We start from the raw sequence: 109,716 nt of genomic DNA, 5'->3' as shown, positions 1-109,716 counted from the left end.
AGTATTCATATGACACTAGTGTGTGTGAACAACTCGGAGCTGACTAACTAGGTCATCAGTTTAAGGAGCTCTCGTTTATTATACCTTAGAAGACTCGCTTTACAAAATTCAATTAATATTTATCGTGTAGGTAGGTATATGTATAGAACTTGGACATTTTTTTAACAAATATTTGATAGCAGTGAACAATAACAACTTCTCAAAGTTATAAGAACCAGTTAGACATTATTTTATTTAGTATTAGATGCAGGATTATTACATTATTTTATAATGTAACAACTGAAAAATACATTGAATGTTGTAAAGCTTAGTCAATATTTTATTTAAAGTTTATTTTTATACTTGATTATATTTAAAATACTTTTTACAGCATGCGATACTAATGACTTTATCAGTGTTGTTTAGTTCGAGGAAGCATCATGTAATGTAAGGTGAAATGTGGCTTCAAGCAGTATTTTAAAGATGTGTTCTACCTTATTATTTGTCTGTAGCGCTCACTCTTTTTCTTAATAAATCTTTAATGCGTTTAACGCGAGAAATAAGAAAGAAGACATCTTTCGAACAAAGAAAACGGTTATAAACACATAGTTAAGCGTTGCGTTAGGTGATGAACAAATTCCACAAGTGGCACTTCTTTCCCCTGTAGAAAATACTATTGATCATTACTTGGTTTCGGATGTTCGTTGTTTATTTCATCCTATCATCTAATATTCCATATATTAGATGTAAATAGTTGTTTACGTTCAATATTTGGTACATTAGATGAATAATATTAATGGATAGAATTAGGAAATTATATAACAGCACGATATAGGTATCTGTGCATTCACCGTGTAGCGCTCGATGACGCGGTTGAATTCTTTTTATATTTTCAATATACTTACTAAGTTTTTGCATTCGTAACAACACGTAAGTTGCGACTTAAACGAATATTATAAACAATTTAAATTTTTGACGGTTGTTCCGAATGCAAACTACAAAAGCATGTGAGCATGAGAAGCGGCCGGGATTAGGTGGCGGGGTATGAGAGTGTAAGGGTATGAGAGCGTGAGAGTGTGAGGGTGTGAGAGCGAAAGAGGCGGAGGGTGGTCGGGGCGGAGTGTCTGTAGACCATTAAAACATTTAATGCATAAATTGCATTGAAGATTGCAGTGAACCAACATAAGTAAATTGAATCCATCAATAGTAGATTAATTAATAGATCTACAGTGTTTTAGTACAACATGTTGCAACAATAAAAGACAAAAGCATGAGTAAGCATGCTCACGCATGAGAAGCGAGCAGGAATGAGGAAGGCGGTGTGTGATGGCGTGAGGGCGTGAGAGTATGAGGACGTGAGAGGCGGAGGGTGTTCGGGGCGGAGTGTGTGTAGACTCACGTGCGGCGGCCGGTCAGTGCGCGGCGGCGAGCACAAGCGAGAGCGCGAGCACGGCCGGCGCGGCCGCGCGGCCCGGCGCCGCCCCGCCTGCGCACACCGCCGCGTCAGCACCGGCCCGGCCGCACCGCGGCACGCACTTTCCGATTCTAACTCTCCGTGGCTGACCGATTGCCATCCACGATGCGCGACTCGTTTATGCATTCGTTTAAATCGTTCCAACAATTTGCGAGTGTTAAATAAGTAACAGTTCATCGAAATTTGGAAAGTTAATTGCTTTGTAAGAATTTAATCAGAAAGTGCTTTAAGTGAAATGAGCAGCCGCGATTCCCCGGGCCCCATAGTGCGATGACTCAATGCAAGCTTCGTCCAATGGCATCAAACCGTTAATTGATATTTTAAAAACTACTAAAAATATTTTTATCTGTACAACTGTAGCGAAGGCTTTAGATTTATGTGAACATTGTAATTGAACTCTTCTGAGTCATCACAGTATTGCAGAAAGACCAAGAGTAAAGGAACAGATATACGATTCGAGTGGAATTCGTGGATGTAAAAATGATTTCGTGTGAAAAGTTGAAAACATTTATATATTAGTAGTTGTAGTTATTTAAATTATTTTAGACAGGATGAAGTACGTAAATAAAAAGATCAGTAATCTTGCAACATAGTCAATATATTCTGCTAATTCACCAACAATAATTAATATGTTTCTCGTTTAAAACTTTATCTATACTATCATCCTAAGGTTACACACAGTACTATCCTTTGAGACAAAGATTGCATTGAACCATCAATAGTAAATTGAAAAGTTAAATATAGTGAACATAACATTATTCATTTTATAGAGATTAATTAGTTAATAGATCTACAGTGTTTTAATACAATATTTTACAACAATAGAAGACAAAAGCAGGAGTAAGCAGCAGCAAATGTGTATGACAAGCATCCTGAGCAACTGAGTACAATGTTATAATATACAAAGCCATAAATGAGCGGTAATTTGGAAGAAATGCTTGAATGTACTGCTTACTCCGTGTAAATATTCAACAAGCTACATTATTTTAATTAGAATTTATAGACATATTTATTTCCCTATAATGCGACAAAATGCAATAGTGTAAATACAATATTAGGTGGAAATGCAGAGTGCGGTGCCAATTTTATATAATACAGTGTCTTCGGTACCAATTTGGACAACCATTAAATACGAACTCTACTTAGAGACAAGAAAACCTTTAACAAATACAAATACTTCAATCGAATAGTCGCTTGAAATACAACACCTAGGAAAAAACATCAATACAACATATTTAGATATGTAGATTAAGTTACTGACGTTAGAGATTACACAGATAATATAATGATCAAGATAGACAACTTTAGTGTCGTTCAATTCTAAACTCTTAATTTAAGATTAAGCCTGTAGAATAAACCATTATATAATTATGAAGATCGATATGACATTTTTACATACTGTTCAGTTTAAAGTAAATGGTAAAATGTTATGCGATAATCCTCAAAAGTTTGAAAAATGTCATAACGACACGAGTGTGAAAATGTGGGGATTTAGATGAATTTAGTGGCGCAAATGTCGAATTCGATGAGACGTGTCATTAAAAACTATCAGTTGAATGTTATTATCGTGAATTTATAGGCATAACTACTAAACACTGAAATAGATAGTTTGCTTTAAATCCACTTGTAGTAGAATAGTAGGATGCTTTCTTTTTTCCATCGGTAAGTTTCAAAACATTTTCTGTTAATATTTTTACGTAGTCCAAAACCAACCACAAAACAAAGTATTTGTTAATACGCAACAATATTATCATAAAACAGTGCTACTCTTGTTAGTTTGTTACCACTTTCCTTTAGTCAGCTTGTCTACCATCATCATCAAAACATTTAAAAACTGACACGTCCCAAAAAACCGCTAAATCGGTTATAAATTAGGTGAGGGGGAGATGTAACGTGCGATTTGCGTACTAACAGTGGGGCGGTCGGCTGGGCGGCATGAGCGCGCAGTGCTGCAGGCCCGAGCAGGCGGCGGCGGGCGGCAGGCAGGCGCCCGCGCACTCGGCCGGCTCCACCCCCGCGCCCCCCGCACCCCCCGCACCCCCCGCACCACCCGCACACTCCCCGTTCTCGGCCACCGTCACCTCCGTCCACACCGCGCGCCACCCGGCCGCGCCCACCGCTTTATCCGCTATTATAAATCTTGAAACAAACATCCAGAGCTCGATCTCTTTCTCTTAACACTGCTACTCGATTTGAAATATGCATATTCTAAACCATTAAACGACCGGTTCAGGAACACCTGTGATTTAAAGTCGGATAACGCTCCACGTAATTAGGAGTGATAATTTGCTAAACTCATAAACGACACGTGCGATCCCGCGGTCAAAAACACGTGTGATTTATCGCCGGAAAGCGCTTGCCCGCAATCGTGAGTGATTATTTGCATTTATTCTTTGCTTTCGCTTGCGATTGCTTTTTATTGCATCGTGTTATGTTTATTGCACATTTAAGATTTCAAAATTACCAACAAATCTGTAATTAGATCCTTGCTCTATAGTCAGCCGCTATTTTCAAGTGATACTTATTTACTACAAAAACGTGCAAAAACATGCACTACGTACGCGCGGAATGACGCGCTCTTTTCTCGTTCTATTTGTCTATCTTACATGCACACTCTTTCCCACGTCATATCCGATTCGCGCGTGAAAAAGCGTCCATGTAAAGAGAAAGTAAATAATAACATTTCTAATTGCTGCCACCCAACTTTCCATACTTTTAACTTTGATAATAAAATTAGTGAACCCAATGCTTGTGTTGCGTTCTCCTGACGACGTGATGTTCGTGATACTACTCTGACAACGTGATACAAGAATATAGGTAAGTACTGAGTTCTATCAACTAGATGATCAGATTGTTTGCTGTTCCAGGTATATAAAAATATTGTAAATTTAAAAGTTTATTAATGAAGTGTTAATTACTCACGACAGCCTTATTGAGTTAGAAGAGGAGAGGTACTGCCAGCGGTCGGACGGCGCCTTCTCCCCGCAGAGCTCCAGCGGTGGACCCGGGCTCTCGTACCACAGCCGAAGCACCGCCGCTGGACATCCACGCTCTGAACAAACATTAAATCAACATATTATTAATTAATTAGAACTTTGAAGTAATTACTTAGCTGTATGATCTTACATAGCATAGGTAGGTCACATAACTGGAATAAATGTCTAAAATTTATGGATAGTCTTTCAAATTAGAGTTATTAGAAAGAGATTATTAGAGTTTTTATAATTAATTAATTTATAAAATATCTTTACTAACTTTGACTTGACCCAAAAAAGAATTGATTGATTTATTTTTTCATCTGAACTACATTAACAACCAGTAACGTAAGAGATATTCAGGCGATACGAGATACAAATAGTTTAGTACATACACAGAATAGTACAAAAGCAACACGTTCCACTCCAGCAACGTATGGTACCACGGGCGTCACATGACTATGTAGTGATACCTGATAAGCAGTAATCATCGCCTATTTACAGCAATATGTGCTGTTCACAGCTTATCAGGTCAATCGTAAGCTTCTTTGCCATTGCAATATTAAAATAACTACCCTAGAGGCTTCTGTGACTTGAGGAGCTTGGCTGGCTACTTTAGTAGTCTTGGCTGTACACGCAGAACTGTCCAGTTGAGAAGTTAAATGCGGAGCATAGAGTTCAAAATACATTATAACATAAAAAATTAGTTACCCGTGAGATGTCCCTCGACGGCGAAATGTTCAAAATTGAGCAACAATCGCTTGCCGGGTCGCGCGGTCACGAACCAGTTACAGACTCGAGAGGCCGCGCCGCGCGACGGCTGCTCGTACGGCAGCGGGAACCGCGGCGACGTCACCACGCCCCACTCCGCGCCAGACATGTTGCCGCCGCAGTCGCCGAATATAGACTTCGCCGGCTGTTGACCACCACACAACAATTAATGTTACGTTTAATCAGCCCGCGACTCAGAAACAGGTCGATGTGACTAATTTCTATAATGGTAAAGATAGTTGTATTATAGGCCTAGTGAACATCAGCTGCGGTTCCGGGGGTGGGTTGAAAACCACGACCCAGGAAAACCTGGTCTATATTATGCCGGTCTATATTTATAAAAAAAAATATAAATATAGACCATTTTAGAAGTTTTCTCCGAGAGGAAATTATTGACGAAATTAGGCCCTGAATCGGGGACCATATAAGAGTAATTACTGGCCGTAGCCCGAACAGACCAGACCCCACAACAGAAGTCACTCAATACTGAAAATTGTTAATTAATGCCGTCATTGCGGCACTAAAGTAATAAATTATATTAAGATAAGGCCGGGCGTGGCGGGCCCCACCGGCGGCCCAGCGCAATATAACAGTAAACAGCGGCCCAACCTCGAACACGTATCGGGCCTTGAAGCCGGAGGCGACGGCGTCGGCGTCGGTGTGGAGCGCGAGCAGCAGGCCGCCGGCGCCGCGCGGGGACTGCAGCGGGCCGGGCGTGGCGGGCCCGCACCACCGACCCAGCGCCACGCGCGAGCCCTCGCGTCCGCGCCACCACGCCTCCACCCAGTCCTCGCTGCACGTCGCGCCCCTGCACGCCGACACAATATACACACATATAAATTGATTATTTTAAACGATTTTTTAAAATTCATATGTGTACTAATATTACGAAGGGATGTCTGTCTGTTTTTTATATTTTCACGACTAAACGGCCGGGCCGTTATTATAATCGTTAACAGATTGTTTTGCGACAAAATATACACTATGTCCTTCCTCGTTAGAAAATATTCATTTTCGTCATATCAATTTTCATTAAGATCCGTTTAGCCGTTGAGTCTGAAGAAGTGATGCACAGACAACTGCATGGATTTATACTATCTCATTTTCTCTAAACACCAAACAGAGTCTGTACAAAGTCGTCAGAGTGGATGCTCGTGTCTGTTTTACCCATTTCAGTCACTACAGAGCATATGGTTTAGTTGAAGGGTGACATGACGAAATGTCAGGATACGGAGATTTAATACCTCAGTAATCCGCAATGGGAACCCTTGAAGGTACCACGGACGTCATATGATGTCGTGATGTTCGATGTACTATTCATTTATATCGCCACCTATGCCATTTACTATCAATATTGTTTGTTATTGCAATTTTATTGAAAAAAGTTTGGTTATTTACAAATATTTATTACATACAGTTATTTAATATTTTATTTGTAAATGATTGTAAATAAATTTATGAAACTGTGTATTTATGTGTGGGAATCGCCTACAAAACTAAACCACAAATCTAGCATTTTTAAAATAATATTATTTCAACTATGTCCGAGCATTTTATAAACTAGTATGTTTTTGTCTCTTAGACGCCAAGGGAAATTTTGATAAGTATGCATTTTCTTTTGGTTTAACAAATTCCTAAATGGCACTTTTCGAGTCAAAACTATATTATTATAGAAAATCGAAACACTCCTACTTTATGTAGATGATATAATCATCGGTACTTACCCGTAAAGGCCAGCGGTGGCGTTCCACGAATCAGCTCTGACTTTAAAATGGTCGAACACCACAGTGACCTGTTCGTTGGGGGTGGCGTCTAGTGTGTACGTGCAGTTAGTACGCGAGGGGTAGTTGGAGGGGTACCGTGGGGAGTTAAACTCTCCCCGTTTCTTTGCCTCTGAGCGGTAAGTGAACGCGCATTCCCCGCCCGGCGCTGCAGTACCCGGCACGCGATATTCTATACACAGAGAAAAAAAACCTTATAATAATAATAATAACGCTGGATAATGAACACAGCACCATCTAGTCCCACGGTAAGCAGAGCTTGTATTATGGGTACTAGACAACTAATATAAACACTATTTTTTTTTTAAATACAAACATAATATTCAAAGAAAACACCCAGACCCGTACAAACAAACATAATCATGAACACAAATATTTGCACTGTGCGAGGAATCCAACCCGCGACCATCGGAAGTAAGGCGATGTGCTAAACCACTAGACCACAGAGATTGTCAAATAAATAATAAATGGAACTGATCACTAATACTTACTATGGAATATATTAAAATCTAACTTATCTTTTAAAAATCTTCTACAGTTACATTAGAAAGTCCTTTGTTGGCCGCCAAATTACTCAATTTGATATTTTTACATATTGTTCGGCAATTACGTTTACATGTACTTTCAAGTATGCTTATGAGAAATAGTTCACTATTATCGTTATTTACTATAAGTATGCATTTATTTATGTTTACGTGGTATAAAGTCGCCGCCACTATCTGTACGCTTAGATGATGATGAATGATTTAAAAGCAAAGTTTATATGTAAATATATGCTATATTGAAAAGATGAGAAATTTTAAGTTTTGTAATGCACCCGTACAATGTTTTGGCCCTGAGTCGTTCTATATCGCAAGGTAAGACTTCATAAACACATTTTCTATATTAAATAGCTAAAAGTATTCGGAAGACAGATGATTCTAGTGAATACGGGTTACTTACCAGTCTCAAATGTATATTTAGCCTTAAATCCCCTTCCCTGTAGCTCTCCAGAGCTGAACACCATCACAAGTCGAGGCCCGTCCGACACCAACGGCGGGGGAAATGGTGGCGGGCCGTTGGATCCCTCCCCACACAACTCTGCATCGTGTTTGTCATAAGAATCTGTCGCTTCTTGCCCGCGAAGGTATACCTTGAGATAACCATCTGGGCAAGTTCTGAAAAGATAATTGTTGAGTTGTTTATCTAAATAGATAGATTATTTGAACTCTTAGCACACATTAAAATAAAGATAAAACAAAAGATATCACAAAGCAGTAAACAGTTACATAACCATTAAGGCTATTATCGCCAAGTTAAGAAAATCTCTAATACTTTGGAAAATTTACAATAACTAATAGGCAAAATAAATTATCAGATATCAAATTCTAAACTGTTTAAAATAATTCATATGACATAATTGAGTTTTTGGCAATTTAGAAAGAAATAGGAAAGTAGAAGAGTAAAGTGGCGGACAAAAAGAAGGAAAGCTGACCCCACCACTATGTGGGATATATTGCTTGGAAGAGAGAGACAGAGGAAAGAAATAAGAAAGCAATTCTAGGCTTAGACTTCATGAATAATGAATTTACTTCATGAATTTCCTGGAAAGTTGAACCGATTAAGATGATACAGCTGTGTGATATATATACTTTGTCAGATCGTTTCTTTCCAGCAGCATTGTGTAAATAGATGGAAAGGACCTCTCCTTTCAGTCTATTTGCTTCTTGCATCCTTTAATATAGTAAACGAATATGGTAACATAAATTAGGTTTCAAAAGCTGGTAATTGGAAGACTAATCATACCAATACTCACTCCGGTTTCTCTTTTAATCCTCTGGGAATAGAAAAGTTCTGGAACTCTAATCGTACCCTTTCTAAATTTTGTGAATCTTGCATACCATATATAAAATATCTGAAAAAAAAAATTGGTATTAACAACTTAACCGCCTCGGCTGAATGTTACTTGAACATTGATTTTTATTGCTAGTGAAATGTATAAGGAGGTGAAATTGCTTGTGTCGGCAATTGGGTAGTACACAGTAAGCAGGCATGTGCCTATAATGTACAAATTGATACAATTTAAATTTCTGAGTTTAAATCAAATCAAATCAAAATCATGTAGGACATTTTAGCTGTCTATGAACGTAAAATTTTTGGTTTAATTTTTTTCCCTACTATCTGGTAATGAAAAACAAGGCATAATATGCTATACGCTTACCTACAAACAACTTTTTGTATATACGGGAATGGATAATTTGGATGGTACACGAATCCTGTAGACTCCTTTTTACTAAGAATCTTCTGGTCGCACTCTGAGCCCCTAATGTGCTCGGCATCGTGTTTACTTATAAAATCTGAAAGAACAAAACATTAAATTTAGATTAATGGAATAAAGAGTACCTACCCACTGAACAAGAGCATTGAAATTAATTTCCATCGAGCTACATTGAAACAACTAGCATTTTTATCTATATATACATATATATAAACGAATTATTATATTGGAATTTAATTATACTGAAAGTTTTGCAACTAATACCGATTTTCACGGTTCGCTATTCTGTCACGTGGTTGCTAACATTGACAAAGCTGTTAAAAATAAAATATAAAATGAGCAATTGCTAAAAGAAACAGAAGTTATATAATTAAGCCTCAGTTGCCTTATAGGATAAACAAATAGTAGGACTCTTACCGGATAAATAAACATGTAAAGTCTGACAACTCTTGCTTCATATTCTTTCTGTACTGTAGTTTACTTTATTTAATCTAATCTACTGATGTTACACAACCCATTCTTTCACGCGCGATTTAGCGCAGGACAGCCAGCTCGCGCAATCGTGAAAGATTTAACTATTTTTTTACTCATTCTTTCGCGCGTGTGTCTCTGTTTGTTATTTTATTGTTCACGAATTTTATTTTCCAGAGACATTTTAAATATTTATGTATAAATCATTACATAGTATAAAGCAAAGTCGCTGTCGCTGTCAGTCCGTCCCTATATACATAGGGACGGACATAGCTTAAATCTTTAAAACTACGCAACGAATTTGAAGCGGTTTATCTTTTAATAGATAGAGTGATTCAAGAAGAAGGTTTATGTATATAATACATGTACATCCGTGCGAAGACAGGACGAGTAGCTACTCGTAGTTATCAATAAATCTATAATTATGATTTTACACTATTTTCGTTCTATTTGTATACATTAACATTCACATTCTTTCCTGAGTGACAGCGTGTTCGCGCGTGAAAGAGCGTACATGTAAAGGCAGCTAATATGGAGACATCTTAAATTGCAAATAGAACTCACCTAACTTAACAAAACTTTCAGAAAATTCGAAGATTGCTTTAAACCCCCTGTTCTGTGTGCTGGCGGAGCGCGGCAGCGTGAAGAATGTCACCAGCAGCCGCTCGTCGCTGGAGTACAGCACCAGGTTGCGTTGCTGGCCGCAGTAGGTGCCGATCACAGCTGAGGAATTGTCGGGCCCGTCGTACACGCGCACCCAGTCGAACGGGCAACTGCAATCCAGGTAAAATTTATTTATATATCTCCAATGCACAAAATATTAAGGGAAAATTACATATAGCGGACTAACGTAACTAAAATTTTCTACCACAGGTTGTGCAGCGAAAAATTGTAGGCGGTGCAAATATAATCAATAAGAAAAACAATGTCATAAAAAGTATATACCTACTGAAAGTAAGTACATGAAAACACATGCATATACATACAAAAATACATATATAATATATATCAAGCTATAATATATATAAAGCTATAAATAAATATGAATAAATGTAGTTTAAACGAGGAAGATTTTATATGACCTCGGTGGTCCAGCGGTTTAACATACCACTTTACATATGATGGTCCGCAGTCATCGAAAGTAAGAGCTAGCACGGTACAAATATTTGTATTCATGAATATGATTGATTGATTTTATATGTATGTTATGCTGTGATTAGTTTACGACTAGATGGCGCTGTATGGTGTATTATACAAAGTCGTCTGCACGTGTTTCTCTGTCCCGCATTTTTCCATCGCCGTCCAGAAAAGTACGTTGTAAGCTGTGTTTTGGTGGAAGGATAAAGATATGAAGTTACGAGAAGGAAGGAAGGCAAGAGGGTTAGGGACACGGATCCTTAATAACAACATGTTAAAAAAACTATGTACTCACTGAGGGCCGCCGAAAAAAAGATCGAAGTCGCGAAACTCGAGCCGTATGCGTTGTCCCGGCTGCCCGCTGAACATGTAGTTGCAGGTGATGTCCTTCGGGTATATCCCGGGGTAAGTCGGCGACAGTAGCAGCCCTGTTCTGCGCTTGTTGGCCTCTATCACGAACGAGCACATCGTATTCGGCACCGGGGTCCCCACTTCGAAGTCCGCTGAGAATTTTACAATTTTTTTTATGCAATAATAATAAAAATGCGTTCTGCACTTTTTTTAACACCGGTAGTGTTAATTATGAATAATATTTTGGCATGCAGAAGTGATTTAAATATATAAATATTAGCTGACCAGTTGTTTTGCCATATAAATTATTTCTACTACACTCTTACATTCTTGGGGCTTAAAAATAACTGCCGATATATTCTCAAACCTACTAAATGTACACTAAAAACTTGATAAAAATCAGTCAAGCCGACCTCATGCTTTTCTCATCATTTCATTTCATTTCCTCCGCTGGTGCCCGCCAGCTATATTGTTAGCGCAGGCGGGCGCACTTGCCCTTATCATCCATTAAGAAAAATATTTACACTGTTATAGCACTATAGGTATCTATAGCATAGTAAGCTACCAATTTAAATATAATGCGAAATATAATAAATACGCTAAAAATGTTTAAAAATTTATAAATCATTTATTATATTTGAATATAGAGTTGTTAGTAAAAGAACAGAGCATTTTTATGGCGATTTTTTCTAAATTTAATGGAGCAGAATTTACCGAACAAAACATCCGGCGTAGGTATTTTTTTTTATGAAAACGGCCGTATTTGCACTCGGGCGGATTTAATGTTTATAAAATGTTAATCTCCAAAGAATCTCTTTGGAAAAGTAAGGTGCAAAAGAACAAAGCATATTTGTTCGGGAAAAATTGCCTTTATATAGTGCCCCTTTAATAAATATACAGAGCTGATAAAACTGAAAAAAAAATTGGCATGCTCTCTTGTTCAATCTGGTGGAATATACGAGGGTAGGTGAACGTTTAAAATATTTAAGTACTATCTACAAGATTCCTTCGGTGAGTAATCTTCGTTCTACATGAGAATAATAAATTATGTACAAAGACAGTGATGTAAGTTTGATGTCTCGTAAAATTCGACTATCGATTCTAACCACTCTGCTGTATCTACTTCTTGAATTAGCGAATATTGAATAGTAAAGTGTGTTTGCGGTCGCAAATAGCCAAATAATACATTTAAAAATATTTTTTTTTAATTCAAGTTTGGAACGTCACGCATCGAACATTAATATTGTTTTATTTTACTTTTTATAATTTTTTTCACTTCATAGCGAACATTGTCACTATTAAATTCAACGTACAATAAATTCTAACAAGTTTTTATTTTATTGTTATAACAAATGTAGCAGCTGGAGCAATATTCATCCAGCGAACAAAGTAAGAAATATTTACTTTTAATTTTTTATTTACTAAAGAAGAATTTTTGAATTAGGAACCGAAAATTTCATTTATATTGTCATATCAAAGAATCAACTATTTTATTGCTACAGCATAGGAGGCAAAGTGCTTGTGGCTCACCTGATGGTAAGTGATTACTACCCACGAGCATCCGTACCCGATATCTCTCTGTATCATTCATATAAATGCGGTCGTTGCTTTAATTAAAAAATAATCCATCTCTGTTTTATCTGCGGTTGTCACATTTCAATTTACTGTTTTATAATTATTAAAACGAGTTTAATTGTTCACAATTACCCATAGGTAGGTTCGCCTAATTAGTCTATATGCAAAGTTACAAAATACGTTTAAAATTAATGTCTAAAATATAACCGTAAACTTTTAATTAAGTGAATTTCCTATGATTAAACTGGTCTCTGTCTTTGGTGGCTACAACAATAATAATAACAGTATCTCAGGACAATTCACACAGCGTCAGTCCCTAGGTAAGCAGGCCCCGATAATTTTGTGGTACAGCACACCGCTTTACATCTAATAGTAACGGGTACGATTCCTTGCTTTGTTGAGTTAGTGAAGAGTGTTGACGGTGTATATTCATCTCCCCTTTCAACCCCTAATAAATAAAGGGTTGTACCCTTTATTCGCATTAAAAAGTAGACTCATAATATCAAGAAAGTAAGGATTACTCAAACTTACTGGCGTTGATGAACTCGTAGCTGCCCGTGAAGAATTATGGTGGTGTGTATTCATCTCCCTTTTCAACCCCTTACAACCCTTTTTCACATTAAAAAGTAGCCTTATAATATTAATAAGGAAGTTAGGATTACTCCAACTTACTGGCGTTGATGAACTCGTAGCTGCCCGTGAAGAGTTATGGCGGTGTGTATTCATCTCCCTTTTCAACCCCTTACAACCCTTTTTCACATTAAAAAGTAGCCTTATAATATTAATAAGGAAGTTAGGATTACTCCAACTTACTGGCGTTGATGAACTCGTAGCTGCCCGTGAAGAGTGTTGGCGGTGTGTACATTTTGTCGGTGTAGAAGGAGAGAGCGACGGCCCGATGTAATGACACCCGCCGCCTCGGTGGTATGGGCCCGCAGTACCGGCCCCCGAACGCCGAGTTGACCAGCTCCACCGTCTCCAGGGACGCCATCTCCGAATATATGTCCATGTACTCGTGCATACATCTACAATGCCATAATCTTAAATGTTTTATCTGAAAATCAGTAGTTTGTAGCTACAAGTATAATATTTAATAACTTGAACTCATATTCCTGAATGGTTTAAACTCTGATGGATCTGATTACGACGGCCTGAGCCGGGGTTTGAAGCCCTAGAGGTGCCCTTAGACTAAAGTCGTATCCGTCAGGTGGGAGCTGGTCTTCAGCGCTCCAAAAGTACGCGGGTTTGGAGTGCCATCTGCAGTCGTCCCCTATCTTCCGGTAAAGCTTTAAGGCCAGCTGTAGCCAACAGCATTAGAGTAGACCGCAAAAAAAAATTGGTAAAGAATTCTTTTATCAATGGAATGTAACATATATGAGTATAAATGTATAAATTTTATATAGATATTTATATATTATTATTTATATTTTAGTATACGCATGTGCAAATAAATATTATATAAATAAATATTCTGCAAATAAATTATATGATTTGTTTCTATAATTTCTCTTTCTAACCTGACATTACAAACAGCTTACAAAGTAAGCTGTTAGGCAGCTGAAATAAGTGCCTCTGAGGTACCTACGCAGACTTTTTAGTCTACCTCTACTAAGTACCGTCATCTTATTTGGTATTGAATTTGCATTTAAAAAAATATGCTAAATAAATCAACGAGGATTGTGAAATTGGAATATAAATTTATATAAACGATGCTTAATTCCTAGAATGTTCTTCAATGGAATGTTGTTGTGTATATTTATTAGGGACGGATCGTACGCTCAAGTTAAGATTCAGTACAAACTGCTCCACCGGGCTCTACCGTAAATCACTGGATTACGTCGCACTTTGCAAATTTTGTAAGTAGATTCTTAACCTACTGTATATATAACTTCTCTATATCATTTTCATTTAATGTTAGACATAGATACCTACCTATATAATATACATTGTAAATAAAGTGGCTTAAAAAAAAGTAATTCAATTGAGTTTCTTGCCAGTTCTTCTCAAATCTATATAAATATATACTGAACTGGACGGTAAGGAAAAAAATATAATATAAAAAAATTGGCTTCTATAAGCGGCTAAAATGTCCTACAAGAATATATATTCATGTAGGATATTTTATTTTCATGAGATAGTAAAGATGTGTTTAGTAATACATACTCTACATAATAGTACATTCATGTTATACCAAAATCCAAGATTACCTGATAAAGTTTGACCTAATTCTTACGTCAATACAAAGCACAAATAAATCTCAGAAAAGAAAACATGTTTGCGTCGCATAATTTACAGGCGAGTGGAAAGGGATAAAAGGGATGGCAGATATACTCACGCTGGAAGCTCCCCCACTGCGGCCCCACTGGAAAAAAAAACAACTATGAAAATATGTCTCATAATCGATGAATAGAATGTTGGTAAAAATGCTATCACTCATTTACGTAGTGCAATATTATACCCTAAATTTATGTAATTAAATATTAAATTACTATAGCAAGTAATATTTACAATGGGTTATATTACTAACTTAGATAGAATGAAAATATGATGTAATCAGGATGAGATAAAGTTCCATTGCTAGGAATATACTTTATTAATTGGGCTTTTACATGGTTCCCCTTGTCCAAATTGCAGTTTAATCTTAGTGAATTCGCCTTGAAGAGCTGGCTTAAAACTAAACTGATAATTTAACTTAAAATTAACGTTAACTGATTGAAAACAGATAGTGCTTCTTTTTTAATTGGCAAATCTATTTTATTTTCTAACTTATAAACACTTACTCTAAGGTTGAATTTGTCTAAAACGTCAACTTAAAGAAGTGGGCTTGAATGGAACAGAAATAAAGGAAAGAAAAAATTTCCAAATTAGATTCTACCTAGTGCTTCTTTTTTAAATGGCAAATCTATTTTATTTTCTTACTTATAAACACATACTTACTGTATTTTGACAGGTTGAATTTGCCTAAAACGTCAACCTTAAAGAAATGAATGGGACAGAAATAAAGGCACGTAAGTAGGACAAGAAAGAAAATATTTACGGTTACTCTATAAATATTGTAACTAGGGTACTATCAATATAGATATCAATATTTTCATAGTTGACATATGGAATAAGTGGTTTTGCTTACTGGTAAAGAAGACCATGAATGAATAATATTATGGGCTTTGCAGATAACAAAAATAGAATATATACTGAAATCTGTTTGTGGCATTGTTTATTTTATTACCTTTATTCATATAATGTTAGTAAGATATTTAGAATAATGATAATTATATTTTAGGCCAGCGATTCCCAAAGTGGTCTATATCGACCCTCAGGGATCTATGGCAAACTGCAAGGGGTCTATGCCAGCAGTCATCTTGTTGTTTTTACTTTATGTTTTTATTTTGATTGTACTCTAATCTTATACTTATACGGATACTTACTTAGGGACACGTCAGAGCTTGGTTGTTGAAAACGGGCATGACTGTTTTAATGTTGGCAAGCCTGACACCGAAGCTAATATATTCATGATACGCCATAGATTTGTCTATTTATCTATATATAGTGTATATAGTATCGTATATCTAAGTAGATGTACGAAGTTATAGACCAAATTGAACTATTGTTCAAGAATTTAACGTATTTTGTATTTCTTAAGATAGTGTTTTAAACTTGGTAATAGTTATTTAAAGATGATATAAGTGTTTCAAAATTGCCAAGTCTGACACGGAAGCCTAATATGTAAAAATACATCGCCAACATGACGAAATGGTTGACACTTACTCTGGTGGTTTTCCTCGTAGTTCGAAGGTGCGGAACTGGACTAGAACGCGCTGCCCCGGCGCCGCTAGGAACGTGTAGAGGCACTGCCGGCTGTGGTTGCCGGGGTTCACCAGCTCCGGGGCGTGGAAGGTGCCGTTGGTGGTCCCTCCGCGACTCACGAACGTGCGGTCGCACTCTGCATACAACATTCAATTCTTTATTCAAATACACTTAAATTTAATAGCTTTTGAATAGTCGTATATGACCTTTCGCACTCTGCACGTAACATTATTCAATTCTTTATTCAAATAAAATTAAATTTAATCACTTTTGAATAATCGTATAGGTAGCCTAGGTGGTCTAACAATTTAGCATACTGTCTTACTTTCTTTGGTCTGTATAATTTGTATTCATGAATATGTTTGTTTGTATGGGGCGTTTTCTATGTAGGTATTTATAAAAAAAGGAAATATTTTTATCGGTTATCTATTACCCATAGCTTTGGACTAGTGTCTACCATAGAGTTTGACTTTGGATAACAACAGAGTTGTCCTTAATAGATTAGAAAAAGTAGTATATACCTAATGATGTTTCCATCGCTAAGCAGCTTACTTTGCAAATATCCTTTTCAAAAAATAATTTATGACAGTGGATAAGACAATGTCCGAGATATAAGAAAAGTATATTATTGTTACAATTTTATTAATACTATTTTAAGTTACAAATTATTATTAAAATTAATAGTAAATAATAAAATTAATATAATATAACAAAAGATTTCATTCCAAGGAAGTTAAGTGCTGCTTACACTTGGTTGTTAAGCTTTTTTTAGGTTGAATTGTCATTATAAAAATGAAACCATAATTTTTTTAGCCCTGTATAAGAAACGAAGTATGTTTAGGTCAAGAGACTGTTTTCTAGCTCAAAACTCTTGAGAAATGCTGAACCTCCTTAGATGCTATCATGCAAACAATAATGACCTTTTCTTTTGGGCCAACACGTCTTTTTATTATTCGACGTAGAATTATTGAACAGTATATTTCTTAACAAAAAAGAAATATTACAAAAGGAAATCTACAGATCAAATCTATTTTTACTGTTTTGACAAAGTGTTTAAGTGTTAAGTAGAAACCGTCGTTTATACGAGTAGGTATACACGAAATGCCAACGTATCAGACAGACAGTATCGTAGGATGACGTGATATTGCTATTCCTAAGGATTATTCTAATGCGTTGCTATTGCGGAGTACTAGGAAGCGTATGTTCCCACACGCTTCCACAACTGAGTAGGGCGAGATAGGTCGCCCTAACAATGAGATGGGGCCTGCCCTATACCAGTTGCAGGGCGGGCCAACACCGCCGGAATCACGGTAGAATGCGGTAGTTTTTTAGTGAATAAGAATCCCACACACTCTTCATCCCTCTGGAGGTGAGACGGTGTTTTGAAGATTTTCCACACGATAAAGAAATGTTACTATACATTTTGCCTCCGTATACTCTAATTTCTCTGACATTAAAACCGAAATACAACTTACAAAGCAAGTTACTTGCCCTCAAAAATAAGTGGTCAACAGAGGTCCACAACATCGACACTATCTAAAATAATTGTAAAGTTCGTGTTACTATTGTTTTAACAATTGTATTATTATTTTACAATTTTAATGAGAGCTACAATAAAAAAATGTCACTGTTCAAAATTGCTTATATTAAGTTTATTTGAATAAAGATTTCTATTCATTTTTCATACTGTTATTCGTAGATTACGGATATTTCTTCAGAATACGTGACGTCAGAAATATGTGTTTGTAATAACGTATATGGAATTTATTAGAGCGGTAACATTACACAGCTGATAGTGTCGCATCCATCAGTGGAACTAATCAATCACAGCCGCCGAGATCGGGTTGGGGAATATAATAAGTATAATCTATTATTTTACTAGCCCGCGAGCCAACATCAATGAGAGCAATTTTGTACAACGCCAGTTTTTGTACTAAACAGTAGAAGATCTGTTTTAATAAATTTCATTAACATGAATTGAAATGAACTTTAAAGTTTTATTGCATAGGGTCTATTTGTAGCACAAATATATTTTAATAGTTTGTGACATTCCTGTTGCTCAATCCACCCTCGAAACCGCAGCTGATTTTCACTTGCTTCATAATACAACTATCTTGACCGTTTTAGAAGGCGAGAGGAAATCATTGACGAATTTAGGTTCAGGCTCGCAAACTATACCTTCTGTTATCAACAAAAGTTATAGAAAGTAGAAACGTGTCTTGTGTGTATGTAAAGCAATATTTTTGCCAATTGTGGACAGGTTAAGATATTTAGTTTTAATGGAAAATATTGGTCGTATTTGATTTACTGATTTTACTGACGTTTTCATTTAGACTTTGTAAAAAATCGTCTCCGTGGGTATTTGAGTATCATCGTCTATTTCATACGCCAAGTCGAGTCTTTAAAACTATAAATAACACTCCGCTCAACATGGGACTTGATGTCTAAACAACATACCGGCAACAAACCTAGTTTTAAATGACATTATGTAAATTAGGCGAAAATATTTAGGACAAAAATCATGTAAGTGAGTAAGTGTGATGCAGACGAGGTTCCGCGGGTCAGCTAGTGAGTGAATAAAACAAAGTAAATACTCGTATAAAGTATTAAAAGAAACGTAAGTATTTATACATTGTATCGAGGTATATTTATAGCTGTATGAACCGAGTAGATATATCATTTAGAGTGAGGCATTTTGTTTGAGAGCGCATCGTTGTAAGCCGTCGGACGCACGCCGAGTTGCGACTCGGGGACCATTCATAAACCCTCAAATCTCTCCTTTGTTTTGTGGTTTAATTTCGCTGAAAAATTGAGATAAAACCCTACTGCCTACTAACGAGAACCTGTTTATGTGTACTTATGTCTTTTTTTCGTAAAACAATATATATTGTTAAAATAGAACAACAATAACTTTATGACAAAATATATATAGAACATATATTGCTGTAAGATATTTATCCACATATATATGTATATATGACACTATATATTATACTAGCGAGCATAGCTGCATAAAGCAAGTACTGTAGAATAATATCCTACCTATCTAAATATTCCTAATTTATCCCAATTATTTGTATTAATTTGATTAAAACTCTTAAAACTAAAATACTGAGACTAAATTATTTTTTAACGATTCCTTTACTTATTTCTATGCAATACGTACACCCTTATGTTCTATACTGAAATGCACCGAGCGTCTTACAAAGAACTTCTTTACAAGTCTTCAGACATTAGAAAATTCAAAGCAATGGAATATTCACGCTCGGATGGGCTGTTAGAAGCATACACGTTACTTCCTTAGTACATTTCGCAGAAAATAAATAGTAGAAATATTTTAAAGTTATATACTTAATATAACACCACTTTACAGATCCAATTTCATATCTGAGTCTTTTACTATCTAAGTTTCATAATAAATTTTCTGTTACCAAGTATCTTTTATGGGAATGGGTATAAAAAATTACAATAAGATACCAAAGGATATACTAAAATTACTTTATATAAATTTAAAACATCTGTTAAATCATATTTACTGAGCAAAGCCTATTACTCACTAACTTATTACTACTTAAATAACGAAGGTGCATGGCAATAGTTGTTCGTGCACGGGATTTTCATTTAATATTAGACATCGACACCTATATAAGTAGACAATATAAACAAACTGGTTTTAAAAACTGAAATTTACGTTTCAGTCTTGCCAGTTCTTCTAATTTGAATCGTCTTTTATTTATTGTTGAAGTCTGTGGTTAAATTAAAAACAGATTAGTGTTGTTTGTCTTTAATATTATTTGTATAACTATAGTCCTACTACTAGTGTCAAACATAACCATAATAAATTCACTAATTACAATATATTTAAATAAATTAAATTGATTATGGTCGAATTTCGAAGCAAAGCCTCTCTCCTCGAACCAAAAACTCACTAAACGATTACTTGAATAATGAGCGTGCATGGCAATAGTTGTTCATGCACGGAATTTTCATTTAATGTTATACATAGACACCTATATAAATATCATTGTAAATAAACTGGCTTTAAAAAAAAATAATTAAATTGAGTTTCTTGCCAGTGCTTCTCAAGTGGATCTATATACGGAAGTGGACGGCAGGGAAAAAATTATAAGATAAAAAAATTTACGTTTATAAGCGGCTAAAATTATTTTTCAATTTGACCATTGGATAACCACTAGTACGCTTTAATGTACATACTTGTAATGTATTAAATTAAGTACATGAGAACATTCCCCGCGTTTATTACAAAACTTTCGTACGGAGCAAGTTACAATAACCAGAATGTACCCAGATAATGTGATTGTCCATTATTTTTTCTTTCTTAATTAGGGTCCGTCACTTCCTGTTACTGAACTCATTAAACTTTCTACTTTAGAACAATGGCCAGTTTGTGTCAGTGGTCGGTAATGTATAAGTCCGCCTTGTTAGTTGACCAGAGTGAAAACTTCTTTGCGAGTTTTTGGTCCGTTGTACTTCTTAATTTGCAATGGAAGATTGCTATTGCAAACCATAAAGTAAACTAAAATTCATAATTTAAAACTCTAACCTATCTGTAAAAATAAAGTAAATAATAATTATAACCCTGGACAATTCAAAGAGTGTTCATCTAATCCCAAACTAAGCTGTGTTATGGGTATTAGACAACTGATAGATAGATTTTAGATTTTATTTTGTAAATACATGTACAATAATAGTAGTGTCTTAGGATGATTCACGTAGCGCCATTTAGTCCCAACCTAAGCAAACCTTGTGTTATGGGTACTAGAGAACGGATATAAATACATAGATATTTTTTTTTGTAAATATGTACATTATATATGTATTTATTGTACATAATAAACACTCAAACTCATGAATACAAATGTTCGTTGTATTAGTCGTACCTTGGATTGAATCGAATCCGCAACCATCAGAAGTAAGCCGCTGTGACTATTATCGAATATTACACTATTTATAATAATATTAATGTAATTAAGTATTATAGGTAATATTAATACAATACAAGAATTAGATAACACAATTACAATAAAATATATTTTTTTTTCAAATCTTCATTCAATATTAATCATGAATATCCAAGAAGAGTATAAAATATTTCTTACTAACTCCTGGTTAACACATATAGTTGATACCCTCCCTTACTAAGACGGTAAGACCGTCTTAGTAAGGGAGTGGTTACGCCGAGCAATAATAGAGTACTTCGACAGTCTTCAGTTCTCTCCAGTTACAATGTAGAGATGTTTTCTTTGGAGGTTCATTCGACCTTGTTAGTAGTCCCATTAAAACTTTCCGAGTCACGGCAAGGCTTTGCCGGTGTTAGACACTCGATTATGAACCTCATTACTATGGATTTATACAAAATACATTTTTGTATAAAGGACGGTCTCGTGTCTTGAGGATATCGTTATTTAAAAACGAAGTGATTACTTGCTCAGTGTTGTTATCCTTAAACATATATATAATATCCATGGTAGAAATAACACAGACTGGGGCTATTGACATGCTATGGATTATCACTACCAAAAAAAATAAATCATATTTAATTTTAGAACACCAGTTGGGAGTTCGGACGTTGTTATGAAATATAGGGTTGACGGGGTTGACAAACTCGTACTACGTGCCTCAGTGGGGGTTTTTTCATCAAAAATGGAATGACAGTGATAGGAATCTATATTGTGCCAGGGTTCTGGGAATTTGCACATTTGGAAAAATCGCCAATTTTAATGTTTCCCATTTTCCGATCGCTGCGCTAACTTTATCGGAATCACATTATTTTTTATTGTAAACACTCAGCAGTACTTCTGTGACCAGACGTGGCTTTGTTTTTTTTTTAATTTTATTGCAAGCCACACTACAGTAAAATTTTCGGGTTTTGGTATTTATTTACTTACTGGGATTGTGCTAGAGAATATAATTTGTGCACTAAAAGTACAAACGAATAAGTACGTAAATATAAAATGCAGTTCGACCAGAATAAGATCTCGTTAATTCTACATTATTGTTTTTATAATATAATATTAACGCAATAAAACTGTGGTCAAGGAATAATTATGAAATACTTAGGCACAACAATCAGACTAACTAAATCGTTCGTAGCACAAGTCATTAAAAGCTGTCTTAAGTTTGTGTCTGTCGTTCAATTTCGATATCTAAAACTTTGTCTGTCCGCTGTCGAAATGGTAGCAAACTTCGATTAATCTACCATCCCGTGCGTGTTTAAGGAAACTTTGTAGACATCTAAAATTGAACCGGCTGCATCGGCGTGGGTTGGGAGTCCTGTCGAATGACAATTACTTACATGAAAATCATTTGCGACCATAGAGTTTCGCGCGCTTTTTTTGGCGTTTACTTTTTCTTTTTAGTAGATAGTGAGATCTTATTATGGCGATTGTCTATTAAGTAAAGACATACTTGGAAGTTTAGTTGGCGAGGATTCAGCGAGCGTATCCCGGCTCGAGCTCGAGAGCTCCGTGGTCTCGCCCGCGAGCACTGCACAGAAATAACAACTCTCATTATTTCCTTTTGCTTGCATTTCTGCTTTTAAAAACAAGTGAAATGCTCGTTATTGAATCGCTTCTGAATATTTCATAATATTAAAGAATTTTTAAACAGTTTGTTCTATGAAAATATGTACATTATTGAAAGATTTCAAGAGAACATTGTAGATTGTATATTTTATGCGTGAATCTGATGTTCTCTAGAGTTTTTACGTTGAGATATGTATCAACATGTTTACAAAGCATCTCGAAACTATCTCCAGGGAGAAACAGAATGCTAATAATTAAGACAAAGCGGGCGAGGCAGTTTGGGCCTTTCAGAATAAATTCACATTACTTAATGAAGAATGCACATCGAGCAAACTTTGCGCTGCTCTAAAGAATTTTCAAATACTGAAATTAACTTGCACGGTTTGTAGAGAGTTTGACTCAATTTCGTCCAAAGAAACTTTGAGAAGTTATTAATAATGTAACGGAAGCTTTCTGGCTTCATTATACAGTATTTACAGATATGGTTTTATAGTATATAATGAAATAATAGGTGAAATTATTGTTACGTCGTCGACGCGACGTATTGTTACGTCGCGTATATAATTTCACCTATTACTTCAGAAAAGCTCAAGACTCAAGCTGCTCGATATTCTATGGACTCTTATACTATCACCTTAATTTTTTGGTAGAATGTAGAGAGAAAATTTATGACTATTATCAAGAATAAATTCCTGATACTGTACGAAAAATAAAAATATTTGAAGCATCAATAAATAAAGCCATGTATCTAATATAAAATTCACGTATCACAGTGATAGTTACCACATTTCTCCGAAACGGCTTAACCAATTTTGCTGAAATTTTATATATATACTTAGTAGGTTTGAGAATAGGTTGTTATCTACTTTTTTTGTGATCTGGCATTAAAAAATACATAAACCCTAAATGTTCCCCTATACAATAAAAATACATAAACTCTTCTATCATCAACTATTTTTTAATAGCGATATTAATTTATATGGCAAAACAACTTTTGCCGGGTCAACTAGTTTATGTATTATGTTATGTTGCTATACTAGTTTATGATTACTGTTATGCTGCTATGTAGAAAATACATGTTCATGTTGTCCTCATAGTGATGAGGCGATAAATAAGTAACCAAATATTGAATGCAGGTCATGTACTTATTGGTCATTGATGACTTAAATCATTATATTACTGTATATAGGTATATATACTAAACACTACTTCAGCTAGTGGACTTACTGAGCGCTGATATATTCTTAGAGACTGCATTTGATTTATTTGAAGTTTTACATAATTGTAGTTATAAATACAATTTACATTTAGGTAATTATAAAATAATTGAAATAATATTATCTTGTTATATATTTCACAGAGTCATGGATTTAGTACACCGCATTAACTCCGATCGACAGTTCGATTCTCACTTCCCTCGACATTCAAACGGAGATCGAAATTGCGACAAGCTGAGCTGGTGCAAATAAATTCCTAGCGGTGACTTCAGACTAAAGTCGTATCCATCGTGCAGGAGTTGACATTCAGCCGCTCCTTAAGTCCTACCGTGGGTTTGGAGTGCTCTATCGTTCGGTGTAGCTGTAAAGCAGCTGCGACCAACAGCATTAGAATACATGTCATAAAGTCCGAAAACAAACTAACCAAACATTTGTGTTTATAAGTAGAATGAAATTACAAAAATGTATTCATATTAGTTGTTTAGTAGGTACCCATAGCATAAGCTCTGCTTGGTTTTACTTGATGACGCTGTATATGTAGACAAAATGATAACTAGTGGACTTGCCTTATTAAAGCAGTTATTATTTTTAGCGTTTTAATATAATACGTCAGATTTGTTTTGTTTTCTGGACCTATTTTTTTGTACAAATGCCTAAATATGAATGTCAACGTCAGATTTACTTTTTTATGTTTGATGTATCTTACTTATAATGTTTAATTTTATACGGGCTAGATTTAAACAAATCCAGTTTACCTTTTTCTCAAACCTAAGGCCCACCTAGGAGTTAATCTTTAATTTAAAATTTTCAATCAGTCAGTTGAAAATTATAAATTAAAAGCAATTTATATATTCAAAGAGTGTCTAAAACTTAATTAATATGAAATCGAGAGCGACAATTAAAATGGATCCAAACTCATTAACATCTATATTATCATTATTAAACGAATGGAAATGGAAACAGTAATACGGTATATTGAAATGGTACTGAAATATTGTAGCCAATGAAAATTCTGATCAATTTGCAAAGGAAGACTGTTCAACTATTAAGTTCTATATCTTTATGTGGTGTACCCAACAAGAACGGCTGAAACTTTGACAAGTTAAACAATCAACTACTAAAGAAGCAATAAAGAAATACGGGCGAGCCTTAATAAAAGGTTATTCACGCAATGACCCCACAACCAAACGAAAGTTTGCAGTTTTTCCCAAGATGAAAAGAACAAGTGAACTGAATTGGTATAAAGTTAAAAGACAGGATAGAATATAATATAATTATAGAGAAATGAAGTTTGGTTCTTTTGAAAGATGACTGAAAAAAGAGTAGCGGGACATTTATCAATTTGTAGCAACATACTTTCTACACGTGCCACCGTCCACGTCCTTGCAACTTCCTAGAATCCTTATCGCACGGCACGTGTAATATTAGCAACGCAGCTGCGAGCCGTCGTTACCTGCAGCTGCGCTTAAAAGTGACACGTGTAAAATCGTATATAGGGCCGGAATATTTTTATAATAAACACACTTCCATTCTGTCTGTCGACTGTTTAATTACAAGCTCCCAAGTTCTCAACAAAGTAGGTCCTAGACCTAAACCTTAAAAGACGTGTACTCACTTTTGTATTCCCTTAAAAATCATTAGAGGTCATTCCAGACGATCGCCAACAAAATAAGTGAAATCTTGCTATGTAACTGGAAAAATACTAAGCCCACTAATGGTAAATGGTACCTACGCCTAAACACATGAATAGCACCATGAACGTCGTAAGGTGATGTTCATACCATCATGCATTACGATCCGTAGGACTAAGATGTCATGCCTGCGTACCCAGTGATTTTAGTGTGGTATCTCGCCGTTCAATTAAAAAATATCTTGCAATACAAGCAGTTTGGCGCGTGACATACGTATTACAGATACCTTCACGACTTCTTTTTTAAGAATATGTAGTGAAGAAAGTACAAGTTAAAAATATGTGGCATATTTCACGCGGTTTCACCGTTGCTTAATTACGAAGCTGATGGATGTAACAACTGGCATCACTGAAATCAATTGCAGACTATTCCCACTTTTGTAAATACTCGTATATTTCCTTTGTTCCTATATTATATCCACCATCTGTAAATATTCCTATAACATATATGTAAATAGCTACGACGGATTTCATCTCTTCGTCTCCCTTTATCTGGTGCTGCTGTTAGACGAACACAATATTAATGGTACCATTATAATAAAACTACTAATAACCAATGAGCTTGCATGAATGTAGAGGGAGCAAATATTTGTATTGGACCATTGTCTACCTCATCATATTTGTTGTGCTTACTCCAATGAAATCCTTTTCATATATACATTCAAAGCATCATGTATTTAAATGTATGTATGAAAAGGTAAAATCATGATATATTCTATAGAGGAACAGTTCTCTAAAGAACTATTTCCTTTGAAATGTACGCGTTTCATTCTGAAGAGATCAGAATGTCTTTATAATCCTAACATTCCAGTCCCATTCTTCCGATCGTTTGTTATTTCATATATTAAGAATACTATTATTGTAGCTGTATTAGCTTTAAATACCTATATTTGAGCTGATATCTGAGTAGCGGAACTTCCTGACTCGGACGTATGTTCCAACTTCACTGTTGATATTTCCGGAAGTGTATCTGATGTTGAAAGACCCGCTACGTTTATGTTATTAGCTTAATATTGTTTTGTTACTTCACTACATAAGTATATAAAGTTATAAATAAAACTATAGCTACGGCAATATATTTATGATTTGAAGATATTTGTAATCGTTAGATGTATAAATGCAGAATACTATATCTACGCTCTATATAAGATTATACATCTAAACTTTACCTGTTTCTAAGTTTGGATGTTCGAGATCTCCAGCACTATTGATCCGATTTTGAAACTACTTTTAGTTTTCTTTCTTTTAATGTCTTTTAGGGAATTTATCGAGAAAGGCTATAATATTATATAACATCACGTTCCACTAATTGGAGCTGAGCTCCAATGAAAAATGTTGCAAAAACGGAAAAATTGTGACGCAGGTGAAATTACGCCAGTCAGCTAGAGTTAATGAGCAATTTAGATTACCAATTGGTTAGATCAGCATACTTTTGATACCTGTTAAGTCAGTCCGACTGTTTGTGTAATTCGTTCTTACAAAGAAACAAACTTCGCATTCAACCTCGATTTCAGTTTATTTTATGACAAAAGTATTGCTATCGAGTAGCGCTGTTGAGTTTATGAATCTACAGAATTACTTTCAGACTGAGTATATACATACTGAACAAGAACATATCGGCTCGAATAACACATGCCAATTTGTGAGTACCGATAATCAGGTACCCAATTATATTGCACTCTTAGGAATTTTCTTCAAGCCATTATGGGACCAAAATGTCAAATTATTTCTCAGTATCCATATCAACCTATATGAAAATAAACTTAATCATAACATTCCATTACAAAGTACGGATATTGAATAAAGTACTGTTTGTAGTTCAGATTGCTAAGAACTCTTTAGTTCATCTAAAGAAAATATTATATTTGATGACCGGAGATGTAAGCTAGCTCCATGCAAAATTTCATTTAAATCGGTCCAATAGTTTTGGAGATTAGCCTGTACAAACAGACAAACAGACAGAGAAATATAAATTTGAAAAAAAAATACAATTTTACTTCTAACATCCCTTTGACTCGATTTTTGGCGTTCTTTTCTATGTACAGAAATTTGATCTCTACAGTTTTATTATATGTATAGATATATACTTCAACGTGAATACATGAAATACTTTACTTTCCTCTTTTATGTATGCCCTGTAATCGAACCTAAGTACACTTGTAATTAATTATATATATATAAGGTTTGCTGTACTGTCCAATACAGATTTCTCCCAATAAGAGGAATACACTATATTATACCTCGCTACGCAGTCAAACGCCATTTTATTTCTAAGGCTTTTTCTTTCTGTTGCACCGATGTCATAAGGCTTTAGATCCTCAAATCGATTCTTACGACCTCCGGGAAATAAAATTGAGTGGTGACCTACTAAGTAAGAAGTGGTGTACTCACTTACTGTTATGCTATTATGACTCTGTAACTAAGTCCGCGTGGAATAATGACGAAAAAGTTTAATCGTTCTAACTTCAAAAATGACGAAGTTTCATACAAACTTTCATCCCATATTAAATTTTAACCCCTTAATAGTAATATTTGTACAATCTTTGAATGTCATATTTATTTATATTTAATCAATAGCAAAAATAAGTTTAAAGCCTTAAAAATGACAATACTTCCATACAACCTTTCATCTCCCCACTTTCAACTTCTTACAACCTTTTTTTTTCATTAAATAGAAGCCTATGTCCTTTCTCAAGGTCTAGGCTATCTGTGTACCAAAATTCATTTAAATCAGTTCAGTAGCTTTTGGCGTGTAAGTGAGATAGACAGACAGATAAATAGAAAGGCAGAGTTAAAGATTTATAATATTATATTATTATAAGTAAGGAGTAAGTAAGTAAGGTTTGTACCAGTTGAGCTCTTCTCAAGAAAAGCAACAAGCCGAAATGAATTGTAGGGATAGTGATAAAATATGATATACACAAGAGGCCGAAAGGTAACTAAATAATTGACTAAATAATTTGAAGTTCGAGCTATACTCGTATATTTTTCAATAAATTAAGAATGCAATTATTAAATTCTGCACCGACATAAAAACTTCGAAATGCTTAAGTAAGAGAATACAGTTAAGGAAAGTTAGTTCAAGTTGTAGCACAGTCCGGGGCCAGTTCAGAAGAAATACTCCTAAGAGTGATATAATAAATTAATTAGATACCTTGAATGAGTTTCAGTTGACTCCAATAATAGAAGTCATTCGTCATAAGTTTGGTCCTCTTCGCGAAACTTCATCCGGTGATTGATATCTTGAAATAAACTTTATCTCTACTGAAAAGGTTATAATATAGTAACATGCAATTAGTTAATTACTGTTTCAATAAAGACAAACTCAGTTTCAGACGTTTGGATCTGTTTTGAATTTGGTATGCGGATTGCTAATTTAATTTTCTCTGTTACTATGACAGGGTGCAATAGCCTGTTATATTATAGTATGTTTGCATGGTTTGAATGACTCTTTCAAACCATGCATTTATATCCTATGGTTGTAATATATCTTATATTATAACCATATTTGTATCCTGCCCCTTTTGTTCCGAACCTCGCCCGCCAGGTGTCGCTTCCGATTATCGCGTAAACAACCCTAAACACTGTTTACTTTCGTTAACATACACCGGCGGTAAACCCTTTTTTTGTATGTGCATGATTTAATAACGTTCAGAGAATATATTCATGAGAGATACGGTACCTGTATAACATTTTCAAAATCATGAAATTAAATTTTTAACTTTTTATATTTAATTTTTTTTTCAATTTTTTTGCCGTGTATATATATACATATTATAAAAGAAAGTCCCTCAACGTGTCTTACTATATGTTCGTGATAATCTCAAAAATAAGTAAACGGATTCTTACGTGGTTTCATTTATCAATCTTTCTTGCTCGTTCTTCTTGTAATGTGACAGCTTTTCGAATGAGTGGTAGACTAAAAAAATAACTGTCACTAGTCAAGTGCTTGAATTTAAGTTTATTTGAATAAAGAATTTTCTTTTCTATTCTATACCCCTTTTTTATTTTATTTTGACATACTTTTATAAATATTTATTTGCTTAAAATATAGTGTAACTATTAAAAGATCGTTAGTATTACAACAGTTAGTAGTACAAAATAGTCCAATTGTTTTAGCATACATAATATAGTAAACTATAATGGAATTATTGAAAAATCTATTATAGTTTTTGTTGTTATGTTTATAATGATTTTCCTAATTATCTGTTATCTTATAAAAAAAAAAACAACTAGTTCACCCAACAAATGTTGTTTTGCATATTAAAAATAGGGATTGGTGGTGTAGATGGGTGAAAATTTAGTAGTGTATGTATTTTTCAATATCAAATTTCAAGACGCAAAATAGTAAGTCTTATTAGGCAGTTAGCCAGCAGCCTATCGCTCTTTAAACATCCATCTGTGTCTAGGTACTTCAAATTCGCTCAGCCTTTTTAACGTAAGTGTACACTCCCCCTCATTGAATATGCGTAAGTGCCCACCCCCCAGTGATGGACTGCCCCAGCTGCTAAACACAGATACGTGCGCTGCCATTTTTCAGCCCTTAACAAATGGTCTCCTTGGGTACAATTTGGTTTTTACTCTGAGCAGGCGTTAATTTTACGACTTTGTAAACATCAGCTAATATATATATATACGTACGAAATATTAAGACAAAGAACCCCTTATTCTGCACTTTCCAATACATATTTTTTTACATATGTTGTTGTTTCTTCATATTATTAGATATATTATACAATCTATTTATTTTTATTATTATTAATTGCACAATTGTATTATATCCCGCAGTACAAAGTGCCTTATGGCAAAAGGCCTCTCTAGTTTCTTCCAGTGTCTCTATTTTGCTCTTTACTCTATTCTGTCCTTCTGCAGTAGGGACCTGCTGTTAGCTTAATTTCGTTAATGAAATTAAATTAATGAAATATTAGTTATTTTTTATAATAATTGACAAGTGGGCGGATACTATAGATCAACTAACACGGTACAACTGTCACTGTTTAAAGTCTAAGCTAAATATAATTAAAATATTTAAATTTAATAATATTGATCGTAAACAAAATATCACCATAACACAACATTGGTTTCATTACTATAATGTTTATGTTATATAAAGAAGAAATTAGATCTACAAAATTATGACAGCATTTAGTACGGGTACAATTATGACCATACATTTTTAATGTGAAAAATAAAATCATAGATTTCATTCAAAGATATAGTGAAAAAACAACTAAAAATGTATATTAAAATATACAATTACGTAATGAAATAACTTGTAAGATTATAAAATAAAAGTCTTACTCAATAAAATTTGTTATTAAAAATTTGGTATTCATTATTTCAATAAACGGGTTAAACGAGTACTGTCAGTCTCTTAAGAACTAAAAACCTCAAGCTGTACCTTCTCTTCCCTTTTTGTCAGGGTTACGGGAAAAAATATGATTATTACATTATTACAACATAACGTATTATTAATATGATTAGTATTCAGACTAATTGCATAGTAATAACATCATCATCATCTCAATATGATCTGCTTCTTCCTTATTCCATTTATTTAGGGTCGGCGTAATGTTTTTCTCTTTTAAATTTTTATCATACCATACAGTTTTGATTCCTCAATCAACATTTTAATCGGTTTTATTTATCGATTCTGTGCAATATTTGGAATATTGCCAGTTAGCCAACGAATGGCGTTAATTTACGAATACAATTTGCAATATAACAATTTTGGTGCACCGCATTGCAATATGGCCGCCGGATGCGCCTCCATCTTGATTGTACACGGGATATTGGAGATGGAGCACGACGTGTAATTGCGGATCTATCGTTGTTTACCTACAATCTGTATACATGTACCTACACACTAATATACATATGTAGATATGTTTACCCGCCTGTTTGTCGGTGGCTTTCAACAACAGATTTAGTTTCATTACTTACATAAATTATTTTGTTTATAACGGGTTTAATATTTGTGTATAGAAATTCAAAAATATATGGCACAACATATGACTTATTACAATATTGAATCATTACTAGTGGTCGCCATTAGTCGAAATTAGGTCATAAATTGATTTAAATCGTAAATTTGAATTATGAAGGTTCTTTTGTCGAAGACTATACTGCTATGTGTGTTTATGTACACAGAATAGTTTGTATATATGTTTTTGTTATATAATGTATTTTTTATGCATAACAAAAAAAAATACATTCCGCACTCTCCTTTTCTACATAAACTTTATAGTTTATAATTTCTCACATTTATAGATATGTGTGAAATTTCATACTCCTTTATCTGTGTAATTTTCATAAAAAGGGAACAAAATTTTAGTTTCACGTATAATGATTATCAAGTTAACCTCTCTATTGTTAACTGTTGGCTCAATAGTTATTCCCTGCATTAGGGTATAAATACATTTTAGAGTGCTCTAAGTGCTGTCTTCAGAGAGCACTATTTTTAACACATTTTAAATATAATCTGTCGCTACCTTAAACAAGAATAAATATTTTGAAGCCATTTAAACTCCAAGAAGTAACAAACAATCTTTCCTATTTATAATATTAGGGAAGATTAGTTTTACTTCGCCTTATCATATCAGATACCGGAAGTTAGCGAGCTGTGACTCGACACAAATTGGACTTCCAACGTAATTACATTAGATCTTCCTAATTATTTATCCGCTGCGCTGAGATATTTGACGTGATATTATTAATGACATATTTGGAAGACAAGTCTAATGATCCACGCGACGAAATTTCATTTGATTTCGGTGACAGTTACGCATTTGGCAATTGTCAAACCAACAGATACACATAATAATACTACCTCCTCATCCTTTGATGCAAATGATTCCAAAAAAAAAACCAAATACGTATTTCGTAAATTGTTTTTGGAAAAATCATTAAGGTGTCAAATCATTACAAAAAAAAATCAGAATATAACACATATAAGACTTAATAACTCTTTCACATTTTGAATTTGGAATGTGTTTGGAAAAAAATGAGTGAGAGATTTTATATGTCATCTGTCTCTGTCATCTCCAAAATTAGCACAAAACATGTTGTATGTTGTTTAAGTGAATTTATTTCAATAAATAGATAAGCAGGTTTTTGTTACATCTGTGATTATTCCTATCTCTTGTTTTATAATAAAATTAACTACTTAAAGATGTTTCCCCTCAATTTACATTTTCCATTACAATAAAAAACCTAATTTACAAGTAATTTCACGGTTACTCGTTTGCTGAGTTACAAAAATGCGGTCCATTCAGTGTTCAGATGATTACAGCAATGCTGTTGGAATTTTCACGGAAGCTTGGCGAATTTAAAGCGTATCGTATCGTAATTATCGTAGCTGAAATTATAATGCAACAATACCGATACGATAAGAAACTAAATTATAGTAAATACGTTTAATATTGATGGGCCGTCACGATTATATCAATGTTGACAGTTCACGACAGAATTATATGCTGCATAATAAATATGATGCTATCGATTAATGCTATCGTAAATTGGTAAATAGATGTAGAATATATTATAAAGTAAAGTATAGAATACGAGTACATAAACAATATTTTCACTTTACAATATAGTAAAATTTTAGGTAGAATGTAAATATTAAACTTAGCATTAAAATCACATACAGCTTTTATGCTATTGGGGTTGTTTTACGTGCGAAATTATTAATCTGTGGCGCATTTTGTTTGCGCGGGAAAATAAAAGAATTAAAGACTTTCTATAGACATGCTGTTTCGATGTATTGTTTATTGCTATTTTATAATTTTCTATCCATATGTATCTCTATAATTGATCTATAATACATTATACTACCTATATATTTATACACCAACCCGAGTATTATAATACTAACCAAGCTAACAGAGTTAGTCTTCTCCCATTGCAAACTTGTGCGGATTTTTCAGGCGATGTTAGTCTAAATATATAAATATCATTCAAAATATGTGACGTTTACTTCAATGTCTGTAGCTAATACCTCACCTCTGGTTATCTGAAGTTAGAGTCGTGATAGTACATTATAATACTTTAAAATTGTCAGTTAACTTATGTACGTTACTTGTTAGTTGCTTACGTTGATAGTTCGTGAAGAGATAATTGTTTGTGACCTCTATTATTTTTGTAATTAAAATAAATTATATGTTTAAACTTCTACAAATCGGAAACATATAAACTAAAACCCTATTCGGAACAGACAATAGCTACAAAATTAATAGCGCGAATCAACGGCCCAACTATAAATTGTACATCGTAAATTTTAACGTCGAAGACAAGACACTGGCAGACAATGACAGATAGCACAAAGAAAACAGTTATACTTATAGGCAAATAAAGATTTTAATATATACACAGTCACTATTACATTTTCTTCTAAGTACAGTAAAAAAGTAAACAGTACTTACAAAAATCATATGCACCTAATATGAAGGAATACGAGTCTAAGATTTGTACTTCCCGTACGAAACCTTTAGCCAACTAATTAGTTCATTTCTAATTCCCTGAACAGATATATAAAATAAGTATAACTTGCTCTTCAACTGCTAAATGTTAGGGAATACTGTGGCTTCCCAGGAACATTAAATTATACGTAAACACTAGAAACCTTAAACACGCAATGCACCTTCTATATTTGAAGATTAATTATCCCAGGATTACGTCCTTAGTCACTAGCGCCGACAGTAAAAGCACTTTCGACTAAAATTTGAAATTATCATGAGCATAAATCAAACATAGAAAGTCCTCTATTGTAAATCTGTTAGAAATAAGAATCACTCACATACCGCGCCTAAATAAATAACCTTCTACATAGTCTATAAAAAAAATATCTGGAGCAAATGTGTACAAGGAATCAATAAAGGGAACAGTAAATAAATAAGTTTTATTAAACACAAAAGATCCTTAACGAGACGTTTCAGAATGACCTGCCAAAACCAGGTGAGCTTCGAGCGTCACTGAGTGAAGTCTAATAGCTAATCTTTATTCGGAATCATTGAACTGGAATGATTTCTGGGTCGCAGCAGAGATCGGCCCCCTTGTTTGGACAAAGGGTCGCTCCTGTTTTGGCAAAGTTTAATTTAGACGCTCCTTTGTTTTACTTCGAAGGAATCAGCTGTTTTAGATGAGCCGAGTCTATAGAAGGAGGTCTAATGAGGCATTTCTTCATCCATCAACAATTTCATTAGCGATTTATATATCTACTGTAAAAATACAGTAACTAAAAAGATCTCATAAATTCTATATTAATAATATATTGAAGACCCAACAGAACTGAGTCTGCTACGAAATTAAAAGGAAATTCAAATATTTATTAAAAAGACAATTATCTATCCGGAAAATTTACAATTAGATATGATACCCTTTTCAGGATTCAATCGACTTTGAACTTCAAAATTCGAAAGGGTGAAAACGTGAAATGTTCTTAGGAAATACGTAACTTTATTGGATTTCTACTTGAATTAAACAAGCTTCAGGAAGAAGGATCTATAAAGCCTCTTTGTAAATTTGAATAGACAGAGATTTCGTAAACTAGAAGCAACAGTCAAATTGGAAACGTATTAGCTGTAGATAGAAAGAAATGCAAGAATTATATAGCATTAGAATTTAGATATTTTGTAGTACTATATTTAAAAGAAAAAATAATTGGAATACCACACATGGGTTCGGTTCAAAAGCAAAAAAAACAACATAGGGAAAATATCGCTGAAAATTTTACAATTTGAAATAGCGCTACACACACACTTTTATCGCTATTTCTAACGTAAAGGAAGTAATTCAATTGTATATTCTTTTTTTATTATGTATTCTTTGTAAGTCATAAATGATTAGAATGTGTATCTACAAATTTTATGTCATTCAAATTTGCTTTAAATTTTAAATCAATTAAATATCCATATAGGTAGTACACAACAAGAGAGAATCCACTGATACTATCATGAAAGGCACAACCACTCTGTTAGAACGTAAGAACGTACGTAAAGAAGAAAATACTACACTATATCTATCACTATATCACGGATATAACAAATTACTATATGTACCGACCCACTAAAATAGCTGATGCTATGGTTACGAACGAAATGCATATAGATAAACTATGCATACTAATTGATGAATACATCCATATTAATATTTGTTCATGCATACATAATATCAGTGATCTGTTTACAAGTTCATTCATACATACCTAATATTTCATCATACATACCTAAGTATGAACCTTTATACACAGGAATTCAGCCAGAAAATGAGAACTTTCATCATCTAAGGACAGCACCTTCAGAGAGATTCGCAAATGAATGAATAACGGAAAAGGCTTACATCCTATGACCTAGTATAAAAGTCCGCCATTTTGTTTAGTGAGGTGCGAATTAAAATGGCGCGGTGCCCTCGTTAGTGACTGTGTTGCACTAATTGCAACCACTCAAGAGAAATGTGTATTTTTAAGTAAAATTCGTACCCACAAACTAAACCTTATATCTACACCTACAAGCAATTTAGTAATATGAAAGGACGAACTCATTAAACGAGACTAAATTACTGAATTCACTTTAAAAATAATATTAATGTTTTATTTATTAAAACAACATTTTAGTAAATTTGTTAAAAAAAAATTGTTTTCATTCCTGGTCAGTAATTCCATTATTTCGTCGTCCATTGCAGGTGGTAAGTACTTACTGACATTGCTTCCACCTTTTTCTTTCATTCTTACCTGAAAGCAAATAACAAAAGATCACTTAAAACTTTCGAAGTATTAATGTGACACGTTTGTTCATTCAACAACTTTGATTGATTCATTGAGCAAGTAAAATGGTTGCCGCCGTTCAAACGTTTCTAAAATTGAAATGTCACGATCACAACGGTGTGAAAAATAAATGTACCGTTATTTATTTATTCTAATTATTAATGACAATAACCAATTTACACTATCATGGCTTTTTTACAACTTAAACAAACAGTTTACACAAAATCTATAAATTGGTAGTGTATTTATTTACACAATTTATTGAGACTCTTTGTGACTAGAGCGAGATGTATATACTATATATATGTATAAAAGACGTACCAAGTCTTATAACGAAACCTTAAACTAAAATATAAGTATTTATTATAATAACTATTATTTTTGATGATACATTATTGATCCAAGAATAAAATGTACCTATACAGAATGTAGTCTCTTACCTATTATTTATATAGAAAATAAACTTTGTTCTAATATAGAATGTTTACGTCCAATTTCAAGCGTAAGCTGCTCTGACCTTCTGTCCCAGTAATCAGGGCACATAATAAAAATGGATAGTCGTAAATCTTGGATGTTGGGCTGCTATCTGCAACACGCACCAGCCCTGCATAAAAACTAGTCTTTTAGAAATTCTCTCGACGCTTGATCTTCTCTAGATCTCGCTGATATATTATGTACTTGGCTGTATTATGAAGGTATAAGTATATATTTAATGGTAGTAGTACCATAATTGCTTTTTTCTGTAGTAATTTTTAGTTAAAAATAAATAAAAAGACATAGATATAACCTCACGGAGTTATATCAATTTCTTAATCTTAATATCTACTCGTATTTTTAAACAATTAACACAATAATAATGGTATTCATTTTGTTACCATGTTACATGTTAGTTCTTTTGGCGAATAGTATCCTGACTTTTGTTGTACGTGCACCAATTAAAATCAATGCACTGGACGGTAGGAAAAAAATATTAATATAAAACTTGACGTTCTGACGTAATGAATAAATACTTTTTTATTAGATTTCATTATATCATATGTATATGAATTTCAAATATATATGTAATATATATGAAATTCAAATATATATATTTACTAATCACTTATATTACAAGAAAGTACTAGCCAGCTACATTTCTTTATGGCTCAAGGACCTTCAAATTAGTATAATGAAAAGTGTATAACAAAAGAAGAGGAAAAAGGAAGAAACTTCTTGAGAAAAGATTTTTTACTTTTACAAATACGTTATTACTCCGTAACAATTAGTAATTCAATATTTTTCCAGCAAGAAAAATCCACTTTAAACCGTGGTATTATTTCTACAATTAGTTCAAATTACCATTAGATCTAAATAGGAGTTAAAATAACATTGTACAAAAGAAACTAGTTTTTGCAAAATTTTAATTTTATAAATTTTCTATTTAATTATTTTATTTTTGTCTTCTTTAACTATTGTTATTTACACTTCTGTGACCCACACACCACTTCCTGTGTCACGCTGTTTTAGGTTGACTGGAAGAGATCTCTAATTAGAGATCTCTGTATTTGAAATCTTGTATTTAAAAGTGCAATAAAGAATATATATATGTATGTATACGACGACCTCGGTGGTCCAGTGGTTTAGCACACCGCTTTACGTCCGATGGTCGCGGGTTCGAGTCCTTTTGCACGGCACAAACATTTGTATTCATGTTTGCATCGGTCTAGGTGTTTTCTATGTACAACATGTATGTATTTACATATTATTATTAGTATCAGTTATCTAGTACCTATAACACAAGCTTTAGATTAACTTGGGTCTAGATGGCGCTGTGTGTTAATTGTCCTGAGATTATATATATGTATATATTTATATATGATGCATATTGTATGTAAACTATATATGACCGATGTAATAGCCTCAGGAGAGGTATCAAGTGACACATAGTACCTACTCACACATCGAATAATAGCTATGAGGTTCCCTTTCAGAGTCGGCAGCCAGGCGGTTGAGTGGCACGCGTCGGTGGCGTCGAGTGAACAGTAATCATCGATTACAAGTACACTCGGCCGTATCGAGTACCACTATCGAGATTTCGAGTTGCAATCGATTAAAAAGTTTGAATTTAAATCTCGAATAGTTATAATTACTAGTAGTCGCCCAATGGTTGAAATTCGAAACATAATTAATATATAGAATAGAATAGAATGGAATAGAATAGAAAATCATTTATTCAAATAAACTTACATTGAAGCACTTTTCTTTGAATAGTCATCACATTCTTTTTAATCTTACGAACTAACAAGAAACTTGCGTGTTGCTCTTTTAAATAATTTTGTGTGAATACAAACTACCAAATCAATTAAATATTCAAATAGAGAAAATATTAAATATACCACCAACTGGTTGATCAACTAAATAAGAGTAAATCAGTCGTAGTGATTAGAGCAGACCAGTCACCGCAAATAGCACTCGTCCACGAGTATGACGGATGAGCTAACCTTCACTGCGCTTAGCCATATTTTAGGGAGCCCAATGACGCGGTCTATCACGCCGCCATATGTCTGGACATTTTAGAATGAAGAATGATCAAAAATCTTGCGTGAGAGTCTACAGAAGTCTAAAGAAATGGTTACCGACGCTTATTAAGGTCTTGTAAGTGCAACCATACAAGCTCGCTTTCCGGCTGCGGCTACGGCGTGGGTTGACCCAAGGTCGTAATCTATTGTTACTCGCCTTTTGTTCAACGCAGCTTACTCGCTGACATATACAAGTCGCGTGATTGTGTTATTAGGTCAACAGGTTAATTCTGATATCATCTTTATAATAACAATAATAATTCAAAAGCTGTCATTGTTTGGTGATTTTTACCGGCAATGACAAGTCTATCACCTCATCTAAGGGAGATATATATGTAAAACAATAACAATAACTCTATAGATACACAAATAAACAATAGATATACATTAAAAATGTTTTACAAAAGGCTGTATTATCACTTATGTAATATTATGTTATCTGTGCTACTAGCATGTATGTATCTTTATGTACCTTTAAGTATATGTATGTTTGTAGCTGTAGATATGTCCGCAACCTTATCCCCTATAAAATTGTGTTGCTATAAAATTTATCTACAATAACTAATTAATAAAACAAAACACTCCATGTATTTTACCCATAGGATAATATTAACTAATATCAACATTACATATTAGTCAGGTTTTTTAAACAAGTCTTAAAACAAGATTACACAAATCCTATCTTTAGCGTACGTATTTACGGCGATTGGAACGTAAATATTTACGGCAAAGTATCTAAACCGTAAAAAATTACGTGGTCACACTAGTACTAATTAAATCTAGTTTTATTTTTTAAGAAATAAATTTGATTTCACACAGACGAAATCGCAGTTAGAATGTAAATTTACAGATTAGAACGTAAATATTTACGGCAAAATATCTACACCTTAATTTTAATGCGTGGTCACATTAGTACTAGTTAAGTTTTATAAATTTGATTCCACACGGATGAAATTGCAATAATATATTGTAATATATTGTACCATATTCCATTGTACAATACAGAATTTACGAGTAAAACTTAAATTCTGATTGAATAAATAAATAAACACACGTGGACACGTAAATATCACGCTAACCTTGTACAATAGATACTAGATTACTGATAGAAATACAGTAATACAGTTCTGTAAATATTATAGTTAGTACATGTAGCCATGTACGACCACGTAAATAATTTTTAATGTAAATAATAAATTATAAAGTCGAATATACATGATGATATAATTTTTATATACATATATATATGCTATAAATATTCGTATTATTAGTAGACTAGGGACTAGATGGCGCTGTGTTAATTTTTCAGGATTATTTATCACTAGCTATACTTCGTCCGCGTAGAATTTAACTTTATTTTTCTAAAATAAAAATAGCCTAAGTTATTATGTTTTAGACCTTGTATGTATTTACTACACAAGTTATATTATTTCAGACAAATCTTACTAATATTATAAATGCAAAATTTTGTAAGTATGGATGGATAGATAATAATAATAATAATCTCAGGACAATTCACACAGCGCCATCTAGTCCCAAGTTAAGCTAGCTAAAGCTTGTGCTACGGGTACTAGATAACTGATACAAGTATATAGATAATTTTTTTTTTCGTAAAGACATACATATTATGCATAGAAAACATCCAGACCTGTCGAACTTTGTATCGACAAACAATCATACTCATCAATACAAATGTTTGTGCCGTGCGAGGAATCGAACCCGCGACCATCGGAAGTAAAGCGGTGTGCTAGACCGCTAGGTCGTCATAGATGGATGGATGTATCTTACTCTTTCACGCAAAAACTACTGCATGGATTTCAATGAAAGTTTACAGTAATATAGCTTATATGTAAGAATATATATAAACATAGGTTATAAATTTCAGACAAGTGAAATCGCAGGCACAGCTAGTAAATAACTAAATTATACCTATAACTTGTGATAAAAAAAGCACGAAACAACGACACCGTAAAAAATGTTGCTCGCTATAACTACAAATGCAGGTTTACACCGATGTTGAACACAGCTGAGCTAAAATTAAGCACGAAAAATCTTCTCCTAAGACTTGAAAAATTATTCGCTATATTGAGGGGAAAAATCACGAAACTGGGTCACTGTAGGGCTGCTCGGCCCATATGTTGGGGCGCGACGCTTCAAGATGAATTTGGAAGGGTAAGAAACGGGTATTTGATTATAATGTTGCTATACGAAGATTTTATCTACCTGTTAACCACTTTTGGCATTGCCTGTATGAATTTATTTAATATTTAGTAGTTATGATGACCTCGGTGCTCTAGCAATTTAGCACAGAGATTTCTGGGAATATTACAAACTGATAGTTTGCAGCAAAATCATGTATAACAACTTATAGCTATAATAATAATAATAATAATAATCTCAGGACAATTCACACAGCGCCATCTAGACCCAAGTTAAGCTAGCTAAAGCATGTGTTATGGGTACTGGACAACTGATACAAATACATACATTTTATTTTCGTAAATACATATATACATACATATAAATATATACTATGTAAATACATAGAAAACACCCAGACCGATACAAACAATTATACTCATGAATACAAATGTTTGTGCCGTGCGAGGAATCGAACCTGCGACCATCGGATATAAAGCGGTGTGCTAGACCGCTAGACCACCGAGGTCATCGAGCTAAGTATCTTGTTAACATGATTTCGCAAATTTCATCTAAAAATGCGCATTGGCAGCCTCGGTAGTCTAGCGGTTTAGCACATCGATTTACTTTTGATGGGCGCGAGTTCGATTCCTGATGCAAACATTTGTATTCATGAGTATGAATGTATCGATCTAGGTGTTTTCTATGTATATTATGTCTAAGAAAATGTAGCTAAGGATTTATATCAAGTGTCTAGTATCCATAACACAAGCTCTGATTAAGGAGTAAATGTCGCTGTGTTAATTGTCTAGGGTAATGATTAATACTAGTGTTAATCAAGCCTAGGGTCAAAACATCTAAAGTTACTAATCTAATGTTTGACGACCTCGGTGGTCTAGCGGTCTAGCACACCGCTTTACGTCCGATGGTCGCGGGTTCGATTCCTCGCACGGCACAAACATTTGTATTCATAAATATAATTGTTTGTATCGGTCTGGGTGTTTTCTATGTATATTATGTATGTATTTACGAAAAAAAATGTATGATATTTATATCAGTTGTGTAGTATCCATAACACAAGCTTTAGCTAGCTTAACTTGGGACTAAATGGCGCTGTGTGAATTGTCCTGAGATTATTATTATTACTAATATTATAAACACGAAAATTAGTAAGTATGATGAACTTTCACGCAAAAACTACTGAACAAATTTTGATGAAACTGTACAATAACATAACTTATATATCAGAATAACAAAGACTATAATTGGAAAAGATATTTTGTAAATTGGACGAAATATACTGATAAATGTCAAGTAAGTGTGAAGCAGACGAAGTTGAGCGGGTCAGTTAGTATAAAATATGTGTACGAAACATATTATAAATTGACGGGTACCTCGTATGAGGTAACTCAATAATAGCTATCTTATTACGCAGCATAGACACTGAATTTCACTCGACGTTTCGTTATAATCTGATTAATCACAGCAATTACATTAATTACGTGTATTGTAACACTACAGCACTGAGTACGCTTTGAGCGAAGCTCATGTTTTATTTAATACATATATTGTTGAAATAAAATAACACTGAACCATATTTAAAACAGATAATAATGAAATTACGGCACGAATGTTGTCTATATCAAGAATAAGATAATATTGTATATACATAATGGCACACAGCTTTACTTTTGATGGTCGCGGGTTAGATTCCTTCCATTGCGCGGTAAAATATTTATGGGTCTATTCATTGTATTTATGATATTTTTGATGATAATTTTACTAATAGGTATTATAATTGTTATAATATTGTTATATTAAATAATTATTATTTTTTAACTCCAATGTAAAAAGAAGTGTTATAAGTTTGATGTGTCCTTGTGACTATCTGTGGCATCTTAGCTCCTAAAGGAATAAATGACTACTCGTTTAACTAAGATGTTAGCTTACTAATACCACAGATAACATAATATTACATACTAATACAAAAATGCGTCCTAATCCTACGATTTTTGTACAACTTTTGTATTTGTAAGCTAAAGTGATGGAGATGTTTCTTAACTACAAATTATAGTGTTCATTATTATTTTTGGTTCAAAATATCTTTAAATCTATAATTTTATTACCTGTAGCATAGAAACCAAATCCCGAGTCGCTATTAAAATATAAGATATGACAATATGCAATATATACCTTTACTGAGCCTTTTATCATACGTGTAAAATATATGACAAAGCTGTTCAGAAAAGACGCCAAAATATATAAAACAATTTTCATATAATCGAAAACAATACATTTACCCTCACATGTACTGTATTATACTACATCTTGAGAAAAAACTATATACTTATCAAGACAATTAAAAAAAGCATTGGTTAATGAGTTACTAAAATAAATATAAATACAAATTCCAATCTATTGAAGAACCAAAAAACTTACAAACCTATTTTCGAATATGTCATACATTTCAAGATATATAACTTGTGAAGACAATTATTTGAAGGAAATAAAATATGAAAACACTACCGAAGACAATGGCTGTATAGGCTTCTTTTCCTTTTTTCTTTCTCTGAAACGGGAAATCCCGAACAAAAAAAGTAAAAAAATCATTTGCATTTAGAAAAGTCTATATTCAGAGCAGCTTTTATCAAAATTAATAATGTCATGACCTCCGATAGAGGTAGAACTAGAAAAGTTAATATATGAACAATAAAAAGAATAATAGTTAATTTTCTTGCCATTTCTCTTAAATTAAAATTCGACGATTTTTAAAATACTTTAATAAACAGATCTGCATCCGGGTTTAAAGTGCTGCAGTAGTAGGAATTTATTCCAGTGTAGTGGACACTGGAATAAATTCCTTTAAGTTTGAAAAAATTAACATTATTTATATAACATGACGTAGAACGTTACCTGATTGAGAAAAAGGAAAAGGTCCGATGAAAGATTTATGACGATAAATAAAATCTGTTGAAATTGGTAAATTGAAACCGAGTGGTTGAAAGGAAAGTCGTGTATTTTTTAATATGACTTTACGTTATTTATTTCCTTTGAAGCCAATTTCTAACAGTCACAAAAAATTAATGTTGAATTATTCAAAAATGTATTCCAAGATTCGCTTAATAAGCATTGATAGACAACGCACAAACTAAATTGAAGAAAATATTTCGAATGTAATAATTATGAACATTACGACTGTAATCCCGGATGGTGTAATCAGAGCCATTGTCAAGTGTCGCTACACTTGACATGGCAATATCTCGATGAATACATTTGCTCAAAATTTAGACGAGGAGTTTATGGTTGTGTGAACGTCCTTTGCAATTCCGGTATTATAAAAAACAATACCATATTCGGTACATGAAGGTAAAATGATCTGTGCATGGCATTTTATATGGTAATCACATACATAATTAAATAGGAATTGTTGATCTTCGCACGTACAACCTCCAATTTATCTCATACGTGTGATATTTCGCGAAATGAAATTGTTATGCAAATTGTAAATAGACGCGTAAATTGTTTTACATACCTATCTGTGTATTCCACAAGTCTACACGTCTGTACTAATATTAATTAAGATTTATTCTAATCCATCATCAGGCTGTTGACATAGTACGAATATAAATTTATGGTTGTATACCTTTGTGTCCCACGCTAAATATTATTTTAAAAATATATGATTTACTACACAATGTAGCATATAAATTTATAGCTGTATATATATATGTATCCCACGTAAAACATTATTTTAAAAATATATTTTTTTCTTTACAATGTAGCGTTCACAATGTACGTCATACTCTACAACAAAGCGCCTACGCCGTAGAAGTGCTACGGGTGAAAGAAACTAATCAGTATCATCTCAATAGCCTACAATAGCACTGGCATGTACTTATAAAACGTACAAAAGTCCATAAAATTATAAAAATAAAAAAGAAAACTCCTTTATCATACAAGTATCCTATATATTCGTAATTGCTAAATATGTATTGTTGTTGCTTCCAAATCCGCAATTTTATGAAACGTCACTTATTTATGATAGTAGTAATGGTATTCTGATTACATTATAATTATATATGAGAGCAGCGGGACTCTCGAGAATGCTCGTAAGATCAAAACAAGCCGACCCAAATATTTAATAAAAAAAATTTACTTATTAATATGGATTATGCATGTACAAAAGTCCATAAAAGTATAAAAATAAAAAAGAAAACTCCTTTATCATACAAGTATCCTATATATTCGTAATTGCTAAATATGTATTTAATTAAAATCGATAACTTTGATATTATTCATAATGTACTGGGATCAACTTTGTACAAAGTCGTATAGATCGGTACCTCGGTCTCGCCTAATTCGAGCAAGTACTCACAACTTGCTTTTTAAACTGTTTTATTTCAATGGTCAAATGCGAATGTAATTATAGAGAACGGAAACATGATATCTTGTCCTCCGGACTTTAGTCGTCCCGTGAAATGGTCCATAGAGTCGTAAAATTGTATGTTTCAGTCCATTTAAATGATAATTGTTAGAACCGTTGCTAAATATGCGTTATGAGTTACAAAATAAAACTTCAGGAGCTTGTAATTGTTACAGGATCGTTTTAATACGTCATTTTAAAATCATAATGCATAATTTCTGTTTATGAGACAAATTGTTACATGAAAAAGGTAGTTTGGATCAGTGATTAGTTTGAAAGTCAACGTCTGTGATTCTCTTTCTTAACTTAAAAAATTTACTAAACTCTTACCTAATTATTAAAAATTATTTGCACACCGAGTAAAACAGTAAATGATAATAATTTTAAATGTGCGAACAACTATTAATTACATTTAGTTAACTAGCTTCTACGGACAGACAGCGACAGCGACTTTATTTTGTACTATGTAATGATAACGATAGATCTAAAATTGACAATACTGTTTTATAATTTCGTAGCACATAAAAGTGGTCGATAATCACTGGTCTACATGTTTAAGTAGTGCGTTCAACTATCCAAACAATTACAGAAACTCTTTTTTTTTATTAACATAAATATGGTGATTATCAAAATTTTGTAGAAATAGATAGAAATAGAAATAATCTTTTTTCAAATAAACTTAATATAAGCACTTTTGATTAGTCAAGTTTTTTTATTCTACCGCTTATTCGGAATGCAGATTCATCACAAGAAGAATAAGCAAGAAACTTGTGTGTTGCTCGTTGCTCGTGCTGTTGTTGTACCTACTGTTTCTATAAAGTAAGAAAAACAGTCCTCATCAAAATCTTCCTGTTTATAAAATAAATCAAAGTAACTTATGAATTATGTATTTTTTAGCTTGTATAATAATTTATCTATGTATGTTTTTACGTCAGAACTCCCTTCCCCACGTAGGTAGGAAAGTAAGTAAAAAAAAACGATTGCCTGTGACCTTTAAGCATTCAAACATTTCTCTTTTATTCCACATGTTTCAGCAGTCATAGTATGATTGCTTCGTGAAGCAAATTGTTTTCAATAATTTGCCACAAACGAAAAGTCTGTTACCTAAATCTGTCAATAAAAATAACATACACAGGTACAAAAAAAAATTAGTACATACAACAAATATATAAACAAAAAAAGTGTAGTAAAAGGTCCATCACAAAAGAGGATTTAACTGTTATAGACAATCTTGTTTTCAAAGATACGCAAAACCACTTATATATGTGTAACAATTATAATCATTATTGCACAGACTGAAGAGTATAAAATTTTGCACACTTTATATAGAGAAAGAATACAGAATGCTAATTTTGAAATGTGTATAAAATACTTCACTACATCGATACCGAAAAAAAATACATGCATAGAGCATGTATTTTTCAATTACACGAGGGTCCATGTATTTAAAAAATACATGCATAGAAGTATAGTTTTTGGCAATGGAACTTTAATAATCTTCAATTTTATAATTTAAATTAATTACGGTCGAATTACGACCATTGGGCGACCACGATTATATATAATTTTGTAAATATACCTTACATACATCCGAGGCGATATATATATACAGATACATATACGAGTTAGCAGAGTATTTTAAAAAGCACAGAGTAGTATGCTACACAATACCATGTGAAATATTTATAAGTGATAAGAGGCTTTGCACACAAAGCTGTATGATCTCTACGGCAGCGATATAAATAAACCAACCGTATCGCTGTGAGCCCCTGCAAGCTTCCAAATCCGCAATTTTATGAAACGTCACTTATTTATGATAGTAGTAATGGTATTCTGATTACATTATAATTATATATGAGAACATCGGGACTCTCGCGAATGCTCGTAAGTTCGAAACAAGCCGACCCCAATTTTTAATAAAAAAAAATACTTATTAATATGGATTATGCATGCTACGGAATATCATATACAAGTAAGAATAAGTAATGTTAACTTATCTGTGGAGTAATATTTAATAATATAAATGAAATCTAAATACAGTCATACCGATGGTATTATTTGTCAATTTATTAATCGTGTGATAGATATTTAAGACAGATATTTTTAATAAAATACTATTTCGTGGCATATTAATTAGAAACGAGGTATATTGTAAACATTTTTCTGAAATAATCTTTACATACATAGTACAAAACAAAATCGATTCCACTGTTCGTTTAGATCTTTTAATCTACGTAACGGATGCTGTCTTCAACAATACATAGTATGTTTACATGTACACCCATGCGAAGTCGGATCGAATAGCTAGTTATACTATAAAGAACAAAGCGTTCTATTTATGAACTGTTTGAAAAGTAAATATCTTGAGTGTAAACTAACAGAGAAACAAAGCCCATCCTCAAAGTTGGTGCGGATGTGAGCCAATGTAGCAGCAATCCGGGACGTCCCTCTCCATTTCCTGCAAGCAAATGAGGGTAGCTACGGGATGGAAGGGGTGTGAGGTCTCCTGACGAGGGCGACATCCCGCCTACTTTATTGCAACACTAAACTTTTGATGGGGTGCACTTTGTCTACACGTGGTTTCAGCTGAAAACGTGTTAAAACATGTCTTTTTATATAAAACACGGTTTGAAAAGTCTATGTGTAAATAATAAAATTGTACAAAATTTTGTCTATATATAGTTTAGTCAGGATATTTACAATCTACGAAATTCCGTATAATCTAGGAAACATGATCATAGATTGTCAATGTCCTGACTAAACTGTCCATAAAATTAAAATGCCCGAAAGGCAAGAAATAATAAACCCATTATTAACATAGTTTAACAAAACTGGAGTATTTAACTAAAGCAAAAAGACATACCGTTACGACTATTGTCTGATGGAGATATTCAGTAGTATAATTGGTACAGTAGTATAATTAATACGATGCCACATGAAATCCATTGATCAGCAATATTTACCATACAGGCATGCAAATTACGTGAAGGCGCTTGTGCCACTCAAATATTCTTGGACACTGTAAAAATTACCAAGTGACAGCCAATTCTTTAGTTTGCGTTTGAATAACGTATGAGACCCCAGTTCTTTAATCTCTCTTGGAAGATTGTTCAGTAGGTATACAGTAGTAAATACATATAATTTAATGTGGTATAACATCACAGTTGCACGTTAGAAATAACTGTTACTTAGCAACAGCAACACTAATTTTAAATGTGCCTAATGATGCTCGGATGTGGTAGTCAGAGGCTTTGTCAATTGTGGACCTTTTAATCGGTACCTACATTTTTTTAACCCAACGTGTCAGTCGGCGAGCCTACGACCATCTCTCGGACAAATTTTTGGTTTTATTATCGGTGTTTCCTTCCCAGGAGAGTCAGTCAGGAATATAAAAAGTATCTTTTTTCTAGTAGATTAGATTTGAACACCCACGTAAGTCTTATGATTGACAACAGTATAATAATAACTCGCAGGAGAATGTATTAAATAAATTAAATTCACAATCGGCAATTATTGATATTAACATTTTAACTTATCGTTTTCTTTTAAAATAAGAGTTCTTTTTTTACTACGTAGGTGGCAAACAAACTCATCTGATGACCGTTACCGTGGCCTATAGACGCCTAAAATACCAGGGGTGTCACGTTTTAAATTACTGATCATAAAATGATGTAAATTTATTCAGAGTGATAAAAATCTGCAATGTTTCTAAAAATTTTTTATCAACCGCTCAGCTATGAACTGGGGATTTGCATACGGGAATTATTGTAGTGGCAATTCACGAGATTGTTAGTACAAAATTTGTGCATGTTCGAAATTTAATTGAAACCTGTTTGAGCGTTTAATCCGTGATGGATGTACTCAGTTCCACATGTATGCTCGGTGACTCGCTGTATGCCAAATCTCTACTTGCATAAATTAGGATGAAAGTAATCTTAACATTAATTTAGATATTTCCCGATCAATCGCCCCTTCCCTTTCAAACGGTAAACAAAATTACGATGGCCTAGGAGGTTCGAACCCGTATCAGTGCCCTTAGACTAAAATCGTACCCAACAAGCTGGAGTTGGCTTTAAATCGCTCCATAAGTCTTTCTACAGGTTTGGAGTGCCTTCTGCACTCGCTCCCCTGTTCAGTTAAGCTGTAAAGCCCTGGTGCATCGAACAGCATTAGTATAATTTAAAAAATATAACTATTTTGATTTCAAATTTCATTCAATTTCGTCCAGCCTGTTATATGCATTACCAGGGTGATTGAGCAAATAAGTCTTTCAGTCATATTTACAAACTTCCATATTAATATATTATTAATGTTTCCTACCACTTATTATTAAGGTTTTTTAGTTGCATAATTTAATATATTCGATTTGTTTAACTACTATTAATTAGATATATATGGACTCTTCTTCAATTAGCTTAAGCCCCAAAAAGTATCAAATGATAAACAGAGCGCGAGAAAAATGTATACTTATTAAATAAACTTTCCTTGTTTCCAAAAACTGATTTTATTATAAAGGACGGGAAAGGTTCAGATTAAAAATCTATTTTTGCTGTACCCCAGCTGCAGATCGCTCAGCATTTCGTGTCGGGAAACTCGACCCGATAAGTTTGCAAATATCACAACTTTGTCTTACTAATCCCCACTTTGTCCTTGCTGCTCTGTTACCTACTAAGTGGTTTGAGTGGATGAATAATATAAAAAAACGATGCAGTCCTTCAATTTATGACTTCGATGGTCTGGCGATTTAGCTTCCAATGGTAACGGGTTGGAAGCCTAGCACGTACAAACATATATTTGTATTCATGAGAATGATTGTTTGTGTCGGTCTGTGTGTTTTCTATGTATATTTATAAAACAAATGTATTTATATATTTATATAAGTTATCTATTAGTACCTATAACACAAGTTCTACTTAGCTTGGGCTAAATGGCACTATGTGAGCCCTAAGATATTATTTTTATCATGAATATAACAACATTAACATCCTAGGGTACAGGTATTAGTTGTTGTAATAGGATATTGTTATAAGGACATTGCTCTGTTTCGGGCTAAAGAGCAATAATATATCAATATAATATCTTAAAAGAGGAGATATTATATATGGATTGAAAAACAAAAAATATTCGTATTATATTATTACACTATGGTTATGAATATAATTTTTCCACTTAATTAAAGCCATGTAGAATATAATATTCTGCTATAATTTCCTTTTATATCTATCAAAGTGAATTCCTTTTATATAGTCCTTGAAGTTCTCATCGAGTAAATTCGGTTAAATTTGTAAGTGTAAAAAGAAGACCGTTCGTATTTAATTTTTCTAAGTTTCTAAGTTATATTATTTATTTATTTATATACTCTTTATTGCACCAGGAAAATTACGTTAATAGATTAATAAAGAGGGAGGAAAAAAAAGCGGCCTTATCGCTTATGCAATATCTTCCAGGCAACCTTTGGTTATATTAAATTGGTTTGCATTTGTAAGATCTATTATTTTCCTTATACAGCAAAGAATAATCATATCAGGTAACAAATAATTATTTGTAAACTATTATTTGTAACAAAAAATAATTATGTTTTCAAGAGCTAATCCATTTGCGTATCCATTTACGCTTTATGAATATTATATATTTAATTTAACAGAATTATTAAGCAGAATACAAATTTTAAAATAATACAAATGCACTCTACTTTTGTAATAAAAGCACAGTCATGTTGCAACAACTTTTAACATTTCAACAACAAACCTCAGAACTGTTGCAACTGGGAAAGCTTGGTAAAGCAAATTAAAACCACTTGTTACCTAATAAATACACTAAGTTTTCGGTGAACAATTACGATAGCGGTCTCACTTTCCAGTACACTAAAATGAGTTAGCAGTATAATCACAACGGCCAGTGTGGTTTACTGGTTAGCATACCGCTTTGTATCCGATAATCGCGGGTTCGATTCCTCGGATAATGTAAACATTCATATTTATGAGAGTTATTTTATATTGATGTTTTCTATATACTATATAAATAATATATGTATGTATGTATGTAATACACGATAAAGAATATTATATATATTATTCTTAATCATGAATTATATATATTTGAGTTTATTTTGGCAACAAACTGTCATTACATAAATATACTAATAAATGTATTTTTAAAATAGACATTGAGTGCCGAAAATGTTTATATAATTACATAGTGAGCCTAGTGGACTAAAATAAATACCAGTTAGTATACAATTACTACAAGTTTTAAAACTATTAAAAGAAGAATAATACAATACTAAATAAAATGTTATTGTTCGTTGTCATTATAATGAATGAAGAATTAATTAATGAATGAATAAATAACTTTTTATTGTTATCATTATAATATTATAATGATAACAATAAAAAGGGTTACTTTAGCATTTCGTATAGTTGATTATGCAACTATGTATTTACAATATATAATAAAAATTAGTATTTCTGGTTCTCTAGTAGTAGTAATCGTAGACGGTTGTACCAATACCAGTCTTATCCTTACAATAGCTTGTTTTATATATTCATTGTCAATATTTTTAAATTACTTAAAATAACTTCGATTGTACCATTTAAAGTTCAATTACGAGTATTGTGCGTGTTTGATAAACACTATAGATACAGTAGCGTTTATTTTGATAACATATATAGATACTATACATATATATTTAGGTACAACCTTTAACAACTGTTACAGTCGCCACATATTTTATTAAACAAATTGACTGCGGTGCGTGCCTCAGGAAATGACCTGCCTCCTTTCAATTAACGAACCAGACCATAGAATATTTATTATTTTTGGCTGTATGATATAGTACAACATCAGACAGACAGATAAATAAAAAATAAGCTTATTAATTACTAGCTATTCCCGCTGTTTCACCCGCTAGATATAACTTACGTATAATAATATTACCTTATCTCTGGTAATATATGAATTACACAGGAAAGAGTAGAAACATCATAATGAATTGGATGAAAAATATGTAACAACCCATAGCCCGCTGAACAGCTTCTGTTTGAGAAACCCGCAAATCTATATCTAGATTTGATGAAGAGAATGTTAAAGATTTCGACAGGTTTGCCACAACCAGTATGCCGAATGTTAAATATAGTAGACCCTACAGCCTAAAAGAAATTACAAGTAAGGAAACCACAACAAATACGTTTATAGCACATATAGGTACAATACATCATTAGCGAATTAAAAAAATATAATCAGACATAAACCAACTTTGAGTGACTGATGCGGTGGTTGGTAGTACTTCTATACAAACTAAGTATAATTGCGCTGCATGCCGTCGGCCCAGTAAAAATGTAACAAAATTATTAATTTGAGTTTCACTCCTAATACTAGCGAGCGTACACCGATAGCGCAACCGCTATATTGAAAGGAGATCCAATATATAACCACATAAATAATAAAAAAAAAACTCATCTATCAGCACGACATGACAGTGAAAATTAGAAACTATAAGATACCTCTTTTCCGCTAGGAGCCGCCTTTCCCCTCCATATTCTGTCCAACGACGATGATCAGTATGATGAACACGAGGAGTAGCACCAATATGCAGCATATGGCGACGGCAAGCATCGCCGCGTGCTCGCCCAGTTTGGCGGCGCCCTGCGCGGCGCACGAGCGCGCCGCGGTTAGCGTCGCCGCAACCACCCGCGCACTTATTGTGTCGCGTTTCGCTTTTTTTATCACCAACAGGCAAAGTCAAGCACACATACAGTTTAAAACGTACTCTGTATTTTATTTACTCACGTATTCTAAATTAAAAAAAAATATTTAAAACACAAATTTATTACACCGTTCCATTTTTAATTTCAACTAAATATTTTATATTGGAACTCGTTTTACTTTTATTTTACGTAAAGTCTTTTAATTTTCGAACGAAACGTTCAATTTTTGAGCATTTTTTTATCTACAAATATTATCTATTAAAACAATTAAATTACCGCACCTAATAAACATTTAAACTCAGATTAACTTGGATACTTGTTTATGGTACCTTAATAAAACTTTTCAGAACGAATCATTGTTACATCTCATAAATGACAGTCATGCCCAATCCTGAAATTAAAATGCGGCAGGCATCCTCCAATTGTGCCCCCATTTCCCTCTCCCCAGTTGTTTTGTATTCTCTACTCCAATTAGATTGTGAAAAAATTCCAAGCTAGAAACAGTTCTTGCACATTTATTTCTCATTCGAGATTACATCGGAACGACAATACTCCAGAGGCTATATTAACAAGATTGCGTCCATTAATAGCTTATTGCTAAATAACTCGTAGTGCCTCTTACATTCAATGATTATCTACTTATCTTAAAGCAGATATTAGATATAATCATAGCTCCGGATCATTACATACAATATTCTCGTAAATAATAATAATAAATTTCATAACAATTTACATAGCGACATCTAGAATTTAGCTAAAGCTTGTGTTATGGGTACTGATATCTAATATCAGTGCCCATAACGCGAGCTATGGTACGTAGCTATAGTATATAACGTAAAGGTAACGTATGATAAGATAGTACGGATATCTAATACAAATATATAGATATATATTTTTTTCGTAAATACATACATATTATACATAGAAAATACCCAGACCGATAAAAAGAATATAAATGTTTGTGCCGTGCGAGGAAGCGAATCGCGATCATGAAAGTAAGGCGATGTGCTAAACCGCTAGACCACCGAGGCCGTCATGAAATGTAAATAATATAACTAATAAAAAAAAGCATTTAAATTGGTTGTAATAAGAAAAAACAAAATTATACTGTACTGGGTGACAATGGCATAATATCACACAGAATTCCCAAAAAATAAAATTCTGAACAATATTTATTTAAAGGAGTAACACGCGAGTATCTTGTTATTATTCTTATGATGAGTTTCCGTTACGAATGAGTGGTAAAATAAAGAAATATGACTATTCAAATATCACACACAAATCCCAAAAAATATAATTCTGACGAATATTTATTTAAACGAGTAACACCCAAGTAACTTGCTCATTCTTCTTATGATGAGTCTGCGTTCCGAATGAGTGGTAGAATAAAGAAATATGACTATTCACATATCAAACAGAATTCCCAAAAAATAATATTCTGAACAATATTTATTTAAACGAGTAACACGCGAGTATCTTGCTCATTCTTCTTATGATGAGTTTCCATTCCGAATGAGTGGTAGAATAAAGAAATATGACTATTCGAATATCAAACAGAATTCCCAAAAAATAAAATTCTGAACAATATTTATTTAAACGAGTAACACCCAAGTAACTTGCTCATTCTTCTTATGATGAGTCTGCGTTCCGAATGAACGGTAGAATAAAGAAATATGACTTTTCAAAAGTGCATATATTAAGTTAATTTGAATAATGACTATTTCTGTTTCCATGAAACATACAGTAGATATTATACCTAGCATAGTTGGAATACAGGATGATTTTCGATTTGAACGAAGCCGAATCGTCAGGACTCGTTATTACCCTATTCACGGCTGAGGTATTCCAATCCCGCTATACCTTCGCTCATTTTATGTTAATACACTGTTATTTACCAGTGGTTTTTTACGGTGGCTGACTAAAATAGTCTATTCTGTAGGATGAAACTGTAAAAGTAACGAAAGAACAAAGCAAGTGGCTATCCGTAAATGTAAACACGTATATATATATTTGGATGTTTATATTGTAAACGGTTCGATGAATTTGAATAAAATGATTAATAAAAACCCTGAACAATTCACACAGCGTCATCTAGTCCCAAGCTAAATAAACCTAGTGTTATGTGTACTAAACAATTGATAGAAATACTTAGATTTTTTTATCGTAAATACACATATTATACATAGAAAAACACACAGATCTATACAATCATAGTCATGAATACAAATGTTTGGTCCGTGGATCGAATACGCGACCATCGGAGATATAGTGGTATGCTACACCGCTAGACCGCCGAGGCTGTCGACAATATGTAGCTTAACATCAGAATAACACTTAGACTATGAACATGAGGGGGAAACACAGCACATAGCTAGTCAGTTCATATTCTTACCAACCAAAACATTTTTAAAGTACAATTAGTTTTAACAGGTTAAAGACCCCATGCCGCCGGTGCGTCACTTCGCAACGAAAGTAAATTTACATGTTGGGACCACCCGTGAGGAGGATCACCCGTGGGTACTTTAATTGAAATAAATCTAGGGGTTAAAGAATGTCTACCTCAAATTATTTTACATTAAAAACAGTTAAAAAGTAATATACGTAATTAACAATAAAAAAAATGCCACTCCCTATGTGAGAAATAAGATTTTTCAATAGGGTCTTCAACGTGTTAAACCCCGTAGTTTAATGTTTACACAGCAGTGTGACAATTTACGGTCTCAAACCGTTTTCTTTGACACCGTTGAGGGCTGGTGACAAGCGTGTTTGTGAGATGAAACATGCCACTAAACAGACCTGCGGTTGAACATTTAATTAGTTTACACGACAACAAAGCTTGTTCATCACTCTTGAAATTAATTAGCATTAACTGCTGAATTAAGAAGTGTCAGTTAGGTTCATAAAAGCGAAATTTCACAAGCATTTATTCACGCATAGACCGCTACGACTTCCAATTATTGTATTTCTCGGCCTTTTTAAATTATAATAATCCACACACCTTTTTTGGACTATTCTAATGCTGTTGGTCGCAGATGGTTTTTACCGGACGATAGGAAGTTAGTGCATATGGTTATAATATATGTAGCTTACTATAGCAAAATTTTTTTTTTTTAAATAGCTCCATATTTTTTAGTTTATCCATTTCAAATCAAGAATCAACTCCCTTCCTCTTCAGATTATTATTTCAGAAAATTATCAATCAGTTTTATTTCATTTATAGAATAGAATAAAATTAATTTAGGCACTTTTGGACCAAATAAATTGTGTAGGATCCTAAGTTTTATTTTTAGAAGAAATCTTTACCTATATTTTCGCCAAGGTTCGATCCGTCCCTATACCAAATTGTTAAGAAATTAATGGATAGACAGAGTTACTGTCGTATGTATTATATTAGTGTGGAAGTAATGTAGAGACGCCAATAGTTACAAGTTAATTCTTTTGTAAATCATCAGGTAATTGAATAGTTTTGCCGAATTGCGCCCCTTCCGGGTACGATATCCAGAGCATATGTGGTTACATCCCTCTACTTTGTTTGTTAAACACCCACGTCAATAGTTTCGTGTGCTACCTTTACATCTATAGGATTCAGGGTAAACTACCAATGCAATACCACAATACTCGCAAACTTTCAAACTCTGGTAGTTCAGTGATACCTTTTCAAAAAGGATGAATATCTCAATTTTCACTACCTACTTTTTATCAATCGTAGTAATATTGTATACATAAGCTAAGATATAGCCGGTGCACGAGCGCCACTTCATCATATTGTTGATGTATTTAATACTAAATTTCCTGTTATAGATATATTTGATTTGTCATACTTTAAATTTAACAAAATCCTATCTTTATTTAAATATATATAACTCAAAGGTGACTGACGTAGAGATCTATCAACGCACAGCCCAAACCACTGGACGGATCGGGCTGAAATTTGGCATGCAGGTAGATGTTATGACGTAGGCAACTGCTAAGAAAGGATTTTGATTAATTCTACCCCCAAAGGGATAAAATAGGGGATGAAAGTTTATATGAAACTTTGTCAATTTTAAACCGATCGGGCTTAGACTTTGCATGCATAAAGCTACTGTGACGTAGGCATCCCCTAAGAAAGGATTTTGATAAATTCCACCTCTAAGGACGGCGAGCGAGCGAAGCCGCGGGCAAAAGCTAGTTAGACATATTAGTTAGAAACCAGTAAATAATTAATGTATATAATAGTACGAGTAAAATAACACAAGAATTAAACCGTGGATATCTGTATTGGTTTTACTATAGTTAATTAATTTTTATGTCTCCAAAATAAAATAAAATAATAATAATATAAATATAACGTTTTTGGGGGAGGCCATTGTTCAGCAGTGAACGTCTTCCGGGCTGAAATGATGATGATGATGAATAATATTCTAATTTAATACACGAGTTATAGTAATATTTACCTTTACATAGTATAAAATGAAGTCCCATCCGCTATCTATTCGCTTAGATCTTTTGAACAACGGATTCTAATACAGTTTTTGGCAATAGATAGAGTGATTCAAGAGGAAGGTTTCTAAGTATAATACATCTACACCCATGCAAAGCTAGGGCGGATAGCTATTAATATAATATAATAGTTTCAGTCTATTCTCAATTTGAATATCTGTTGTACCTTCCTGTTTTTTAATACTAGTACGGCATAAACACAGTCTTCTCTGTTCTATGACCAGATATTTCAAAACATCTATAAAAATATCAACGAAACACTGGGCTAATATGATCAGCAGAGACTAAACTATACTTACACAATGTATAAATAGAGTATCTATTGATTTACCACCAATTTAGGTCGGCAACGGATCGCGAATGTAGTACATTATCTAAATGAGATTATATGAGTCAATAATTTGCCCAATATGGCGACTTGATAACTTAGTTATAACATAGTGCTAATTATTTTTATTCGCTCCCAGGTGTAGGGCTTTATTACTTTAGTTCAGTAGTAAAGATTCTCTTATTCATGAAACGCGTTTTGAGCGTGCATGTTCCTTACCACTTTCCATACAAAATGTGTTACTATGATTATTTTTAAAATAACTAATGAAACTAGTTAATATATTGTCAATAGGATAAAACGTTAACGTTACACGGTAGTAATTTTTTTTAAAACAAATACGTTTTAAATTTACACGTAACTGAAAACTCGATTTTCACCAAAAAAAGAATCTATCTTTGGCGCATTCGCATGAAGAAACCAGGACAGTATAAAGTATAAGCAAAAGGCAAGTTCATTTTCCACCCACACAAATTTGGTAATTTCGACTATATCTATACTCATTTAATGTCTATTCTGCAATAAATGTCTGCAGAGACGTGCAACATAATGAGAAACCAAATAAAATGTCAGTCGCTAAGCCCAGGACGTGACACCCGACGAGACTATGGGAATTCTTATAAAATAAATTGTATCTAATTTATATTGAATAAAAACTATATATATCCTCTCATCTAGGCAACTTGTATATATAATCTGACGGCCTCGGTGGTCAAGTGGTTTAGCACATTGGTTTACGTCCGATAATCGCGATTTCAATTGCTCGCATTTATATTATTACTAACTGACCAGCAAAACAACTGTTTTGCTATATAAATTAAAGTACTAATACAGCTATAAATAGTTGCTAGAGGGGTGAAAATTTTTTAGAGTTGCAGTATTTTTATTACAATTCGTATTCATAAAAAAACGTGTCCAAAAATAAAAATAACTTCTTTTAGGGTGGACCGCCATTATCACTTGGGGGAATAAGAATAGATAACAAGTAAATATTCACTGACCTACTAGAGTATCCATATAAAATTTCATCAAAGCCGTTTCGGAAAAGTATCGCAACTAACACAATGACAATTTTATATAAGTATCAGTAATATAAATTAAAAAAACAATGTACTCAACGCAAACACTCCGACATGTTGCGGCATGGTAACAAAAACAAGCGACCGTCGTAAAACGTCAAAATTATGAGAAAAGGCAGGTGTAGACTTAAAATTATGGCCACAATAATATACATACGGGTGTATGTGACACTTTATGTTTACGTGAACCCGTTTTATCAAAACTAAACACCAAAATACTTGTTATAATAGGCGTACAGTTTCAAAGAGAATATAATAAATTGATAAATTCCGTGACGTAGTTTGTTGTAACAGCAGTTCCTATATATTCTATGGAGGAAGTAACATTTCTTTATAATCTAGCTACCCATTTCGCACGGGTCTACATGTATTATAGATATAAACCATTCTCTTGAATCACTCTATCTACATATTCTACAATAAAATCTGTTGCGTAATTTAAAATCCATGCAAACAGAAAGCAGAAGCGACTGCATTTTATACTATGTAAAGATAATAATTTCAATTTTTTTTTTTTATTTAATTGATACAGAAAACAGATAAATCCGCTCTGCACTATTTTTATAATTGAAATGAAATTTTATTTATTTATTGGTTTTGAAAGTTTAATATTTTTATGAATAATAAAGGTCCGCTCTCGACGTTTCGACCAGAGTGCACTAGCGGCGGTCACAAGCTGATTGTTAAGTTTGCTTATGACTTTAATCACATACTTTATACTTTATAAAAAATTAACAAATAATATATGGCAAATACCTCGACGTTACGACTAGAGTGCATTAGCGGCGCTCACGACCTGGTTATAAAGTCAGCTTGTGACTAAAGTATAAAAATTTCATTTAGTAAGAACATCCAACGAACTATTATAGATACAAAAGATTATAAATTGCATAAATTAGTTGAACTGAATGAAATAGTAGAGAGGTTCTACTATTACATTCTATGACATACTAAAGTTCAATTCAATGACGGCCTCGGTGGTCTAGTGGTTTAGCACACTGCTTTACTTCTGATGGTCGTGGGTTCGATTCCTCGCATTGTACAAAGATTTGTATTCAGGAACACGATGTATATATGTATTTACAAAAAAAATCTATATAAATATGCTATCAGTCGACTAATACCCATAACACAAGCCCTGCTTGTGCTTGGAAATAGATGGTGTTGTGTGTTTGTTTGACCAGTGATATTATTATTATAAAGTAAGATGATTAATAAATATTTTGTCTTTCACTACACGGTCGAAGCAACGCGCTACTAGCTGTATCAAATATAATAAATTGTGAAGTGAATGAAGTCATCACATAAATAATAATGCGAGTGACAAACACGTTTCCACAATAAAGTAACCGCCAAGTATTAATGAAAGGTTTTATGAAGTCACCCCTAGACATGCTTCTGAGAAATGTATATATATAGACAGAGCACGACGCACAACATATACTCGTATATTGACACTAGTTGACTCCGCTCCTATTGGTCGTAGCGTAATGTTATATAGCTTACAGCCTTCTTCGACAAATTGACTAACCCCTAACAAAACATTTTTCAATTCGAATCGGTAGTTTCTGAGATTAGCGCGTTCAAAGAAACAAACTTTTCAGCTTTATAATATTCGTTTAGATTTTTGTAGATAGAATGTTTGCAACGCTATATAACGGGTATTAATTCGATACGTCAATCCTGCAAAAATCTATTTAATGGGTTCTATAGGTTAATCCTACAATCTACAGTTCCAATAAAATTAAAATTCCAACAAAAAGTATATATATACATCCATCAATTCAACCATAACTGTTCAATCGAATTGCTTCACGCTATGGTTATTAATTACAAATATATGGAACAAATTAAAGACATGTCTTATTTCTTTTTAGCATTTAAATACAGAGAAGGAAAGAATATGCACAGAGTAGTTACAATTTATGAGTATAGAGTTGTGGTCAATTTTCACTACCAAAAATAACAAAAATAAAATATACATTTATAATACATATTAAATATTGTTTGGTTGGTATTACTAATCTCTGTTATTGCTAAACGCCTGAAATAATTTTGACTGGACTTTCACTCGCAGATAGCTAATATTAGTAACGAATAAGTTATGCAACTTTTATATTAGAAATATTTGTTTTAATAAAAATATGGACGATGTTACGGGTAAAAGTTACTTTTACTAATATTGTAAACGCCGAAGTTTGTCAGTGTGCATGGATGGATTTTTGACACTCTTTCACGCAAAAACTACTGAATGGATTTTAATTAAAATTTCCAATATATATCTTAAGTATTACAGTTACGCCTAAGCTATAAATTTCATGCAGGTGAAACCTCGGGCACAGCTAGTTAATAATAATATTCTTTAACGAAATAATAACGATATACATATATCCTACCTACATGTTTCCGTAAATAGAGCAAGTGATCGAACATTCTCATTTACGTTGTGGCGTGTCAAAGCTGTCAGCCCTTCAGTAATTAATTATTTTGGTATCCATCGACAGCGAAGAAAAAGCATCGTATATTTTTTTAAATTTAGAATGACTAATCTGTGGGTATAGCTATCCAAATAATGGTTACTCGATGGATAACATAAAACCGTCTACACACGGTATCATATGTCATCCAATTATATATATATTATATAACTATTTATAAAGGGTAAAGTGAAGTGAAGTATTGTATACATAATTTTGTTTTATAGTTTTTGAATAGAGAATACAAAATATTGATATCAAAAGATTTTCTCAACAGTTGGGAAGTGTAGGAATCTGAAAAATACGACTGGGTAGGGAGTAAAAGCATTTAGGTAAGACGGCTTTGCAGATCGATCTAACAAATTTGTTCCAGAACACAATAAATCAGCCCAGGTTGTTTGTAAGAGATTCTCTTTTACTGATAAGACCGCCTTTTCTTAACATCCCTACATTTTTCTGCGATTATGCACCCGTAATGTCGTATATGTTCTTTTTTTAGGTATTTAAACAATGTACCTACACATTCAAACGTTTGTGTGTTTTTTTCTGGCAATAAATAGGTATTATTATTATTATGTTGTTTTCAAGCTGTATTCCAATTTCAAAAATAATAAAGAATCTAAAAACTAGTAAGTACTAGATGAGTTCCCTGCCAGTTCTTTTTAACCACAGATAAAATATTTTTTCACTAACATAACTGGCCTAACTACACGGTATGAATTAAAAAGATAACGACAATTTTGTGAAACACAACGAAAAATTGTGACAAAATATTACATACCAATATGAACATTTTTTATTTTGACTTCATATTTATATGGCAGTCTAGGAATCATATAGTTCAAGCCATATATATTCGGTTCCTATTTAATATAAACTCCAATATTATAAAAACTGCAAATAATCTAAGCTAAATATTAAGACTAAAGACCTTAACTTGTGCAGAAATGAAAAATTGTTCAAATAAAACTTACATTTATATATAAAAATGTACAAGAGCCAGTCTTAAATGGTTTTGTTCTAGTGCTGCGAACTGCAGATAAACTAAGACATTGCTCTGCTGAACCCTGTCACGACAACAAAATGCACTTTTTACAATTTGAAACTTTCGTTTATTTAGGTAACTATCTACAGAAATAGAGTTTAAAAAATGTATAATAACAGTAATTTTTCCAAATGACAATTTTTCTTCCAAACCGTATTGAAAATTATACTTGAAATTACAGATTAAAAGGAATGATAACGTGATGTCCGTAATACTGTTCATGTATGTAGGCGACAATTACCGCTTACCATCAGATTTGCCGACATCTTGTTTGTCATTTAGATTACATTAAAAAAACAATTTTCAGTTGTAACTACTTGTCATGTCAATTCTCACAACCTTGTAAATTAATATATCACAGGCAATAGGAATAATACGTATAATTGTAAGTAGAATAACTTTGTACCTTGTTAAAATCACAATTGATTAAATATATTGGAAACGGGTTACGCGTTATCAATAAACTTACTGTGACAAGGTTGTAAATTCTTTACAAATCGTAACTGTATCTGCTTAATGGTGAAAAGGTGATATTTTAATATGTTAACATCACAATTTATTGAGAATATATAAAAAAGGTAAGGCTTTATCAATAATGTCACTGCGTCAAAGTTTTGAATTATTTACTTATCGTAACTGTATGTCTATTGTTGAAAAGGTGATATTTTAATAATGTATAGATGCGAAATAAGAAATAAATCGACAATCACAGTCCAAGATGGACCCTCGGAATAGTCATAAAATACGTAAACGAGAGGACAGGTTGACAAGGGTTGGCACAGCGATTAAAGATTCCACCCATGAAAGTTCGTGCAGGCGGAAAATTACTCTAAAATACGAAAATACGGCTCCGATATTAAATTATACAATTTTTGTGAGAATTGCTAGCGGTGAAGTTTTATCCCGTACTCAATATTCTTAATCTTTTGTGACGGGATTTATTAAGTATGAAAAGTTTACTTTTTATCTGAGCATCATAAGATATTCATCTACAGTGATTGAGATAAACCAAATGGATACGAGTATCGAATTACCTATTCTATACTAATATCCATAAGTATTCGACCCCAAATAGAGTACTGATCTCCTCTTTTTGCAGAAACACCTGGATACCAGTTGGGTCCTTTTGACTCGGTTCAGAGACGTGCTATGAGAATTGTCGATGAACCCAATCTCTCAAACGATATCGAGCCACATAGCTGGAGGCAAGACTTCGCATCGCTTTCTGTGTTCTACCGAATATACAATGGACTGTATTCTGATGAATTGTTTGACATGATGCCCGTGGCTACCTTTTACCATCGCACCGCTCGCCATCAACAGGAAATTCATCTCCACACGGTGGAACCTAAAGTTAAAATTTTCTATACTGCTTTAATCAAGAGAGAGATCGGATTTTATTATCCTCTCATCTCGGAAGAAGCCAATTATTGGATTCGTACACTATAGTCCCATCTGTGAGAAGTCCTGTAATTGGTCTCAGAGGGCGTTAATGTCATTTTACAGCTAAGATGGAAGGTTATGAGAGATGTAAACTTCAAAACCACTGCACCCAATTGAGAAATTCTTTCACAGTTTGAAAGTACTTAGTAAGAACTTAGAAAGTAGTAAATTCTTTTGTTTTCGAATACTAAATTCAAGAAGATGAAAATACCATTTTGTTTAATAATCGCGGGATGTTGGAAATACACAAAATTTTCATAGTTATGAACAACCGGACGTACCTTTAATTATAATAATAACCTACGACAATTCACATAGTCCATCTAGCCCCAAGATAAGCAGAGCTTGTGTTATGGGTGTATTATACAACTAATATAAATACTTACATTTTTTTGTAAATACATAATATACATAAAACACGCACAGACTAATCAATCAATCAAACAATCATACTTATGAGTACAAATGTTTGATCTGTGCGAGAAATTGAACTCGCGACCATCGAGTAAACCGTCACATCAATAATCAATTAAGCAATAATACATCCTGCGAAAAGACACTAGTTATTAAAGATATCTTTGTCAGTAAATAATAGATTTCTTGCGGGAATTAAAATACCCATGCTCTACCTCCATAGATGATTTTTTCTCAGAATCAAGCATCTTGTATTAATATTTCAAAATCTAAAAAATATGTAACTTTTAAAAATATTTTGTTCAATATCAACAACGAGCACGTATTATATCTGAGAGTTTAAAAATGCCTGCAAATTCCCACGTACTTGACACGTGGGTCGAATATAAAGTAAAAGAATATCAAACCTTACGTAAAAATTTTGAACATGTAGTGGTGGATCATCAACGATGCTGAGAGAATTACCTCGTTATAGAGATAAACTCAATTGGGTTAGAAATTCTCCAGATATCTACATGATCATTTGATATATACCTAGATAGGTAACACATAACGGCCTCAATGTTCCGGTGTTTTAGCACACCACTTTAATTCTGATGGTCGCGGGTTTGAGTCCTCGAACGGTGCAAACATTTGTATTTATGAATATTATTGTTTGTATCGGTCTGGGTGTTTTCTATATATTAACGTAGGTATTTACAAAAAACCACTAAATATTTATATCAGTTGTTTAGTACCCATAACACAAGCTCTGCTTACCGTGGGACCAGATAGCGCGGAATTGTCAAAAACAAAACATTATGACCCTATAGCGTAAGATCTGAGCCCCCTGAAAGGGGGTGGAAATATGAATTCCCACTATTATCAGGACCATATCTTTTGTAGATAATTGTTCGGATAGTCCGAAATTAATAACAAACTGTAGGTATTATAAAATAAAGTCTCCCGCCGTATCGGTACCTATAATAATAATAATAATAATAATCTCAGGACAATTCACACAGCGCCATCTAGTCCCAAGTTAAGCTAGCTAAAGCTTGTGTTATGGGTACTAGATAACTGATACAGATACATAGATATTTTTTTTTCGTAAATACATACATATTATACAAGAGAAAACAACCAGACCGATATAAACAATTATACTCATGAATACAAATGTTTGTGCCGTGCGAGGAATCGAACCCGCGACCATCGGACGTAAAGCGGTGAGTTAGACCGCTAGACCACCGAGGTCGTCTATTCTCAATAATCTCAACAGCTACTGAACGTGTTTTTATACCGTTTTCTTCCAATTAGTTCCGCTAAATAATTTATGAATAACTGTATACATAGTCCGCAACTAATAACTTTAGAGAAATAAAAGAAAATCAAAACCTATTTCGGTCGTATAAATATCTAGAAATATTACAAAACAAAGTTTATCGTCGTATGTGTCTGTATATTCGCGATAATATCATCAACTACTGAACCGATTTTTATACATTTTTCTTCGAATAATTTCTGATTATAATTAATATGGAAGATTAGGTGTACAATTCGTTATGACATTGCAAGTCCCTTGTTTAAATGTATGTTATTTTCATATTATAGTTGTGCAAATATTTACATAGTATACAATTAACTGCCACCGCTGTTTTTTCGCTTCTATCGTTTAAATTACTTAACGGATTTTAATTCAGTTTTCAGCAAGACAGAGTGATTCAAGAGGAAGGTTTAAATGAATAATACATGAGTGTTATATTATAGAACAAACCGAGAAATTCAAAGATTTGTAATGCATATAGTATAAAATGGAGTCGCCACCGCGGTCTATTCACTTCTATACTTTAAATTACTCAACGGATTTTAATTCAGTTTTCAGCAAGATAGAGCGATTCAACAGTAAGGTTTAAATTTATACATGAGTGTTATACAAATCGAAAAATTCAAAAATGTATAATGCATCCGCTTAGAGCCGGCACAGGTCGCTAGGTAAATAATATATGTTATGTAGGTAGCTACATAGTATAATTTTATACTTTCAAATAGACAGCACATATCTACTAATTTATAAAAAAAAACAATAAACAGTTTCAAGTTGCAACACAGTATCCAACTTAATTTGATTTCAGACAATGATATTCATGTTTTTACCAATAATATTAACGCCAAATTTGTCCATAACACTATTAGCAGTATATTATTATTTTTTATAAATAATTCTGAAGTGACTTTTAATTAAATATAACTTTAAACGTGGGAAAAAATGCTAAAAATTCAAAACACTACAACACTAAAATGATCGTGTGGGCTTAAAGTGGCTGTTATATTTTCCCGCGGAAATAACCACTGTCGTAACGCGTACAACGTTCTCGAAATACGATAGCGGACTGGCTTCGTAGTTCGCGCCGAACTGAAACGAATGAGAGGGTCGAGAAGACCGATTATCGAACAGGGTTGTGCTACGAGAATATTCGTACTTGTACGAGGTTTTTGTACACATCGTATGTAATCATTATTTAAATTATTATACAAACAATAATGATAATAATCTGTATTTCAAATATATCAGTACAATCTTACATATTTAGGACTTTTTGGCTTTCGAAATAGGAATATAATACGATTTATTCTTATAATGTGTACAAACAACCATGAAAAAGATTTTTTGTCACCACAATGACTATAACGACAATTTTGTATGAATATTTTTTTATATACAAAATTTTGTAATGTTGCATATATCTAAGATCACTATTTATGGTCATTATTAATTGAACCGTTCTTAGTTTAATATTATAACAAAATTAATCAATATATTTACGACCTTTTCTGACCGACTGTCTGGTAGAATAAAATCGGCGATAACCAACAAACTAATCCAAGAGCCGACGGTAAATGCGCTGCATGCTGAATATGCTCTGTCAAGTACTGCAATCACAACGATGTGAGAATGATTGTTTTCTATATATATTATGTATGCAGTTACAATGTATGTATTTATATAAGTTGTCTAGTACCCATAACACAAGCTCTGCTTGGCTTAAAATATGATGGCGCTGTGTGAATTGTCCTGACCTATTATTTTCGTAAATGAAATATTCAATTTAGTCAAGATTTTAATTTTAAGTAATTTTTTAATTTAATTACAACGTAGTAAGTAATTGTATTAATTTCTAGTTCTGGACGTATAAGTAACTTTTACACCTCCAGTGATCAAAATCATCGTGTACAAGATTTTTGCGATCCTTTGTACGAATCAAAAAAAGCAAGGTACGAGATTTTTGAGATTAGTAGAGAGAGTACGAAACAAAAATATTTTTTTTAAGTTTAGCAACCCTATCTGCGAAGTGGCGAACGCCAGAGGGACGTAGAGGGCGGGCGGCCGGAGTACTTCCATCATAAGCGGACATCTGCGGTGAGATGGAACACGAAAAACACCTATTTACGAACTACGGATCTTTAATGGATTGGTCGGATTAACAGCACCTAGGTACTTTATGATGACGGTGTTGATAAAACTTTCGTACACCATCAACTTTATTTATAATAAAAATAATCATTTATTCAGCATCATGACACTGAGTAAAAATATAAAAACTTAAAAACTAATATCGCGCTATGGGGGGGGGAAAGACGATTGTTAGTAAGGCGGATGATCTTATTGCTAGCAACATACCTTGTCAGGTTGACCTCCACGCGGTAAATTCTTGATGAATTTGTCACGATGGGCTAACTGACCTGACCTCATGCTCATCTTATCATCCTCCACTGGTGCCCCTCCAGCGTAAACCGTTAGAGCAGGCGGGTGCACTATTCCACTATCATACATAAAATATCGCGCCATGAGCTGGAAGGGCCTCCACTCAGCTGGTGCCGCACCGTGTCACTGCAGCGCTGATTTTAGAACAACTTCAAAATATAATGCTGTTATTAAATTGAGTGTTGCCGATACTATCATTTTAACATATACTTATTACTTTTTTATAATTGACATCTTGTTCAAACAAATAAATGCTAAAAAGACTGAACGTATATGAAAGTTTCATTCCTAACATTGAGTTTTTTTACCGAGGTAGACTTGACTAGAACATTTTAGTCGCCAAGTGGCTTGGTTTGTAATCTGAGTTCCGCTTGGTGGTTGAGATATGGCAATAAAAATACAGGGTTATGCATATCATCCTAATAGAATAGAATAGAAAATCCTTTACTTAAATAATTTGAATAGTCATAACAGTTTTTTAATCTACCGCTCATTCCGAAAGCTGTCTCATCACAAGAAGAACGATCAATAAAGTTGTGTGTTGCTCTTTTAAACAATTCTTGTAAGTTCACATTTTTCAAGTCGAATCGTGTGAATACAAACTACCAACTAGCACAAATCTTGTGAAATAGCAATGTATGCGTGGTACCACAAGCGTTACTTAATGATGTTCGTATGATGTTTATGTATATATGGTGATGGTACACACCATTGGCTGCCATCTTGTTTGCTATACAATTTTATAAAAAAACAGTTATATGTATATGTTCTTATTATATATATTTATTTAAATATTTTATTAACCAAAATAAAATGTTGAAAAAAGTAATAATAATACCATAAATAAAAAAATATATAGGTATTTTTACCACAACTACTTGTGTATAAATTATTGCTTTTAGGCGCACTATATGTTCAACATTCTCTACCTATGGGTGACTACCTTTAGGATGAACAATAATTCACGAATGCGGTACGTAATGAATAAAATTAAAATACTTAGTTATAATTAATACATTCTAAAATATTATTATATATAATTTGATTTGATTATATGTAATCTGGCGACGAGTTTCAAAACATAGGCATTTCTATAGCATAGGGGACAAACGAGCTTGTGGCTCACTAGACAGTAAGTGATTATTTGCAATAAATATCTTTATTAACATATAATTTGTATCTCTACCGCATATATGTTACCTTGTATTAACTGACGAAATTTATTTCTGACCTAACACGTCAATATTCCCAGTGAATCGCGCCCTAAGGTACAAAGATGCTAAGATAGATACAAAGTTTGATAGATGTTGGATTATCTCATCCCAACTTGTACCCAAACTTGGAAGTGATGAGGTTACTTTTATTTTCTTTTAATTTATAGTTTTAATTCTACGTCCCTTCTATAATATTATCAACGTCTATTTATGTTTCTAGATCTATATATATATATAATATATTTATTATTTTTAGTTAGTTTAACCTTAAAAACAAACCTGTAAGCATTACATAGTATAAAACAAAGTCGCTGTGGCTGTCTATCCGTCCCTATATATGCTTAAATCTTTAAAACTACGCAATGGATTTTAAAGCGTTTTTTTTAATCGATAGAGTGATTCAAAAGGAAGGTTTATATATATAATACATGTACACCAGTGTGAAGCCGGGGCGAGTAGACAGGAAAGAAGTAAAAGGTAGTTTTATATACAACACATAGTTACAATAGGAATTTAATTAAAGGAGTTCCCTTCTGTCTTTGTGTTGAGTTAATTCAATCTACATCATATTTCGTAATAACGATAATTTACCTTTATTATTAGATATTATCTTAACTGTGTTATTAGAATCTGTGCCCGTACTTATTAGGTAATATTCAAATGTTTATGAAAAGTCTGCAAAGGAAAAAATACTTTTACATGTACTGTAACAATAGAATATACCGAAGAGCGGAACTGCTAAATGAGGGGAGACTCAAGGTCTCTGAATAGAGATAAATAAAATAACCCTGGACAATTAACACAGCGCCATCTAGTCCTACGGTAAGCAGAGCTTGTGTTATAGGTACTAGACAACTGATATAAATACTTAGGCATTTTTTTGTATATGTAACATACATAGAAAACCCCCAGACCGATACAAACAATCATACTCATGTATACAAATGTTTGCATCGTACGAGGAATCGAACCAGCGCCCATCGGATGTAAAGCGGTGTGCTAAACCGCTAAACCATCATATAGAACGAATACTAAAGAATTGTAGGTACTCCTATTAAATTAATGTATTATTATTATTAATATAGATAGTCTTATATGTAATTATTATTTTTTCTGCACTCTTTCTCGGCATAAACTTTAGCTGTGCCTTTATGCTTCCCGTCCGTGTTATATCCGTAAACAGAGTTAAAAACAGTTTTCCTCCAAGTAATAATGACACTGACAGAAAAAAACAAACCGTAGTGTACAGAGACAAACAGCGAACTACTCCTGAAAACTTGTTTACATTCTGCACAAGGTCTGTACTTCGTTAAAACAGGGAATAGCTTTCCCTATCTACACTAGCTCGTCCGCAAAACAATTTGAGTTTCAAATAGTGAAATGACAACAAAAATTTAGTTGGCTTCACTAAAGTAACTTATGAATTAAAATGAAATATTTTAAAACAAGTCTTTTTATTACTTATTTATTATATAAAAACCATAAAAAAAACTGACTGTAATGTCTCAAGTTTCAATTATCTATACATATAAATAAAATTGGAGTATCTGTTTGTAATATTGAAATAATCGTTAAGTTAATTTCCACGCGGACAAAGTCGCGAATACAGCTAGTTTACAATAATAACACAGAACACACAGTGTCATCTAGTCTAAACCTGAACAGAGGTTTTGTGATCGATATACATAATTTATAAAAAAAAAATTGTATCAATTCTCTTAGTATCTATTAGACAACTGACTTGTATATGCATATAAAACAACCAGACCGATAAACAAGCATATACTCAAGAATACAAATGTTTGCATCATGTGAGGAATCGAACCCGTAATCATCAAGAATAAAGCGGAGTTCCAAACCGCTGATCACCGAGGCCGTTAAAATGCAAATGCAAGTAAAAACAAATAGATTTGTTAAATAGTGAACTAGAATAGACGTTCATCCATTATTCCTGGCTCAGAGCAAGTTAATTAACGTCGACCGCCTCAAATGCTAAATAAGCAAGACTATTGAAAGTAGTCGATAAAGTTGTTTTTAATTACTTTTGTATGGATTTATGTAGTTAAAGATTCTTAAACTTTTTTTTTTATAGTAATTGAAAAATCTACTCTAGTACATTATATTACGTATCATTTTTAATCGTAGTTATTTTTTAGTTGTTTATGTTATAAGTTAGCAACACTACTTCATTACATAGTATAAAATAAAGTCGTTGTCGCTTCCTGTCCGTCCCTGTGTATACTTAAATCTTTAAAACTACGCAACGGATTTTGAAACGGGTGTTTTTAATAGATAGAGTGATTCTAGAGGAAGGCTTATGTATATAATACATGTACACCCGAGCGAAGCCGGGGCGAGTATCTAGTATATATATAAAGAAAAAATTATGAGTTCGTTGTCGTTTGTCGATGAAAAAACATGACGCGTTATTCTTTTTACAAAGATAGACATAGACAATTTAATATTTATACATAGTAATATAATGTAATAGTGATTATTAGGCGTTATTTTTTTTATTTCAAATCATTTAACATTCTATCCAAGTATATCTATATCATATATATCACATTTCAGTTCTAATCCTTACTAATATCACAGTCTATATATATACATAAAGCAAATACTTTGTACAGAGGGGAAGCCGGTTGTCAATAATGTCATATTATATTATCTGTGGAAATGTGCACTAATAACCCCATTGCTAGCAATATACCATGCCGAGTTGACCTCCACGTGGTTCCCCATGGAAACCATTGTGATATATTAATGGTGAATTTACCTGATTAATTAAAATCCCTTCAGCCTTTTAGTCGTGAAATGGTAACCAACAGGCAGACACAGATAGATACATCAACTTGTCCCTGACTGGTCTAGCTAGCTTTGAAGAAAGGGCGAGCACAATAAAAGTATGCAAGCCTCAGGCGTTTGGGCTATTGTAAGGTTTTAGCATCTGAAAATAGCCCAAAACCCGTAAAATGCATACACAAACAGACACACTTTCGTATTTATAATATAAATATACCCCATCGGTACCCCTAAAAATGAATACACAAACAGACACACTTTCGTATTTATAATATACGTATAGCCCATAGGTACTTGCGGCCTTGCGAAGTAAGAAATCAAATGGACGTCTCATCCGGGATTATATGGGGAAAATCGAATCCCAGGAAATTCGAGACTGAATTGCAACCGGGGATCACGTATCTAAGAGGTCCAATGATCTACTATTCAATTGTACGTATAAAGCATCACTTGGAAATGGCATAGAGCGGTAATTGGCAAAGGAAATTAGTTTGAGAAGTATCAGTTTGTAAAATTAGTGCTGCCAATACAAGTTTTATGCATATTTCATTAATATGTAATATTAATGAAATATGCAGTTTAGTAAATTATTATAGTGTATTATAGTATATATTTGGAATCTTTTTAAAGGTATCAATAAAAAAAACGAAAAAGTTTGATCTGTGGAAAAACATTAGAAAAAAAATAGTCATTTTCATATTTTCTTAATTATGTAAAATTGTATTAACTACTAACCTATAGGAGTTCACAACTACTTAATAAATATAATGATGTATATTTTTTTAAATAAATTTTCGCCTATTTTGTGAACTGATAATATGAGCTACTATAGGTGAGCTACTATATAGATACTGGGTTATATATAGGTGAAAATAATTATTGGTTTAATTTATTTTTTCAGTTTATGCTACATTGCAATATAAATATAAAATCTTTACGGTGTATATTGCTTTAGAGAAAACATATATGTACAATAAACTACATATATATATATATATGTTGTATTTATTTTTCTGTTTATTATTTTTTGTTGGATTTGCACCGCCAACAATTATTTTCTGCAACATCCATGGTTGACAGGTAGAAAATGTCTCATGGTGTTATATAATTAAAAAAAAAAAGAAAATTGCTGTTCATAATTATGAACAGAATTGAGTAAGTATAATAAAATTGTATTATACTTTTTCAATGATAATAATTACACACAAAATAATGACACATTTAATGTATTTTACAATCGGATTAATGAATGATTCGAACGATTCTAAAATAGAGAGTTTTACTCTCTATTTTAGAATCGGTTAACACAAAGAACCAAAAATAGTAATCCCTAATCGTTACATACATATATATACGAGTATGTACCTAATACAATATCCGGTTATGCCGATATCGGACAAATGCCTACTCATCCGGGATTATCCTAGAACTAACCCGGATGATTCAACTGATTCGAAACGAGATTGAACCTCAACTAGGAAATTAGTAATTAAGCGTCTCGCTAGAGAAGATTTGCACACGATTTATGTTTTATTATTATGTTTTTAAAAGGTGTATTTATATGCCGTAAATGATTTATACTATTAAAACTATTACTGTGACAATGCCTTCGGTCCCATATTAAAATGATAGTTTGATTTGACTAACTTGATTCGATATGTGTGATTATTATAAATTTGAATGTATTATTTTTGTATAAAACTTATAATCATTGACATAAGTAATAATAATCCGCGTATAAACACGGAGTCGACAAAAATGAATAATATTTACAATATTTTTAGAGTTAGTCTTTAAATCTGTTATAAAATTAACATTATCGCTCTATTTTCCTGTCGACAATACACATCATACTCATGAATCCTATGATAGTGCGGTGTAAGGAATCGAGCATAGCGTTCTTCAAATTAGAAGTTAGTCTGAGATCACCACCAGGCGGTCGAATCGAGGTTCAGGCCATCGTAATTGCGATCCCTACTTGAATTGAACGGAGGATCGATCGGAGGGGTGCGCGTATGTGGTATCACGGGTGTCAAATGGTAACGTGATGATCGATGCCGTTCATGTATATAGGGCGTTGTCGACTTGATTATTGACGGTATCCACTAATCATCAGTTAAACCTTTTTTTTATAATGAAAGGGGCAAGGGTTCATTTAGCTCACGGCTCACCTGATGGTAAGTGGTTACCGCCGCCCATGAGCACGCGCAATACCAGGAGAATTGCAAGTGCATTGCCGGGCTTTTAGGAAGGAATAAGCTTGAAAATTTCAATATCATATCACTTCGGAAATACCATTGCTGGGAGGTGATTCCACAATGTGGTTGTGCGTGGCATGAAGTTTCTAGAAAATCGCACTGTGGTCCTCCACAGTGCGTTTTCTAGAAACTTCATGCCATGCCATTGCCATTCATCCAGATGATCAAGATGGGATTTTGCACTGCCATTCATCCAGATGATCAGGATGGTATTTTAGTTTCTGGCATGGCTGGGTCAACGATGAAACCCAGCAGCTAGTATTAAGCCTCCAGTTCGTTATTTATTATTCATTTAATATGTATTGCACTAATAAATGGACATTTGACGAGTTTATTGCCATATGGCATTCTCTACCATTGGGTAAAAACAGAAAGTTGTTGAATGACAGTAATGGGAAAAGGCTTTTATTCCAATTTAATAAAAAAATAAGCATTCCTTTTACATTAGGATATCATTATAACATAACATTACCTACATAGTCATAGTGTTTGTTCTCAACAAACAGATCAATATACGTTCTCAACCACGTTACCCTCGATGGGATACCTATATAACTCTCATAAAACGTTAAGGCTTTTTTATATCATTTTTATGTTCATAAAGGTAATAAAATAGAATTGATATTTCAATATATAATGATGAACAATACTTGAAGCATGAAATGCATTGTCATAAGAGATTAATTTAAAAATTATCTTTATTTTATGATGTTTTGCAATTTGTTTGTTGCTGTTTTCGAATACCCAAAATACATAAGCAGATCTTGAGTTATGGGTACTAGAAATCTGATACAAATATATAGAGTCATTTGTTTTATTATATTTAATATATTCATAATATACATATAAACACCCAGACCGATACAACCAAATATACTTAATACATATATACCGTGCGAGGAATCGAACCTGCGACCCCTGGAAGTTAAGCGGTGTACTGAAACACTAGACCACCGAGGCCGACATATATGTATATGTCGGCCTCGCCCTCGGAATGGAAACAAGCTGAAGGCCTACATGAGAGAAAGTGACCGTAGCTTGTACCTAGTTATACATGATCAGCACTACGGGTATCACATGGTCATGTTCTTGTAGTACTTCTTAGAAATTGCCATTCCCGAGTAGGTACTAAGATATCTTGATGACACTCTTCACCACTGAAATGAAAATAGAACTCATACTTGACGTCCGAATTCGGTAGACAGTAGTATATACCCACGCAATCGAATTTAAACAAAGTGTACTCCATTTACTTATACAATAATAGAATTAATACAAAATAATATAATAATGAACTAGTACAAAAATAGAATTAATCTTTTTGACGCAGCGTCCTCATGTTCGCACCGTATATATATATAGGGAACATGAGATTACAGACTACTATTTTTCGTACTTTTTCTTCATTTTCGGTTCAGCTTATCCATAGCATTTCTCGCCATATACCCATGTCGACTTTATACAAAGTATAACCCATTCATAGTAATAGGATGAATACGTACTGGCGATTACGGAAATTACCCATCATACATTATCGTCTGAAAGAGTTGGGACAGAGATAGAATCGCACCCTAACAAATGAGAACAATTCCCAAAGTTTGAAGTAAATGTACCGAAAATAATTAATGTTGACCCGTCAGCTCGCATAAATCTGTTAACTTTTGAGGGGACATTAAAATTTCAAAACTATGATTCGCTCAGTTCTATAAAAGCTACATCATTTTAACTACTTTCGACTGTTCACTGTAAATAGTAGTTGTCCTTTTATGAATAGTTTCAAATGTGGTCACAGTGACGAAGCTAGAAGTTAATCAAATATGTATGTAATCTAAAATTAATAGCTATTGACCGCATGAGAAATATATATATTTTTTTTTTTAATTTTCATCATCCGTATGTTCTTGCTAATCTCTAAATCAGCTGGAGCCGATTTGAAAAGGACTTTCACTCACAGACATCTAATGTTTAATATTAAGACTAACTTAGGCTACTTTAATTATAGAAAAAAATTAAGTTCATAAAAAAAAAAGTAAATTCTCCTCTAGTATATTTTCCTGAAGTCAATTTCAGTATTGGACTGCAGTCCACTGCTTAACTGGCTGCTGATGATTATGATAATTATAATAATGTGCAAATAGATCTTAATAAATTTTATCGAAGTAGGTGTTAATTTACGGAAGTCCATTTCATGAAAGTCCATTAGATGGTAGCGGAATTAAGTAAAATAATATAAATCCATTAAGTAAAGAACTAAATAATAAATAATGATAATAAATAATGAAATAAATAATGATAATTATGGATTGCTATTTTAATATTACTCATTGAGACTAACCATATATGTAAAGTGTATCTTCATTTTACACAAAACCTAATCTCAATGTAGTAATTTATAGCCACTACCTTTTGCCAGATGCAGTGGGTAGTTAGGACGAAACCAACATACGAGTGGGTTACCCTTTTACCGGAATCGTAAATTGTAGACATATGATTGGCCAAATGTGGCGGCTAGCCCTGTATCGTAATTTGTATATGTCGATTGTTGGACCACATTGCATCATAAATTACAAATTACTGGTTTAATTAAAACTAGCCACCCATTCTAAAATCGCCCGGAATTAATGGTATTAAGATCAATTTTGCGTACAAACAATTTATTTATGTAATTGAAATGGCAAACAAGCTAATGATAAGCGCAAACGGTCGCTTATATACATGAATAGCACTACGGACATCACGTTATCATGTGACACCCGTGATACCATTCAACCGTTGCTAATCCAGCCCTCCGATCGATCCCCCGTCCAATTCAAACGGGGATCGAAATTACGACGGCCTGAGCCGAGGTTCGAACTCCTAGTGGTGCCCTCAGACTAAAGTCGTATCCGTCCGGTAGGAGTTGGCCTTCAGCCGATCCATAAGTCCTTCCGCGGGTTTAGAGTGCCATCTGCACTCGCCCCCTAACGTCCGGTGAAGCTGTAAAGACCAGCTGCGGCCAACAGCATTATCGTAATCCGAAAAAAAAAATTAATCCAGAGAACTAAGATATCATAACTATTGCCTACTCTGTAATTTCACTACCTAATCGCACCCTACAACCCAAACACACATTCATCCGTTGCCAATCCAGAGAACTAAGATACCATGCCTATTACTCTGTAATTCACTACCTCAATTCATCCTACAAACAAAACCAAACTTACAAAGTTCTTCTTGGTGACTGAAATAAATAAGACTGAAGTACTCAAGCAGACGACATTTATTTACAGTTTACTTCTGGTAAATAAAATTCAAAATCGTTTGTCTGGTATTGAAATAGGAAGCTGGGAATGACAAGCAAGCAGACAGACCTGATAAAAATGGCTACCGTCGCCGATAAACGGTGAAAACTTCATCATGTAATGACTCCGACACCTCTCATGAATTGCTATGCTATTAAGAAAAAATCTACCTTATTATGTGTACAAAAAATTTCTATCTTATTATGTGTACATATATAAAACAAAAAAACCTACCTAAATTTCATTGCCACCTTATATATCAGAAATAAATATTAGGTTAATATATTGCTATGCTATTAAGAATAAAGGATAGTCCGAGAGAAAAACTATTTAGTATTTATGAAACTGACGGCCTCGGTGGTCTAGCGGTTTGATATCACTTTTCTTCCGATAGTCGCGGATTCGATTCTGAAGAAATAATAATTGTTTAAAACCTTCATATAAACTGTACAAAGCATCAATTTAGTATGAAAAATTCAAAATTAATTTCAAATTTAATATTAACATAACATTCACACAAACCTTTACAATACCTATCAGAAGTAAATATTAGTGTAACACTCTATAGAGCATGTTACATTCGCCGTCTACGGAACTGAATTTATTTCCGTACACTTCTGATATTCCAGCTATTTGTGACAGACATAAATCTAGACATATTCTATCACACTCTATGCTCAACATAGTAAGATTCAATTTGCTTCAGCAGAAATCTATCTACCTGGAGAAGTCCTATAATATTTATTTGCTCAAACGCGGACGGAATAAATAATATTTGGATTTTGCAAAATAAACCCTATACACTGATTAAAAGGAAGTCTATGACGCCTGACTGTCAGACAGTCGGTATTTTGCTATTTATCTTGAGATCCGTTTATTAAATGTATGTATTTATTACATATAGTAAATATATTAAGTATACATACACTAAGTTGGTGCGCATTCTTTATAGTATCATGGTTTACCACTAACACCATTTTAACCGTTTGGTATAAAAAATAGATTAAAACTTGTTTTGTTTTAAAAATATCTACTAACATCCTATGAGAGTCTTCGGCTCCAAAGCTTGTTAATAATGAACTAGAGATCTATAGATATAAAAAGCAATAGAACTGGGATACACCCTTTTTTACTCAGTAGATAACCAGTACGTAATACAATAGGTCTTAACTATACTTTCCCTCAAAATAGTCGTTTAAAAACAACTGAAGTGCTGAAGTAAATGTATTCTTATAGAAGGAAATATCTTAAAATAGAACGTCATAACAATGCTCTCTACAAAGTTATTTTTATGTTTTTTGCGATGACGCTTGAATATAAAGAGAAAACCTATTAAACATTTCATAGCCAATGATTTATTACCGATATTACCTACGTTACAATGCTTTCTGAGAAGTAGGCAATTGGGTGTAATCAATTCACAACTTCTAGAAACTTATGACGGAATATGACGTACACATAAATGTTTATTCAAATTTGGAACACTCTAATCACAGATTAGGTGCATGTTTCTATACAGAGGCATTAATATTTCAAATATTTCTGGAGACTTTAATTTCCTTAAGTACTCTTTGTAAATTCATTTTCGCGCCAAAAACGTAGGTAACTATAGACCAAGATGTTTTCTCATTTAGGCTTCTTCGTATAATTAGCTAATGACTTAGCCGAAATGAGGAAAACAAAACACGATGAATGTGACAGGAAAAACTGAACCAAAAAAGAAAACATGATGGACAGGGTCAAACCAAATAACATATTAAAAAAGAAAAAATAATTTTAATATTACGTAGGTAATATAATTGAATATTTAAAATATAGGTTAAATGGAACATTATGATGTTTGTTTTTTATTGACAACAAGGATCAAAATCAAATATACTGTACGGGAGTAAGTAGTCACGTAAGGAACTAGGTAGATATGCTACTTGAATTTCAAATGACAATATATACCTGAACGAAACAGGGATAGCACCATAGTAAATAGGTAAACTGTAATCATTGTCACAGTATAAGTTTTTATCTATCTGTTTTGTCATGTTTACATAGTAAAAAACAAAGTCGCTACTGCTGTCTGTACAACTATATCTTTTAAATTACCCAACGGATTTTAATGCAGTTTTTTTTTTTTGCAATAGAGTTCAATAGAGTATCAGTGTGAGAAAGGGGCGGATTGCTAGTACATAATAAATGATAAATATACAAATACATAAAAGTAAATTTAATTTTACAAATTACGCCGCTTACATTCACAATTACATCAACAATATACTTATATGTATATTACAGCTGTAAATATTTTCCATTCCATTCTATTTTATTTATGGGCTTAAATATATTTTTCTCATATATCCATAAACGGATTACATGTTACCCAATTTAAAAAGATATCCTCACAAAATCACTGGACCGTGAGACGTCGTTACATGAATTTTCATCCCTTATACGAAATGCTGTCAGGCATTCTCGAATTTATAATCTGATCCTTATTGATCGGCTTACGACAACCGCAGAAGGGGACAGACGCCGTCCCATTGCAATGTCGGAGTAGGATGGTTTTATTCCTTGAAGGATACGCCGCTTTCAGGAAAGATATCTGTAGCACACGTATGCTAGATCATCAGGGGTCAACTAAAAAGTTATGGAAGAAATTCGATATTATTCGTTATCGTTAGTTATACCATAAATATAAATATAAAAACTTACCTTCAACACACAAACTCTTGTTTCAAATAATTAACATATAGGTTTCTTGCTCGTTCTTCTTGTGATGAATCTGCGTTTCGAATGAGTGGTAGATTCAAAAATATAAGTAATGACTAAAAAAGTGCTTATGTAAGTTAATTTAAATAAATGATATTCTATGCTATACTATAAATATATAGGTAAGGACTTACCTACAACACAAGAAAACAATTTCTTGTTTCAAAAGAGCAACACTCAAGTTTCTTGTTCGTTGTTTTTGTGATGAGTCTGCGTTCCAAATGAGTGGTAGAATAAAAAAAATAAGTGATGAATATTCAAAAGTGCTTATATTAATTTTATCTGACTAAAGATTATTTCTATATTTAACATAGATTATGTTTTCTTTATACTTATTTAAGCAAAATTTTTACTGGGGTAGACTTCGTAAAAAAATCTGAATCTTTCATTCGTTCATCCTTCATAAACTGTGTTTCGATTGTATAAGCACTGAAATTACAGGATAAGATGATGATGGAATTACAGGATGATATCTTATTTTTCTTGAATGGTAAAGCAGAATGGCATCACGGGTGTTACGTGATTACGATAATATACAGTGCTGTTCATGTACTCGTATATAATCGACGGATACCGTTTACCTCAGTCAGACTGTTACAGTCCATGTTTGGTAAAAACAATATTAACAAAATGCTTAAATTACTCTCGGTATATTTGATCCAACATAGCACAGGGCGAGCGTACCTACAACCGTCTGACGAATTATTTTTGAATGATTTTTCAGGAGAGTCAGTCAGTCTCTTCACCGGAGAATCAATCAGAAATATCTGTGTCAATTTACAGATAGTATTTTTTTGTGTTGGCAGATTTGAACTTCCGCCCTGTATGTAATTACATAATAAAAATAGAAATGCCCTAAAATCACGACTATTATCCCAGATGGGATAGTCAAATGTTTTAGTGAAAGCAACAGTAACAAAATGCCTACATTTTGCATCATATTTCAATTCAACATAGCACAGGACGAGCCTACCACTATCTGACAGATTAATTTTTGATGATTTAGAATGACACTCAGTAGAGTCACTTTACCAGATAGTCAATGAGAAATAAAAATAACAAACTCAGTTTGTTTTTTTTGTGATAGCAGACTTGGACTCCTACACTGTTAGTAAATCAGGGCAGTCACCTAAGTAACTAACCCATGATGTAAATATAGTCTTTATCGCTCTCTGAAAATATTATATGTAATCGTTAACACCATATTTAGGCCACAAAAATCCGATTCTTTTCATTACTAAGGATAACGTAAAGACTACTTCTCTGATCTTGATCTGGAACTATATGGGAGACGAAAAGAGACTACATAATAAAAAAAAACAATTTACAAAACCGTTTAATGTAAAAACAAAAACTGGAGAGAAACAAGAAGCGCCATTCTAATAAAAATAAGAGTTTTCAATATCAATTCATGTAGAAAAGAGTTTTGAATGTACATAAAAAACATCAGATATAACTTCCTCATTTTCAAAGTCGGCTGAAAATATAAGGCTCTTAAACTTGATAGAGAGCTTTGTACATAAGTGGGTGGCTACAAAGAGGCGACTGTCAGGGGCAGTCTCTAGGAGTCGCATTTGAATGAAGCTTATAAAAGTTAGTTTATAAATAACTAACTAGTTGCAAACTGTTATCCCATACATTTTTTATAAGTATTATTTTGTTGTGTCAGGGTAAAATCAAGAAGACTCATTTTTTTAAATAACTAGCTCTCCGCCCCGCGCTTCGCACTTGTATTAACATATATAACCTTCCTTTTGAATCTATTGCTAAAAACCGCATTATAATCCGTTGCATAGTTTAAAAGATATAACAAACAGACAGTAGAAGTGACATCATTTTATACTATGTAAAGACTAAGTACTAACTAACAAAACTATTTTTGCAACAATCGGTACTAAAGTCGCATGCTAATCCGCTAAGACCACCAATACATGTGCGGATAGTGTGCTATTTAGCTATAAGCAAATATTTTTACAATCTATTAAGTATTTTTTGACTACCATTATTACAAAGAAACTATTTTTTTCTCTTTACAATGTTGTACTATTTTTGACACAACAATGCCCTTGTTATTTATACCAGCAAATACCTATCTGAGGACGTATCAGAGGTCGTAATTTCTTTACGAAGACATCCAGTTTCCCTAATATGACGCTTTATTCAGTCGATAGTGAATGCTGTAGGGTAAGAATACTGATAAAGGGACATTGTGATACCTAAAGTACTTGCACGTATGTTATGGATGTTTGATGTTGTTTTTGTATTGTATGTTTAAGTAAAGACAAAAAATCGGTTTAAAATATTGGAGACTTTTATTTTATTTTCGTCTATCAAACTAATTATAAAGCTCTCACAGAAAGTAGATCGGTAGCAACGCGACTCATAAATTAATTTTGTTCTAAGTTAAAATATAAATGAGCATATTTAAGCAATTTAATGTTTTACTTATTGGTTTCTGGAATAGTCTATAATACATGCTCGGCTTAGTTTAGATACTAGTACTACAGATAAGATAATATGTAACTTCCTGTTTAGGAAATTTATTTTTACAGATATGTACATATTGATTGAAATTTAATTTGATAACGATGTCAGAAAAAATTTTGATATCTTCTTTAACAAAATATCTTAGATTTATGTAGAAATCTTTGTGACAACTGCAAATTGTAAATTGTGAATGAATGAATAAAGTTATTATTATTCTTAAAAAATATGTATATTACATACTACTGCTAAATTGTCTGTAATGTATGTTGCGTATTTAATAAGTATAGGAGACGAACTTCTTAGCATGCCAATGATTCACGATGCGGATGCTGGGTGCATTGTGTAGCAGAGAGGGAATCTATACAAACATTCACCTCCACCGCTCGTGTTTCTCGTGCTGCTCGTGCTTCCTTGCCCACCCAAATCTGGTAAGAGACTGCTAGTGCAACTTTAAATACACGTTCTAGTATAGGACCCACTGAAGTTCTAAACAGGATATTTTAGAAGATTATAGCTAGATTTCGCTGGTATACCTCGCGCTCCCACTAAACCGCATATAAATTAACCACATAGTAATTTTTCATTCATTCGTTTATTAATTCGTAATATTTATTTGTTTTTGTTGCATAATTTTTAGATATATTTGTTTCTCATGGTACATTGAGCTCTATCAGTGTTACACGTTTAGTTTTTTTTATAATTTATGAGAATATGTGTCAATAAATTAATATATATACCATCCTAAATTATATGTAGGTTCACACGTCCTATCCGCAGACATACTCGAGTAGTCGAGGCTTTCGATTTGGTTTTTCCTGTACGATACAAATATTCCACTATTCATATTGGCTTGAGTGCTTTTCTATATATTTCATTTACAAACAAAATATACGAATATGTACATTAGGTGATTGAGGTGTTCTTATAACTGAATATACCAAGCCTGCTTAGTGTGAAACTAGATGGCGCAGTTAGAATACTCGTAATTAATTTCACTAACATGTAGTGTATAGCTTCAACCAGATATATAATGCGTAATTTATAGTAATAAATGCAGTATGTGTCCAACTTTAGAGTAGTGATTCAACATCCACTTTTTAAGATAGTTCAAATGTGTAATTTTCGTTCACTTTGTGCGAACTAGATGGCGCAACAGGCAAAAGAAATTGGCGCTGTAAAGAAGTTTTTGCTTATAATGACCTGTCTGTAGTATTCTTAATTAAAAACTCTATGGTTATTGAATGTTACATAGAATGTAGTGTATATTGATGTTAGTTACAATTGAAACCCTCAATAGCAGCTTTTATAACCTCAGGGTACGATCTAGTCTACTTAGATATCAGTATATAATAAGACTGTCACGATGGGAGTAGAATTTCAATTAATTATTCAAAGTAATGGATATTAAAATGAAAATAGATAATAATATAAATTCTCTTGGAGGTGACAAGTGACAGCACTTATCTGGCGAGACCGCGCGGTAATTCTGAGTGCATTTCAGGACCTAATAGCCTTTTAGGGGCCGCGGTGATTACACTGAGCAGACGCCGTTTTAAACACCTCTCTGCGTAAATTACAAACAGGTGGCAAATTTGCAGATAAGTATATTATTAGACCTTACCTTTACCTGCGACTTCGTCCGCGTGGTATAATAAAATAAATATGACTATTCTAAAGAGCTTATATTGCTATTATGTAAAAATCTTTATTGAAATAAACTATTTCAATAAAGATTTCTACATGTAGGTAATTAATTTTTTTTAATAATTATTTAAATGTAAATTTTAGTTATTTTTAAAATATATGTATGTATATATATATATATTATTAGGTATTCTTGAAAATGTAACATTTATCAAAGTAGTTAGTCCACTAAATCCAATCGAAGCTAAATAAAAACGTATGTGCGGTATAATGGGCATCACGTGAAAATGTGATGGTACTCACGTATATATATACGCGACGGTTACCACTTATTACCAAGTGGACTCATTATTCTTTTTATTGTACACACACATAGGAAAAAATAACAGTAATAAAGTAAATGTAATGTACAAGGGTGAGCTTATCTCTAAAAAGAGATTTTTTCCAGCAAAACCATACCATCTATCTACTATGCAGCAATTTTATAACAAATTTCATTTCATATCCATTGAATATCCATCATAAACTTTTTTATTTATAATGTGTTGTATAATGTGTATGTGTGTGTATTTGTTGATGTAAATAAAGTTAATATCGATCTATCAAACCTGAAAAATTATATAGGGTAATGTGTAGATCAGCCGTACATACGTGGACGAGAAAAAAAAGAAAAGGAAGATATTGTGGTATATATAATAAAAAGTCTAAAGTATAAGTATGAATTAACATACACAAATATATCTCTGCGTCTTAAATAGATTTATATTATTTTGTTTAATTCCAGTACAATTAACGGAATTAAACAAAATAATCTAATTCCCGAAATATACGACCTTCTCTAATGGTGATCACAACGTTTGTCAAGTTTCCGCACTGAATATTTATGATCTACACATGCTAATTGCAGCGGAATTAAATAAAATAATATTAATCCATTAAGTAGTGGAATGGGTTACCGAAAAATAATAACTAATTCGGTTAAATTTATCTCTGTTTGTTTGCCATCGCAATTAAATAAAAAAAAATTTAACTTACCGTTTGTGGTTTGAAGAGTAGTGGTGAAGAGACATAACAGCGACAGTGACAGGCATCCCAGCGAGTTGAGCCAATGTGCCGCGGCCATACTGTATCCTGAACATATAAAAATTTACCGTTACCACCTACGTTAAAATTATTAGATAGAAAGAAAAATGATATCCCTGAACAATAATGATATGCTGATGGTCACTCTATTCTCCCAAATTTGAATTAAAAAATGACTCAGATTTTTTTTTAACATGTACAAACATATTTGAAAAGAATAAGAGCTGAGTTTCTTGTCAATTCTTCTTAGCTCAAAAGCACACCGAACTGGCGATAGATTTGACGAATCATAAGAGTCTGTAGGATATTTTGATTTTCGACAAAACACACAACGCCAAGCTAAGCAAACCTTGTGTTATGGGTACTAGACGAGTGATTGAATACTTAAGATACATTTTTCTTTAAATACATACATAATATACATAGAAACTACTCAGGCCAATACAAACAATCATTCTCATAAATACAAATGGTTATGCCGTACGAAGAATCGAACCTACGTCCTACAGTAAAGTCGAGTCATAAAACTAAGTCTGAAATAAATAAATGCATTTATCAACATATTAATCGTAACTCTTAATTTATATATCATATTGTATCCAGAATTTCCCTTATTTTAACATAAGCAAACTATAATCAAGATTTATCGAAATGGAAATTAAATATTAACCTAATTTCAATATACATACAAAATATACATTTATCAGGGTTGGTAATTTTATTTGTTATAGCCTACTTTAAAATATTGCGCCATCTAACGGGTGGTGCTAGAACTAAGTTGCGATAATAAAGCCGCTTAGAGGCTCTTAATATTAAGTCTAAAACATAGATGGCGCTATTTTGAAAAATAAAATATTTATCTATTCCTGAAATAAGAATATTTTTCATTAGATCTTTATCTACTTTTTATTCATAGATTGATTTATAAAATGTTTTATTTTTATTTATTCCGTGGTCGCTATTGCAGTCAAAAATACTATATATTATAAATAGCTTGCTTTTTAAGTTAGTAAAAAAAATTGTAGATGCTAGTTATTGAAGACGAGGGGAGGAGTCCTAATGGTAATAACCAAGATGTACTCTACGCGGTGCCATTTGATGTCGTTGTTAATGAATTTATCAGGAAATAATTCACAATGATTTCCAAGTGGGCCACGATGTCTGATACCTTACTGAGGTGACTTCATCCTTATCTCATCACCACTCTCACATCTCTACCAGCATATACTGGTAACACAGGCGGGCGCACCCTATTTTCGACCACTAAAGTAAAGTTATTGAAGATAAAATTTATTAATATAACGTTAAGGTCCTGTGGTATTACCACTTACCATATCGTCAGCATGTGGTATTCACCGCGGTTGTCTACTACCCACCACAGATCACCTACGACAGAAAATATCCTCATTAATAAAACACAGATAAGATAATCGTATTATTAATATTATAAACGCGAAAGTTTGAGAGTATGAATGGCTGATTGTTAGTCTTTCACGCGGAAACTACTGAACAGAATTTGTTAAAACTTTAGTGATATTGCTAATGTATAATCAGAATAACACATAGGCTATAAATATGCTGCGGATGAAACCACTAGTAATAAATAAATAAAAGAATTTTTGAGTTATAGAAATCAAAGTCAAGCTTACGTCGAACCGATATATAAAGTTCCTCTGAATCGACATGCTCTGCTTAGCTTGGGACCAGATGGCACTATATGATTTGTCCTGAGATACAATTAATATGACAAGGATTACTATTAACTAAAAATGAAAACGTTTAAAATTTATATAAAGTAGTCTTAATTTGATAACGGAAACCTAGTAGTAGTGGTAAAATCTCTCTCGGACCCTTAGTATTAAATTTATATCTGGCCAGATAGAAGACATTGCGATTAGAATTTTATATTATTATATATATGGATAAGTAGTTTTAGCTATATTTATTTATTTATTTATTCTTTTGCACACAAAAATGTATACATGGCGGACTTAATGCTTGATGGCATTCTCTAACAGTCAACCTATATATGTAAGTATTTCTAATATCTCTTAAGAAAAGATTCATACAATTTGAGCTACATTACTAATATTTTATTCTATATTCTTTGTTCTTTTCCCCTCTTTATACATAAGGCTTATATAATATGGTCAAGCAGGTATACATAGTATAGATACTTATCTCAATTTATCATCTTTATTGAAAGTCGGAAGTGATTAAATTCGTAGTAGTCAGAAATGTCTTGGAAAATTAACGAAAATTTAATGGTACAGATGGGAACGGCAATCGGGCAATATTATCATCATACATACGTATAAATAAAGTAATAATTTAGCTTGCGACTTGATTAATGTAACTAATGACTTTAATAAATAGATTAGATAGTATTCAGTTCATGAAAAAAACAATGTCGACCGCATTATTAAGGATTACTGAAAAACTAATAGTCAGATCTTTTCATCCATAAATAGTGTATGTTAGTGTATTGTCTGGGAGAAAACAATAGTTTCATCCATTCTCATACTTTATGAATGAATAGGAACATACGCGAAGTACTAGCTTTCAAATAAACGCATTATCGAAATCGTTTCACGTGGAAAAATATTTCGATAGAGCATTAAACGAGTGTTGAGAGCTCCTTTTTTGAAATTGGTTGAAAGTATCCTATGACGTAAATGCTACGTGTATACCAAAATTTCATGACTATAAGTTGAGTTGTACAGATCACGCAATTTTCGCATTTATGGCATTAGCAACAAGGATGATTTTGGAAAGTTCACTGCTACGGGAACAAGAATAAAAGGTTCTGCATTTACGAAGCCGCGTAAAACTGCTTGTAGAAGGTCTGTAGAGATTATTAAATATTAATGTACCTAGATTGGATAGTAAGAAATGGTGTACCTACGGATGTCGTAGCGGTTTCTACGTAGCTTCGTAGCGCTTCTAAGAATACCCGAAGTTACTACGAAATTACGTAGCACTACTGCGTCTCTCGATATACACCTACGTGCAATTTCCGTAATGAACTTTAGCGTTCTTAACCCCCAATATATAAAGAGGTTGAATGTAACGATTATTATGTAGTTTTGATTTTTGTTTGAAAATTGACGTGAATGAGATGGTTTTAAACTACATTTTACGGAGATCTGTTCAAACATTTCAAAATTATTTATTAAGATAGGACCTTTCAGTCTCCTCTGCACTATAACTAAGTTCGGCCACCTACTTCAATTGAGAACAACTGGCAAGAAATTCAACTGGTAAATTTTTATGTTTTATTATTTCAACGTCATCATTTCGCTTTGTTAGATGCGATAGGGATTTTGGATGCATAATGGATATTTCATTTTTGGAGTTTTTTTTTTGTATTGTTACTTTCAAGTACTAATTTTATATTCAACTTGGTATGTTTCAGAACAAATAATCAAAATAAATTGTAATTTTCTTTACCAGCTATTACTGGAGAAGTCATTTTTTTTACATCAATATATATTTTTATACCTTAAGATAACATATATCCATTGTCTAATAATAGATGTCTACTTTGACAATTACTCGTCAAATTGTCGATTCCATATTAAATTTTATTAAGAACTATTCAGCCGTTTCATTATAAAATGTTGACAAACATACTTTCACATACAACAAACAAACAAATAGTAAAGTATAAAAAACACTTCATTCCTACAGCGGCACTCATTCGTTTAGATCATCCGTAAGCCCCGCGAGATAACCAGTGAAACAAATAAAAATGTCCCAACAATTGTCTCGCCTAGTGAGGGAAGTCGGCGGGATATAACCGTTTCAAACTAATACAAGATACCACTATAAACATTGCAAGGTCAAATAAAAAATAATGGAATCTGAATAACGATAGTAACGACAAAACCGTTTTATTTTTCTACTAGTTAGCAGTTACGAGCGAGTTCGTTTGCTTTAGATAAAAGTTGGTCTTTATTTGTCCTCTTAATACAATGTTTGATCTACGTGATCACGTCAAGTTTCGCGTACTAATATATACATACCAATATTATAAATCTGAAATATATTTATTTATTTATATTACAAAATAATGGAAAGAATTAGCTGGAAAGATAAAATAAGGAATGAAGAAGTGCTTGAGAGGATTAAAGAAAAGAGACAGATCATAGATATTATTGAGAATAGGCGGGGGAAAATGTTGGGGTACTTGATACGACACGACGAACTAATTAACAACATTATAGAAGGAAAAATAAATGGAAAGAGAGGAAGAGGAAGACCAAGACATAGCTATATCAAGCAAGTTAAAGAAAAAGTTGGAGTCGTGTCGTATCAACAGCTAAAAGGACTGATGGAAGAACGTGGAAGGTGGCGGGAGCTCCACCGACAAGAGCACAGCTCTTAAATTATGAATGAATGAGAGGACAAACAAGCTTGCCGCAGATGTACGGCATAGAAATGATAACCACCGCCCATGGGGTGCAATACCTTTTACATAAGTAAGTTTTATCTTTAAGATTTCAATATCGTATCGGTTCCGATGACTTTTTGTTTGTTTGTTATCCTTAATTGGGATTAAGAAAAACAGATAATGACGGATCTTAATAAAAAAAATTACGTGAATATAGACTGTATCACTAGAACGGACATAAGCCAAAAAATAGCACGCAAAGCCAGTGGATAAGACAGCACAGAGTAAGAGAAAAATGAGAACGACAGTCACTAAATCTAATAAAACAAAATCGAAATACCCAATAATGGATATCGCACCCACAATGATTGGCCGTTAGGTCATTTTTTATTCGATTTTGTCGCTGTAAAGAAGTAATAAAAAATATTTTTAAATTTGGAATAAATGATCTTTCTAATATTTTTTTGGTCAGTTTTGACAGATAATGGGAATGCAAACGTATAAAGACAATTATTTGAAGGAAATATAAAACACTACCGAAGAAAATAGCTGTATAGTAATATTCTTTTGGCTTTCTCTGAAAAGGGAAAACCGAAATTATTTCTTCTTAATTAATATGCCAAATAGAGAATCTTTTATCAAGATGACACCTAATTTACCGATCCACTTAATTCCTTTTTAAAACGCGTCATTAAAATTAAATCTATATGAAAGAGTAGGTAATTAATTATTATAGAATAATTTGTATGGACATCAAGTAATTCTAGCTCCAGTGCGTTTTAATTAGTCTTTATTGTGTCTGTGCATTGCGGCGGACAAAATCTCAGCGCGCTTTGTTTAGTTAATTAATGTTTACAACAAGTACCCACGGCAAATGTAGTCTTATGTAAACGTATAATATATACATTCAATTACGATTGTATGTGTAGGTATATAAAGGAATCACTTCTATCAGAACACAGAGTTGTATTTATTTAGATAATATTTTTTTGTTGTGTATTTGTCAGGTTAAGGTTGTAAAGTAAAAAAATAAAGTAATTACCTATACCTTAATTACTTTATGTTTTTCTATTTTATCTAAACAAATTGAAGTCTGTTTGTAATTTTAAATTAGGTAACAGTATCTGGATGAATGGCGATCCTCCACCGTGCGTTTTTCCAGAAACTTTTTGCCACGCACAACCACATTATAGAATCACTTTCTGGCAATGATATTGAAAGCTTCAAGACTTTATCTCTACTTAAAAGACTGGCAATCCTATGTTGTATATAAAAAAACTTTACTTACATCAAAAAAAATTCAAATTATGGTCTGTTTCTGCCTGTTTGTTCTTAGTAATCTCTGAAATGGCTGTACAGATTTTAACATGGATTTCACTCGCAGATAGCTAATATTATAAGGTACTCCTTATAATATATCTAATATTACAAGGTACTCCTAGTCATTAAATAAAAACACCATTACAGAATCAAGAGATTAAAGCGGTGTACTTCTTATTTATTATTTATAACACTTTTTTATTAATAATCAAATATAAATCGGTGTCGTAGCACTGACGATGGCACTGAAGCGCCGATACACCACACCCTTCGGCCAGTACTCCTCCATCATGAACGTGGGCAGTATGTTGGCACCCGGGCCACAAACCTCTTGAACTTGACTCGACTCCAGCAGCGTCACCCTCAATGTCAGGTTACTTCTGATCCGTATATATTCAACAATATCCATTTATTTCTTTGTCAATTCTTCTTCATTAGTACCTGCACACGTATACGAAATCAAGTCGGGCAGTTAATTAACAACATATTGTTTGGAAATTGGCCTGTCCATTTTGATAGATTGCAATTTGAACGTGTATTGTATCGTCGTTGAATTTGCTTCCGGTGCACCTGTTCAATTACCGACTACGTCATCCTCTTCATCACACTTTGAATAGCAGAGATTCTAAATGTGACATGTGTTTATCGTGTGGACAATATTAATCTGTTATCACATTGTTTATTTAAAGAAAACAATACAAGTATGTTGAAGAGCAAGCAGAAAATTATAATTCTATAATATTATTTCATGAAGTCGCCTAATTTGCAGATACATTTGTACTGTATGTTAAAACACTAAAGCCATCTTAAATATCATACATCTAATTAGTAATAATTAATTGTATGGTTTAAATATTATTTCGGTTAATAAGTAATAGCAACATTTAAAGTAAGAACCTTAAATATTTATTAGCTTTTACCTTAAATTTTATATAAGGTGCTATGGTAATACTCTTATTAATGTTTTTTTAATACTTTTTCACTTCTAAGGTACGTTATTCCAGATATACACATTATTACCTACTGGAGCTAAATCACGAAAATTCAATAAATATGTGTGCATATTTACTGATTTTCGTGATTGATTTGCTCTATAGAGGGTTCACAAAAAGTGATAAGTGTTATATGTAACTTCTTACTTTTTGTATTATCAAAATTTATAAAAAGAATAGTAGTCAAGCAGCCTGAAACAATACCAAGTTTAACCCAGGGTTAATCGAGTTGAACAGCTAGTAGTAAAAAAAAGTAACTGATACGCACCGCACTGCCAGTTTCTGATAAAACTGAGTTTAATGAGGCATAGATAAATCTAACAAAGTTAGCCGGCCTATAATCGAGAAGTATCAATATATATGGAAAGGGAAAGGACATACCTACAGAATTGGGTCACCAATGACCCATAGCAGGACCGTCTTTACCGAGTTCACATTCTGACCTCATATCAAGATATATTCAAGAGCATAAAGCTATTCACAGGCTCTCGTAATGTACTAAACCACCGCAAAGTTGGGTGCAGAAGTTGTAAGACCCTTTTTGCCGGAGCAACTGCGAAAATGTGGATGGGCTATCTTCTATACATACTTATCTTATACCAGTACTACTACTTGAATGACGAGCGTGCATGGCAATAGTTGTTCATGCACTATATTTTCATTTAATGTTAGACATAGACACCTACCTATATAAAAATACATTGTAAATAAACTGGCTTTAAAAAAAAAGTAATTCAATTGAGATTCTTGCCAGTTCTTCTCAATTGGATCTATATACCGAACTGTCGATAGGGAAAAAAATAAAATTATAGTGTAAAAATTTCACGTTCATAAGCGGCTAAAATGACCTACATGAATAAATGATTTTTGAATTTGAATTAATGGCAACTTCTTCTGTGTCTACATTTGTAAAAACTATATATCGATGATAATTTAAAGTCACAATGATTAAAGCACGTACACAGCGCCATGTTATTAACAAATTAATTGTATTTAATAATAAGAAAAAAATGCAAATTTATCTTAAAGAGTTATTTTTCTACTATGTTATGCTTACATAACAACTTATTCAGTAAATTTCTTCGTAATTCCTCCACCGTTTTAGGTGAAACCTAACTTTAACGTCGCTAAAACTGTCAGACGGTTTTGGCAACGTCAAGTTTTTACCCATTTATTATGTAATGTTGTATGTATGTTGTAATGTTTTAATATGTTTTTACCATATTATTTTTTTATTTTTTATTATATTCCAGTATTCATCCAGTTTCACATATAATTATTATTATTTACATACATTTCAATTATTTTATACTTGTTAGTATTTTGCTTCATTATTATATATACCTGTTCGATAATTATAGTCTAATAACTCTGTTTCTATTGTAATAAAGCTGTTTCAGCAATAAAGCCGCTTTAATGTTATTATAGAAGTTCTTTTATTATTTATGTCTGTTCTTCACTGTATACTAGCAATAAAGTATGCTCTATCTAACCGAAAAAAATATTCTTTTCTAAGTAAAGTACACGAATATCCTTGCAATGAGGTCTAAAGACGGGAATTGGGAAATACAGAAATATCCTCACTCAATGAGTTCCAGAAACGAGAACCGTCTGAAGTGACTGAATAAGCCTTGCAAGTACCTCTATAAAGCGTCGTAGACTAAAGCAGGGAATAAAGGGACAATATCCTTAAATATTACAACCACACAGATCCACAACACACATTAATAAACCAGGGGACGGACAGACCGACCACCGCACGCAACTTGCACCCTATTTGTTATTCCTTACTTAAATATTTTACTACTAAACAAAACTCAGCAACTTTGATAGATAATAGAAGATTATATTTACCTACTTTATGTACCGGTTCTAGTACCATGGCTCGAATAAAAAAAGAGGTTGCTAATTTTTAAGCATTAATAGAATTCTGTATAATAAAAACTATACTCGTATTTATACTAAATAACCCGGCAAACGTTATTTTGCCATATAAATTTAAATCGCTATTAAAAAATAGAGGTTGGTCGTAGAAGGGTGGGTATTGTATGTATTCTTAATGTCACATTATAAAGTAATAAAAATAAAAAAATTGTCGAAAAAAAAAATAATTTGAGGTAAGCCACTCTTAACACTTAGGGGTATGAAAATTAGTTATAAATTTAATCTCAGACCTACTGAATATACTAAGTATATGAATATTCAGTAGGTCTGAGATTAAGTTTAAAATTTTTAAATTTCATCAAAATCGGTCAAGCCGTTTCGGACGAGTATAAACACAAGTACAGGACAGAAGTAGGTAGGTATATATTAGATAAACTTAATGTAAGCACTTACATAAGCAGATGAATAATCATAAGTAAAGTATTCTACCACTTATTTCAAAAGCAGAATTGCAACAAAAAAACGATAAAGATGAATGAAGGTTTCATTTATATTATACCTATTATTAATAACCCTGGACAATTCTTAATGCGCCACCTAATCCCAAGTCAAGCATATTTAAATACTAGACAACTGATAGAAATACTCTATACATTTTTAATAAATACATACATAATATACATAGTTATACAAACAATATATATAGTATGATCTTGACATTTTACAATATAAACAACATATAACACTTTTTGTCTAGTCACTATTTTACGATTTTATTATACGTAGCATATAAACAATATTTTGACTTTACTTTCAATTATAAGAAGAACAATGGTTTCCTTTATTTGACTTAAAAAGTCTGGTACCGCAGCTTACTTTTCATTGAGATTCAGGTAACACGTTGAAGTAGAGAGAATAAGAGTAGAACTGTAAATTAAATAAGTTTGCCGTCCAAACTTATTTTATTAGAACTAATCAAACAAGCAATTGGCAGGTACTTTCTGATCAAATAACCCTGGACAATTCACACAACGCCATCTATTCTCAAACTAAGCAGAATTCATGTTACAGATACTAGTCAAGTGATTAAATACTTAGATATTTTATTAATATATTCTGTACATAGAAAATACCCGCATCGATACAAATAATCATACTCATGAAAACAAATATTAGCACCGTGCGAGGAATCAAACTTGCGACCATCAAACGTAAAATCGGTGAGCTAAACTTCTAGGCCATTGAGACCGAGAATATTATGTGTTTCATTATTATCTCTGAATGCCTGAGTCAAAATAACATACACTGTGCTAGGAATCGAACCCGCGACCATCGGAAGTAAGGCGGTATGCCAAACTGCTAGACCACTGAGACCGAGAATATTACATGTTTTATTATTCTCTCTGAATGCCTAAGTCAACATAGCATGCTCTGTGCGAGAAATCGACCCTACGACCACCGAAAGGAAGGCGGTGTGCTAAACTGCTATACCACTGAGACCGTGAATAATATATGTTTCGTCATACCTCTGATGTTTGACAAACTCTCTGCATGCCTGAGTCAACATAGCATGCATTCTCATTCCAGATGTAAATATGATTAAAAAATTTACAACCCACGCCCTAATACAAAGCAGGAATCGTTTAAAACATGAAAAGTACATTTGCATATAAATACGTACGGATATCAAGTTATTTCCAACAAAGTTTACTTTATCGGGAAACGTATAATTAAAGGTGGAATCGAGTTGGACGGGAATTTCATTACATTCTACGGAAAGTGACGTTACTGGGGCATGTCGAGGTTAGTGGTGTGTAGGTAATCGTTAGTTCATTTGTATATTGGAATTGATACTGGAAATTGAGGTTACTGCAGATTGGAAAAGCATTTAATCTGTGCATTTTAATATTCTCTGGAACGTTTAAATTTATAGAATGTTCTAGAATCTTTATAGTATGGATTTTAAATTTAGAACTCTGTCAAATCGCAATTGGACACATAGACGACTCGCAAACATACCTTCCTAATACGATTTTTTTTAAATAATCTTTTTAAGACACTTTAATTTTCTCTAGTGTTGTTCTAATTATAGAAATCTATCGAATCTCAAATATAGACATTGAGCACCTGAATTCATGGCGTTCTAATACGTTATTTTTTTAAATAATATTTTAATTACACTTTAATTTACTTTAAATTAGAACCAGAGTGACCGACATAGCCCGAAGAATTGCGACTTTGAAGTGGCAATGGGCAGGGCACATAGCTGGTCAAGATCGCGGGAAGGCATTGGATGCGAGCAGCGCAGGACCGATCGTCGTGGAGATCTTTGGGGGAGGCCTATGTCTAGCAGTGGACGTCTTCCGGGCTGCGATGATGATGATGATGACTTTAATTTACTTTGGTGTTTGTAGTTGTTTTAAATTTAGAAGTTGGAGACATAGACTACTTGAATTCATGTGGTCTTAATACGATATTTTTATAAATATTAATATATTTAAGACACTTTAATTTCTTCTGGTATCAAGTTCATGGTCACTGGTAATCACTTACCATCGGTAAGCAGCAAGCATACTTGTGCTTTTTTATTTGACATAACGAGAACCCATAATTAAAATTAGCTTGCTTAGACAACAGCAAACTACAATGCTTAGACGAGGTTCAACATACATCTTTAACTTCCTTACTACTATTAAAATAATAAGAAGTTTAATGGTAAATTACTGTTAATTAAATAAATATATATAAAGCGTATAAAATATTTATAATATAGGCTATTAGTAGCATGAAATAAATAAGTATATTAATATTAATCCGAGAGACGGCAGGTTTGCTCCGATATCGAGCGAAATATGGCCGTGTCAACTGGGGAATTAATCAGAACATTGTCAGTTGACAATGCCTCTGGCAACCTCATGTAGAATGACAGTCGTTGGCTGAAAGGGAATATCCAGTGCCGTAAAATACTTAATAAAAAAAATTACAATCGTGACGACATTTAATTTCTTGGCCCATACAACATCCTTGATAGGAAAGCAGTAGTGACGTATTTATTCCTGTACCGTCACCACACGGAGTAAACTTTTAATTGAACCTCCCGAAGAACGTCAGAATTTATTAGAGGCAAATCAAATTTTTGTCAAATTAAGCCTTGCTACGAGTCACTGGCGCCTTGTACGAGAGGAGTTTTTGAATTATGGCCTTGTTGTCGATGGTAGGCATCGTCATAAATCACAAGTTACTAAAAAGTTTTGCTTTATTACACCAACCTTCAGGAATCGAAACATTTACGAGATTCGCGGAATAATTTTATTTATTCAAATACAGTTTTCTTCGTATCTTAAAATTTCGAAATATTTGATTTTCGAATTGTTCGAATTTCAAGTTCGTTTCGCTGAACTGGCACAGAGAAGGAATATTCGAAATAAAACTTGATACAAAGATAATCTTAGTAATATTCTTAATATTTTAAAATAATCTAACTTCTCTATATGATGACAAATATATTATACTAGCGACTCGCCCCGGCTTCGCACGGGTGTACATGTATGTTTTATTATAATATAAACCTTCCTCTAGAATCACTCTAACTATTACAAACAAAACCCGCTTCTAAATCCATTGCGTAGTTTTAAATATTTAAGCGTACATAGGGACGGATAGTCAGCGACAGCGACTTTATTCTATACTATGTAACGATTATATGAAATATGTTACTACCATTTACATGCACATTTTCTAAATATAATCTACAAGTATATAATAAATATAATATAATGTCCAGCACTGGACGTCTTCCGGGCTGCGATGATGACGATGATGATGAATCTACAAGTACAGGGTATATGTAATTTACTTTAGTTCTGTTTAGAGAACAACTTTTTTTGGTTGTAAACTCCTTATAAATATTCGAATTATCTCGTAATACTGAACTCAGTAAAAAGCCTAACTTCCTAAGAATTATACTCGATATCTCGTGTCCGGTAACAAAATCATTAGGTATTACAAGACTGTCATACTGAACAAAATGACGTATTTGTAACGTACAACAAAAACCTATAAAGATACAAAAGAAAGTAATTTTAGCCGAAATTGAAACCTACACCGAAATATGGTTTTAGTTTCGGTTCAGTTGTATAACCTACTTCTGTTCTGAGGAGACAATAAACTCTTTTTATTAAGCACACAAGAAATATTAAAAATTGGCAACGATATCTCGTAATGTACACGAGTCGGTTGAAAAATGTACCTAACGACCTCGCCTCTTACTCATGTGATATTTTACCGCCAAAACATCCGTGGTGCTATCTTATCTTTTAAACGGCACACTTTTTAAAATGCACCACAGTGTTGCCAGTTGTAAAACACACCGATAAAATATAGCACGTTACAGAACAAGCTTGTAAACAAATTTGCAGTTTGCATGCAAATGCGTAGAACGTGCATATTTCTTAGAGTACATGTATTTTATGTTGTAGACTATCTTGCTATTCTGTCTTTGTCCGGGTTGAACAAATATTCATTATGAATTATTTTTTGTGTATTTTAGAATCTCTGCCGGATCAACCAGTTTATCGAATATTGATACTCTAAATTCACAGCACATGGGGGAGAAAGTTATTGGTAATGTAATATTATTATTATTAAAAACTATAGACAGAATAAAATAGCAATGTACTATATCATACCGACCTGCACACGGTTCCTGCTGAAAACCATCATCGTCAAATCATGGTAAATACACCACAATTGGCTCCACGACCTTACTTATACATTCTATCATCCTCTACTGGAGCCCAGCCAGCGTAAATTGTTAGTGCAGGCAACACCATAAACAAACACCGCTTTTTTTCCAATGGTCACGGGTTCGATTCTTTGCACAATGCAAACATATGTGTTCATGAGTATGATTGTTTGTAACGGTCTGGGTATTTTCTTTACATATTATGTCAAAAAATGTATATAATAATTGTCTCAGTTGTCTAATATCCATAACGTAAGCTCTGCTTACCGTGGGACTAGATGGCACTGTGTTAATTGTACAGGGATATTTATTTATTTATTATACTTAACTAAATATACTTAATATATACCTACATAAACTTGGTAGTATTGTATACAGAGATGATCATCTTTCAAAGCAGATTACATTTCAATCCTTGTAGATAGAGCAACATAAGTAAATACAAAGAACGAGTCTTGCAATCTCCTGTCAGACCTTAATCCCTGTAGCATTGAGCGATTGTACATGTTTCATATCCCTCACTTCACAATAACAACCTTATCACTATACCATTAAAGACTAATGTTTAACGATCCCGTATTTCACAGGACGTCCCATGTTTCTTTCAGAAATTTCAATGTCCCACTGGGACAGACTGTATCCTGTCTTTACGGAAATCTACTGAAACTAACCGGACACGAGACGAGTGTGGGGAAATGTAATAGTCTAAATAAAATAGAATATAATAAAAAAACGCATTGTATTTTCTTTGTCCCAAGTGATAAACATAAATGTATAAGGTTTATCTGTTCCTCTAGGATAAAAAATAAGTTAACAACCCTATTAAACTCGAAGGACATAAAACGGTCGTCGACTGCATAGAATCCATTCGATATATTGGATGGGAAATTCTGATAGATTCTGTAAATCACTTTGTGTTATTCTAGAAGATCAATTGATTTATAAAAAAACAACGTAAAGGCACATATATGGTAAGAGAATATTACATAATTATAGGAACCTATATAACAGAAAATTATTATTTTTTATTTCAGATTATTCTAATGCTGTTGGCTGCAACTTGCCTTTAAGGCTCTACTGGAGGATAGGTGGCGAATGCAGATGGCACTCCAAACCCGTGGAAGGACTTATGGAGCGGCTGAAGACCAGCTCCCTGACGAATACTTTAGTCTAAGGGCACCACTAGGGATTCGAACCTTGGCTCAGGCCGTTGTAATTTCGATCCCCGTTTGAATTGGAAGGACTCAAAAGTATTCATAATAAGTAAATAAGTAATAAATACATCAAAATAAAAAATAGCTAAATAAATATAAATCTCTAGCTAGACACTAACTGTCATATAAATTCATTGATTTTCGTAATAAATTATTCGTGATACCCAATTGCAATACGCTTCATTCAATGTAATTAATACTAATTAACCGCATTTATTTCCAATCAAAATAGTCGTAGTACTCCAATTAGTGACGTACAACTGATATGCAAATAACTCTTTTTATTGATTAAATATTTCTATTCATTACATCCTCATAAGAGAGGATAACATGAAGAGAAAACGTGAACACCCCTGTTGCGAACTGTTTTTTATACCTTTTTTATTGTCTATGTTTTTTATAATACTATATTGTTTTACATATATGACATAAGTAAATATAATTTTTGCGACGATATCGGTGGATTTTTGTTTGCTCGTCTCATCTTGATCTACTTCCTTAGGTGTTTTTTTAATAAAATAAATAATAATAATAATAATCTAAAATAGCCCTGGCCAATTCCCACAGTGTCATCTAGTCCCAAGTTAAGCAGTGCTTGTGGTATGGGTACTAGACAACTGATATAAATACATAGATTTTTTTGTATTCATAATATTTACGTATTTACAAAATATCACCCAGACCGATTCAAACAATCATACTCATGAATACAAATGTTTGTATCGTGCGAGGAATCGAACCAGCGACCATAGGACGTAAATCATTGACTAGACCACTGAGGTCGACAAAAAAAATATTAACAAGTAAGAAAAAAGAAAAATAAGAATAGAAGAAACTTTTCACTATCCACCAATGCCCTTGTATCAGCGAGTCGTTTAATATCCGGTAGATAAGCTTTACCGCGGTCTGGTTCTATAGTTATTTCCATATAAATGGAAACGGGGTAAAGAAACGTCTGACCAGTAGGTTAGCGCATACAATGCCGTAGGAATGATGACCATGTTCCTGCAGTATGTAATAACTCACTTGCGACTATACACGAGAGTATAATATATGTACAATACAACATTTCTATACTTGTGTATGCTTTAATTAATAAAATTACCTAATTTAATTTTTTATGTAGTAAAGTCATGTAATCGTACAGGAGAGTTTTGTAATAGAATATTATCTTGCCTGTGCTAATATTTATAATATCTGTCACTAGCCCTATCGTGTAGTTGAACTAGTTGCTACAGTTAAAAATAACTCAATTACTACATTTTTTATTGCATTGTCAATGGATTTTATAAAACTACTAGATACTCGCCCCGGCTTCGCACGGGTGTACATGTATTATATATATAAACCTTCCTCTTGAATCACTTTATCTATTAAAAAAACTGCTTCAATATCCATTGCGTAGTTTTAAAGAATTAAGCATACATAGAGACAGACAGACAGCGACAGCGACTTTGTTTTATACTATGTAATGAAGAGTATCATACGAGCTGAGTGGACAACAAAATATAAATAAATCTATGTAAGAAAAAAGTACACAAAATGAAACAACTCTATACCACGCCGTCTGGCCGGCTAGTCTTGTGATGTTTCATCAAAATAAACCCAGTACTTTTTGCGTGATAGAGTAACAAACATCCATATGTCCATCCACACTCACAAACTTTCTCGTTTATAATATTAGTAAGATTTTTGAAGATAATGTTAACAGAAAAAAAAATCATCAAGAAATTCAGTATCTTTCTTTCCTTATTCCACATCAATTAGGGTCAACGTAATATTTTTTTCTCTTCTATTCATTTCTGTTCGCTGTCATCTCGACATTCCCTCCAAAGAAGAGGTTTGATTATTGGCCATTAAAAAATATATTCGTTTAAAATCGGTTCACTAAATGACTATCTCAAATAAACTTTAATGTTGTGACATCCACAAATTGTCTTTGCTCAATAAGATATTTTTTTCAACAGTTATTCCATTCCCTGCCGTCTAAATTAGAATTTGAATGCAAAAATTATAGAAGATTAATCCACAATGTAAATAAGGATGTATTGTAAAATACAAAAGCAAAATATGTATACAATTGGTAAAAGGTCACAACTCCTCGCGAGTTGTGACATTTTACCAATTCAATGGTACTCACAATGGCAAAACTTACGAAGAATAGAAGATAAAAATTACACTCTTTTTAAATATAAAATTCTAGTTACAATATCTCCTATTAACAATAGCTATTGAAATACATAAATTTAACAATAAAGTTCCAATAAAAATAAGTGAAACAGAGGTTCCCAAAACTACGACATAGTAAAAATATGTAGTCAATTGTGTGTTCGTAAAAATCATATTATCACGAGTTTTAAAACCTACCTCGAAGGTAGTACAGCATGATGTATACTCGGAAAGTGGCCTCAGTTATATTCTACTCCGAGTTATTTACTGCTTCGCTAAGGCTTTCATGATCTTGATATAATACCATAAAACAGCAATAACTTGAGATAACCCTAAAAGTAATCTCCTACATATAGATACACCAGCTATGCCCGCGGTTTCACCCGCATGAAATTTGTAGTCTATGTGTTATTTGATGTGTAAGTTATATTACTGTAAAGTTTCATCAGAATCCATTCAGCAATTTTTGCGTGAAAAAGTAAGAAACATCTATCCATCTATCTATACTCACAAACTTTCGTATTTATATATCATATATATATGTATGTATTTTTTAAAATTCATAACCATAAATTTATGAATTTTAAAAAATCAAATTAAATCATAAACATAAATTTTCACCAAACAAATAAAAAAATATTACTTGGGATTTAACCGTTATCACTTAAAGATATGAAAAATAGTTTACGTCCTATTCTCAGACACACACATTTCACAATCATACTTCACTTTCACTTCATATACACACAAAATTTCATAATAATCGGTCAAGACAGTTTAGAGCAGCTTTGTTACGAATGTGACACGAGAATTTTATAATAGATATTTAATTCAGCTACAATTTTAGTGTATGGGTACATATAGTGGGGTATATATATGCTTCAAGTTAATAAGATGTATTCTAGTTCCAGTAATATTTTAAAAACAACAAACTTTCTCGCAATTCTCGTAGTCACGCGTGACTCTACGTCAAGAACACTTGACGAAGGTCTAAAAGTGAGGACGAATGGTATCATTAATCTTTCGGTTACGTTCAAAATCGCTTCTTAATCCCTTGTTGCTTTTATAATACTCTATAAATTCTCAGAAAACAAAATTCTTCCCAAAAAGTGTGCGTAACGTCACGTTGTAGAAACTTTTTAAAAACAGGAATAGTAGTAACAATTCCCTTCTACAGTAATTATAATCACATAATCTCCTTTTAAAGATTTCAGAATTATATTAACTTTTATTAACTTCGATTTTTTTATATGATAAAATAAATGAATTTGAGTTTTAAGTACACGAAATGGTAACTAATTCAAACCTTCTTAAACAAATTAGTGATGAAAATATTCTCTCAGTCTATGTACATAACTGTACATATTCAATAAATCGATTTACTGCATTGGAAAATATGACCTTAAGTTATATTTATTCAAAGGAATTCTTATATAAAATAGACTACATTTTAAAAATATACGAATATATCGCGACAACTACAAATACGCTAAAATGTGTATGTAATACGTTAACATAATTCGCAAAGCATCCCTTTATGAGGCAGTTTCATCTGAGAATCTTACGAAATATTAATCCGAGACGAAATTCAAGGTTATGAATTATAAATAAGCTGCTTTCTGGTCCTAGAGGAAAAGTTAAATAGGTAGTGTAATACTGAGTACCGTAGCCATCAACAAGCGATCCAATATTCCCGAGAGATCTTACGGGAAGATCGTATTTTTATACGACGAGTTCCGCCGCTGAATGTTAAAGAGGCTGCGACAACATATCTAATTGCCTCTCGGGCGTTAAACGATCGTGGCACAATCTCTGGAACGCGACACGAAAATCAATAGACACATCTTGAGATGACTCTCCACTAGTTCTCGCCAAGCATCCGTGTCTGATCCAACATTTTATGTAATTCGTTTGTTGACAGTGGGTGGGCTGCAACGTTATCAGGTGCTATCGCCAGCACGCCGACTCCGTGCCCCCTCCCGAGTCGACGTCCTACCACGCCCTTGTATCCTAGAAGATGCTGCGTCATGGACCACTCATCATCTCCCTAAAACAACAGCTTTCCATATTCCACCAACATCAAACATTATGTAATTACTTACCCGCGTGTGCAGTGTCCCGGTTTGGGCGCCATTTGGCGCGTGGTGGTGCCTCGGCGAAAAAGAATTGCGCGGAGGTGCGGCCACGGCGACGGGCGACGCACGACTGCCGCTCTGCAATGAAGCGCGTGCGTGGAGCGAAAAGGACGCATGTGCACAAATACTTGCGATTTGTTTTGCTCTGCGTCTCTCCGTATTATCAGGCTTTCGTTAAAAGCCGCAGAAAACGAGATTATACTCTTGTACTGATACAGCGCGCGTTGCGAAGCATTCCAATGAACGTCGGCTAAAGTTTACAGAGAGATTGTCGGCTCTTATTTGTATTGTTCGACAAGAATTGCAAAGGATAACACAAGAGATTTTCTTCTTTGCATATAAAATTTTAAACATTCTTAGTGCGACTTCAGATCGTTTCCGTTACTGTTTTACAATGGTCATTGGAATTATAATATGTACGCAATAACTTGCTTTTTACCAGGGTGGCTAATTACTTGTTTACTTTTCCTATTACCCGTTGCACAAGTTTTTTTTAAGTTTGTGGACAATTCAAAACAGCACTGTATAGTCATACATAGTGTTATTTTATTCAAAAGAGCAACACACAAGTTTCTTGCTCATTCTTCTTGTAATGAATCTGCTTCTCAATGAGTGGTAGAATCAAAAATATGATTATTCAAAAGTGCTTGTACCAATGTTATCTGTGCTTGTACTGAATTTATTTGAATAAAGATTATTTCTATGTTAATTGTCCTGTATTATTTTTATTAAGTGCATTTAAAAAGAAAAATATGTATGTATTATATTTTGTTGATGAAAAATATTTAAGTTTTATAATTTTATATTTTGTTGAAGTATACGTTAGTAGAACCTTGCACACAAAATACTTGGAGTCTTCATGTAAAAACAATAGGATTTTCCTTTAAATATTAAGTTAATGATATCCTAACCCCTGCATAAAATCTTTATAACATTAATAGGTATACCAATGCGGGTTTCGAGTAGGGTTGCCAACATTACAAAACTTAACCTCGTACGAACAAATAAAAAAAATCTATTAAAAAACGTGATTTTATATTATCTACATATGACACTCTAATCTCGTATTTTCCCTAGAAAAAATTTCGTAGAACCTTGTATGAGGATGAAAATATCCTTGTCACAACGGTATTTTTTTGTGTATGATAATGGAATGATGCACCCGCCTGCGCTAACAGTTTATGCTGGCGGGGCTCCAGTGGAAGATGTTAAAGTAAGCACAAAGTCCGGCCCTTTAGCCCATATTGGCAAATGGCAATTTACCATGATGCTTTCCAGGCAATAATATTAGCATGAAATCAATTTACCCATATTGGCAAATGGCAATTTACCATGATGGTTTCCAGGGGGAACCGCATGTAGATCAACCTACATTTAGGGGTTATTAGTTCACTTTACTAACAATCCCTCCTCCCCTCGTATTGAAGGACAAAATTCTCGTATACAAGCAGTCCTAGTACTTACGGCATGTTAGGTTCCCGAAATACGCGACGTAAATCTAAACGACGTAAGTTAAGATATATTTTTTCATATGTGAACATGTAAAGCTCAAGGGTTAGGATTCACATTCCGCACGGACTCAAAATAAAAAAAACAAAGCAGTTTTTAACAAGGGATAAGTTTATTTTATTATTAAAAGTAAGTTCGACGATGTAAATCGACACGATGTAAGTTGATACTGCCTGTATATTAAGATCTTTTCACGGTTGGCATCCCTGGTATGGAGCGAGATAAAACGGCTCGGCTGGGTCGGGGTTGCACATCGTCTCCCCATTTTACGACTCTCGACGGCTGTTTCTTTACTTTGTCATATTTTAATATTATATTACTACCACGTTTCAATACATTGGTAAGCTTAGGTTATACTTACATATAGTCTTTTTTTAAGTACCTAATTATGTTTATGTAATATAAATAGATAAGAGGAAAAGGTGATTTTTAGTACTGTGGACTGAAGACCTCCATTGCTAGCAATGTATTGTCGAGTTGGCCTTCACGTGTTCCCCCTGAAAACCATCGTCATAAATTCCTGCAGAATTTTCATAAAAAAATCAGCCATTTTGTTATCATCCATTAAAAAATATATATGAATGTGTGTTATGTATACGAATAATCATAATAATATAGGTATGTAATATGATGTTATCTGTGATATAGGTTTAAATTTGATGGGTGGTAGATAAGTTATTCCAACAGATCCAACCATTTAAAATAAAGACTTTGCTTACAAAATATGAATCAGTGAGTAACTAACATTTGACTTTGCTTGACGCGTACCTAATTACCTACACACAAATGTAATGAAATTATTCAATTTAAATACGAATCATATTAATATTATAAATGCGGATGTTTGTGAGTATGGATGGATGAATGGATGTTTGTTACTCTTTCACGCAAAATCTATTGAATTAATTTTGATGACTGAATGGACTTTACAGTAATATACTCCATGAAACTTATACATCAGAATTAGACTTAGGCTATAAATTTCATGCAGTTGAAACCGCGGGCACAGCTAGTTAAAGATATAACGGGTACCAGCGGTAGTTCGAGCGCGGCAGGTAACAGAAACTTTTACGTCTGCATCAAACTCAGTAGACATTTATCGCCCAATTCAAATAATATATTTTTAAATTAAAGCTTATGATTTTTCTGATACATAAGTTATAATAATTACTGTATATATTAATATACTGTATAGGTACTTTCATCAAAATCCGCTCAATGGTTTTTGCTTGAAAGAGTGAGAAACATCCATCCATCCATACCATTCTTTATCCAAACTAATCCGTTATTTAACAATAATAAGATTCAGTTGCTAATATTTTATTGACCAATAATTGTGTAAAAAAGGGGATCATTTAACATTACCTAAAATTAATCAAAATATTTATATGACGATTCATGAAATGCTTATACGGAGCCTGGTCAAAATCGTTTAACAACGAAATGTTTGTAGTGATCCTAGATTAATAATAGATTGACAATTTGACACTTGAAATCTAGTCGTATTTATTAAAAACTAAACGGTTATTAAAAAAAAATAAGCTTAACATCTTAATCTTATTAATATTATAAACGCGAAAGTTTGTGAGTATGGATGGGTGTTGTCCCTTTCACGCAAAAACAACTGTACGGATTTTGATGAAACTTCACAATAATATAGCATATACATTAGAATAACATATAGGCTATGAGTTTCATGCGGGTATTACACAGGCAACATGCAGGCATAGGTAATGATAAAATAAAGAAAGCAAATTCATAAGAGCACGACCATTATCCTGAGAAAAAAAGCATTGCCTACAGAAGCGCAGGAAGAAGTATGGAGTACACGGTTAATGTATTTAGGTAGGGACAATTCGACAATTCAGCCCCTTATCCAAGGTACACAATCGTCACGTACGTATGAACCCGCTCGGACCCTCGTGAGGTCTTATCACGTACTAACCCCCTTTCCCCGACCCCCCTCCTCCTAACTAGCTACTAGGTTACCTATACTTTATTTGTATGTACATTCGATCGTACAATCATGTACATACATTATAAAATCCCCATACATTTAATATAATAGACTCCAATCACTGCCGTGTAACGATGAAACACATGTGATACATGTTATAACGAAATGCACTATGTTAAATTTAGAAAAAGATTTCATTATGAAAATATACTAGATATGGAAATAAAATTAGAAAATTAATGGTAGGTAAAAATGATCGATATTTTTCGAGTATGCAACAGGAGTCTTGAAAACAATAAGTAGGTAATAAGAGTTTATGTATATATATATATATATTTCTATGTTATTTATATTATATTTATTATATATTATGTATATGTGTATGTATTTTATATATTACTATTATTATTTATGTTTCTTTCATTCCATCATGCGCCATCCACCGCCATCACCTTCTGTCTTTTCTCCTCTACTCAAAGGTTGTCTGGAAGAGATCGCTTAAGCGATAAGACCGCCTATTTGTACCCATATAGGTACTCTAAATATTGTTTTCTTATTAATTTATTTTTTTGTTAAGATGCAATAAAGTGTAATAAATAAATAAAATAAAAATAAGTAGGGAGTGTAAATATTAATGTATAATTAGTGTATTTTTTTAGGCATGATAATGGAATGGTTTACGCTGGCGGGGCACCAGTGGAGGATGATAAGACGAGCATGAGGTCAGGTCAGTTAGCCCATCGCGACAAATTCATCAGAAATTTATCACGATGGTTTCCAGGGGGAACCGTGTGGAGGTCAACCTGACATGGTACATTGCAATTATAATAAATAATAATTTAAGAAAAAGAAATAAAATAAAACTTAGGAATATATATACAGTATAATAATAAAAAGGCATAAGCCAAAAGGATGTCTCCACAAAGAAAGCGACAAATATTACGTAAGATCCCTAAACACTGTATCTATGTAGGTATATGTTTAGGGACCTTACAATATGCGCTAACGGGGGGAGAATGGAATTGTTAGTAATAGGGTCTAGTGTTCTCATTGCTTACAATTTACCACGTTAGGTCGACCTCCACACGGTTCCTTCTGGAAACCATTGTGATTAATTTCTGGTTATTTACAATACGTTAGGAATGAAAACTGAAAACGATGGATCAACTGACCTGACATCATGCTCATCTTATAGTCCTCCACTGGTGCTCCGGCAGCGTAAACCGTTAGCGAAGGCGA

General features: G+C 33.1%; 1 protein-coding gene across 2 annotated transcripts; it reads right to left on the bottom strand.

Annotated features, from left to right (window-relative positions):
- Positions 1–3,316: 3,316 nt before the first annotated feature.
- Positions 3,317–105,059, bottom strand: LOC131852040 (cubilin). Of its 2 annotated transcripts, XM_059202618.1 has the most exons (17): positions 104,979–105,010; positions 87,492–87,546; positions 86,113–86,208; positions 23,005–23,082; positions 16,537–16,711; positions 15,107–15,133; positions 13,585–13,796; positions 11,141–11,348; positions 10,273–10,481; positions 9,181–9,316; positions 8,776–8,874; positions 7,923–8,137; positions 6,924–7,152; positions 5,809–6,007; positions 5,140–5,344; positions 4,376–4,505; positions 3,317–3,592 (listed from the first exon to the last, which is right to left on the bottom strand). In XM_059202618.1, exons 3-17 carry the CDS (start codon positions 86,198–86,200, stop codon positions 3,361–3,363), a joined length of 2,442 nt encoding a protein of 813 aa, XP_059058601.1. In that variant the 5' UTR covers positions 86,201–86,208; positions 87,492–87,546; positions 104,979–105,010; the 3' UTR covers positions 3,317–3,360. The 2 variants fall into 2 exon arrangements, with proteins under 2 accessions (XP_059058601.1, XP_059058602.1); XM_059202619.1 differs by lacking the exon at positions 87,492–87,546 and having other exon boundaries at positions 104,979–105,059.
- Between the last annotated feature and the right edge of the window lie 4,657 nt (positions 105,060–109,716).

The sequence above is a fragment of the Achroia grisella genome, unplaced genomic scaffold (assembly GCF_030625045.1).
Source record: "Achroia grisella isolate CSIRO2021 unplaced genomic scaffold, CSIRO_AGI_Agris_v1 utg821, whole genome shotgun sequence".
NCBI lineage: Eukaryota > Metazoa > Arthropoda > Insecta > Lepidoptera > Pyralidae > Achroia > Achroia grisella.
The sequence above is the reverse complement of the archived record's forward strand: the minus strand, read 5'-3'. Positions and strand labels throughout refer to the sequence as shown.

Bases quoted from the DNA above. Each gene is read 5' to 3' on its own strand.
- LOC131852040 (XM_059202619.1), bottom strand. From the start codon at position 86,200: ATGGCCGCGGCACATTGGCTCAACTCGCTGGGATGCCTGTCACTGTCG. The intron at 8,875-9,180 runs GTAAGCGTATAG...TTTTTTTTTCAG, and splicing joins ATACAAAAAGTTGTTTGTAG to ATATTTTATATATGGTATGC. The intron at 3,593-4,375 runs GTGAGTAATTAA...GTTTGTTTCAAG, and splicing joins TCTAACTCAATAAGGCTGTC to ATTTATAATAGCGGATAAAG.